Genomic DNA, 144,179 nt, shown 5'->3' with positions numbered 1-144,179 from the left:
TGAAGATGACAGAAACAAATGGAAAGATATTCCATGCTCACGGATTAGAAGAATTAATATTGTGAAAATGTCCATATTACCCAAAGCAATCCACAGATTCAATGCAGTCTCTTTTAAAACACTGATACCTTCTTCAAATTTGAATGAAGCTACAGAAGACCCCAAATAACCAAAGTAATCCTGAGAAAGAATAAAGTTGGAGGTATCAACCAGATTTCAAGATATATTATAAAGCAGTAGTAATCAAAACAGTACAGTACTGGCACACACAAAAAAAGACACATAGATCAATAGAACAGAATATAAACTCCAGAAATTAATCCACATTTGTATGGTCAATTTACCTATGACAAAGGAGGCAAGAATACACAATGGGGGAAGACCATCTCTTCAATAAATAGTGCTTGGAAAACTGGATAGCTATACATAAAAGAATGAAACTGGATCATTTTCTTAAAATGTATACGAAATTAAACTAAAAATGGATAAAGACCTAGATGTGAGTTGGGAAAATATAAAAAAAAGTCCAGAAAAGAACATGAATAGTAATTTATCTGACATTGGTCACAGCAACTTTTTCTAGATATGTCTCCTAAGGAAGGAAAGCAAAAGCAATAAATAACTATTGTGACTATCTCAAAATAAAAGGTTTTTGCAAAGCAAAACAAACCATCAAAAAAAAAAAAAAGACAACCTGTTGAATGAGAGAAGATATTTGAAAAAAATAAATTCAATATGGCCTTAATATTGAAAATATACACAAAATTTATACAGCTCAACAACAACAACAACAACAAAACAATCTGACTTTAAAAATCGGCAGAAAAAAAAAATTAAAAAAAAAAATCGGCAGAAGATTGAATTGACATTTTTTTTCCAAGAAGACATACAAATGGCCACCAGACACATGAAAGGTTTCTCAACATCAGTAATCATCAGGAAATGCAAATCAAATCCACAACGAGATAGAAAATTATACCAGTTAGAATAGCTTAAATCAAAATGTCAAGAAATAGCAAGTATTTACAAAAATGTGAAGAAAAAGGAACTGCCATGACCTGTTAGTTGGTATATAAATTGGAATAGCCACTATGGAGACTGTAGTAGAAACATTCCTAAAATATATATAAATACCATATGATCCAATAATTATACTATTGAATATCTATGCAAAGAAAATAAAAGCACTAATTCAAAAAGGTATATGCACCTCTATGTTTACTGCAGCATTATTTATAATAGTCAAGATATGGAAGTTAACTCAAGTGTTCATCAATAGATAACTAGATAAAGAAGATATGATACACACATACATGCATACATACATACATATACAGTTGAACTTTGCACAGCCATAAAAAAGATAACATTGTGTCATTTGAGACAAAATGGATAAACCTAGAGGATATTATGCTAAGTGAAATAAATCAGACTTCAAAAGACAAATGTCATATAATTCCACTCACAATTGGAATCTAAAAAATGAATAAACAAAAAACAAAGTATAAAGTGTAAATACAAACAGACTAATGGTAGCCAGAAAGAGATTGGGGGATTGGGGTGAATGGGCAAAGGGGAGAGAGGGATACAGGGTTCTGGTTATGGAAGAGATAAGTCGAGGGAAGAAAGGCACAGCATAAGAAATATAGTCAGTATTATTGTAATAGAGATGTAATGAAATAGATGGTATCTTCACTTGTGGTGAGCATAGCATAATGCATAAACTTGCCAAATCCCTATGCTTTGCACCTGAAACTCATGTAACATTGTGTGTCAACTCTTGTTAAACTTTTCAAAAGTTCAAAAATAAAGCTAAAATAAATAATTGAATAAACAAAATAAAATACAGGAAGAACTGATTTTTTAAAGATATTCAACTCTGATTAAAAGATGAGTAAATAATGAAATGATGGAAAAATATATTGCATCCTAATAGCAAGCAAAATAGAGCTATTCTAATATCAGAAAAACTAGAATTTCAGTAAGTCAGGAAATTTTATAAGACAAAAATGATATTATATATTGATAGAAGGGTCAAATCTTCAATACTATAAAACAATTATAAGCATGTTTGCAACTAACAATAGTACTCCACCATATATGAAATAAAAATGGAAAGAACTGAATAAAGAAATATATAGATAATAACAGTAGGAGCCAACAGTTCAGTTATGACTATAACAGCAAGATAGATCAATAACAAAAAAAGAGTACACGAAAAACAGATCAATAAGAAAACAGAGTAATTATGGTTAACAAATATATACAGAACACAAATATTGTACGTTAAATATTCCCATAGATCACATCTTAGGCTACACAACAAAACTCAATAAATTTAAAAGGTTATGCTGTACACAGTATTTTCTCTGACCAAAATGCAATGAAAATAGAAATCAATTTTAAAAATGGAAAAGTACAAAGTTTACAAATATGTGGAAATTACACAAATGAGTCTTAAATAACCAGTAAGTCAAAGAAGAAATGAAAAAGGAAAATAGAAACATTTACAACATATAAAAATAAAAGGCTATACCAAAACCTATGTGACACAGTGGAACTATTTCTGAGAGGAAATGTACAAACTGTAAATTCTTACAGTAAAGGAAAAAATTCCAAATCACTAACCCAACTAATCTAATTGTACAACATCTGGAACTAGAAAAAAAACTAGCCAAACTTAAAGCTAGTGGAATGATGAAAGTAATAAGAATCAGAGGAGAGATTAATGAAATGAAAACAACATTAAGAATTAATAAAATTTAAAATGTTTCATTGAAAGTAATTGACCAAATTGGTAAACTTTTTAAAAAGATTTTATTTATGTATTCATGACATATACAGAGAGAGAAGCAGAGACAAAGATAGAGGGAGAAGCAGGCTCCATGCAGGGAGCCCAATGTATATTATAAAATATTAATATAAACAATTTTATGCCAACAAGTTATATAACCTTTATAAATAGACAATTTCCAAGTATCACATAGACTGACATTATTGAGTAGATATAATAGAAAATATGAAAAAATACAATATATATAGGAATTGAGTCAATAATCAAATACTCTAAAACAAAGAAAAGCCATAATTCATATAGATTCACTAAGTTCTACCAAACATTTTGAAGAATTAACACCAAACTTTTCCAAAATATTCCAAAAATTGAAAAAGGATGAAACACTTTCTAACTTATTCTTTGAGACCTGGATACCAGACAAATACATCAGAATTAAATAAAACTATAACCCAATTTTCCCTATGAACATAAATACAAAATCTTCAGGAAAATACTAACAGATGAAGTACAGTATCATATTAGATGGTATGTCATGACTAAGTGGATTTTATTCCAGAATCCAATAGTAATTCAACATGCAAAAAATTAATTTATTTAATATATTACTTTAACTTAGTGGAGGAGAAAAGTCATAAAATCATCTCAATTGATGCAGAAAAGCCCATTTTTCTATTAAAATGATGCATATTTTAAAAGTTATTTTCACTATGGTATGATTTAGACAAAATAAAATACACTCCTTTTTGGCATACAGTTTCATGAGCCTCAAAAAAATGCATGTAGTTGTATAACCACCACAACAATCAAGATATGTAAGAGTTCCCTCTTGACCCAAAATTCCCCTGCTTCCTTTTTGGTCACCCACTCTCCTCATCCCAACCTTGACAAGAAACTGTTTTCTGATTCTGAAATGTTGTGAGCTGTAGGTTTTCTTTTTTTATTTTCATTTATTTTTTGTTCTATATATGTTTGATTTTTCCTGAGACATCCTCTTTGGTCCATGAATTAGATAAGTGTTATTTAGTTTCCAATTTCTTGGAGATTTTCCCATATTTCTATTATTGTTTTCTACAGTTTTATTTCATTATTTTCAGATAACACCTTCTATTAGGTTTCAATTCCTTAAATTGTTAAAGTTTGAATTTTTATGAGCTTTAAATTTTTTTATATAAATTTATTTTTTATTGGTGTTCAATTTGTCAACATATAGAATAACCCCCAGTACTCATCCCATCAAGTGCTCCCATCAGTGCCCATCACCCACTCACCCCCATGCCCTACCCACCTCCCCTTCCACCTTTCCTAGTTCGCTTCCCAGAGTTAGGAGTCTCACATGTTCTGTCTCCCTTTCTGATATTTCCCACTCATTTTTCTCCTTTCCCCTTTATTCCCTTTCATTATTTTTTATATTCCCCAAATGAATGAGACTATATAATGTTTCTCCTTCTCTGATTGACTTATTTCACTCAGCATAATAATACCCTCCAGTTCCATCCACATCGAAGCAAATGGTGGGTATTTGTCACTTCTAATGGCTGAGTAATATTCCATTGTATACATAGACCACATATTCTTTATCCATTCATCTTTCGATGGACATCAATGTTCCTTCCACAGTTTGGCTATGGTGGACATTACTACTATAAACATCGGGGTGCAGGTGTCCCGGCGTTTCATTGCATCTGTACCTTTGGGGTAAATACCCAGCAGTGCAATTGCTGGGTCGTAGGGAAGATCTATTTTTAACACTTTGAGGAACCTCTACACAGTTTTCCAGAGTGGCTGCACCAGTTTACATTCCCACCAACAGTGCAGGAGGGTTCCACTTTCTCTACATCCTCTCCAACATTTGTGGTTTACTGCCTTGTTAATTTTCCCCATTCTCACTGGTGTGAGGTGGTATCTCATTGTGTTTGATTTGTATTACCCTGAAGGCAAGTGATGTGGAGCATTTTCTCATGTGCGTGTTGGCCATGTCTATGTCTTCCACTGTGAGATTTCTCTTCATGTCTTTTGCCCATTTCATTATTGGATTGTTTCTTTGCTGTTGAGTTTAATAAGTTCTTTATAGATACTGGATACTAGCCTTTTATCTGACACGTCATTTGCAAATATCTTCTCCCATTCTGTAGGTTGCTTTTAGTTTTCTTGACTGTTCCTTTTGCTTGGCAAAAGCTTTTGATCTTGATGAAGTCCCAATAGTTCATTTTTGCTTTTGTTTCTCTTGCCTTCATGAATGTATCTTGCAAGAAGTCACTGTGGCCAAGTTCAAAAAGGGTGTTGCCTGTGTTCTACTCTAGGATTTTGATGGAATCTTGTCTCACATTAAGATCTTTCATCCATTTTGTGTTTATTTTTGTGTATGGTGCAAAAGAGTGGTCTAGTTTCATTCTTCTGCATGTGGATGTCCAATTTTCCCAGCACCATTTATTGAAGAGACTGTCTTTTTTCCAGTGGATAATCTTTCCTGCTTTGTCGAATATTAGTTGACCATAAAGTTGAGGGTCCACTACTGGATTCTCTATTCTGTTCCATTGATCTATGTGTCTGTTTTTGTGCCAGTACCACACTGTCTTGATGACCACAGCTTTGTAGTACAATCTAAAATCTGGCATTGTGATACCCCCAGCTATCGTTTTCCTTTTTAATATTCCCCTGGCTATTCGGGGTCTTTTCTAATTCCACACAAATCTTAAAATAATTTGTTCCAAATCTCTGAAGAAAGTCCATGGTGTTTTGATAGGGATTGAATTAAACGTGTAAATTGCCCTGGGTAACATTAACATTTTCACAATATTACTTCTCTGAACATGAGTGGGCTTAATGACCCCATCAAAAGGCACAGGGTTTCAGACTGGATAAAAAAGCAGGACCCATCTATTTGCTGTCTACAAAAGCCTCATTTTAGACAGAAGGACACCTACAGCCTGAAAATAAAAGCTTGGAGAACCATTTACCATTCAAATGGTCCTCAAAAGAAAGCAGTGGTAGCCATCCTTATATCAGATAAACTAAAGTTTATCCCGAAGACTGTAGTGAGAGATGAAGAGGGACACAGTATCATATTTTAAGGATCTATCCAAGAAGAGGACTTAACAATCATCAATATATATGCCCCACATGTGGGAGCTTCCAAATATATCAATTGTTTAATAACCAAAGTCAAGACATATTTAGATAATAATACACTTATACTTGGTGATTTCAATGTAGCACTTTCTACAATCGATCGGCCTTCTAAGCACAACATCTCCAAAGAAACGAGAGCTTTAAATGATACACTAGACCAGATGGATTTCACAGATATCTACAGAACTTTACATCCAAACTCAACTGAATGCACATCCTTCTCAAGTGCACATGGAAGTTTCTCTAGAATAGACCGTATGCTGTGTCACAAATCAGGTCTTAACCAATACCAAAAGATTGGGATCGTCCCCTGCATATTCTAAGACCATAATGCTTTGAAATTAAAACTAAATCACAAGAAGAAGTTTGGAAGAATTTCAAACACATGGAGGTTAAGGACCATCCTGTTAAAAGATGAAAGGGTCAACCAGGAAATTAAGGAAGAATTAAAAAGATTCATGGAAACTAATGAGAATGAAGATACAACCATTCAGAATCTTTGGGATACAGCAAAAGTAGTCCTGAGGGGGAAATACATCGCAATACAAGCATCCATTCAAAAACTGGAAAGAAGTCAAATACAAATCTAACCTTACACCTAAAGGAGCTAGAGAAAAAACAGCAAATAGGTCCTACACCCAGCAGAAGAAGAGAGCTAATGAAAATTCGAGCAGAACTCAAGGAAATAGAGATCAGAAGAACTGTAGAACAGATCAACAAAACCAGGAGTTGGTTCTTTGAAAGAATTAATAAGATAGATAAACCATTAGCCAGCCTTATTAAAAAGAGGAGAGAAGACTCAAATTAATAAAATCATGAATGAGAAAGGAGCAATCACTACCAACACCAAGGAAATACAAACGATTTTAAAAACATATTATGAGCAGCTATACACCAATAAATTAGGAAATCTAGAAGAAATGGATGCATTTCTGGAAAAAGAAAAACTATCAAAACTGGAACAGGAAGACATAGACAACCTGAACAGGCCAATAACCAGGGAGGAAATTGAAGCAGTCATCCCAAACCTCCCAAGACACAAAAGTCCAGGGCCAGATGGCTTCCCTGGGGAATTCTATCAAACGTTTAAAGAAGAAACCATACGTATTGTCCCAAAGCTGTTGGGAAAGATACAAAGAAATGGAACACTTCAAAACTTGTTATATGAGTCCAGCATCACCTTAATTCCAAAACCAGACAAAGAACCCACCAAACAGGAGAATTACAGACCAATATCCCTGATGAACATGGATGCAAAAATTCTCAATAAGACACTAGCCAATACGATCCAACAATACATTAAGAAAATTATTCACCATGACCAAGTAGGATGTATCCCTGGGATGCAAGGCTGGTTCAACACTCGTAAAGCAATCAATGTGATTCATCAAATCAGCAAGAGAAAAGCCAAGAACCATATGATCCTCTCAATAGATGCAGAGAAAGGATTTGACAAAATACAGCATCCATTCCTGATCAAAACACTTCAGAGTGTAGCGATAGAGGGAATATTCCTCAACATCTTAAAAGCCATCTACGAAAAGCCCACAGCAAGTATCATTCTCTATGGGGAAGCACTGGGAGCCTTTCCCCTAAGATCAGGAACAAGACAGGGATGTCCACTCTCACCACTACTCTTCAACATAGTACTAGAAGTCCTAGCCTCAGCAATCAGCCAACAACAACAACAACAACAAATAAAAGACAGTCAAACTGGCAAATAGGAAGTCAGACCCTCCCTCTTCACCAATGACATGATACTCTATATAGAAAACCCAAAAGCCTCCACCCCAAGATTGCTAGAACTCATACCGCATTTTGGCAAGGTGGCTGTATACAAAATCAATGCCCAGAAGTCAGTGGCATTTCTATACACTAGCAATGAGACTGAAGAAAGAGACATTAAGGACTCAATCCCATTGACAATTGCACCCAAAAGCATAAGATACCTAGGAATAAACGTATCTAAAGAGGTAAAGGATCTATACACTGAAAACTATAGAACAGTTCTGAAAGAAATTAAGGAAGACACAAAGAGATGGAAAAATATTCCATGCTCATGGATTGAATGTTTGATTTTTTACCCAAAATAAAGGTCTTGCTTAATGTTCCATGTGCATTTGAACAGCGTGTGTTTTCTACTGTTTTAGGATAGAGTATTTGATAAAAGCCCTCAATAAACTAGGAATAGAAAGAATTTCTTCAAACTCACAGAGGGCATTTTTGAAAATTTTACAGAAAACATCATACACAATGATAAAAATAGAAAAAAAAACCTAAAAGCTCTCCTGTTATCAGAAATAAGGCAATGATGTCTATTTTCACTCCTGTTTTTCAGCATTACACTGTAACTTCTAACCAAAGCATTTAGGTAAGATAAATAAATAAAAAGCATCCAAATTGGAATGAAAGGAATAAAACTACTTGTATTAACATAAGATATTTTACAGAATATATATAACATATATATTCCCATCTTATGTATGAATATATATATATTTCCATCTTATATATGAATATATATATATATTCTCATCTTATATCTAAAAATTCCTGAAGAATTCTTTTTTTAGGGATGCCTGGGTGACTCAGCGGTTTGGCAGTTTAGCACCTGCCTTCGGTCCAGAGTGTGATCCTGACGATCCAGAATCAAGTCTCACATCAGGCTCCCTGCATGGAGCCTGCTTCTCCCTCTGCCTGTGTCTCTGCCTTTCTCTCTGTTTCTCATGAATAAATAAATAAAATATTAAAAAATAATTATTTTTTAAAAGTATTAGATTCTGGTTCAAGATGACAATATAGGAAGATCCTGAACTTACTTTCTCACATTGGGACATTGAACTTGCAGCTACATTTGGAAAAATTTCCTCTAAATGAATCCCTAAATCTCCTACATATGAAGTGAATGAGACAGCAACAACATTAAAATGGTAGGAGAGGCTGAGACACGATGTTGCCATAAATTCACCCACAGCATGGAGACCCACAATCAGGGAGCACTTACAATGCTGAGCTTCTCCTTGAGAAACAAAGAGTTTGAACCACACATCTAGAATCTCAATTTTCAGACCTGTAGCTGGGAGATGACCCCCAAATCGTATACTTTTGAAATCCAGCAGGACTTGAGCCCACAAATCCACAAGTCTATAGCACACTGAAAAAGAGGTTGTGTTTTTTTAATATTTTATTTATTTATTAATGAGAGACACAAAGAGAGAGACTGAGAGAGAGAGAGAGAGGTAGAGACAGAGGCAGAGGGAGAAGCAGGCTCCATGCAGGGAGCCTGATGTGGGATTTGATCCTGGGACTCCAGGATCATGCCCTGAGTAGAAGGCAGATGCCTAACCGCTGAGCAACCCAGGCATCCCCTGGAAGAGTTTAATGGATTTGTGAGGATTTTCCATGCCTATACTTCACAGCCCAGTGCGGTGGCAGCCAATTTCTAACTGGAGGCCAACTACAATTCTCTCCAGAAACTGGGGGGACCAGTGGACACAATCTTTGCATACACCCCCTGCCTCCAAGGTCACTAGTTACTCCAAGAAAAAAAGATTATATTTAGCTTTTCTGAATGCCACACAGGGAACACATCCCTTGATAGTATGGCTTTGGTCATGAACAGGGGTTGGGTTCATGGGTTCAATATGAAGGTAAGAAAAGATGACAGTAATTAACTGTCTATTGCCCAAGGGCTTAGCACAGAGGAAGTAGACAGAAACACTCATCTTTGCTAGACAGAGATATATTTGAATATTTTAAAATTTGCTGCCTTGGTGTCTGGCTTCCTTCCAGTCAGCCTGGATGTAGGTTATGTCTCAAAACCTCCCTCTGGGCACACTGAGCAGTCTTAACACATCTTCAATTATTGCAAACCACTAAGAATAAAGTAGGTTGTCCGGTCAATCCAAAGATTTGAGAGAAAACAAAGAGTTAAGGCAGATCGAATGAAAAGTTCAGGAAAGAGGCACACCTTGAAGACTGGAAGAGGGGATTTTTTTCATCTAATATATAAAAACTGCACAGAGAGGGATCCCTGAGTGGCTCAGCGGTTTAGCGCCTGCCTTCCACCCAGGGCGTGATCCTGGAGTCCTGGGATCAAGTCCCACATCAGGCTTCCAGATGGAGCCTGCTTCTCCCTCTGCCTGTGTCTCTGCCTCTCTCTCCCTCTCTCTGTGTATCTCATGAATAAATAAATAAAATCTTTTAAAAAAACAAAAGAGAGGGAAATGAAGAAACAGGGAAAAATTATCTAAATGAAAGAGTAAGATACTCAGAAAAAATAATTAATTAAACGGAGAGAAGTGACTTTTCTGATAAACAGTTCCAAATAGTGTCATAAAGATTCTCATCAGTGTAAGGAGTCAATTAAACAAAAAAGAATTCCAAACAGATGGAAAATATAAAGATGTACCAAATAAAATTTGCAGAGCTGAAAAATACAATAAATCAACTGAAAATACAATAAATAAATACAATAGAAGTGATCAACAGCAGACTAGATGAAGTGGAACAAAGGATCTGTGAATTCAAGCATAGAACAGTCAAACTTATCTAATCAGAGCAGCAATTTTATATATATATTCATGAGAGACAGAGAGAGAATGACATTTATATAAATGGAGTGAAGATATCATATGACTTATGGGACAACATCAAGGCAAACAATATTTACATTATATAGGGTGCAGAAGAAGAGAGAAAGGGGCAGAAAAAGTATTGGAAAACATAATGGCTGTAAAATTCCCTAACCAAAGGAAAGACAGAGATATCAGATCCAAGAAACTCACACAGTTCTAAACAAGATGAACCTAAGGAGACTCACACCAAGAGTGTATTTTTTTACCTGCCATTAAGGTTTATTATAAAACTATATTAAGCAATGCAGCATGGCATTGGCATAACAACAGACAGTTCAACAGAAGAAAATACAGAGTTCATAAATCCATATATACATAAATATATATAATATATTTTGTATATGTATACAAATATGTATATGTATTATATATATATTTACCACTAATTTTTAACAAATACATAAAAGAAATACTGCAGTGATACAATGGCCTTTTACATAAATGGTGCTGGAACAATTGAATATCCAAGTGAAAAAGAATAAGAAAAGAAACAAAATAAGTAACTTGAATTTATACTTCACATCACATATAAAATTTAATTCAAAATAAAACATAGACCTAAATGCAAACTTTAAAACTATGAAATTGGGCAGCCCGGGTGCCTCTGCAGTTTGGCGCTGCCTTCAGCCTATGGCGTGATCCTGGAGATCCAGGATCGAGTCCCACATCGGGCTCCCTGCATGGAGCTGCTTCTCCCCCTGCCTGTGTCTCTGCCTCTCTCCCTCTCTGTGTCTCTCATGAATAAATAAATAAAATCTTAAAAAAATAAAATAAAACTATGAAATTTCTCAGCCAAAGAGAAATAGAAGAAAATTTTTGTGATTCTAGGTGGGGCAACTCTTTCTTACATATAACAGCAAAACACCAAATCCAAAAAAAAAAAATTGATAGGTTGGGCTTCAACAAACTGTTAGAAATATTCTCTCTTAAAAGTTGCTAGGAAAATGAAAAGATTAGCTAAAGTCTGGGAGAAAATGTTAGAAAATCTCATATCCAATCAAAGACTTGTATCCAGTATATACAGAAAACTTTTGGGATGCCTGGGTAGCTCAGCAGTTGTGTGTCTGCCTTTGGCTCAGGGCGTGATCCCAGAGTCCTGGAATCAAGTTCCACATCAGGCTTCCTGCATGGGGTCTGTTTCTACCTCTGCCTGTCTCTCTCTCTGTGTCTCATGAATAAATAAAAACTTTAAAAAATGAAAAAGAGAGAAAACTTTCTAAACTCAACAATAAGAAAACTAACAATCCAATAAAAATAGGTCAAAAATTTAAACAGACATATGAAAATATAAGATTCATAAATAGCCAATAAGCACATGAAAAAATGTTCAAGGTGGTAAACTGGAAAATGAAGCTTAAAACCACAATGATCTACCACTAAACACTTACTAAATGTATGAAATTAAAAAGCTGACAATACAAAGTATTGGTGGCTCTACTCCAATCTTAAACTTTCCCATCCTCACTACAATTCTAGTTTGAAAACTTTTAAAAAGTTTTTATTTAAATCCAATTAGTTAACATAGAGTGCAATATTAGTTTCAGGTGTACAGTAAAGTGAATCAACACTTCCATATAACACTTGGTACTCATCACAAGTGCCCTCCTTAATCCGCATCACCAATTTTCATTCTGGTAACTATCAGTTTGTTCTCTACAGATAAGAGTATGTTTATTGATCGGCCTCTCTCTTTTTTCCCCCTTTGCTCATTTATTTTGTTTCTTTAATTTCACATGTATGAAATCTTATGGTATTTGTCTTTTTCTGACTGACTTGTTTCTCTTAGTATTTTATTCTATAGTTCCATCATGTCATTGCAAATGGCAAGATTTTCTTTTAATGGCTCAGTAATATTCCATTTTTATATATACTATTTCTATATTTATTCATCACTTGATGAACACTTGGTCTATTTCCATAATTTGGCTTTTGTAGTTAATGCTACTATAAACATTGGGGTGCACATATCACTTTGAATTAGCATTTTTGTATTCTTTGGGTAAATACTTAGTTGTGTAATTCTTATATCTTAGATCATAGGGTAGTTGTATTTTACCCTTCTGAGGAACCTCCATATTTTGGAAAGAGGCTGTGCTAGTTTGTACTCCCACCAATGGCACAAGAGGGAATCCCCTTTCTGCACCTCCTCACCAATACTTGTTGTTTCTTGTGTTGCTCATTTTAGTCTTTCTGACAGATGTGAGGTGCTATCTCATTGCAGTTTTGACTTCAATTTCCCCAATGATCAGTTATATTGAGCATGTTTTCATATATCATGAAGGTCTTTGGAAAAACATCTATTCAAGTATTCTGCTCATCTTTTAAATTGGATTATTCTTTTTCAGGTATTGAGTTTCATAAGTTATTTATATATTTTGGATACTAACCCATTATCAGACATATCATTTGCGAATATCTTCTCCCATTCTCTAGGACACCTTTTAGTTTTGTTGATTGTTTCCTTTGTTCTGCAGAAACTTTCATTTTGATTAACTCCCATAGTTTATTTTTGCTTGTGTTTTCCTAGCATCAGGAGTCCTATCTAGAAACAAGTTGCAATGGCCAATGTTAAAGGGGTTATTACCTGTGTTTGTCTCTAAGATTTTCTGGTTACCCGTCTCACATTTAGGTCTTTAATCCATTTTTGTTTTCTTGGTTTTTTTTTTCGCATTTTGTGTATGAAAATGGTCAAGTTTCAATGGAAAGGCATTTTATGCTTATGTATTCAAAGAACAAATACTGTTAAAATATCTATACTACCCCAAGCAATCTATACATTAAATGCAATCCCTATCAAAACGTCAATAAAAATTTTCACAGAGCTAAAACAAACAACCTTAAAATTTGTGTGGACCCACAGAAGACCCCAAATAGCCAATAACATCTTGAAGAATAAAAGCAAAAGTGAAGGCATCACAATTATGGACTTCAAGTTACACTACAAAACTGTAGTGATGAAATCAGCGTGGTTCTAGAATAAAAATAAACACATAGATCAATGGAACAGAATAGAAAACCCAAAAACCAATCCACAGCTATATGGCAAATTATTCTCCAACAAAGGAGGAAAGAATATCTACTGTGAAAAGAGTCTTTTCGACAAATGGTGTCAGGGAAAGTGGATGGAAATATGCAAAAGACATTGTATTTAAATTGTCAAAAGTTAAAGATAAAAGAATCTTAAAAGCAGCAAGAAAAAACATTGTCTCATAGAAGAAACCATCACAACACTATCAGCAGATTTTCTAGCAAAAACTTTGAAGACCAGAAGTTGGATGGCAGAGTATATTAAGTGTTACTAAAGAGAAAAAGTTCCAACAAAGAACATTCCTTTCAGCAAAGTTGTCTTTCAAAATTTAAGGAGAGATAAAATTTTCCAGACAAAATATAAAGGAGATTATCACCACTAGATTCATCTTATAACAGATGTTAAAATTCTTCAAGCTGAAATAAAAGAGTGGTAATTAGTGACATGAAAACATATGAAAGTATAAACTTCATGGTAAATGTAAATGGCCACTATAGCCAAACTGTGGAAAGAGCCTCGGTGTCCAACGAAAGATGAATGGATAAAGAAGATGTGGTTTATGTATACAATGGAATATTACTCAGCTATTAGAAATGACAAATACCCACCATTTGCTTCAACGTGGATGGAACTGGAGGGTATTATGCTGAGTGAAGTAAGTCAGTCGGAGAAGGACAAACATTATATGTTCTCATTCATTTGGGGAATATAAATAATAGTGAAAGGGAAAATAAGGGAAGGGAGAAGAAATGTGTGGGAAATATCAGAAAGGGAGACAGAACGTAAAGACTGCTAACTCTGGGAAACGAACTAGGGGTGGTAGAAGGGGAGGAGGGCGGGGGGTGGGAGTGAATGGGTGACGGGCACTGGGTGTTATTCTGTATGTTAGTAAATTGAACACCAATAAAAAAAAATGTAAATATATAGTAAATCCACAATAATTTATCTAATGTTGTAAAAGTTGTGGGTTAATGAGTTATAAAGCTAACATAAAGGTATGAAGAAGATAAGAATAAAAAAGTTGTAAAAATGAACAATACAATAATTCATTAATGGATACACAAGATAAAAATATGTAAATTGTGGGACACCTGGATGGCTTCAGGGTCCAGCTCTTGTTTTCAGTTCAAGTCATGATCTCAGGCTCCTGGGATTGAACCCAATGCCAGGCTCTACACTCAGCAGAGTCTGCTTGAGTCTCTCTCTCTTTCCCTCTGTCCCTTCCTACTTTTCTCTAGTTTTAAAATAAATAAGTAAATAAATCTTTTTAAAAAGATGTACATTATGAAATAAAAAACATAAACATTTGATGGGGAGGGTAGAAATGTAGAACTTTAGAATCTATTCAAACAATTTAAAATAGACTTATAAATTTAGGTTGTTTCATTTAAACCTTGAGGTAGCAAAAATAAAATTCTGTAGGACACATATAAAAAATAAGAGAAAAAGAATATATAAACATGCCACTACAGAAAAACATCACATCTTAAAGCAAGAGAGCAAAAACTAAAAAAATGAGCAAAGGAATTATAAAACATCCAGAAATCAACAAAATGGCAAAAAGTAAATATGTATCAATAATTCCTCTAAATATAGCCTAAATTATACAAAGGATATTGGATTAAAAAACCAAGATTTGTCTCTATGCTGCCTATAAGAGGCTCCTTTTAGATACACAGACACACAATGATTGAAAGTAAAGGGATATTGCTTGCAAATAAAAACCAAAAGAAAGCTGGGGTAGCTATACTTAAAAGAAAATATGATTTCACTCAAATGTGCAATTTAAGAAACAAAACAGATGAACATAGGGGAAGGGAAATAAGAAGAGAGGGAAGCAAACCATAAGAGACTATTAACTATACAGAACACATTGAAGTTCGATAAAGGGAGGTGGGCAGGTATGGGCTGAAGGGTAATGGGTATTAAAGAGGGCACTTGTAATGAGCCCTGGGTGTTATATGTAACTGTAAGTCTCTAAATTCTACTCCTGAAACAATTACCCTATATGTTAACTAACTAGGATCTATTTATTTTTTAACTGACTAGAATTTAAATAAAAATTGAAACAAAAAATAGGGGAGAGGAGTAAGATTGTGAAGTTGTAAGAGTACCTTATGTTTGCCCCATCCCTTGAACACAATTAGGTAAATATCAAATCATTCTGAATACCCAAGAAATTGATCTGATGGGGATCCCTGGGTGGCGCAGCAGTTTAGCGCCTGCCTTTGGCCCAGGGCGTGATCCTGGAGACCCGGGATCAAATCCCACGTCGGGCTCCCGGTGCATGGAGCCTGCTTCTCCCTCTGCCTGTGTCTCTGCCTCTCTCTCCTCTCTCTCTTTCTCTGTGTGACTATCATAAAAAAAAAGAAATTGATCTGAGGACTGAGAAAACAAACTGCACAACTAGAGGGAAAAAAGAGACCACATCGTGGAAAGTAGGAGAGGTGAAGATATGATTTGCGAGAGAAAAGAATCAGGGTGCTGTCGAGGTGAAAAAGTCCTGATCAGGGAAAGAGGCAAGAGAGAGAAGATAGAGAGAAAAAGATACACAGCAGCATACAAGGGACTGCACAAGAAAAATTCTTCCTGGAAATCACTGACTGGGAAAAGGAGACAGGCTGATTATCACAACTATTTTCAATGAGCAGAGTTCAAAGACTGAGGTTTTTGAAGTACATTCAGTGTATGGTGTGGAGCCCAGAGCTTAGTGCTGTTCCTGTGGAGAAGGGCATAGGCCCAGGAGCAGACATCACGGTTGGAGTATTCCCTGGGTCACACTGGAAGAGACAGTTCCCTTTCTTGGAGTGTATTTGGGAGAGGTGGCATTGCCTCCCCAGGGACAAAAGAATGAGCGGGCACCATGTTGCTGCCTTATTTATTAGCAAAGGGGCATAGATACCTGCTGAGGGCAGCTAACTAGGATACCAGATTTTTGCTGTGCTTTATGATAAACTCAAATGCCTGTGCTTTGGTGTGACTTCCTCTCTGGGGTAAACTGACACCATCCCCAGCACAGTGAGACTCACCCCCAGAGGTTCAGGGTGGGTCTCTGCCATGCTGAATCTGTAAAATTTGGAGTTTTGAAACTACGTCAGCATGCCTAAGATAAAACACAGGTACACTGGGCTGCTGGGTGGGCAAATGGTCTGGACACAGGGTGAAGGCAGTGATATGAGGGCCTGCACCAGGCAGCAGGCAGAGCAGCTCCCCCAAGTGCTAACACCTGAAAATCAGCACAACAGGCCCCTCCCCAAGAAGACCAGTTAGACGGACCAGTTCCAGGGGAAGTCAAGGGACTTAAAGTATACAGAAACAGAAGATACTCCCCTGTGTTTCTTTGTTTGTTTGTTTGTTTTTTGATTTCTGTTTGGTTCCCTCATCCTTTCTTTCCTTTCTTTCTTTTCCTTTCTCACTGGCTGACAGAAAACATGTGTTCTGCTCTGTTACTCCATGCCCTAAGTTTTAAAAGACTGCTCCCACAGAAAATGCCTGTGCTTGACGAATAATGCCTGCCTCTAAATTGGTAAGTATATCTAAATTGTGGTTCATAATTAAGAGACTGTTAACTGTAACTGTAACTCTATATTTCATCTCTCATCTGCCTTTCCCATGGAAGTCCAGTTCATGTAACATCTCCTCTGTGAACTATTTTTATCCAGTTATCTTTTCCTCTTCTTAACTCTTACAGGATTTATTTTTGTTCAAACTTGCTTTTGTCCTTAATCATATGCTGTCTTATATCATTTGTTCAGCTATTAAATATTAATTGAGTAAATGCTGCAGAATACACAACATAGAGATATATAGGAGACAGACACTGCCTTGAAAAGACAGAAAATGTAATGAGGAAATATAAAGTAGAAATAAAAGAATGACATAAAAGGCACTACAAATAGGAAAATTCAAAATAGGGATGGTTCAGTTGGTGGGGAGTATTTGGGAAGGTCAACAAAGACATAATAATTTGAGCATATTATTTGGGGACATATGAAATTTTCAGTTGAAAATGGGAGGTGGTAATTATGAGACCTGAGGACAGAGTAGCCAGAAAACTAGATAAGCTGTTGGAGATGGTGTATACAATAAAATGAGGGTATACAATATGGTATTGTTAGTAATAATCGATGTGCTTTATATTAGATCTCCAGAATTATTAATCCTGTAACTCCAAGTTTGTACCACCCTATGACGCAGCAATTGCACTGCTGGGGATTTACCCCAAAGATACAGATGCAGTGAAATGCCAGGACACCTGCACCCCGATGTTTATAGCAGCAATGTCCACAATAGCCAAACTGTGGAAGGAGCCTCAGTGTCCATCGAAAGATGAATAGATAAAGAAGATGTAGTATATGTATACAATGAAATATTACTCAGTCATTAGAAACGACAAATACCCACCATTTGCTTCGACGTGGATGGAATTGATCTACCTCTCCTTATTTCCTCTACTGCTCATCCCCCTGTAACCACCATTTTACACTCTGTTTCTATTTGTTTAGCTTTTTAATATTGTATGATTACTTTTTCATTTACCACAGCCACTCAGTGAAGTAGGCAGATAATACAATTTTAAATAGGAGGAATTTCAAGATGTAATCTATTTCATGATCTGCCTATTTTCATATAATTTGCAACAAGTGTTAGGACTCTAAACAAAGTTTTTTGACTACAAACCCTGTAGGATTGTGTTTATTACCCTATTCTAAGATCTATAGTAAATATTATTTTTAAATCTAAAGAAAAATCGATTTACAATTAAATATTATTATGTTGAGCATAATTTCTTCTTTCTATAAATATTCAAAAGTTCAAGATTTTTCAGTATCTTGTCATTTATCAGGCTCTGTCACTTCAACTCCTTAAATATCTTTTTAATTAATCTTATGTTCATCTCCACTACTTGCTACTGCTCAAATTAAGGCCTCAGACTATTACAATTACCTCCTAACTAATACACAGTAATCCAGTATCATACTCCAATATTTTCTCCACACAGCTATCAGAGTGTTCTTATGTGATTATATTCCTTCTCTAGTTATGATTCTCTATCACCTATCAATACAAAATGCACTTCTTGGTAAAACATGAAATATTCTTCAACATCTCACCTTTGTTTACATCATTATTCTTTCCTTCCAATATTCCTGATTACACATCCTGTGTCTTAGACATATTCAGTTACTTGGGGATACACTGAATACATGATATATTTTAAACCTCTATGTCCTTGTATATGAAGTATTTCTTCTTATCTATCTGACTAATTCTTTTCTTTTTAATTAAAAAAATATCTGGCTAATTCTTATTTCACACTCTTTTTGAATAGCACATCATTATGGAGCCATCAGAGAACATTTCTTTGAGGTCTCATAGGTTCTTCTATATACCTTTATTATGTTATATTCAAATGCATCATAATTCATTTTGTTTATAATTCTGTTTCCCCCACAGTACTTTGAACTTTTTTGAGAACAGATTTTTGACATATTTGTCTTTATATCCCCAGAACCCACTGAAATATCTGACATATAGGAGACCTCATGGTAGAATTAGAGCAGAATCTATAGTATAGGACCTAGAATTTTCTGGTATTAAAATATCGCTAAGATTTTGATAATACAATACATAGACTTGCATTTTGGAACCACTAAAGTACAGGGCATTGCTAAACGTTTCGGACACACCATTGTGGAAAGAACACTAGTCTGGTACTTGGATATTTATAGTTTTAGGGATACGTCTTAAAATCCTCACAAAATCCTGTGTCAACTTTTCTAAAACTAATATGCAAATATTTGCTTAAATGTACAGTAGATTTACCAAACACCACAATGTTTAAGATGTTTTTTCTTTGTGATGTGGGACATGGGCCAAGGGAAATGTATTTAAAAACACAATTCTTAGCTACTAGAAGCTTATAATCAATGTGAGAAGTCAAGACATTCAACTCAGAGAAACTTACCTGACAATATGAGGTAGTATATGCTAAACAGCCAAGTTAATATTGCAGACTAAAGTCAATATAGAAGCTTAGAGGAAGAAAAGTACACTGAGGAGTAGAAAAATTGGGGGATACTTCACAAAGGAAGTTGGTCTTTAAAGACCAATCAGAACAAGTGCATCAAATTCAGGTTGGTAAATTAGCTTTCAACTTGACAAGCAAAAAATTGAATACATTCTTGCTTCTGTAAGAGATATGAAAAATTGTCTGAATCACAGTATCCAAGTTTTTAAAAATGAACTTTTAAAATATATTTGTTTTCTGATAAATTGAAGGATCTATCACTTTTTCTCTACTTTCCATTCTGTCCACTTTATTATAAAAATATATCTCATGTAAAAATGAACTTAAAGTGTCACAAACTGAACTGTTTCTCTATTTTAAAATCTGATCATTTTTAATGTTTATTCATGGCTATTTAAAAATATGTATGTATGTATGTATATGTATGTATGTGTATATGTATATTTGAGAAAGAGACAGCAGGGGGAGGGGCAGAGGGAGAGTTAGATAATCTAAAGCAGACTCCCCACTGAACGCAGAGCCAGAGGCAGAGCTCCATATCAGAACCCTGAAAAAAAAAACCCTGAGATCATGCCTTGAACTGAAACCAAGAGTCTAATGCTCAACCTACTGAATCATCCAGACACCCCTCATTCATGGCATTTTAAAAAAAAGTTATTATAATATAATGGAAGAGACTGTGATAACAGGGCTGGTGTAAGAAAGGAATATTTTTTAAATACAAAAAGATGTCTTTTTTTCTGAGCTTCAGTCTTCTAAGTTGGATTCATTGATTTGTTGACTTATTATTTATCTTTTGTGTAATATGAGAAGAAAAAAAGGAGAGGAGATAATGGCGAGAGCAAGTTTGGCAGACAAATAAAAGCAGCTGAACTACTAAGTCAGTGATAAAGATTAGATGAATTTATTTAAAAAGGAAATAAATAATTGTTAAAAACAAGACGGCATTAGATTAAAAAAGTCTTTGACAAAAGAAAATAAAAAATTAATAACCCTTTATCATTTGTTCTCAGGGATTTTGATTATAGCTCCTTGGGAAATAAAATCACAAGATTTCTTCTACTGAATTTCTTTTAGAACCATGATATAGATGGATTTCGATACCATGAAATAAATCACACACATCATTATTTTTTAACCTAATGATGACAAAGTGACTGACACCACCTGTCAACTGAATAATCTCCAAACTGTAAAAGATGTTCCTTTCTAATGCTGCTCTTGGTGATAGTAGTAGTATCTGCAACCTTGTCTGTCTGCAATCTATGCATAGAACATTGGGCACTTTCAGGCTGAGCTTCTATACAAGCATTTAATTTTTGTTCTAATTCCATTGCTCTCCTGCCATGGGGGAATTCTTATGTTCTTTTTAAGTACTTGCTTTCTTTATAGAATTATTTGTTAAATATATAATAAGAAACATGATCTTGGGAAAAAATCCCTTTGATTAGCCAAATATGCTTATTTTTTAAGAGATAACAACTGTAATCAGCTTGATGCATAGCCTTCTGTGATGGCTAATTTTACATCAATTTGGATAGGCTAGTCTGTCAGGGATTTGTTCAAATATCAGTCTAGATATTTTTGTGAAGGTATTTTATAAATCTGATTAACAATACAATCAGTTGGCTTTAATAAAGGAAATCACTCTCAATAATGCGGAGGGACAACTGATCAACTGAAGGCCTTACAGGCAAAAATTGAGGCTTCCTGGAGAAGCTTCTGCCTATGACTGTAACACAGAAATCTTTTTAAAAAATATTTTATTTATTTATTTATTTATTTATTTATTTATTTATGAGAGAGAGAGAGAGAGAGAGAGGCAGAGACACAGGCAGAGGGAGAAGCAGGCTCCATGCAGGGAGCCTGATGTGGGATTCGATTCTGGGACTCCAGGATCATGTCCCGGGCCAAAGGCAGGCTCCAAACCACTGAGCCACCCAGGAATCCCTGTAACATAGAAATATTACCTGAGTTTCCAGGCTGCCATGCTACCCTATGAATTTTGGACTCGTCAGCCTCATCTGTAATTGTGTGAGTATATTCCTGAAAATCAATCTCCCTCTCTGTCTCTGTCTCCACCTCTCTCCTCTCCCTTTCTTCTTCTTTCTCAATCTTTCCATATTTTATCTATTATCTATCTATCTATCTATCTATCTATCTATCTATCTATCTATCGATCTATCGATCTATCTAATCTATCTATCATCTACCTATCATCTATATATCATCTATGTATTTTGGTTCTGTTCCCTTGGAGAACACTGACTTCATATGGTCCATAGAATTTTTATGTATTTCAAAATACACACACACACACACATTCTTAAAAAGAGAAGTAAAACATGTACATGTAAATGATAACTGTAATAATTTTTGAAACAAATGCTATATATATTTTTTTTACATAAATTGTATACTATACTATGCATTATTATGGAATTTGCTTTTATCATCTAACAAAATTACATGCAGATATATCCATACATTCAAATATAGATCTCTTTCATTTGTTTTAATTGGCACAGAGACTCCATATTATATGTGTACCTTAGTTCAGCCATGATCCATTCATGGGCATTTAAGTTGTTCTCATATTTTCATCATTATAGATATAACTGTACATAATACTCCTTCTGCTATGAATTTCTCTATGAGAGATCTTGAAAACTAGAATTAGAATATGCTGGTATTTGTAATTTTTATTTTTTATAATAATCCCTAATTGTCTTTTTGAGGGATTTTACCAATTTTTTTCACTGTCACCAAGAAGTATATGAGATTACTTACTTATAAACATGCATCCTTATCAATCCCTGATATTAATATGTCATTATTAACAATTGGATGGGTAGAAATTACATAATTTAAGTATACACTTTTCTAATAACTAGTGAGTTTGAACATTTTTTGTTTAATACTATTAATATTTCTTACTCTTTGAAAGATCTTTTTATTTATTATCTTTGCTAATTTACAGAGGGAGGATTTTGTGTTCTTGTTTTTGTTTCTTTTTTCTTTACTATTCTGTAGATATTTTTTACATATTCTGGATAAGAATCTAGATCACCCTGTGTTTTTCTTTTCAAATATAATAACCCAATTCTGATATACTTAAACAAAATTTTAATTTATTGGAAACATATCATGAACAGCAATCTATTGGAAGACCAGGACTTGAAATTAGACTGAAATCAAAGGAACACTGGAGGCTCTGTCAACAGTAATCAGAGCAAAGGTTTTCTCCCCTTTTAACCGTTAGTATGGAATATTTTATCATACATGTTTTTGATGTTGATATTTTCAAACGAAAAAAAAATTAACGTTTGTCTTTTCCTTTGTTTTCTTTTGTATCTGGTTTATGAGGCCTTCCCTATTTCAAGGCCATAAACATATCTATGGGATATTTAAGATACTTATAATATTTTATGATTTATATTAAATTGTTATGTATGTTATGTTATATATCCCTTAATATGCACTCATGCTACTTTAAATTATTTTATGGATAGAATCATACAGAAGTTATATTAAAAGTATTTAAAATTGCTTTTTTAAATTCCTCTTCCATTTCACTTCTCTTCCTAAACAATTAAGTCCTAAGGCTATAACGTATACCTGAGCATAAAGAAAGTAGTGACAGCAAAGTCAGATTGATTACATACGGACAGACTGATCAAATAAGTAAATATTTTACATACAGAAAGACTGATGAAACAAGTAAATATTTTAAACATAATGAGAATAAGTTTCTTGCTATTAAAGAAATTACAAATATGGAAACAGATAAAACTACAATAACCCTGTGTTGTTGGGCTAGAATTGTAGGTTATCAATGTAAGCTAATACCTTTAAAGATGATATGTGGTAGATAGATGATAGATAGATAAATAGATAGATAGGCAGATGTGTATATGTATATACATACATATATTAACAATTCTGTCTCCTGAGGGCCTAAAAGATGTTACACCCGAACCAATAGCATACCTTGTACCCAAATATAGTTTCTAAATATTATTGTACAGGGGGGAGGGGCAAGATGGCGGAAGAGTAGGGTCTTAAAATCACCTGTCTCCACCAAATTACCTAGAAAACCTTCAAATTATCCTGAAAATCTATGAATTCGGCCTGAGAATTAAAGAGAGACCAGCTGGAATGCTACACTGAGAAGAGTTTGAGCTTCTATCAAGGTAGGAAGACGGGAAAAAAGAAATAAAGAAACAAAAGGCCTCCAAGGGGGAGGGGCCCCGCGAGGAGCCGGGCTGAGGCCGGGGCTAGTGTCCCCAGGACAGGAGAGCCCCGTCCCGGAGGAGCAGGAGCTGCACCGACCTTCCCGGGCGGAAAGGGGCTCGCAGGGAGTTGGAGCAGGACCCAGAAAGGCGAGGATGCCCTCGGGCTCCCCGGGACAGAAACAGAGCAACTGCGCGCCCAGGAGAGTGCGCCGAGCTCCCTAAGGGCTGCAGCGCGCACCGCGGGACCCTGCGGGACCCGGAGCAGCTCAGAGGGGCTCGGGCGGCGGCTCCGCGGAGGGGGCTGCGTGGCCCCGGAAGCAGCTCGGAGGGGCTCGGGCAGAGGAAGAGGCTCCGTGCAGAGGGGGCTGCGCGGTTCCAGGAGCAGCTCGGAGGGGCTCGGGCGGCACCTCCGCAGGGGGTTGCGGGGCCCGGGAGCGCGAATCCAACAGCGCAGGCCCCGCAGCACAGGGCGCCGGGACACAGCCCAGGATCCGGCCTGCCCCCGGGACAGGCAGAGGCCGGGAGGGCCCAGGACAGCGAGAACGCTCCTGCCCCAGCTGAGCAGATCAGCGGCCCCGCCCCGGAGCCTCCAGGCCCTGCAGACGGAGACCTCCGGAGTTCCTGCGGGGGCTGAATCCAGGTTTCCAGAGCTGGCCCCCCCACTAGGGCTGTTGCTCCTGGGGCCTCACGGGGTAAACAGCCCCCACTGAGCCCTGCACCAGGCAGGGGCAGAGCAGCTCCCCCAACTGCTAACACCTGAAAATCAGCACAGCAGGCCCCTCCCCCAGAAGACCAGCTAGACTGACTGACAACTTCCAGGGGAAGCCAAGGGACTTAAAGTACACAGAATCAGAAGATACTCCCCCGTGGTTCTTTTTTTTTTTTTCTTTTTTTTTGTTTTGCTTTTTGATTTGTTTCCTTCCCCCACCCCCCTTTTTTCTCCTTTCTTTCTTTTTCTTTCTCTTTTTCTTCTTTTTTTTTCGTTTTTTTTCTTCCTTTTTTTTCTCTTTCTCTTTTCTTTCCTCCTTTCTCTCCTCTCTTTTTCTCGTTTTCCCAATACAACTTGCTTTTGGCCACTCTGCACTGAGCAAAATGACTAGAAGGAAAACCTCACCTCAAAAGAAAGAATCAGAAACAGTCCTCTCTCCCACAGAGTTACAAAATCTGGATTACAATTCAATGTCAGAAAGCCAATTCAGAAGCACTATTATACAGCTACTGGTGGCTCTAGAAAAGAGTATAAAGGACTCAAGAGACTTCATGACTGCAGAATTTAGAGCTAATCAGGCAGAAATTAAAAATCAATTGAATGAGATGCAATCCAAACTAGAAGTCCTAACGACGAGGGTTAACGAGGTGGAAGAACAAGTGAGTGACATAGAAGACAAGTTGATGGCAAAGAGGGAAACTGAGGAAAAAAGAGACAGACAATTAAAAGACCATGAAGATAGATTAAGGGAAATAAACGACAGCCTGAGGAAGAAAAACCTACGTTTAATTGGTGTTCCCGAGGGTGCCGAAAGGGACAGAGGGCCAGAATATGTATTTGAACAAATTCTAGCTGAAAACTTTCCTAATCTGGGAAGAGAAACAGGCATTCAGATCCAGGAAATAGAGAGATCCCCCCCTAAAATCAATAAAAACCGTTCAACACCTCGACATTTAATAGTGAAGCTTGCAAATTCCAAAGATAAAGAGAAGATCCTTAAAGCAGCAAGAGACAAGAAATCCCTGACTTTTATGGGGAGGAGTATTAGGGTAACAGCAGACCTCTCCACAGAGACCTGGCAGGCCAGAAAGGGCTGGCAGGATATATTCAGGGTCCTAAATGAGAAGAACATGCAACCAAGAATACTTTATCCAGCAAGGCTCTCATTCAAAATGGAAGGAGAGATAAAGAGCTTCCAAGACAGGCGGGAACTGAAAGAATATGTGACCTCGAAACCAGCTCTGCAAGAAATTTTAAGGGGGACTCTTAAAATTCCCCTTTAAGAAGAACTCCAGTGGAACATTCCACAAAAACAAGGACTGAATAGTTATCATGATGACACTAAATTCATATCTCTCAATAGTAACTCTGAATGTGAACGGGCTTAATGACCCCATCAAAAGGCACAGGGTGTCAGACTGGATAAAAAAGCAGGACCCATCTATTTGCTGTCTACAAGAGTCTCATTTTAGACAGAAAGACACCTACAGCCTGAAAATAAAAGCTTGGAGAACCATTTACCATTCAAATGGTCCTCAAAAGAAAGCAGGGGTAGCCATCCTTATATCAGATAAACTAAAATTTACCCCGAAGACTGTAGTGAGAGATGAAGAGGGACACTATATCATACTTAAAGGATCTATTCAACAAGAGGACTTAACAATCCTCAATATATATGCCCCGAATGTGGGAGCTGCCAAATATATAAATCAATTATTAACCAAAGTGAAGAAATACTTAGATAATAATACACTTATACTTGGTGACTTCAATCTAGCTCTTTCTATACTCGATAGGTCTTCTAAGCACAACATCTCCAAAGAAACGAGAGCTTTAAATGATACACTGGACCAGATGGATCTCACAGATATCTACAGAACTTTACATCCAAACTCAACTGAATACACATTCTTCTCAAGTGCACATGGAACTTTCTCCAGAATAGACCACATAATGGGTCACAAATCAGGTCTGAACCGATACCAAAAGATTGGGATCATCCCCTGCATATACTCAGACCATAATGCCTTGAAATTAAAACTAAATCACAACAAGAAGTTTGGAAGGACCTCAAACACGTGGAGGTTAAGGACCTTCCTGCTAAAAGATGAAAGGGTCAACCAGGAAATTAAGGAAGAATTAAAAAGATTCATGGAAACTAATGAGAATGAAGATACAATCATCCAAAATCTTTGGGATGCAGCAAAAGCAGTCCTAAGGGGGAAATACATCGCAATACAAGCATCCATTCAAAAACTGGAAAGAACTCAAATACAAAAGCTAACCTTACACATAAAGGAGCTAGACAAAAAACAGCAAATAGACCCTACACCCAAGAGAAGAAGGGAGTTAATAAAGATTCGAGCAGAACTCAATGAAATCGAGACCAGAAGAACTGTGGAACAGATCAACAGAACCAGGAGTTGGTTCTTTGAAAGAATTAATAAGATAGATAAACCATTAGCCAGCCTTATTAAAAAGAAGAGAGTGAAGACTCAAATTAATAAAATCATGAGTGAGAAAGGAGAGATCACTACCAACACCAAGGAAATACCAACGATTTTAAAAACATATTATGAACAGCTATACGCCAATAAATTAGGCAATCTAAGAGAAATGGACGCATTCCTGGAAAGCCACAAACTACCAAAACTGGAACAGGAAGAAATAGAAAACCTTAACAGGCCAATAACCAGGAGGAAATTGAAGCAGTCATCAAAAACCTCCCAAGACACAAGAGTCCAGGGCCAGATGGCTTCCCAGGGGAATTTTATCAAACGTTTAAAGAAGAAACCATACCTATTCTCCTAAAGCTGTTTGGAAAGATAAAAGAGATGGAGTACTTCCAAATTCTTTCTATGACGTCAGCATCACCTTAATTCTGAAACCAGACAAAGACCCCACCAAAAAGGAGAATTACAGACCAATATCCCTGATGAACATGGATGCAAAAATTCTCAACAAGATACAGGCCAATAGGATCCAACAGTACATTAAGAAAATTATTCACCATGACCAAGTAGGACTTATCCCTGAGACACAAGGCTGGTTCAACACCCGTAAAACAATCAATGTGATTCATCATATCAGCAAGAGAAAAACCAAGAACCATATGATCCTCTCATTAGATGCAGAGAAAGCATTTGACAAAATACAGCATCCATTCCTGATCAAAACTCTTCAGAGTGTAGGGATAGAGGGAACATTCCTCGACATCTTAATAGCCATCTATGAAAAGCCCACAGCAAATATCATTCTCAATGGGGAAGCACTGGGAGCCTTTCCCCTAAGATCAGGAACAAGACAGGGATGTCCACTCTCACCACTGCTATTCAACATAGTACTGGAAGTCCTAGCCTCAGCAATCAGACAACAAAAAGACATTAAAGGCATTCAAATTGGCAAAGAAGAAGTCAAACTCTCCCTCTTCGCCGATGACATGATACTCTACATAGAAAACCCAAAAGTCTCCACCCCAAAATTGCTAGAACTCATACAGCAATTTGGTAGCGTGGCAGGATACAAAATCAATGCCCAGAAATCAGTGGCATTTCTATACACTAACAATGAGACTGAAGAAAGAGAAATTAAGGAGTCAATCCCATTGACAATTGCACCCAAAAGCGTAAGATACCTAAGAATAAACCTCACCAAAGATGTAAAGGATCTATACCCTCAAAACTATAGAACACTTCTGAAAGAAATCGAGGAAGACACAAAGAGATGGAAAAATATTCCATGCTCATGGATTGGCAGAATTAATATTGTGAAAATGTCAATGTTACCCAGGGCAATATACATGTTTAATGCAATCCCTATCAAAATACCATGGACTTTCTTCAGAGAGTTAGAACAAATTATTTTAAGATTTGTGTGGAATCAGAAAAGACCCCAAATAGCCAGGGGAATTTTAAAAAAGGAAACCATATCTGGGGGCATCACAATGCCAGATTTCAGGTTGTACTACAAAGCTGTAGTCATCAAGACAGTGTGGTACTGGCACAAAAACAGACACATAGATCAGTGGAACAGAATAGAGAATCCAGAAGTGGACCCTGAACTTTATGGTGAACTAATATTCGATAAAGGAGGAAAGACTATCCACTGGAAGAAAGACAGTCTCTTCAATAAATGGTGCTGGGAAAATTGGACATCCACATGCAGAAGAATGAAACTAGACCACTCTCTATCACCATACACAAAGATAAACTCAAAATGGATGAAAGATCTAAATGTGAGACAAGATTCCATCAAAATCCTAGAGGAGAACACAGGCAAAACCCTTTTTGAACTCGGCCATAGTAACTTCTTGCAAGATACATCCACGAAGGCATAAGAAACAAAAGCAAAAATGAACTATTGGGACTTCATCAAGATAAGAAGCTTTTGCACAGCAAAGGATACAGTCAACAAAACTAAAAGACAACCTACAGAATGGGAGAAGACATTTGCAAATGACATATCAGATAAAGGGCTAGTTTCCAAGATCTATAAAGAACTTATGAAACTCAACACCAAAGAAACAAACAATCAAATCATGAAATGGGCAAAAGACATGAACAGAAATCTCACAGAGGAAGACATAGACATGGCCAACATGCATATGAGAAAATGCTCTGCATCACTTGCCATCAGGGAAATGCAAATCAAAACCACAATGAGATACTACCTCACACCAGCGAGAATGGGGAACATTAACAAGGCAGGAAACAACAAATGTTGGAGAGGATGCGGAGAAAAGGGAACCCTCTTACACTGTTGGTGGGAATGTGAACTGGTGCAGCCACTCTGGAAAACTGTGTGGAGGTTCCTCAAACAGTTAAAAATAGACCTGCCCTACGACCCATTAATTGCACTGTTGGGGATTTACCCCAAAGATACAAATGCAATGAAACGCCGGGACACCTGCACCCCGATGTTTATAGCAGCAATGGCCACGATAGCCAAACTGTGGAAGGAGCCTCGGTGTCCAACGAAAAATGAATGGATAAAGAAGATGTGGTTTATGTATACAATGGAATATTACTCAGCAATTGGAAATGACAAATACCCACCATTTGCTTCAACGTGGATGGAACTGGAGCGTATTATGCTGAGTGAAGTAAGTCAATCAGAGAAGGACAAACATTATATGTTCTCATTCATTTGGGGAATATAAATAATAGTGAAAAGGAATATAAGGGAAGGGAGAAGAAATGTGTAGGAAATATCAGAAAAGGACACAGAACATAGAGACTCTAACTCTGGGAAATGAACTAGGGGTGGTGGAAGGGGAGAAGGGCTGGGGGTGGGGGTGAATGGGTGACGGGCACTGAGGGGGGCTCTTGAGGGGATGAGCACTGGGTGTTATTCTGTATGTTGGCAAATTGAACCCCAATAAAAAATAAATTTATTATAAAAAAAACAAAAAGCCCACAGCAAATATCATTCCTTTAAAAAAAGATTATGTTTATTTCTTCATGAGAGACACGTCTTTAAAGGGACGCCTGGGTGGCTCAGTGTTTGAGCTTCTGCCTTTGGCTCAGGGTGTGGTCCCTGAGTCCCAGGATGGAGTCCCACATGGCGCTCCCTGCAAGGAGCCTGCTTCTTCCTCTGCCTGTGTCTCTGCCTTTCTCGCTGTGTCTCTCATGAATAAATAAATAAAATTTTTAAACAAATTGCCTTTAAAAAAGACAGTGAAGAGGGATGCCTGGGTGGCTTAGTGATTTAGCACCTGCCTTCGGCCCAGGGCATTATCCTGGAATCTGGGATTGAGTCCCACATTGGACTCCCTGCATGGAGCCTACTTCTCTCTGTCTATGTCTCTGCCTCTCTCTGTGTCTCTCATGAATAAATAAATAAATCTTTTTTAAAAATACAGTGAAGAAATATAAAAGGTAAGTTCTACAAGATAGAACAATTGTAAATGGGATCCCTGGGTGGCTCAGCAGTTTAGCGCCTGCCTTTGGCCCAGGGGGTGGTCCTGGAGTCCTGGGATTGAGTCCCACATTGGGCTCCCTGCATGGAGCCTGCTTCCCCTCTGCCTGTGTCTCTGCCTCTCTCTCTCTCTCTCTCTCTCTCTCTCTGTCTCCGTGTCTCTCATGAGTAAAATCTTTTAAAAAAAAAGAACAATTGTAAATATAGATGCAACAAAATTTAGAGCTCTAATACATTTAAAGCAAATAGTGACAGAATTAAAAGGAGAAAGATACAGCTTTATAATAATCGTTGGAGAATTTAATATGCTATTTTTAACAGTGTATAAAATAATCAGACAGAAATTCAATAGGGAAGCAAAGAAGTTGAACAGAACTATAGGACTAAAGGAACCTAATAGATACATACAAAATAACCCACCTGAGAAGAGCCAAATACTCATAATTTTTCTCATGTACATGGAATAATTTTTCAGGGTACAACATATGTTAGGCAAGAATAAATATCTTAATAAATTTTGAAACATTTAAATCATATTATACATCTTTTCTTATGAGAATGGAATGAAACTAAATATCAATAGCAAAGGTAAGCTGAAAATACACAAATGTGTGGCAACTATATCACACACTCTTTAAAAATATTTTATTTATTTATTCAAAAGAGACACAAATAGAGAAGCAGAGACATAAGCAGAGGGAGAATCAGGCTCACTGCAGGGAGCATGATGTGAGACTGGATCCCCAAATCCCAGAACTCTGGGATCATGCCCTGAGCTGGAGGCAGATACTCAACTGCTGAGCCACCCAGGCATCCTTATGTCACACACTCTTAAACATTCAGTTATCTAAAATAAAATAAGAAGATAAATTAGAAAATAACTTGGGATAAATAAAAATAAAATATACCAAAAACTTATGGGCTGCAGTGAAAGCAGTGCTAAAAGGGAAAATGTTCACTCTTAATGTTTATTTAGAAAAGAAAAATGGCCTCAAGATAGTGACTGAAATATAAAACTTATGGAATGTAAGTTCCTTTACATTAACTTTAAAACTTAAATAATAAATTAAATACAAAGCTAGCAAAAGAAAGGAGATAATAAAGTTTAGATTTGTTAAGAAATGCAAAATAGAAAAGTTAGAGAAAACCATTGAAAACAAGATTCAGTTTTTCAAAAATTCAACAAAATTCACCAACTTCGGCAAGGTTGACTATGAAAACCGTTTTAAATAACTAAAATCAAAAATGAAAGAGAAGACACTGTACCTGATACAATAGAACATTATAAATAACTAGTATGAACTTTCTTATGCCGATAAATTATATAACCTGGATAAAAGGAAGAAATTCTTAGAAACATACAAGATATTAAGAATTAAATCATTGAAAAATGGAAAGCCTGAAAGATTATAACCACAAAGGACAATCGGTAATCAAAAAAATTTTCAACAAATATCAGAAGCAATTACTCCATTTGTGAATTCTACCAGATACTTTTTAAGGTTAAAATATTACTCAGCTATTAGAAATGACAAATACCCACCATTTGCTTCAACGTGGATGGAACTGGAGGGTGTTATGCTGAGTGAAGTAAGCCAGTCGGAGAAGGACAAACATTATATGTTCTCATTCATTTGGGGAATATAAATAATAGTGAAAGGGAATATAAGGGAAGGGGGAAGAAATGTGTGGGAAATATCAGAAAGGGAGACAGAACGTAAAGACTGCTAACTCTGGGAAACGAACTAGGGGTGTTGGAAGGGGAGGAGGGCGGGGGGGTGGGAGTGAATGGGTGACGGGCACTGGGGGTTATTCTGTATGTTAGTAAATTGAACACCAATAAAAAAAAATAAAAAAAAATAAAACTAATCCTTCTCAAACTGTCTGAAGATTCAAGAGGACGGCACACCTAAAATCTATGAGGTCAACATTACTTTGCTACCAAAGCTAGGCAAAGACACTATACGGAAAGAAGACTATAGATCCATATCACTTATAAATTTGAGACTGAAACATGTAACAAAATACTAGCAATCCATATTCATTATGATATTAAAAACATTATACACCATGACCAACTAGAATTTATTCTTTGAGTGCAATAATGTTTCAACACAAAAATCTAATCATGTAATAAATAATAGTAACATAATAAAGGAAATATCACATGATAATCTCAACAGATGCATGAAAAGCATTTGACAAAATTCATTATCTTTTTTAAAGATTTTATTTATTTATTGAGAGAAAGAGAGAGCATGAGAAAGAGGGAGCAAGAGCAGGGAGGGAGGATGGAGAGGGAGGGAGCAGATGCCCCACTGAGCAGGATGTCTGACTCAGGATTCAATCCCAGGACCCTGAGATCATGACCTGAGCTGAAGGCAGATGCTTAATGGCTAGCCATCCAGGTGCCCAAAACTCATTACCTTTCCATGATAAAAGTACTCAATAATTAGGAATTAAAGGAAGCTAGTTCAAGAATATAAAGGATATATATATATAAACTCACAGCTAACATCATACTCAATAGTGAAAGACTAAAACTATTACCTGTGAGATCAGGAACAAAACAAGGATTTCATGTTTTATCCCTTCTATTTGACATAGTATTGGAAATCTTAAATAGAGAAATTAAGTAAGGGAAAGAAATATGAAGCATCAAAATTGAAAATAAGAAATGAAGTTTTATCTTTTTACAGATAAGATTTAATACTTAGAAAATTCTAAAGATTTCCCAAATATGTGAAAGCTAATAAATGAATTCAGTGAGGTTGCAGAATATAATGTCAACACACAAAAATTAGCTATTTCTATACATGAAAAATAAAACAAAGCAAAAAAAATAAGAAAACAATTACATTTTTAATATCATCAATAAAGAGTAAAAGCAATTAGGAATAAAATTAACCAAGGATATTAAAAAATGTACACTGAAAATGAAAACTATTGGTGAAAAAAAAAGACAGAAATAAGTGGAAAGACATCTAGTGTTCATAGAGTAGAAAAAATAATTTTAAGATGTCAATACTATCTAGAGTGGTCTACAAATTCAATGTAATCCCTGACAAATTCCCAGTGACAATTTTTTGCAAAAATACAAATATACTTTCTAAAATTCACATGCAATATCATGACACTTGTGATAGCCAATACAATTATTTAAAAAAGGTTGAAGTTCTCATACTTGGTGATTATTAAATATTCTACAATGCTACAAACATATCTTGCAAGAAGTTACTGTGGCTGAGTTCAAAAAGGTTGTTGCCTGTGTTCTCCTCTAGGATTTTGATGGAATCTTGTCTCACATTTAGATCTTTCATCCATTTTGAGTTTATCTTTGTGTATGGTGAAAGAGAGTGGTCTAGTTTCATTCTTCTGCATGTGGATGTCCAATTTTCCCAGACCCATTGATTGAAGAGACTGTCTTTCTTCCAATGGATAGTCTTTCCTCCTTTATCGAATATTAGTTCACCATAAAGTTCAGGGTCTACTTCTGGGTTCTCTATTTTGTTCCATTGATCTATGTGCCTGTTTTTGTGCCAGTACCACACTGTCTTGATGACTACAGCTTTGTAGTACAACCTGAAATCTGGCATTGTGATGCCCCCAGTTATGGTTTTCTTTTTTAAAATTCCCCTGGCTATTTGGGGTCTTTTCTGATTCCACACAAATCTTAAAATAATTTGTTCTAGCTCTCTGAAGAAAGTCCATGGTATTTTGATAGGGATTGCATTAAACGTGTAAATTGCTCTGGGTAACATTGACATTTTCACAATATTAATTCTGCCAATCCATGAGCATGAAAAATTTTTCCATCTCTTTGTGTCTTCCTCAATTTCTTTCAGAAGTGGCAGGATACAAAATCAATGCCCAGAAATCAATGGCACTTCTATACACTAACAATGAGACTGAAGAAAGAGAAATTAAGGAGTCAATCCCATTTACAATTGCACCCAAAAGCATAAGATACCTAGGAATGAACCTAACCAAAGAGGTAAAGGATCTATACCCTAAAAACTAAAAACAATGCTACAGACATAACAATGGTGTGATATTGGCATAAAGATAGATATATAGATAAATAGAATAAAATACAGTACCTAAAATAAGTCCTTAAAAATGTAGTCAATAATTTTCTACAAGGGATTCAGTTCATTCAATAGTGGAAAGGGCAGGTTTTGTTTTGTTTTGTTTTGTTTGTTTTGTTTTCAAAATAATGTTGGGAAAAACAGATATTCATAAGCAAAAGAGTCAAATTGGACCCTTCCCTAAAATCATACACAAAACTTAACTAAAAAGAAAACACAAACCAAATAAAAATGGATCCAAAACTTAAATGTAATATCTTAAATTATAAAACTCTTTGGAGAAAACATGAGAAGACTCATTATATGGTATTTGACAAAGATGTCTTATATATGACAACAAAATCACAGGCAACAAAATAAAAAAATAGGTAAGTTGGGCTTTATCATAATGAAACACTTTTGTGCATCATCAAAGGACACTATCAACATAATGGAAAGACCATATTTGAAATAGAAAACAAAAGCAAATCAAAACTCCTGCAGCCCACAGTGGGGAGATTTTTCACTTTTCTTGGAGTACTTCCTTGAGAGGCAGATTCCAGGCAGACTCCTCTCTGGGGAAAAGCAGAAGGTGCACTTTTCCTCCTCTTCTCCTCAGTGTAAATACAGAGAGCCCCCAGTTGAAAGCAGTTCAGACCCCAAACTGACTGCCTAACTTGCTTACATCAAGTCCCACTCCACTGAGTTCTGGCCTGACTGCCCTTCTCAGTCAAGCTTGCTTCAACCCAGCACACCAGTCCCTTCCCTCAGAAGACCATCACAGGACTCTACCCACAACACACCTCCTTACTAGAGAATTCTACAGGGCTTCAGTTCAAGTGGAGGTGGTATCACATTTAAGTCAACAAGCGGACCAGGGCACACGAAGTAAAAACACAATATTCTGACCAAGGACAAAACATCGCCCACTGCAATAAAGGAGAGCCTCAACCCAGGACAACAGGCTCCTCTCCCAGAAGACCAGCACAGGACCCTGCCTACAACACATCCCTAAAGCCTAAATTCTTAAAACTCAGCTGGTTCTGCTGGGATAAGGCCTGGAGGGCACTGCTCTGCACCTGAGAAGGCAGACACACAATCTATAGGCAGTGTGGAAACAACCGTCTCAGACACTTGGCTCAAACATGGGGGGATTATTAAATCTTCTCTGAGTACTTACCTGAGAGGCACTGTGAGAGACCCCTCTCTAGGGACAAAGGATCTGGCTAGTGCCACATCCTTTCCTCTCCCCTCAACATAAACACAGAGCCACCAGCTGTAAGTAGCACAACACAGACACTGGCTCCCTAACCTGCTTACACCAAGTTCCGCATCCCTTGTCAGTCAAGCTTGCCTCAGTCCCAGCACAGCTGACCCCTCTTCCAAAAGACCAGTACCAACCTCTGTCCACAAGATACCTCCCTACCAGAGAGTTGGTAGAGATTTAGGTCAAATGGAAATAGTATCACATCTCACTAAACAATCAGACTGGGCACACCAAGTAAAAAAAACATATTCTAGCCAAGGACAAAACAACGCCCACTGCAGGCAAGGACAGCCTCTGCAGACTAGTAGCCAGAAGGATAGAATGACCACAACACAACAGCATAGCCCATGCAGCACATAACAGAGAGACTCTCTGAAACACCAGACCCTAGGAACTATATGACCTCTTCTTCATAAAGACATTGCTCTCAGGAGCAGGAAATATAATAGACTTTACTGACAGAGAAGACAAAATGCCGAGACAGAGGAATTCATACCAAATAAAACAAGAAGATAAGATCACAGCTAGAGACCTAAGTGAAAAAGATGTAAAATAATCAGTCAGAAATAAAAAATGCAAAAACTGAGATTTGCAACAGACTTACTGTAATGAACACGGCGTGGGAGAAGCAGAGGAACAAATAGATGATTTAGAAAATGAGATTATAAAAAATAATGAAGATGAACAAAAGAGAAAAAATAATTATGATACACAAAAAGAGAGAACTCAGTGGCTCCATCAAATGTAAGAATATTTGTATTTGGGGGAGTTGGGGAGTCCCAGAAGAAGAGAGAAAAGGGGGTAAAAAATTTACCTGGGTAAATTATAGTGGAAAAATTCCCTTATCTTGGAAAGACAACAGACATCCAGATCCAGGAGACACAGAGAACTCCCCCCCCCACAAAGCAGGCCAACACCAAGACATAGTGCAATTAAATTTGAAAAATATAGGGACATCTTAGTGTCTCAGCGATTCAATGTCTGCCTTTGGCTCAGGGCATGATCTCAGGGTCCTGGGATCAAGAACTGCACAGGCTCCCCACGGGGAGCCTGCATCTCCCTCTACCTATGTCTCTGACTCTCTCTCTGTGTCTTTCACAAATATAACTAAAATCTTTAATAAAAAAAGAAAATATAGTTATAAAGAAAAAAATCTTAAAAGCAGCGAGACAAAAGAAGTTTTTATCTTATAAGAGAAAACCCATAGGGCTAACTCCAGATTTCTTTTTAAAATTTTATTTTATTTTATTTATTCATGATAGGCACACAGTGAGAGAGAGAGAGAGAGGCAGAGACACAGGCAGATGGAGAAGCAGGATCCATGCACTGGGAGCCCTATGTGGGACTCGATCCCGGGTCTCCAGGATCATGCCCTGGGCCAAAGGCAGGCACTAAACTGATGTGCCACCCAGGGATCCCTAACTCCAGATTTCTTAAGAGAAACATGGCCAAAGAAAAGGGATGGAAATTATATATTTAATGTACAGAATGGGAAAAGTCTGCAGACAAGAAAACTCTGGCAAGCAAGGTTATCATTCTGAATAGAAGAAGCAAATAAGAGTTTCCAAGATAAACAAAAATTTAATGAGTTTGTGACCCCTAAACAAAACCTGCAAGAAATAGTAAAGGAGACTGAGTGGAAAGGAAAGACTGAAAATAACAAAACTTAGAAAGGAACAGAGGAAAATCTTCAAAAACAATGACAGAACAAGTACTAAAATAGTGCTTCATATATATCTATCACTCTGAATGTAAATAAACTAAACATTCCAATCAAAAGACATAGGGTGTCAGAAAGAATAAAAAAAAACAAGACCCATATATATGTTGCCTATAAAAGAGTCATATTGGGCCTAAAGAAAACTTCAGATTGAAAGAGAGGAGTTAGAGAAACATTTAACATACAAATGGATATCAAAAGAAAGCTGGAGTAACAAAAGTTATATCTGAGAAACTAGAAGTTAAACCAAAGACCGTAATGAGATGAAGAAGGGCACTATATCATAATAAAGGGGAAAATCCAAGAATATCTATCAATTGTAAATATTTAAGCACTCAACATGGGACCACACAAATTTGTAATACAATAAAAAACATGAAGAAACTTATTGACAGTAATGCAAAAATAATAGGGGACTTTAACATCCAACTTCCAATAATGGACAGATAATCTAAGCAGAATATCAACAAGGAAACAATGGCTTTGAATGACTCAGTGGACCAGATGAACTTTAACAGATATGTTCACAACATTCCATCCTAAAGCAGGAAAATACATTCTTTTCAAGTCCACATGGGATGTTCTCCAGAGTAGATCACATCCTAGGTCACAAATCAGGCCTCCATACATACAAAAAGTTTGAGATCATACCATGTGTATTTCCAGACCACAATAAAACTTCAAGTCAATCACAAGAAAAAAATTGGAAAGACCACAAAAACATGGAGGTAAAGTAACATGTGAATAAAAATGAATGGGTAAACCAGGAAATCAAGGAAGAAATAAAGAAATACATGGAAACAAATGAAAATGGAAATATGACAGTCCAAAAACTTTGGTATGCAGCAAATCTATCCAAACTGGGAAGTATATAGCAATACAGGCCTACCTCAAGAAGCAAGTAAAATCTAGTTAAAAGCCTAACCTCACACTGAAAGGAGCTAAAAGTATAAAGACAAGAGAAGCCTTAAGCCAAAAGAATGAAGGAAATTATAAAATTTAGTGCAGAAAAAAATGATATAGGGACTAAAAAACCAATAGAACACATCAATGAAACCAAGAGCTGGTTCTTTGGAAAAATTATTAAAATTGAACAACTCCTAGACTTATCAACATGAACAGAGAAAAGACCCAAATAAATAATTTCACAAATGAGAGAGATCACAATCAATAGCATATAAATACAATTAGAAGAGAATATTATGAAAAACTATATGCCAAAAATTGGACAATCTGGGAGACATGGATAAATTCGTAGAAACAGTAAACAACAAAAATTGAAGCAAGAAGAAATAGAAAACTTTTTTTTAAATTTTTTATTTATTTATTATAGTCACAGAGAGAGAGAGGCAGAGACACAGGCAGAGGGAGAAGCAGGCTCCATGCACTGGGAGCCCGACGTGGGATTCGATCCCGGGTCTCCAGGATCGCGCCCCGGGCCAAAGGCAGGTGCTAAACCGCTGCGCCACCCAGGGATCCCAGAAATAGAAAACTTGACCAGATTGATAAACAGCAAAGAAATTGAATCAGCAATCAAAAATCTCCCAATAAATAAAAGTTTTGTGCCAGATGGCTTCACAGATGAATTCTGCCAAACATTTAAAGAAAAGCTCATGACTATTATTCATTCTTAAACTGTTCAAAAAAATAGAAAAAAAAATCTTCCACACTCATTGTATGAGGCCAGAATTACCAACATACCAAAATCAGATAAAGGCATCACTAAAAGAGAGAACTATAGGCAAATATTCTTGATGAATATTCATACAAAAATTGTCAGTAAAATACTAAAGGAACCCTGGGAGGCTCAGCAGTTTAGTGCTGCCTTCATCCCAGGGTGTGATCCTGGAGACCGGGATCAAGTCCCATGTTGGGCTCCATGCATGAAGCCTGCTTCTCCCTCTGCCTGTGTCTCGGCCTCTCTCTCTCTCTCTCTCTCTCTCTCTCTCTGTGTGTGTGTGTGTGTGTCTCTCATGAATAAATAAATAAAATCTTTTTTTAAAAATTAAAATAATAACAAACCAAATCCACAATATATTAAAAGACTCATTCACCACAATCAACTGGGATTTACTCCTGGGTTGAGAGGGTGGTTGAATATTCACAAATCAATCAACATGATACAGCACATTAATAAAAGGAAGTATAACAACCACAAGATCCTTCCAAAAGTTGCAGAAAAAGCATTTGAAAAAAAAATCCATTCCTGATTAAAAAAAAACTCAACAAATAAATACAATATACAATGGAATATTATTTATCAATCAAAATAAAATTTTGCTGCTTGCAACAACATGAATGGAGCAAGCATATTACTCTAAGTTAAATCAGTCAGTGATAGAAAAACAAATACCATATGATTTCAGTAGTATGTGGAGTTTAAGAAACAAAGCTATGGAACATAGGAGAAAAGAAGGCAAAGGAAGAAACAGAATCTTAACTATATAGAGAGAACAAACTGAACACTACTGAGTGAGATGGGGGTGAGGGATGGGTTAACTATGTGCTGGGGAATAAGGAAGGCAATAGAGGGAGGGGCAAGATGGCGAAAGAGTAGGGTCCCCAAGTCACCTGTCCCCACCAAATTACCTAGATAACCTTCAAATCATCCTGAAAATCTATGAATTCGGTCTGAGATTTAAAGAGAAAACAGCTGGAATGCTACAGTGAGAAGAGTTTGCGATTCTATCAAGGTAGGAAGACGGGGAAAAAAGAAATAAAGAAACAAAAGGCATCCAAGGGGGAGTGGCCCCGCGAGGAGCCAGGCTGAGGCCGGGGCGAGTGTCCCCAGGACAGGAGAGCACGGTCCTGAGAAGCAAGAGCTTCACCAATCTTCCCGGACAGAAAGGGGCTCACAGGGAGTTAGAGCAGAACCCCAGGAGGGCGGGGATGCCCTCAGGCTCCCTGGGATACTAACAGACACCTGCACCCAGAGGAGAGTGCGCCGAGCTCCCTAAAGGGCTGCAGCGCGCGCACGGCTGGACACAGGAGCAGCTCGGAGGGGCTCAGGCTGTGGCTCCGTGCGGAGGGGGTGCCCCGTCGGGAGCGCAAATCAAACAGCGCAGGCCCGGGAGCACAGGGCGCCAGGGACACAGCCCAGGATCCGGCCTCCCCCCGGACAGGCAGAGGCCAGGAGGCCCCAGGACAGCAAGGACGCTCCTGCCCCGAGCTGAGCAGATCAGCGGCCCCGCCCCCGGAGAATCCAGGCCCCTGCACACGGAGAACTCTGTAGTTACTGCGGGAGCTGAATCCAGGACTCCAGAGCTGGCAGCTGCCACTGTGGTTGTTCCTGCTGGGGCCTCACGGGGTAAACAACCCCCACTGAGCCCTGCACCAGGCAGGGGGTTGAGCAGCTCCCCCAAGTGCTAACACCTGAAAATCAGCACAACAGGCCCCTCCCCCAGAAGGCCAGCTAGACAGAGAAGTTCCAGGGGAAGTCAAGGGACTTAAAGTATACAGAATCAGAACATACTCCCCAGTGTTTTTTTTTTTTTAATTTCTGTTTGCTTCCCCCACCCTTTTTTTCTTTCTGTTTCCTCTATTTTTTTTCTTCCTCTTTTCCTTTTTCTTTTTCTCTTTTCTATCCTTCTTTCTCTCCTCTCTTTTTCTCCTTTTCCCAATACAACTTGTTTTTGGCCACTCTGCATTAGGCAAAATGACTAGAAGAAAAACCTCACCTCAAAAGAAAGAATCAGAAACAGTCCTCTCTCCCAAAGAGTTACAACGATTGGATTACAATTCAATGTCAGAAAGCCAATTCAGAAGCACTATTATAAAGCTACTGGTGGCTCTAGAAAAAAGCATAAAGGACTTGAGAGACTTCATGACTGCAGAATTTAGATCTAATCAGGCAGAAAATAAAAATCAATTGAAGGAGATGCAATCCAAACTAGAAGTACTAACGACAAGGGTTAACGAGGTGGAAGAACGAGTGAGTGACATAGAAGACAAGCTGATGGCAAAGAGGGAAACTGAGGAAAAAAGAGACAAACAATTAAAAGACCATGAGGATAGATTAAGGGAAATAAACAACAGCCTGAGGAAGAAAAACCTACATTTAATTGGTGTTCCTGAGGGCACCGAAAGGGCCAGAGGGCCAAAATATGTATTTGAAAAAATCATAGCTGAAAACTTTCCTAATCTGGGAAGGGAAACAGGCATTCAGATCCAGGAAATAGAGAGATCCCCCCAAAAATCAATAAAAACCATTCAACACCTCGACATTTAATAGTTAAGCTCGCAAAATCCAAAGATAAAGAGAAGATCCTTAAAGCTGCAAGAGACAAGAAATCCCTGAATTTTTTTGGGAGGAGTATTAGGGTAACAGCACAACTCTCCACAGAGACCTGGCAGGCCAGAAAGGGCTGGCAGGATATATTCAGTGTTCTAAATGAGAAAAACATGCAACCAAGAATACTTTATCCAGCAAGGCTCTCATTCAGAATGGAAGGAGAGATAAAGAGCTTCCAAGACAGGCAGGAACTGAAAGAATATGTGACCTCCAAACCAGCTCTGCAAGAAATTTTAAGGGGGACTCTCAAAATTCCCCTTTAAGAAGAAGTCCAATGGAACAATCCACAAAAACAGGGACTGAATAGATATCATGATAACACTAAACACATATCTTTCAATAGTAACGTGAACAGGCTTAATGAACCCATCAAAAGGCGCAGGGTTTCAGACTGGATAAAAAAGCAGGACCCATCTATTTTCTGTCTACAAGAGACTCATTTTAGACGGAAGGACACCTACAGCCTGAAAATAAAAGGTTGGAGAACCATTTACCATTCAAATGGTCCTCAAAAGAAAGCAGGGGTAGCCATCCTTATAACAAATAAACTAAAATTTACCCCGAAGACTGTAGTGAGAGATGAAGAGGGACACTATCTCATACTTAAAGGATCTATCCAACAAGAGGACTCAACAGTCCTTAATATATATGTCCCGCATGTGGGAGCAGCCAAATATATTAATCAATTAATAACCAAAGTTAAGACATACTTAGATAATAATACACTTATACTTGGTGACTTCAATCTAGCGCTTTCTACACTAAATAGGTCTTGTAAACACAACATCTCCATAGAAACGAGAGCTTTAAATGATACACTGGACCAGATGGATTTCACAGATATCTACAGAACTTTACATCCAAACTCAACTGAATACACATTCTTCTCAAGTGCACATGGAACTACCTCCAGAATAGAACACATACTGGGTCACAAATCGGGTCTGAATCGATACCAAAAGATGGCGATTGTCCCCTGCGTATTCTCAGACCATAATGCCTTGAAATTAGAACTAAATAACAACAAGAAGTTTGGAAGGACTTCAAACATGTGGAGGTAAAGGACCATCCTGCTAAAAGATGAAAGGGTCAACCAGGAAATTAAGGAAGAATTAAAAAGATTCATGGAAACTAATGAGAATGATGATACAACTGTTTGAAATATTTGGAATGCAAAAAAAGCAGTACTGAGGGGGAAATACATCGCAATACAAGCATCCATTCAAGAACTGGAAAGAACTCAAATGCAAAAGCTAACCTTACACCTAAAGGAGCTACAGAAAAAACAGCAAATAGATCCTACACCCGGCAGAAGAAGAGAGTTAATAAAGATTTGAGCAGATCTCGCGAAACCGAGACCAGAACTGTGGAACAGATCAACAGAACCAGGAGTTGGTTCTTTGAAATAATTAATAAGATAGATAAACCATTAGCCAGCCTTATTAAAAAGAAGAGAGAGAGAAGACTCAAAATAATAAACTCATGAATGAAAAAGGAGAGATCACTAGCAACACGAAGGAAATATAAACGATTTTAAAAACATATTATGAACAGCTATACGCCAATAAATTAGGCGATCTAGAAAAAAATGGACGTATTTCTGGAAAGCCAAAAACTACCAAAACTGGAACAGGAAGAAATAGAAAACCTGAACATGGCAATAACCAGGGAGGAAATTAAAGTAGTTATCCAAAACCTCCCAAGACACAAAAGTTCAGGGCCAGATGGCTTCCCAGGGGAATTCTATCAAACGTTTAAAGAAGAAACCAGGGATCCATGTGTGGCACAGTGGTTTAGCGCCTGCCTTTGCCCCAGGGCGTGATCCTGGAGACCCGGGATCGAATCCCACATCGGGCTCCCGGTGCATGGAGCCTGCTTCTCCCTCTGCCTGTGTCTCTGCCTCTCTCTCTCTCTCTGTGTGTGTGACTATCATAAATTAAAAAAAATAAAAAATAAAAAAATAAAGAAGAAACCATACCTATTCTACTAAAGCTGTTTGGAAAGATAGAAAGAGATGGAGTACTTCTAAATGAGTTCTATGAGGCCAGGATCACCTGATTTCCAAAACCAGACAAGAACCCCACCAAAAAAGGAGGATTATAGACCAATATCCCTGATGAACATGGATGCAAAAATTCTCAACAAGATACTAGCCAATAGGATCCAACAATACATTAAGAAAATTATTCACCATGACCACGTCGGATTTATTCCTGGGTCAAAAGGCTGGTTCAACACTTGTAAAACAATCAATGTGATTCATCATATCAGCAAGAGAAAAACCAAGAACTGTATGATCCTCTCATTAGATGCAGAGAAAGCATTTGACAAAATACAGCATCCATTCCTGATCAAAACTCTTCAGAGTGTAGGGATACTGGGAACATTCACAAACATCTTAAAAGCCATCTATGAAAAGCTCATAGCAAGTATCATTCTCAATGGGGAAGCACTGGGAGCCTTTCCCCTAAGATCAGGAACAAGACAGGGAGGTCCACTCTCACCACTGCTATTCAACATAGTACTAGTTGAGGAAGTCCTAGCCTCAGCAATCAGACAAGAAAAAGACATTAAAGGCATTCAAATTGGCAAAGAAGAAGTCAAACTCTCCCTCTTCACTGATGACATGATACTCTACCTAGAAAACCCAAAAGCCTCCACCCAAGATTGCTAGAACTCATACAGCAATTTGGCAGCATGGTAGGATACAAAATCAATGCCCAGAAGTCAGTGGCATTTCTGTACACTAACAATGAGACTGAAGAAAGAGAGAATAAGGAGTCAATCCCATTTACAAATGCACCCAAAAGCATAAGATACCTAGGAATAAACCTAACCAAACAGGTAAAGGCTCTATACCCTAAAAACTATAGAACACTTCTGAAAGAAATTGAGGAAGACACAAAGAGATGGAAAAATATTCCATGCTCATGGATTGGCAGAATTAATATTGTGAAAATGTCAATGTTACCCAGGGCAATTACACGTTTAATCCAATCCCTATCAAAATACTGTTAACTTTCTTCAGAGAGTTAGAACAAATTATTTTAAGATTTGTGTGGAATCAGAAAAGACCCCAAATAGCCAGGGGAATTTTAAAAAAGAAAACCATAGCTGGGGGCATCACAATGCCAGATTTCAGGTTGTACTACAAAGCTGTGGTCATCAAGACAGTGTGGTACTGGCACAAAAACAGACACATAGATCAATGGAACAGAATACAGAATCCAGAAGCGGACCCTCAACTTTATGGTCAACTAATATTCGATAAACAGGAAAGACTATCCAGTGGAAAAACATAGTCTCTTCAATAAATGGTGCTGGGAAAATTGGACATCCACATGCAGAAGAATGAAACTAGACCACTCTCTTTCACCATACACAAAGATAAACTCAAAATGGATGAAAGATCTAAATTTGAGGCAAGATTCCATCAAAATCCTAGAGTAGAACACAGGCAATACCCTTTTTGAACTCGGCCACAGTAACTTCTTGCAAGGTACTTCCACGAAGTCAAAAGAAACAAAAGGAAAAATGAACCACAAATGTTGGAGAGGATGCAGAGAAAAGGGAACCCTCTTACACTGTTGGTGGAAATGTGAACTGGTGCAGCCACTCTGGAAAACTGTGTGGAGGTTCCTCAAAGAGTTAAAAATAGACCTGCCCTATGACCCAGCAATTGCACTGTTGGGGATTTACCTGAAAGATAACAGATTCAGTGAAACACCAGGACACCTGCACCCCGATGTTTTTAGCAGCAACGTCCACAATAGCCAAACTGTGGAAGGAGCCTCGGTGTCCATCGAAAGATGAATGGATAAAGAAGATGTGGTTTATGTATACAATGGAATATTGCTCAGCCATTAGAAATGACAAATACCCACCATTTGCTTCAACGTGGATGGAACTGGAGGGTATTATGCTGAGTGAAATAAGTCAATCGGAGAAGGACAAACATTATATGGTCTCATTCATTTGGGGAATATAAATAATAGTGAAACGGAATCGAAGGGAAGGGAGAATAAATGGGTAGGAAATATCAGAAAGGGAGACAGAACATAAAGACTCCTAACTCTGGGAAATGAACTAGGGGTGGTGAAAGGGGAGGAGGGCGGGGGGTGGGTGTGAATGGGTGACGGGCACTGAGAGGGGCACTTGACAGGATGAGCACTGGGTGTTATTATGTATATTGGCAAATTGAACACCAATAAAAAATAAATTTATTATTAAAAAAAGGAATGCACTAGCTCTTATGAGTACAGGGTTTTGTATGGACATTTTGAATCACTGAATTATATACCTGATGCTAATTTTACGCCATATGTTAACTAACTAGAATTTAAATAAAAACTTAATAAAAATAATTATAAGACAACCTACAGAGTGGAGCAATCATATTCACATTGTGTATATAAGGGTCTTAAATAGATCAGTCAGCAACAAAAATGCAAATAACTGAATTTAAAAATGGGTATGGAATTTGAATAGATATCTTTCCACATCAGATATACAAATTGTCATTGAGGACATGAAAATTGCTCAACATCATTAGTTAACAGGGCAATGCAATTCAAAACTAAGAGCAGACACCTTTTACCACTTATTAGGATGGCTTCAAAGAATAATAATAATAGTAATAATAATAATAATAATAGTGATAATAATAATAAGTGTTGAGAAGAATGCTGAGTAATTGAAATTATAAATAGTGCTGGTGGAAATGTTAAATCATGAAGATTCTTGAAAATGGAAAGTTCCTAAAAAAAAAAAGAAAGAAAAAAGAAAGTTCCTAAAAATGATAAACATAGTGTTAGCATATGACTCAGCAATTCCATGCATAATTATATAGAAAAGAAAAATAAAAACTTATGCCCACAAAAAAGTTTGTACAAGTGCGCATAGTTAGCAATATTCTCAATTGCTTAAAAGTGGAAATGCACCTATTGTCTATGAATTTGAAAAATAGATAAATTATGGGTTATCTATATAATATTCCACTAAAAATGAAGTAATGATGCACGCTACAACATGGATGAACCTTGAAAACATTCTAAGGAAATTAATCTAGTCACGAAACACCATATTTTGTATGATTCTGTTTATATGAAATGTTCAGAGTAAACATACATAGAGATAGAAAGTAGATTATTGCTTGCCCAGTGCTGTCAGGGAAGTCTAAGGGAATGGACAGTAACGGCTTATGGGTACAAGGTTTCTTTTTAGATTGATGAATATGTTCTAAAATTCAAAGTGCTGACGGTCACATAACTCTGTGAATATATTCAAAACATTGAATTTTGTACTTTAAATTTGTGACTTTTATGTATGCAAGTTGTTATCTCTACAAATCTGCTTAAAATGCTTGCTATGAAATTGTTCTTTGACTTATAAAATTATTATTTAATACTGTAGTAACGTTGAGGTTTATGTGCTGTAATAAGAGCTACCATTTGTGATTTTGAAAATAAAATACTTGCTTAATTAAGTGAATTCAGTTTTAAAATGTGAAAACAATCAGTTAAAGTTTTTATTTCTGTATAGCCCCAATAATTTAATTTTGCTTTAGTTTTCTTTGCTTGAGGAGATATACCTAGAAAAATGTTGCTAAGGTTCATGTCAAAGAAATTGCAGCCTGTTTTCTTCTAGGGAATTTATGTTTTCAGGTCTCACATTTAAGTCTTTAATCCATTGTCAGTTTATTTTTTGTATAGTATAAGACAGGGTCCAGTTTCATTCTTTTGCTTGTTACCGTCCAGTTTACCTAACACCTTTTCTTGAAGAGTATTTCCAATTGCATACTCTTGGCTTCATAGATTAATTGAACGTAGAACCTGGTCTTTTTTTTTTCTTGTTCTGGACTCTATTCTGTTTTACTGATCTATTTGTCTATTTTTGTGCCAATATCAAACCATTTTGATTATTACAGTTTTGTTGTGTATCTTGAAATCTAGGATAGTAATACTTAAGTTTTGTTCTTTTTCTTTTTTTTTAATTTTTAAAAAATTTTTTATTTATTTATGATAGTCACAGAGAGACAGAGAGAGAGAGAGGCAGAGACACAGGCAGAGGGAGAAGCAGGCTCCATGCACCGGGAGCCCGATGTGGGACTCGATCCTGGGTCTCCAGAATCGCGCCCTGGGCCAAAGGCAGGCGCCTAACCACTGCGCCACCCAGGGATCCCAGTTTTGTTCTTTTTCAAGATTGTTCTTACTATTGGGGGCTTTTCATGTTTCCATACACAGATTAGGATTATTTATTTGTCATGTAAAATATATTGGTGTTTTGATAAAGATTGCATTAAATCTGTAGACTCTTTGGGTTGTATGGACTTTTTAACAATATTTATTCCTCCAGTTTATGAGCATGGAATACCTTTCCATTTTCATTTCATTTTCAAATTATTTTATTAATGTTTTATAGTTTTAAAGTAAAAATATGTCACCTCCTAGATCACATGGATTCCACTGTATTTTTCTTTTGAGTGCAATTGTACATGTGATTGTTTTCTTAATTACAGTTTCTGCTACTTATTTATTAGTGTATAAAATTCAACAAATGTCTACATATTACTTATATACTGAGAAAGTGTATTCACTGAATACATTTATCCATTCTTAAACATTTTGATGTATTTTTTCATTAGTTTTTATTAAAGTTCAAATTGCCAACATACAATATAACACTCAGTGCTCATCCCATTAAAGGCCTTCCTCAGTGCCTGTCATAGAGTTACCCCAATCCCCCACCCACCTCCCCTTCTGCAACCCTTTGTTCATTTCCCAGAATGAGGACCCTCTCATAGTTTGTCTCACTCTCTAATTTTTCCCACTCATTTCCCATCCTTTCCCTTATCATTCTTTCACTGTATCTCTTATCCTCCGTATGAATGAAACCATATGATGATTGTCCTTCTCTGATTGACTTACTTCACTCATCATAATACCCTCCAGTTCCATCAACATTAAAGCAAATGGTGGGTATTCATCCTTTCTGATGACTGAGTAATATTCCACTCTATGTATATACCATATCTTCTTTACACATTCATCTGTCGAAGGACATCTTGGTTCATTCCACAGTTTGGCTATTGTGGACATTGCTGCTATGAACATTGGGGTGCAGGTGTCCCAGCATTTTACTGCATCTATATCTTTGGGGTAATTACCCAGTAGTGCAATTGCGGGGTCATAAGGTAGCTCTATTTTTAACTTTTTGAGGAAACTCCACACTGTTTTCCAGACTGGCTGTACCAATTTGCATCCCCACCAACAGTGTAAGAGTGTTCCCTTTCTCCACATCCTCTCCACAATTTGATGTTTCCTGTCTTGTTAATTTTTGCCATTCTTGCTGGTATGAGGTGGTATCTTGTAGTTTTGATTTGTATTTCCCTAATGGCAAGTGATGCAGAGCATTTTATCAGTGCTTGTAGGCCATGTGTATGTGTTCTTTTGAGAAATTTCTGTTCATTTTTTCTGCCCATTTCATAATTGGATTGTTTGTTTCTTGGGTGTTGAGTTTCATAAGTTCTTTATAGATCTTGGAAACTAGCCCTTTATCTGATACGTCATTTGCAAATATCTTCTCCCATTCTGTAGGTTGTCTTTTAGTTTTCTTGACCGTTTCTTTTGCTGTGCAGAAGCTTTTATCCTGATGAAGTCCCAATAGTTCATTTTTGCTTTTGTTTCCTTTGCCTTGATAGATGTATCTTGCAAGAAATTGCAGTGGTCAAGTTCAAAAAGGGTGTTGCCTGTGCTCTCTTCTGGATTTTGATGGATCCTTGTCTCACATTGAGAACTTTCATCCATTTTGAGTTTATCTTTGTGTATGGTCTAAGAGAATGGTCTAGTTTCATTCTTCTGTATGTGGCCGCCCAATTTTCCCAGCACCATTTATTAAAGATACTGTCCTTTTTTCCAGTGAATATTCTTTCCTGCTTTGTCGAATATTAGTTGACCATAGAGATGAGGGCCAATTTCTGGGTTCTCTATTCTGTTCCATTGATCTATGTGTCTGTTTTTGTGCCAGTACCACGCTGTCTTCATGATCACAGCTTGAAATCTGGCATTGTGATGCCCCCGGCACTTGTTTTCTTTTTCAAAATTCCTCTGGCTATTCAGGGACTTTTATGATTCCATACAAACCTTAAGGTGATTTGTTCCAACTATGTGAAGAAAGTACATGGTATTTCAATAGGGATTGCATTGAACGTGTAAATTGCTCTGATAGCATTGACATTTTCACAAAATTTATTCTTCCAATCCATGAACATGGAATGTTTTTCTATTTTTCTGTCATCCTCATTTTCTTTCAGACGTGTTCTGTAGTTTTTAGGGTATAGATAGTTTGCCACTTTGGTTAGGTTTATTCCTAGGTATTTTATGTTTTTGGGAACAATTTTAAATGGGATTTACTCCTTAATTTCTTCAGTCTCATTGTTAGTGTTTAGAAATGCCACTAATTTTGTGCATTGATTTTGTATCCTGCTTCATTGCTGAATTGCTGTATGAGTTCTAGCAATCTTGTGGTGAAGTCTTTGGTTTTGTGCCCTGGCCTTCTTCTGTGCTTCCTTTTACCTGACCCCTGCAGGCTGCCTTCATGTCATCTACGAAGAGGGAGAGTTTGACTTCTTCTTTGCCAATTTGAATGCATCGTTTTTCTTTTTGTTATTTCATTGTTGAGGCTAGGACATCTAGTACTATGTTGAATAACAGTGGTGAGCGTGGCCATTCTTGTCGTGTCCCTCATCTTAAGGGAAAGGTTCTCAGTTATTCTCCATTGTGAATGATATTGCTCTGGGTTTATCATAAATGTCTTTTAAGATATTGAGGAATGTTCTCTGTCTACCTACACTGAGAATATATATTCAGGAATGGATGCTGTATTTGGTGAAATGCATTCTCTGCATCTATTGAGAGGATCAATCATATATTCAATCATATGGTTCTTGTTTTTTCTCTTGTTGATATGATCTATCACGTTGATTGTTTTACGAGTGTGGAACCACCTTTAAGGGATAAATCCCACTTGGTCATGGTAAATAACCTTATTAATGTACTGCTGGATCCTATTGGCTAGAACCTTGGTGAGAATTTTTGCATCCTTGTTCATTAGGGATATGTCTATAATTCTCCTTTTTGGTGTGGTTTTTGTTTGGTTTTGAAACCAAGGTAATTTCAGCCTTATAAAATGAGTTTAGAAGTATTCTGTCACTTTCTATCCTGTGGCACAGAGTTGGTAGAAAGGTCTTATTTTTTCTTTAAACATTTGCTAGATGTCCCCTGGGAAGCCATCTACTTTGGCCTTTTTTGCCTTGGGAAGTTTTTCATGATAGTTTCAATTTCCTTACTTGTTACTGGCCAGTTCAGGTTTTCTATTTCTTCCCGCTCCAGTTTTGATAATTTGTGGTTTTCTAGAAATGCATCCATTTTCTATATGGCCTAATTTGTTGGCATATAGCTGCTCATAATACATTTTTAAAATTGTTTGTGTTTCCTTGGTATTGGTTGTGATCTCTGTTCTTTCATTCATGATTTTATTAATTTGAGTCTAGGGGTTTATCTAACTTATCAATTTTTTCAAAGAACCAACTCCTGGTTTTGGTGATCTGTTCTACAGTTCTTCTGGTCTCTATTTCATTGAGTTCTGCTTGAATCTTCATTATCTCTCTTCTTCTGCTTGGTGTAGTCTTTTATTACTGTTTTTTTCTCCAATTCCTTTAGGTAAAAATTTAGCTTCTGCATTTGAGGTTTTTCCAAAGTATTGTGATGTATCAATGTATTTCCCTCTCAGGTCTGCTTTTGCTGTATCCCAAAGATCTTGAACGGTTGTATCTTCATCTTCATTAGTTTCCATGAATCTTTTTAATTCTTCTCTAATTTCCTGGTTGAAACATTCATCTTTTAGTAGGATGATCTTTAACCTCCATGTGTTTGAATTTCTTCCAAATTTCTTCTGTGATTGAGTTCTTTTTTCAAAGTATTGCTGTCTGAAAATATGCAGAGGGCAATCTCAATATTTTCTTATTGGTTGAGACCTGATTTGTGACCCACTATGTGGTCTATTCTGGAGAAAATTCCATGTGCACTTGAGAATAATATGTATTCAGTTGTATTCTGTTGGAAAATTCTGTATGTATCTGTGAAGTTTATTTGGTCTAGTGTATCATTTAAAGCCCTCCTTTCTTTGGTGATGTTCTGCTTAGAAGATCTGTTATTTGCTAAAAGTGCCATGTTGAGGTTTCCTGCTTTTGGTGTATTATTATCTAAGTATCTCTTTACTTTGTTTATTAATTGATTGACATACTTGGCAGCTCCTGCATTAGGGGCATAAATATTCATGATTGTTGGGTGTTCTAGTTGGATATACCCTTTAAGTATGATGAAGTGTCCCTCTTCATCTCTTACTACAGTCTTTGGGATAAACTTTAATTTATCTGATATGAGGATGGCTAACCCAACTTACTTTTGAGGACTATTTGAGTGATAAATGGTTCTCCACTCCTTCATTTTCAGGATAGAGGTGTTCTTAGTCTAAAATGAGTCTCCTGTAGACAGTAAATAGATGGGCTTTGCTTTTTTATCCACCCTAAAACCCTGCGTCTTTTGACAGGACCATTTAGCCCATTCACATTAAGAGTAACAATTGAAAGGTATAAATTTAGTGTCATCATATTACCTATTCAGTCCCTGTTTTTGTGGATTGTTTCGTTGGGCCCCCTATTTCTTTTACAGGGTCCTCTTTAATATGTGTTTCAGATTCATTTTTGTAGTCACATATTCTGTCAGTTTCTGCCTATCCCGGAAGCTCTTTATCTCTCCTTCTTCTTCTTTTTTTTGAATAACTTTTTCTTTAGATTTTATTTATTTATTCATGAGAGACACAGAGAGGGGAGAGAGAGAGAGAGAGAGAGGCAGAGACATTGGCAGAGAGAGAAGCAGGCTCCTCAAAGGAAGCCTGATGTGGGACTCGATCCTGGGACTCCAGGATCATGCCCTGAGCTGAAGGCAGACACTTAACTGCTGAGCCACCCAGGCATCCCATTCTTTTCTTTTTTTTTAAAGATTTAATTTATTTATTCATGAGAGGCACAGAGAAGAGAGAGGCTGAGACACCAAGGCAGAGGGAGTAGCAGGCTTCCCTCAAGGAGCCCAATATGGGACTCTATCTCAGAATCCAGGATCCTGACCTGAGCCAAAGGCAGATGCTTAACTGCTGAGCCACCCAGGCATCCCTTTACCTCTCCTTCTATTCTGAATGACCTTGTGGCTGGATAAAGTATTCTTGGTCACATTTTCTTCTCATTTAGTACCCTGTATATATCTTGCCAGCCCTTCTGACCTGCCAGGTCTCTGTAGAGACGGTTGCTTTTGATCTGATATTTCTTCCCACATACCTTAAGAATCTCATAATTCACACTGCTTTAAGAATTTTCTCTTTTTCTTTGAAATTTGCAAGTTTCACTATTAAGTATCAAGGTGTCGAATGGTTTTTATTGATTTGGGGGGTCCTGCCTATATCTTGGAGTTGAATGCCTGTTTCCTTCCCAAGAATTGGGAAGTTCTCAGCTATGATTTGTTCAAATATACTTTGTGGTTCTCTCTCTCTCTCAGCCTCTTCTGGTATACTAATTAGACATTTATTCTTCCTTCTAAAGCTATCATTTATTTCCCTAAGCCTTTCCTCATGAGTTCTTAATTGTTTTTTTCTTTTTTTCATCAGCTTTCTTCCTTACCATAAACTTGTCTTCTATGTCACTTACTTTCTCTTCCACCTCCTTGACCCTCGCAGTTAGAACATCCAGTTTGGATTGCATCTCATTTAATCTATTTTTAATTTTGTACTGATTAAGTCACAATTCTACAGTAACAAAGTCTCTAGAGTCCTTTGTGGTGTATGTTTAAGGATTTTCTATATATAGTGTCAGGTCATCTGCTAATGGTGAAAGTTTTACTATTTTTCTTACAAATATGTAAGCTTGTTTTTTGTTTGTTTTTCACTTCTTGACTGCTGTGGCTAGGACTTCCAGCAATCTGATGAATAGAAGTGGTGAGAGTGGACATCCTTGTTTTGTTCCTGATCTTAGAGGGAAAAGTCTTTTTACACCATTGAGTATGGTGTTAGCTGTGTGTATTTCATATATGGCCTTTATTATGTTGAGGTGTGTTCCCTCCAATCCTACTTTGTTATCATGGTTTTATTATGAGTGGATATTGTACTTAGTCAATGTGTTCTAAGAATCTATTGATGTGTCATGCTGATTGATTTGCAAACATTGAACCAAATTTGTGTGCCTGGAGTAAATCCCACTTGATTTTAATGAATGATTTAAAATTTATTTTTAGATTTTATTTGCTAATATTTGGAGGGTGATTCTTGTATCTATATTCGTCAAAGATATTGGCTCATAGTTTTTTTTTTTCTTTGTAGTGCCTTTATTTGGTTTTGCTATCAAGTTAATGCTGGCTTCATATAATGAATTTAGAAGCTTTCTTTACTCTTGTATTTATTTAAGATTTTATTTAAATTCAAGTTAAGTAACATATATTGTATTATCAGTTTCAGGGATAGAATTTGTGATTCGTCATGTGCATATGACATCCAGTGCTCATTACAACAAGTGCCTTTGTTAATGACCATCATACATTTAAACCACCCCCACACCCACATACCCTCCAACAGCCCTCAGTTTGTTCCCTATAATTAAGAGTTTCCTGTGATTTGCCTCCTTCTTTGTTTTTACATTATTTTGTTTTTCCTTCTTTTCCCTCATGTTCATCTCTTTTAGGAATAGGTATTTCCTTTTCTTTAAATGTTTAGCAAAATTTACCTGTGAAGCCATCTGGTTCTGGACTTTTGTTTGTTGGTAGTTCCTTTGATTACTAAATAAACTTCCTTGCTAGCAATCAGTCTCTGCAAATTTTCTATTGCTTTGTGATCCAGTTACTGAAATATTTTTCTGTTTCTATTAATTTACCCATTTTTTCTATGTTGTCAGTTTGATGGTATATCATTTTTTTCATAGTATCTTTTATAAATCTTTTGTGTTTCTGTGATATTTGTGGTTATTTCTCTTCATTCATTTCTCATTTTATTTGAGTCCTCTATTGTTTTTATGAGACTCTGGCTAAGTTTTACTGGTTTTCTTGACCTTTTCAACAAAACAGCTCCTGGTTTCATTGGTCTGTTCTATTTCATTTAATATCTATTTCTGTTCTCATATGTATTATATATTTCCTCCTTTTACTGGATTTGGGCTTTGTTGTTCCTTTTTTTCCCCAGCTCCTTTAGATGTAAAGTTAGGTTGTTTGAGATATCTCTTGCTTTTTGAGTAAGCCTTGTATTACTATAATTTTTTTCAATCAGAACAACTTATGCTGTGTCCCAAAGACCTTGGACCATTGTGGTTTTATTTTCCTTTGTCTTGATGTATTTTTTGATTTCCCTTTTGATTCTTGGTTGACCCATTTGTTTTTTAGTAGCATAGTTTTAGTTTCCATGTATTTGGGATTTTTTTAAGATTTTATTTATTTATTCATGAGAGACACACAGAGAGAGGCAGAGACATAAGCAGAGGGAGAAGCAGAGGCCCTGCAGTGAGCCTGATGTGGGACTTGATCCCAGGATCCAAGGATCAAGACCTGATCCAAGGGCAGATGCTCAACCACTGAGCCACCCAGGCATCCCATAGCTTCCATGTATTTGTGTTCTTTCCAGATTTTGTCTTCTGATTGATTTTTAGTTTCACATAATTTTCATCAAAAATATGCACACTATAATCTCAATCTTTTTTAATTTATTGAAACTTGTTTTGTGACCTAGCATGTTCTGGAGAATGTTCCATGTGCCCTTAAAAATAATGTGTATTCTCCTGGTATGGGATGGGATGCTTTACGTATAACTGTTATGTCCAGCTGTTCCAATGTGCCACTCAAAGGCACTGTTTTCTTGTTGATTTTGTTTGGATAATCCATCCATTCATGTAAATTTTGTGTTAAAATCCTATACCCATATTGTATTACTATTAACGTATGTCTTTGTGTTTGTTAATAGTTGCTTTATGTACTTAGTTGCTCCCTTACTTGGTGCACAAATATTTGCATTTGTTATAGCTTCTTGTTTAATTGTTCTCTTTATCATTACATGGTGTCCTCCATTGTTTCTTTTTTTTATTTTTTTCCTCCGTTGTTTCTTAATACAGTTTTTGTTTTATAGTTTTTATTGTCTGATATAAGTATTGCTACCTTTGCTTTTTGTTTGTTTCCATTTGCATGGTAAATTTTTTTTCTTAACATTCAAGTATCATGTGCCTTTAAGTCTGAGGTAAATCTCTTGTAGACAATGTATCAGTGGGTCCTATTGTTTTATCCATTCACTCACCCTTTATCTTTTGATTGGAACATACAGTCTGTTTCTATTCAAAGTGATTATTGATAAGTATGCACTTATTCTCATTTTATTACTTATATTGTGGTTCTCTGTTACTTTCTTCTCTCCTCTTTCCTTGTGATTTAATTCCTTTCCTTAGTGATATATTTCAACTGTTTTCATTTTTATTTTTTGTGTACATATTACAGGTTTTTGATTTGTAAACATTAGGCTCACATAAAAGATTTTATGCCAATAACAGTCCATATTAATGTGAAAGTTGTCTAAGTTTGAGCCCAGTGTAAAAGAAACTTAGGTTTACTTTCCTACACCCATGTTTTCTTTATATGACATACTTTACAACCTTTGGTTGTGTAAATCTTATGATTCATTTGTAAAATAAATATAAGTCATATAATTTATTTTTACTGCTTTTGTATTTTAACTCTAGTTTTCTAAGTGTTTATTCTACTATTTTTAGTATGTCTTAATTAACTGTGATTTTTTTCTTTCATAACTTCCTTATGATTTTGGACTTTTCACTCCAAAAATTCCCCTTATCATTTCTCATAAGACTGGATTAGTGGTAATGAACTTCTTTAAGTTTTGCTTGAAAAACTCTTTATCTCTCCTTCTATTCTGAATGATAACCTTGATGGGTAAAGTATTTCTTTTTCTTTCCAGCATTTTGAATAGAGCATTCCACTCCCCTCTGGACTGCAACATTTATGTTGAAAAAACTGCTGATAGCCTTATGAGTTTTCCCTTATGTGTAACTTTTTTATTTAAATTCAATTTAATTAACATATAGCATATTATTAGTTTCATGAGTAGAATAAGTGATTTATTGGTTGCATACAATATCCAGTGCTCATTACATCAAATGCCCTCCATAATGTCAATCAGCCAATTACACCTTACCCCACCAACCTCCCCTCTAGCAACTTTCAATTTGTTTCTGACAGTTACCAGTCCAATAGTTTCCCTCCATCTCTGTTTTTCTTATTTTAATTTTCCTGTCTCTTATGTGCATCTGTTTTGTTTCTTAAATTACACATATGAGTGAAAATATATGGCATTTGTATTTCTCTGACTGACTTATTTTGCTTAGCATAATACCCTCTAGCTCCATCCACAGTGCTGCAAATGGCAAGATTTCATTTGTTTTCATTTCTTAGTAAAATTCCACTATATATTTTTTATTCATACCACAATCTTTATCCATTCACATGTTTTTTTCTTTTTTTTAAAATTTCACTTATTTATTCATGAGAGACACATAGAGAAAGAGAGAGGCAGAGACACAGGCAGAGGGATAAGCAGGCTCCATGCAGGGAGCCTGACATGAGACTCGATCCCGGGTCTTCAGGATCATGACCTGAGCCAAAGGCAGCACTAAACTGCTGAGCCACCCAGGCTGCCCTATCCATTCATATGTTGATGGACATCTGGGTTCTTTGCATAGTTTAGCTATTACAGACATTACAACCATCAATATTGGGGTGCAAGTCACCAGGATGACTCAGCGGTTGAGCATCTGCCTTCAGCTCAGGTTCTGATCCCAGGATCTGGGATCCAGTCCTGCATCGGCCTCCTTGTGGGAAGCCTGCTTCTCCGTCCGCCTATGTCTCTGCCTCTCTCTGTCTCTGTCTCTGTCTCTCTCTCTCTAAAACTTCCATGAATAAATAAATAACATTTTTAAAAATAATTTTACGGGGGTAGGGCAAAGGTAGGCAGAGGAGTAGGGGTCCTCAACTCACCTGGCACCACCAAATTATCTAGAATACTTTCAAACCATCTTGAAAACCTATGAATTTGACATGAGATTTAAACAGAGAACAGCTGGAATGATAAAGAGAGAAGGGTTTTCACTTCCAACAAGATAAGAAGGTGGAAAATAAAATAAAAAAGAATCAAGTGAGGGAGGGGGCCCACAAGGAACCTGGCTAAGGCCTGTGGCAAGAGCCTCTAGGACAGGAAAGCCCAACCCAGGAGAAGCAGGGACTTTAAAAAATCTGCACTGCATTCTTCCGGAACAGAAAGACACATAACAGGGAAATTGAGAAGAATCGCAGAAGGGGCAGTAGAGCCTTCAGTTTCCCAGAGTCACTAATAGAGGAAGGGGAAAGCACACCACAGAATGTGGTCCGATCTCCATAAAGGGCTGGAGCGTGCACCCGGTAGGGCACCTGGGAGAAGCTGGTCGGTCAGGCAGAGGCTCTGGATGGAGGGGTCTGTGCCCTGCTGCCTTTGGGAGTGGCCTCAGGAGTGAGATGACAGCAACACAGGCCCTGGAACCTAGGGTAGCCAGCAGACAGAGCCCATGATCCTACACTCCCCCGGGACAGGAGGAGGCGGGGAGGGCACAGGACAGTGAGGACTCTCCTGATGCCAGGCGCCCCCAAGCTGTGCATATCAGTGCACCCCCAAATGCTGGCCTGGGAAAATCTAGGCCAGAGTGGACTGAGAGACTGCATTAGTTACTGCGGGGAGCTGACTCCATGGCTTGAGACCTGGCCGCCACCAGTGTTGTTGTTCCTCCTAGTCTCACCACCTGCCTGGGAGAGGGTGGCCCCCAGGGAACAGAGGCTTCACAGGATAAACAGCTCTCACTGAGCCCAGAACCCAGCGGGGTACAGGGCATCTCCCCCAGATACACACACCTGAGAGTCAGCACATCAGGCCCCTCCCCTGGAAGACAAGCTAGAAGGACAGGGAAAGAGCAAGTTCTTAACCAAGAAGCACTGGAAAACTCCAGGGGAAGTTGAGGGATTTACAGTATATAGAACCAGAGGGTACCCCTCCTATTTTTTTCTTCCTCTTTCCAGTACAACACGTTTTTATATCAGACAATATATGTCCTTTTTTTTCTCTTTTCCCACCTTAACTACAATATTTTACCACCTCTTCAGTTTTAATATTCTCACTTTTTGACTTTCACATTTCTACAATTACAGGTCCTAGATATATTTTCCACTTCTAGATTCCCTTCAACATACTCAACTTAATTTTGGGAGATATACAAGATATGTTTTTTAGGGGGGGGGTTGTTTTGTGTTTTTTGTTATTTCTGACTCATTTTGTTCTAGAATGGCTGAAGTTAATACCTTCTAAAACGTGAACAGCATGCACCCAGAACCAAGAGTTATACCATGCTGGTTCATTCTGTGAGATTCCTCATTCCCATTCTGAACCCCTTTTATCTCATTTATGTTTTCGTGGTCAATGTTGGGGGCTTTTACAAGTATTTCTGGTTTATATAAATTTGGGACAGAGCATCTTCTAAAATACAGAACTTAATACACTCAGAACCAAGAGGATCACCCTCTAGAACTCCACAGGCTACATTCTCCCTCCACTACAACTTCCTCATGACCACCATCTCCCAGTCCCTGCCCACTTTTTCTCTTTTTTTCCCTACTTCTTTGGGATTCTTGGCCTTTTATTTTTTATTACTTTGTTTTAAAATGTGTTTTTCACTTTAGTGGTCCTTTTGTTTTATTTCCTTCTGATCTTCATTTTCAATTTCTGGTCTCTGACCTCAGCAGAATTATCTAGGGTGAAATTTACTTAGGTTGTGTTTGATATTCTTGACTCAAACCACTCATACAGCTAGTCTGCACTGAGAAAAATGACTAGAAAGAAGAACTCACCACACAAAAAAGAATCAGAAACAGTACTCTCTGCAAGAGAGTTACAAATTTGGACTACAATTCAAAGTCAAAAAGCCAATTCAGAAGCACAATTATAAGCTACTGTTGGCTCTGGAGAAAAGCATAAAGGAAACAAGACACTTATTAACTGCTGACTTTAGATCTAATCAGGCTGAAATTAAAAATAAATTAAATGAGATGCAATACAAACTGGAGGTCCAAACGACATGGGTTAATAAGGTAGAAGAAAGAGTGAGTGACACAGAAGAGAAGTTGATGGCAAGGAAGGAGGCTGAGGAAGAAAGAGGAAAAAACAATTAAAAGACCATGAGGAAAGGTTAAGGAAAATAAATGACAGCCTTAGAAGGAAAAATCTGCATATAATTGTGGTTCCAGAGACCGCTGAGAGGGACAGAAGACCAGAAAGAATATTTGTACAAATTATAACTGAGAACATCCCTAATTTTGAGAGGGAAACAGGGATTCAGGTCCAGGAGACAAAGAATTCCCCTACAAAAATCAATAAAAAAACATTAAACACCTTGACAATTAATAGTGAAACATGCAGATTCCAAAGGTAAAGAGAAAATCCTTATCAGCAAGAGACAAGAGATCCCTAACTTATATGGGGATAAGTGTTAGTTTAACAGCAGACCTCTCCACAAAGACCTCACAGGCCAGAAATGGCTGGCAGCATACATTCAGGGTCCTAAATACGAAGAACTTGCAACCAAGAATACTTTATCGAGTAAGGCTCTCATTCAGAATAGAATAAGAGATAAAGACCTTCTGAGAGAGGCAGAAACTAAAAGAATATGTGACCACCAAAGCAGCTCTGCAAGAAATATTATGTGGAACCCTGTAAAAGGAAGAGGAAGCCCAAAAAAATAATCCACAAAAGAGACACTGAATACATAATACACTGACACTAAATACATATCTTTGAATACAACTCTGAATGTGAATGTGTTTAATGATCCAAACAAAACACTCAAGGTTTCAGACTGGATAAAAATGCAAGACCCATCTCTTTGCTGCCTACAAGAGTTTAGACCTAAGAACACCTACAGCCTGAAAATGAAAGGATGGAGAACCAGTTACAATTCAAATGGTCCTCGAGAAAGCTGGGGTAGCAATTCTCATATCAGATAAATTAAAGTTTATTCCAAAGACTGTAGTAAGAGATTAAGAGGGACACTATATCATACTTAAAGTGTCTGTCCAACAAGAGGACCTAAAAACCATGAATATGTATGCCTCTAATGTGGCAGCTGCCAAGAATATCAATCAGTTAATAACCAAAGTAAAGACATACTTAGATATTAATACACTCACAGTAGGGGACTTCAGACGGCACTTTCTGCAAATGAGAGATGTTGTAAGCACAACAACTGCAAAGAAACAAGAGCTTTAAATGATACTCTACACCAGATGGATTTCACAGATTATATACAGAACTTTGCATCCAAACACAACTGAATACACATTCTTCTCAATTGCACATGGAACTTTCTCCAAAATAGACCACATACTGGGTCACACATCAGGTCTCAACAGATAGGAAAAAATTGGGACTCTCCCTCGCATATTTTCAGACCATAATGCTTTGAAACTTGAACTCAATAACCAGAAGAAATTTGGAAGAAACTCAAACACGTGGAGGTTACAGACCATCCTGTTAAAAGATGAAAGGGTAAATCAGGAAATTAGAGAAGAATTAAAAAGATTCATGGAAACTAAAGAAAATGAAGCACAACCATTCAAAATCTTGGGATACAGCAAAAGCAGTCCTAAGAGGGAAATATGTCGCAATACAAGCATCTCTCAAAAATTGGAAAAAACTCAAATATACAACCTAACCCTGCACCTAAAGGAACTGGAGAAAAAACAGCAAATAAAACCTACACCAAACAGAAGAGAGTTAATAAAGATTTGAGCAAAACTCAATGTAATACATAACAAAAGAGCTGTAGAACAGATCAACAAAACCAGGAGTTGGTTCTTTGATAGAATTAATATGATAAATAAATCATTAGCCAGGCTTATGAAAAACAAACGAGAAAGGACTCAAATTAATAAAATCATGAATGAAAAAGCAGAGATCACAACTAATACCAAGGAAATAAAAATGATTTTTAAAAAGTATTATGAAGAGCAATACTCCAATAAATTAGTCAATCTAGAAGAAATGGATGCATTACTGGAAAGCCACAACCTACCAAAAGTTGAACAGGAAAATATGCTGAACCTCACCAGGCAAATAACCAGGGAGGAAATTGAAGCAGTCATCTTAAACCCCCCAAGACATAAAAGTCCAGGGTGAGATGGCTTCCCAGGGGAATTCTATCCAACATTTAAAGAAGAAACAATACTTATTCTACTAAAGATGTTCAGAAAGATAGAAAGAGATGGAGTACTTCCAAACTCGTTCTATGATTCCAGCATCACCTTAATTCCACAAAAAGACAAATTTATCCCAAAAAAAGTAGAATTATATACCATTATCACTGATGAACACTGATGCAAAAGTTCTCAACAATAGCCAATAGTATCCAACAGTACATTAAGAAGATTATTCACCATGACCCAGCAGGATTTATCCCCGGGATGCAAAGAAGTTTCAACACTCATAAAGCAATCAACGTGACAGATCTTATCAACAAGAGAAAAACAAGAACCATATGATCCTCTCAAGAGATGCAGAGAATACATATGCCAAAACACAGCATCCATTCCTACTCAAAACTCTTCAGATTATAGGGATAGAGGGAACATTCCTCAACATCTTAAAAGCCATCTATAAAAAGCCCACAAGTATCATTCTCACTGGGGAAACACTGAGAGCATTTCCCCTAAGATCAGGAACAATACAGGGATGTCCATTCTCACCACTGCTATTCCACATAATACTAGAAGTCCTAGCCTCAGCAATCAGGCAACAAAAAGAAATAAAAGCCATTCCAATTGGCAAAGAAGAAGTCAAACTCTCCCTCTTCACAGATGACATGATACTCTACATAGAAAACCCAAAAGACTCTACCCCAAGATTGCTAGAACTCATATAGCAATTCAGCAGTGTGGCAGGATACAAAATCAATGCACAGAAGTCAGTGGAATTTCTATACACTAACAATGAGACTGAAGAAAGAGAAATTAAGGAATCAATCCCATTGACAATTGCACCCCAAACCATAAGATACCTAAGAATAAACCTAACCAAAGAGGTAAAGGCTCTATACAGAACACTTCTGAAAGAAATTTAGGAAGACACAAAGAGATGGAAAAATATTCCATGCTCATGGAGTGGAAGAAGTAATATTATGTAAACGTCAATGATCCCCAGGGCAATTTACACGTTTAAGGCAATCCCTATCAAAATATCATAGACTTTCTTCAGAGATTTGGAACCAGTCATCTTAAGATTTGTGTGGAATCAGAAAAGACCCCAAATAGCCAGGGAAATATTGAAATGGAAAACCATAGCTGGGGGCATCACAATGCCAGATTTTGTGCTGTACCACAAAGCTGGGGTCATCAAGACAGTGTGGTACTCGCACAAAAACAGACAGATAGATCTATGGAACAGAATAGAGAACCCAGAAATGGGCCCTCAACTTTATGGTTAACTAATATTCGACAAAGGAGGAAAGACTATCCACTGCAAAAATGACAGTCTCTTCAATAAATGGTGCTGGGTAAATTGGACAACCACGTGCAGTAGAATTAAACTAGACCATTCTCTTACACCATACACAACGATAAACTCATTAATGGATGAAAGATCTAAATGTGAGACAAGAATCCATCAAAATACTAGAGGAGAACACAGGCAACACCGTGTTTGAACCTGGCCACAGCAACTTCTTGCAAGATACATCCATGAAGGCAAGAGAAACAAAAGCAGAAATGAATTATTGGGACTTCATCAAGATAAGAAACTTATGCACAGCAAAAGAAACAGTCAACAAAACTAAAAGACAACCTACAGAATTGGAGAAAATATTTGCAAATGACCTATCAGATAAAGGACTAGAATCCAAGATCTATAAAAAACTTGTTAAACTCAACAGCAAACAAACAAGCAATCCAATCATGAAATTGGCAAAAGACATGAACAGAAATTTCACAGAGGAAGACATAGACATAGCCTATAAGCACATGAGAAAATCTCCACTTCTCTGGATACAGGAAAATAAAAATCAAAACCACAATGAGATACCACCTCACACCAGTGAGAATGGGGAAAATTAACAAGACAGGAAAGAACAAATGTTGGAGAGGATGTGGAGAAAGGGGAACCCTCTTACACTGTTGGTGGGAATGTGAACTGGTACAGCCACTCTGGAAAACTGTGTTCCTCAAAGAGTTAAAAATATATCTGCCTTACGACCCAGCAATTGCACTGTTGGGGATTTACCCCAAAGATACAGATGAAGTGAAACGCCGGGCCACCTGCACCCCAGTGTTTATAGCAGCAATATCCACAATAGCCAAACTGTGGAAGGAGCCTCAGTGTCCATCAAAAGATGAATGACTAAAGAACATGTGGTATATGTATGCAATGGAATATTCCTCAGCCATTAAAATGACAAATACTCACCATTTGCTTTGATGTGGATGGAACTGGGGGGTGTTATGCTGAGTGAAATAAGTCAATCAGAAAACATTATATGGTCTCATTCATTTGGGTAATATAAAAATTCATGAAAGAGAATAAAGGAAAAGGAGAGAAAATGAATTAAAATATCAGTGAGGGTGAGAAAACATGAGAGACACCTAACTCTGGGAAAGGAACAAGTAGTGTAAAGGGGAGGTGGGCGGCTGGTTGGGGTGACTGGTTGATGGGCACTGCGTGGGGCACTTGGCAGGATGAGCATTGGGTGTTATGCTAAATGTTGGCGAATTGAACTCCAATTTAAAAAAAAATAAAAAAAATAATTTTAAAGCCCCCAACAGAAATTCCAGGTCCAAATGTCTTCACAGCTGAATTCTATGAAAATTTTTTTAGATTTTTTTTATTCATGATATATATATATGTGTGTGTGTGTGTGTGTGTGTGTGTGTGTGTGTGTGTGTAGAGAGAGGCAGAGGGAGAAGCAGACTGCATGCAGACAGCCTAATGTGGGACTCAAATCCAGGGCTCCAGGATTATGCCCTGGTCCCTACGGCAGGCGCCTAAATGCTGAGCCACCCAGGGACCCCCTCTATCAAAAATTTATAGAAGACGTATACCTATTCTTCTCCCAGGTATTCCAAAAGAAAAATAGAAAAGGAAGGAAAATTCCAAATGCATTTTATAGGGCCAGCATTACCATGATACCAAAACATGATAAAAGACTCCACTAAAAAGAAAACCACAGGCCACTATTCCTGATGAACATGGATACAAAAATTCTCAATAAAATACTAGCAAATCAAACCAAACTACATTAAAAGAATCATTCACCATGACTAAGTGGGTTGGGGCAGGAGGTTTTTCAATATTCCCAAATCACTCAATGTGATACACCACATTAATCAAAGAAAGTATAAGAACCATATTAATCCTTTCAATAGTTGCAGGAGAAGCATTGACAAAGTACAACATTCATTAACAAGAAACTCTCAACAAAGTAGGTATAGATGGAACATACCTCCACATAATAAAGGTCAAATATGAAAAATCCAGAGCTATTATCATCCTCAGTGGGGAAAATCTGAGAGCTTTTCCCCGATGATCAGGAAGAGAGGGATGTCCACTCTCACCAGTTATTTAGCATAGTACTAGAAGACCTAGCCTCAGCAATCAGACGACAACAAAATATATTAATAAAAGGCATCCAAATTGGTAAGGAAGAAGTAAAACATTCACTATTTGCATGTGACAACATACTACGCGTAGAAAACTCAAAGACTCCTCCAAAAAATTGCTAGAACTGATACACAAATTCAGTTAAGTGAAGGATAGAAAATCAACATCAGAAATCTGTTACATTTCTCTACTCCAATAATGAAGAATCAGAAAGAGAAACCAACTCCTTGGTTTTATATTTGCACAAAAAGCCATAAGATACCTAGGAATAAACCTAACCAAAGAGGTAAAGGACTTGTATTCTGAAAACTATAAACTTCGGTACTGACACAAAAATAGACACAGAGATCAGTAGAATGGAATGAAAAAAAAAAAAAACAGAAATGAACTCAGAACTACATGGTCAATTAATTCAACTAAGAAGGAAAATTATCCAATGAGAAAGACAGTCTGTTAAACACATTGTGTTGGTAAAACTGGAGAGTAACATGCAAAATAATGAAACTGGACCACTTTCTTATACCATACACACAAATTAATTCAAATGGATGAAAGACCACAACGTGAGACAGGAAACCATTAAAATTACAGAGGAGAACACAGGCAGTAACCTCTTTGACATCAGCCATAAGACCTTTTTACTAGATATGACTACTGAGACAAAGGAAACAAAAATAAAGTTTTGGGACTTCATCAAAATAAAAAGCTCTGCACAGTGTAGGAAACAATTAAAAGAAAAATAAACTAAAATGGAATGGGGGAAGATATTTACAAGGGATCTATCTTATAAAGGGCTAATATACAAAATCAATAAAGAACCAATAAAACTCAATACGCAAAAAATGCATAATCCAGTTAAAATGTTTAAAATCCAATTAAAAATTGGGAAGAAGACATGACTAAATATTTTTCCACAGAAGACATACAGATGGCCAACAGACATATGGAAAGATGCTCAACATCACTTCTCATCATGGATATACAAATCAGAATGACAATAAGATATCACTTCATACCAGTCAGAAGGACAAAAATCAACAACAAGAAACAACAGATGTTGTTGGTGAGGATGTGGAGAGTGGGAAACCCTCTTGTACTGTTGGTTGAATAGCAAAATGGTGCAGCCACTGTGGAAAACACTATAGGGGTTCCTCAAAAAATTAAAATTAGAACTATTGTATGATTCAGCAATTGCACTACTATTTATCCAGATAACACAAAAATACTAATTCAAAGTGATACACCCTGATGATGATAGCAGCATTATCTATGATAGTCAAATTATGGAAAGAGTGCAATTGTCCATCGACTGATACATAAAGAAGATATATATATATATATATATATATATATATATAAACATTTATATATATAAATGTTTTTATAACAATATATAAAGATATATTTATATATATATATATATAAACATTACTCATCCATAAAAATGAAATCTTGCCATTTTCAATGATGCGGATGGAGCTAAAGAGTATTATGTTAAGCAAGATCAGTCAGTCAGAGAAAGACAAATACTGTATGATTTCACTCACATGTGGAATTTAATAAGTAGAACAAATGATCATAGGGGCAGAAAAGGAGAGGCGAACTGAGAAACAAACTCTTAACTGTAGGGAATAGACTGATGGTTACCAGATGGGAGGTACATGACGGGGATGGGTTAAGTCAGTAATGGGTACTAAGGAGTACACTTTTGGTGAGCACCTAGTGTTGTATGTAAGTGATGAGTCACTAAAATGTACACCTGAAGCTAACATTGTATGTTAACTAGAATTTAAATAAACACTCAAAAAATTAAAGTTCTATTTTCTTAAACTATCTTATAAAAGCTTTTAACAGTATGAAGTTTTGATCAGGTTTTTCTTTGTTTTCTTTTGTCAGTTCCTTGAAAGAAGAATTAGTGTTTTACTAAAAAAACTAAAATTAAAATAGCAAAATTCTCAATTTGGTTTCAAATTCAAAAGCCATTACATTTTTTTTAAAGTGGAAACATTTCAGCTATCTACAGATACTGTTGATAACAGCTTATGCTTTAATTTTGTAACCCAGAAAAAATAAGTCCTCTCTTACTAGTTGCTCAAATAAATTATCCTAATGTGGAATCTCCTTCCTTGACCCTAGAAGTAAAGTGGGAAAATAGGCTGAGTAACAAGGAATATATTGGGAATCAAAGCTCCTAAGGACTCAGATTGCTTTGTCTGAGACAGATCATTTAGTTTGGCATAGGAACATTTCTACCCAAAATGGTTGGTGTCAATGCTGAGAAAGTATTTTTTAGTAGAGATTCAACTACATTAATATTAAAATAAGATCTTTGCACAAGTTGTAAGCTTTAATTTGGAATAAAATAGCTGAGGCCTGCTAGCAACAGCCCAGATGCTACAGAGAGCCCAGATTTAAGCAGATATTATTATTATAGTATGAATTCTATGACTTTGCACAGACCAATATTCAGATGGTAATAAGATTATGAGATGTGTGACATATTGCTCTGGTGATCTCTTACCTATTAATTGGAGACAAAGCATCTTGTGGTATTTTCAGAATCTTTTTCTTAGATGGAATAACTTGCTGAAGTAGGACAGTAGATTTAAGAAGATTCTAAAGTAGACAGTGGAAGTCAGAACATGTAAATATAATTTCAGAGGACTAAAGCAGTAGAAATTAGAGGTCAGCATCAGAGAGGCCTGGGAGTAGTTCATGAGGACTAGGTATTTGTGTAACTTATGTTTGTTCAATCTGTACATCAACTGGAATATTAAATAGCAGACTTCGGCATTGGTCTGTATAGACTACACTTTCCATTATGTCACCAGTTAATACCCCCAAATATAAATAAGAATGAGAGTATTGACAGAGACAGGTGCCCAATTCTGGAATGCAAGGATATAAGAATTGATGACCAAGATCTGATCAGGAATAACAATCCGCCTGCCTTGATGCTATTTGACTAGATCCCAGCTACTAAACTGATCTTAAAAACAAAAACAAAAACAAAAACAAAACATACAAACAAAAAAACTTCAGAGAATTGACTAGAACCTCCTGGTAGACTATTGTTTCATAGAAAGACAGAGGAGCTAAGGAATTTTTCACTTCCCTAAGTTTTGTCCTATTAAACTGTAACACCTCTATTTTCCTCTTGACCTGAATCCTCTAAGCCAAATGCACAAATAATAAAACTTCTTTGATCTGTGACTCATTTAGGAAATAATACTTTTAACAGAGAGTTAGTGGTATTTTTCTTTATATATATTTACCATTAGACAGACCCTCCTACCCTTCACCTACACTCAATGTAGCAAATCTTGATTATTCTGACATTCATAAGAAAATTAGAGTCATGTATAAGTAGGCCTCAAGGTATAATGAAATCCAAGTTTCCCACCTTTTCCTCTCCTTTCCAGGTATAAGAAAGAACCATCACTTGCCCCCTTTCCTTTTCAGGCTTGCTTCTACTTGACTTTTTTCCCCTCTCCACACACTGCCTGCATAGAGTAGGCTTTCTTTATTGTATACACAAGCTCTATTTAAATCACTGAGGGCCCTAACAAGACTCCAGGCCTTATTCCCTGTCTCTGTTTGCATTTTAAGCGGCTTTAGCAGTTGTGATGAGGAGCTCTCCATAAGAACTATAGGTATTTGCTTGTGTGACTTATGTTTGGTATTTTTTCTTTCTGAACATAGACTGAAATGTTGAATGACAGGCCTAGGCTTTATATTCCACTCTCTCCATATGGCAAGAGTCAGCAGAGCTAAACCTGCTCACAATTTTATGGCCCCAAACCTGTAAGGAGTGTGTCTGCTTAGTAATGAGAAGTTTTCAGTTTTCCAGTATGTAATTTATTTTAGAAAATCAGGATGCGGATGCTTCTGCTTCTTTAACATACTTCTGCTCCTTGCTGGCTGCCTGATATTCATCAATGTATTCTTTAAAGAGGTATATTTGGAGGATAGAAGAAAGATATCTGGATTGAAAAGTCCAAGTCAGAAGCTCTGTAGGCTTCCAATTGCACAAAAGAAGAACTCAAACTCAAAATTGAGGGTCATGACATAACTAACATATACACAAAGACGAGGTTATTGTTTTAAATATATTTGTGCCTTCTCATTGGGTTCCTCAGTAAAGGCACTACTAAAATAGCTATGTTTGAAGGATTTGTTCTTTCAAAAACAGAAAAAAATAGACCTCATAGAATCATAAAATGTCAGATTTGGATAGGACCTTAAATGTTTGGCTCAACTAACTCTGTAGCTGCCTAGTGAACAGTGTTTTGTCCAAAGTTCACAGTCACTTAGCAGGAAAAGGAGACTGGAAGCCTTTGTTCCCTCAGTTCTTTCTACAATAGTCTGCCACCTTTTGGGTTTAGTGTATCCTCTGACCCAAGATATTATTGATAATTAAACTTATTTCCCTCTTCCATAAAAATACCTTTCAGAGAAAATCAAACAAAAACAACTTAAAAGAAAAAACATTGCCAGGGACGCCTCAGTGGTTGGGCGTCTGTCTTCAGTTCAAGGCCTGATTCCAGGGTCCGGGATCGAGTCCCACATCGGGCTTCCTGTGAGGAGCCTGCTTCCCCCTCTGCCTTTGTCTCTGCCTCTCTCTGTGTGCATCTCTCATGAATAAATAATCTTAAAAATAAATAAAAATAAAAAGCCATTGCCAGTGCTATATAATTTCCTCTTTCCATATCCAGTTTTCCTCTTCAAGAACTTTCTCTTGTATAGACTTTTAAGGAAACCATCACCCTCTAGTCACACTGTATATTGTCACTACTAATTAGAGGTGGGCAATCTAAATATTTGAGAAGAAAATGCTGCTGTGAAAAAATGAGTTTTGCTGAACCAAGAATACTGGGGACAAACTCAGAACCCAAACCCTCCAGCCTGGACCTCTCTTGTGGCCCTCAGTTTTATCCTTTACAAATTGAGGAAATGACCCTATAAATCCACAATTTTTTGGTATGATTTACATTTTTTCTCAATGCAAAAGTCTCTGTAGCTTCTCTATTTCCTGGAATTCAGCTTAAAGTTGATAAAGATTAAATAGGGAGCTAGAAGCAATAATCTTTTGATTATAATGGTGACTAGTAGGACTTGCCTAGTCCGATTATCTCAGACAGCAGTGTAAAATGCTTAGGAGGAAAAAAAAAGTACAAATTAATTCAAAAATTTTTGAACTGTAAGTAGGAGCCAACAGCATTGGGCTCTTTTCTAGGGTTGTAAGAAGGAGCGTTAGGAAATTAAACATTTTCCCTCTTCCTCACTTCCATATCCAATCATCCACTGTATTCTGCCAGGCCCTCTCAGAAAATCTCTCTCACATCTGTCTCTTTTATTTATTCCACTGCCATCCTCACTGCAGCCTTTTACTAATTCACTCTCACTTTATTTTGAAAGCCTCTTGAGTGTTCTCTGCTTGTTCCTGTCCATATTTGGCTCTGTCATAACATCAGTCTTACTAACATTCAGCTTATTTAAAAGAAAAAGAGAAAAAAATGAAAACATCTTCAGTGGTGCCCCATCTCTTCCAGGAAAAAGGGCAAAACCCCTTTGTCCCAAAGTTAAAATCACCTCACAGTTTGGCCCCAACTTCCCTTCAGTAGCTTTAGTTTCCTCACACATATCCTCCTCCCAAACAGCTTTACTGACTCTTCCCTAAACATAGCTTGTTCAATACTGCTACCACCAGATTTTTTCAGTCTTTGTATCATCTTGGGAATATCCAACTTTATTCCCTTTATTCACCAACTTCTAGCAATTGCCTCCAATTCTCAGTCAAAGCTCATCTTTTTCTTAAGCCTTTCCAAGCCACTAAACTTAAAGTGATCTGTCTCTGGATTTCATTAGCAATTATCCACTTGGTCTTGAATCTTCAATTGTCTGCCTGCTTTCTTTCTTTCTTTCTTTCTTTCTTTCTTTCTTTCTTTCTTTCTTCTAATTTCTTATTAAATTATTTATTTGTAATTTTTCATTATAGAAACAGTACAATATGAAAGAAATACTTGAGAGATGAGCATAGATTTAGGGTGGAGAAACTGACCCCAAATCCTTGGTCTTTAAATGGAAAATATGCTGTTTTTGAGAATGTAGGTTTTTTGCCCCTTCCCGTATCATCATTTATGAGTTTTGTGACCTTGAACATTTCAGTTGTGTTGTATGTATATTTTCATAACAGATAGCATTTTTTAAATTAAGGCTTAATAAGTATTTCTTTTCCATTTTGGTACCATCTTTAAACAGATTATTTTTAACAGTCTTATAAAAATCTGTAGGATGCATACATCACATTTTACTCATGATTTCCCTTATTGTTATTTACTTGAGTTGCCTCTCTTATTCTTTCGTTGTTATAAATAATATTTTGATTAATATTTTAGGTATAAAAATTCCCTTTATTTGGATGATTTCTTTAGAATAAATTTTTAGAAATGAGGTTTTTGAGGAAAAGATTATGCACATTGTTATGGCTCTTATGCCACCAGCAATTTATAGGATAGCCCTAGTTTTATACATACATCAATTTTATGTATTATACCCTAATTTTAAATTTATGTAATATTCAAAATAATATTTATTTGTGTTTTTCCTACTTCTCTAAACACTGTCATAGCGATGTTGAACATTTTTCACATTTAGATTTGCTATTATATCCTCTCTTACAAATTGTCTGCTAGTACTCTTTGCCATTGTCTATTTGGACTTTAACATTTATGTTTCAATTGCTATAGGTTCTTTATATAGACTATAAAGAGTAGAATTTTGTATGTTATATTTGCTGCCATATTTTCTTGGCCCATTATTTACTTTTTAAAGTTATTTTTTAATGTATAGACATTCCACATCTGTGTAGAGTTCGATGTGTCAGTATGTCAGCTTTTATTCATTCTCATCCTTCAAAGTTACTCTCCAATCTACTTTCTTTGAGAGCTCTTATATTGCTATATTATAATATTGTTTTGGTCTATTGTTGTTTGACTATTCTCAATCTAGATTATAAGCTCTCTAAACTCAGGGATTCTATTTTATGTTCAGGAAGAGTGGGAAGAAGAGTGATTTGTGAGTTCAAAAACCTGTACTTGAGGGATGTCTGGGTGGCTCAGCAGTTGAGGTGGCTCAGGTTGTGATCCTGGGGTCCTTCGGATCAAGTCCCGCATCTGGCTCTCTCCAGGGAGCTTGCTTCTCTCTCTGCCTATGTCTCTGCCTCTCTCTCTATCTGTATCTCATGAATAAATAAATAAAATATTTTTTAAAACCCTGTACTTGAATCCACATAATTGCTATGTAACTTCAAATATATCAGTATATTTCTTTTGGCTTCTATAAAACTGATTTCCCCTCTGCTTTTTTTTCACAAGTTAATACTAGTGGCAAATGTAGATATATACATATGAAAGTTTTACTAATGACAATCCATCATTAAAAGAATCAGTCATAATTATTTGTGTGACCAACAGTACCTAGCACATTGCTGCCTTGAGAAAAGACTCCTTGTAAAATTGTTTAATTAGGATTTTGTGGGGGAAATCATATATTAAGAAAAAGAAAAGAGAAAGAAATCACTGTACTAAATGCTCACATTAGCCAGGATTACTGTCTATTCACTCTAATTTTTTTAGTACAAAATGAACTGCAAATGTTTGACTTTGTAGTAAGATGTCCCTTTTTTTGATTTGGGAAATATGGTATTCTTTACTATGACTTCTTATTAGTGTCTTTTTAGCTAGAATTATAAAATGAAGCTAGCTGTTGTTTAATCTTTAACCATGAAACATGTGCAGAGTTTTAAGGAACTTTTGAAAACTATCTCTGTTGCAAAGTGAAAATTACAAAGCATGCTTACAAGCATGTGACCTTCCAAATAAAAATTAATCTGGAAAATGAAGGTTTGATATAGTATTTTAGAAAACAAGAGGCCATCTTAGTTCCTTTGCTTTAAGCCTACCCTGTGGATCATAGAAATACTACTGCAATGAACTGGCAGTGGCAACACTTTGGAAATGTTTTCAGTTATGTGAGATTTGTGGCAACAAATGAAGAAACACAAAAGCTGTGAGAGAATGCATAATCTCAGATAAGGCACCTACCTTCATGTATGAAGAAACTCAATGTCATGAAGTATGAAGCCATAACAGACATGACTTATTCACAAATCAAGATGAAACTGTATCAGCTCTTTATGACATTCTGGAAAAAAAAAGAACATGTAAGCACCCACAAACCCCAATAATTCTTGTTACTTCTTTTTTTAATTTAACAAATACATATGTATTACATGTCCAAACTTGAAGGTGGGGATGCAAAATAAATATATTTATATTTCTAATGTGTCTGAAGTTCTGACCCAAGTCTTTTATAATCTTTTTATAGTCTTTTATAATGTTTAATTTTTGATTCTGTGGGGAGATTGGGGAAAGAATTATTTAAATAAAATGCAATTCCTATAAAGATAAATTCTTCTCACAGAAATTGCCTTTCCTGATCATGTTTATAAATGTCAATTAAATGAAAAAAAGGCCAAACCCAATATACAGCAGGCACTATGCTAGATAAACTTAAGTTAAATTTTTGAAATTAGTGGAGTATTGTGGAACTTGGAAAGCGAGTTAAAAGAGAGATATAATGGGAAAATGTTATTTGATTAGCAAAGCCTTGCATTGGCCTCAAAATGATGATGAGAATGGAAGGAAGGAAATGAGTAGTATTAATAGAAATGTGAAGAACTCAAGGGACGATGTATAGATGAGTGAGTGCAATTTCTGTAAAGTAAACAAAAGAAGAGAAAAAAAGTGAAAAAAAGAAAAGAGAAAGAGGGAAAGATGAAAGAAGGAAATGATGGAGGGAAGGAAGAAGGAAGGAAATAAGAAAAAAGAATAATAGAGAAAGAAAAGCTCTAAGCACCAAAATCCAAATGAAATGATTTTTTGTCCTATAAAATGGCCAAAACTTGTGGCATTTTTTCCACAAATAGGCTGTGATAATCATAAGAGGTCTTAATTTTTAAGTTGTGAGATATCACAAAAATGTTCTCCGCATCATTTAAAAATTATTTTTTATATCCCAGTGTCAGTTATGGTATTGTCTTGCCATAAGTTTATCTGGGCTTTTGTATCTTAGTTCCTTTACTAGACTCTAAAACCAGAGTCCTTTTCAGGTCCTAGTACAAGAATGTGTACATGCAAAATAGTCACTCAGAGATATAGATAAGGATATCAATCAGATTGCATTCTCAATTTTCTTCAAATACTGAAATACTTTGTTAGTGCTTCTATATCTTCAAGATATATCTTTGGCATGCTTTAGGATTTTCATATTCTTTTTTCAATTGGCAAAGTTATTTGAATAATACATTTTAACTCCACATTTGAACTTAAAACTATATGGCTAATCTGGAATCCAAATAGAGTAAAATATGTTAATACCCCAACTGTGCAACAGTGTTATGGAAACAATAAACAGAATGATAATATTAAAAATAAAAATAACAGAGTTGAAAAGATGGAAATTAATTTCACACATCTAAGGAGTACCATCTGTTAAACCAAAATAAAATGCATCATAAACCTCAGATTTTATTACTAACTTGTGACTAATAATTAGATAAATTTTGTTTTATTTCCAAAGAAAGTGAAATACTTTCCTGCCTCAAAGCATTTGCCTGTGAGGTTTTTATTTCCCCTTTGGAAAGGCATCTTTTAGATTCTCTTCATAGCAAATGCTTAGCTCTAAAAGTCTAGATCAAATTGTACCTTTGCTATGAGATCTTCAAATCTTTCTTTTTTCTTTTTTTCCCAAATGTTTATTATAATTAATAATATTGCCCTCTGCCTTCATAACATGCTATTCTCCTCTTTTGATATTTAAAATCATAAAGCCATTATTTAAGTTAAATAGGAACTTAGAAATCATATTATCTGATGTAGCCCTCACATATTTAATTATCACTACATTTGGTTCCAGCTAATTTTGAACACATCCACTCTCCATTAAATTTACAGTCCTTTAGTGTAAGATTTGTGATTTGTATTTTCTTATACCTTTCTCAATTACCAGCAAACAGGAAGTACTCAGGCGATACTTTTTGAATAAATGTTACAGAATGAATTAATTGAAGAAGAAATGAACTGAATTGCCACAGACAAACTAGTTAGGTAAATACAACCTTGATTTTAACACTCCTTTAATGATTTCTCCTTTTATCATCCACCACTTCACCTTCACCTAAAGCCCGCTTTTATTATGCTGACTCCTACTCCTCTGAACCCCATTAAGGTGACCCCAAGAATAGAAGAGGACCATTTCCATTGTCGCTCAATGGAAAGCATCTACTACCTGTTGTATATAGACCTGACCTAGCTGAACCACTTAATATTTTCTGTACAGCATGTGTGGTAGGGCCTGAATATCCTGTGTTGTGAGACTATATTGATGAGCCATGGCAAATCAAACTGCACATTTTTGTCTCATCTGATTTAGCTGCACTCAGATCAAATTTCTTCAATGCTACACTCAATGAAATTCACCTTCTGCCATCCTGTTTATCCTAAATGAAGAAATTTCTTTCACTTGACTCTTCCTAGTACTTGAACTTACACTAAATTCTTTAATATCCACTCTTTTCCCCAGTGGTGACTTTTAAAATTGTTTTATAATTATTATTTTTTAAAATTCCAGTATACTTAACATACAGTGCTATATTAGTTACAAGTGCACTATATAGTGTATTCACTAGTTCTATACTACTCAATGCTCATCATAAGTGTACCCTTAACCCTCTTCACCTATTTCACCCATCTTCTCACTCACCTCCCCTTTGACAACCACCAATTTGTTCTCTATATTTAATTATCTGTTTTTGGTTTGTTTCTTTTATTCTTTGTTCTGTTCCTTAAATTCTCCATGAGTGAAATTATATGGTATTCTTTCATTGTTAAGAAATAACTATTTACAATTGTATCAAATATAATAAAATACCTAGGAATAAACTGAACTAAAAAGGTGAAAGACCTGTACTCTGGAAAATATAAACATTGATGAAAGAAATTAAACATGACAGAAATAATGGAAAGGTCTTTCCTGTTCATGAGTTGGAAGAAAAAATGTTAATAAAATGTCCATACTGTCTCCCAAAATCTATACATTTAATGCAATCCCAATCAAAATAACACCAGCATTTTTCACAGAACTAGAACAAATATTCCTAAAATTTATATAGAACCACAAAAGATCCCAAAGAGCCAAAGGTTTCTTGAAAAAGAATAAAACTGGAGATACACAGTTCTAGATTTCAATATACACTATAAATCTGTAGTAATCAAAACAGTATGGTATTGGCACAAAAAGAGACACATACATGGATCAATGGGATAGAGAGCCCCCCAGATAAACCCACCATTTTATGGTCAATTAATCTGTGACAAAGGACGAAAGAATATTCAATGAGAGAAAAAGTCACTTCAACAAATGGTTTTGGTAAAACTGAACAGCTACAAGGAAAATAATTGAATTGGTCCATTTTCTTACTCTATACAAAAAAATACAAAATAGATTAAAGACCTAAATATGATACCTGAAACCATAAAATTCCTAGAAGAAAACTTACGTAACAGTGTTTTTGAAACCAGCTTTACCAACATTTTTCTAGATGTCTCCTTTTGCAAGGGAAACAAAAGCAAATTTAGCCTATTGGGACTATAGCAAAATAAAAAGCTCTTGCACGGTGAAGGAAATCACCACCAAATAGAAGAAGATATTTGTAAATGATATATCTGATAAGTGGTTCATATCCAAAATACATAAAGAACATATACGATTCAAAACAAAAAAAAATTAAAAATGGGCAGAAGACATGAACAGACATTTTTTCTAAAGAATTTGTAGGAGGGGAGCGGGGCAAGAAGGCAGAAGAGTAGGATCCGCAAGTCACCTGTCCCACCAAATTACCTAGATAACCTTCAAATCACCCTGAAAACCTACGAATTCGGCCTGAGATTTAAAGAGAGAACAGCTGGAATGCTACAGTTAGAAGAGTTCATGCTTCTATCAAGGTAGGAAAGGGGGGAGAAATAAAGAAACAAAAGGCATCCAAGGGGGAGGGGCTCAACGAGGAGCCCGGCTAAGGCCGGGGCGAGTGACCCCAGGACAGGAAAGCCCTGTCCAGGAGAAGCAGCGGCTTCACTAATCTTCCCGGACAGAAAGGCCATCACAGGGAGTTGGAGCAGTATCCCAGGAGGGGCGGGGATGCCCTCAGGCTCCCAGAGACACTAACAGAGAACCTGCGCACCCGGGAGAGGGTGCCACACCCCGCGGCCAAGCTCCCTAAAGGGATGCAGCATGCCCAGCTGGACCCAGGAGCAGCTCAGAGGCGGCTCCGCAGAGCCTCTGCACGGAGTGGGCTGCGCGGCCCGGGAGCAGCTCGGGGCGGCTCGAAGAGAGGTTCTGCACAGAGGGAGCTGTGCGGCCAAGAGCGCAATTCCAACAGCGCAAGCCCGGGAGCACAGGGCGCTGGGGACAAAGCCCAAGATCTGGCGCTCTCCCTGGAAAAGGCAGAAGCTAGAAGGGCACAGGACAGCAAGGACGCTACAGCCTCCAGGCGGCTCTGAGCTGAGCACATCAGTGGCCCTTGCCCCCGGAGCAGCCAGGCCACTGCAGACTGAGAGCTCTGTAGTTACTGCTGGAGTGAACTCTAGGGCTGGAGTGGTGGCTGCTGCTACTGTTCTTGTTCCTCCTGGGGCCTCACAGGACAAACAACCCTCACTGAGCTTCACAGTGGCCTCATAGGATAAACAGTTAAACAACTTTCACTGAGCCCTGCACCAGGGAAGGGACAGAGCAGTTCCCCCAAGTGCTAACACCTGAAAATAACAACAGCAGGCCCCTCCCCCAGAAGACCAGCTAGACCAACAGGGGAAAAACAAATTATTGACCAAGCAGCACTGGAAAGTTCCAGGGGAAGTCGATGGATTTAAAGTATATGGAATCAGAGGATACTCACACTTTTTTTTTTATTTCTGTTTGCCCCCCTTTCTTTTCTTTTCTTTTCTTTTCTTTTCTTTTCTTTTCTTTTCTTTTCTTTTCTTTTCTTTTTTTCTTTTCTTTTGTTTTCTCCTTCTTTTTTCTTTTTTTTCTTTTCTTTTTATCCTCTTCTTTTTTTTTTTAATTGAGGAATAATTTTTATTTATTTATTTATTTTTTGGTATATTCCTTGTGGAAAACTTTTTTTTAATTTATTTTTTATTGGTGTTCAATTTACTAACATACAGAATAACCCCCAGTGCCCGTCACCCATTCTTTCTCTTCTCTCTTTTTCTCCTTTTCGCAATACAACTTGTTTTTGGCCACTCTGCACTGAGCAAAATGACTAGAAGGAAAACCTCACCTCGAAAGAAAGAATCAGAAACAGTCCTCTCTCCCACAGAATTACAAAATTTGGATTACAATTCAATGTCAGAAAGCCAATTCAGAAGCACTATTATAAAGCTCTAGAAAAAAGCATAAAGGACTCAAGAGACAGAGGAGAACTGTGGAGCAGATCAACAAAATCAGGAGTTGGTTCTTTGAAAGAATTAATAAGATAGATAAACCATTAGCCAGCCTTATTAAAAAGAAGAGAGAGAAGACTCAAATTAATAAAATTATTAATGAGAAAGGAGAGATCACTACCAACACCAAGGAAATACAAACAATTTTAAATACATATAATTAACAGCTATATGCCAATAAATTAGGCAATCTAGAAGAAACGGACGCTTTTCTGGAAAACCACAAACTACCAAAACTGGAACTGGAAGAAATAGAAAACCTGAACAGGCCAATAACCAGGGAAGAAATTGAATCAGTCATCAAAATCCTCCCAAGGCACCAAAGTCCAGGGCCAGATGGCTTCCCTGGGGAATTCTATCAAACTTTTAAAGGAAAAACCATACCTATTCTACTAAAGATGTTCAGAAAGATAGAAAGAGATGGAATACTTCCAAACTCGCTCTATGAGGCCAGCATCACCTAATACCCAAACGAGACAAAGACCCCACCAAAAAGGAGAATTATAGACCAATATCCCTGATGAACATGGATGCAAAAATCCTCAAAAAGATATTAGCCAATAGGATACAAGAATACATTAAGAAGATTATCCACGATGATCAAGTAGGATTTATTCCTGGGAAACAAGGCTGGTTCAACACTTGTAAAACAATTAATGTGATTTATCAAATCAGCAAGAGAGAAAACAAGAACCATATGATCCTTTCAATAGATGCAGAGAAAGCATTTGACAAAATACAGCATCCATTCCTGATCAAAACTCTTCAGAGTGTCGGGATAGAGGCAACATTCCTCAACATGTTAAAATCCATCTACGAAAAGCCCAGAGCAAATATCATTCTCACTGTGGAAGCACTTGGGAGCCTTTTCCCTAAGATCAGGAACAAGACAGGGATATTCCCTCTCACCACTGCTATTCAACATAGTACTAGAAGTCCTAGCCTCAGCAATCAGACAACAAAAAGACATTAAAGGCATTCAAATTGGCAAAGAAGAAGTGAAACTCTCCCTCTTCACTGATGACATGACACTCTACATAGAAAACCCAAAAGCCTCCACCCCAAGATTGCTAGAACTCATACAGCAATTTGGCAGCATGGCAGGATACAAAATCAATGCCCAGTAGTCAGTGGCATTTCTATACACTAACAATGAGACTGAAGAAAGAGAAGTTAAGGAGTCAATCCCATTTACAATTGCACCCAAAAGCATAAGATACCTAGGAATAAACCTAACAAACAGGTAAAGGATCTATACCCTAAAAACTATAGAACACGTCTGAAAGAAATTGAGAAAGACACAAAGAGATGGAAAAATATTCCATGCTCATGGATTGGAAGAATTAATATTGTGAAAATGTCAATGTTACCCAGGGCAAGTTACACATTTAATGCAATCCCTATCCAAATACCATGGACTTTCTTCAGAAAGTTGGAACAAGTCATCTTAAGATTTGTGTGGAATCAGAAAAGACCCCAAATAGCCAGGGGAATATTAAAAAAGAAAACCACAGCTGGGGGCATCACAATGCCAGATTTCAGGTTGTACTACAAAGCTGTGGTCAGTAAGACAGCATGGTACTGGCACAAAAACATACAAGTAGATCAATGGAACAGAATACAGAATCCAGAAGTGGACCCTCAACTTTATGGTCAACTAATATTCGACAAAGGAGGAAAGACTATCCAGTGGAATAAAGACAGTCTCTTCAAAAAATGGCGCTGGGAAAATTGGACATCCACATGCAGAAGAATGAAACTAGACCACTCTCTTGCACCATACACAAAGATAAACTCAAAATGGATGAAATATCTAAACTTGAGACAAAGTTCCATCAAAATCCAAGAGGAGAACACAGGCAACACCCTTTTTGAACTCGGCCTCAGTAACTTCTTGCAAGATACATCCATGAAGGCAAGAGAAACAAAAGCAAACATGACCTGTTGGGACTTCATCTAGATAAGAAGCTTTATCACAACAAAAGAAACAGTGAACAAAACTAAAAGACAACCTACAGAATGGGAGAAAATTTTGAAAACAAAGTATCAGATAAAGGGCTAGTTTCCAAGATCTATAAAGAACTTATTAAACTCAACAGCAAAGAAACAAACAATCCAATCATGAAATGGGCAAAAGACATGGACAGAAATCTCACAGAGCAAGGCATAGATATGGCCAAGAAGCATATGAGAAAATGCTCCACATCACTTGCCATCAGGGAAATACAAATCAAAACCACAATGAAATACCACTTCACACCAGTGAGAATGGGGAAAATTAACAAGGCAGGAAACAACAAATGTTAGAGAGGATGTGGAAAAATGAGAACCCGCTTGCACTGTTGGTGGGAATGTGAACTGGTGCAGCCACTCTGAAAAACTGTGTGGAAGTTCCTCAAAGAGTTAAAAATAGATCTGCCCTATGACCCAGCAATTGCACTGTTGGGGATTTATCCCAGAGATACAGAAGCAGTGAAACGCCGGGACACCTGCACCCCGAAGTTTATAGCAGCAATGTCCACAATAGCTAACCTGTGAAAGGAGCCTCGGTGTCCATCAAAAGATGAATGGATATAGAAGATGTGGCTTATGTATACAATGGAATATTTCTCAGCCATTAGAAAAGACAAATACCCACCATTTGCTTCGACATGGATGGAACTGGAGGGTACTATGCTGAGTGATATAAGTCAATTGGAGAAGGACAAACATTTTATGGTCTCATTCATTTGGGGAATATAAAAAAATAGTGAAAGGGAATAAAGGGGAAAGGAGAAAAAATGAGTGGGAAATATCAGAAAGGGGGACAGAACATGGAAGATTCCTAACTCTTGGAAACGAACTACGGGTGGTGGAAGGGGAGGTGGGCGGGGGGGGTGGGGGTGACTGGGTGATGGGCACTGAGGGGGCACTTGATGGGATGAGCACTGGGTGTTATTCTATATGTTGGCAAATTGAACACCAATAAAAAATAAATTTATATATTTAAAAAAAGAAAATACCAGGGAAAGGCATGCTGACAGCATTGTTGAAATGGACACTAAAGGTGAGGGGCTTTACACCTCTTATTAACCCTCACTGACAAGCATTCACTATAGAAGATGCGCTGAACAACAAACAAGACCGCATTACTTAGCCAGTGGTTCTGAGCTGGACCAGTTGGATTTTGTCCTTGTCTACCGCATGGCATGGGTAACAGATTTGCAAAAGACTTGGTGGTAGGAAGGATGGAAGATAGGCATGGGACTAACTACCCCATTTCCAAGTCAACGAAGCTGATTTATCTACTGCTTTTGTTAAACATCCAGCCTTCCAGCCACAAAGACCAACATCTACATCCTGAAACGGCATATTATACTGAAAGGAAACATCATCCACTTGGTGCCACGTTGATTACATATGATTCCCTCCTCCCTGAAAAAGCCGATAGTTCGTTTTGAAAAAAAAGAACACATAGTCAAGGTGTATGTTTGCCTTTTCTGCATCAGTATTAAAAGGTTAAGCATTCAGTCTTCTGACTGGCCCAGCATGACAAACCACTTTATAGCAAAGAGTTGCAGAAGGAGGCACATGACCATTGAATGTGGTGGTCTTACCAGATCCCACACCCCCCAGCAGCTCTTAACACGTTGTGTCTTCAAGGGGTCGAGTATCTATGTCCTGGAACCACGAATGGGAGGAGAAGTGAAGAACCTGTTGTAGTCTCATTGAATGCTTGCATCATTATTTTAAGAAAAACTAAATAAATCCCCGATATTGAAATACCTAGAAAGAAGACCAAGACTTTCAACCTTGATCTCATTTCCTTGCCATTTTTCTTTCCACCGAAAATCACTACCATTCCATATTTGCACCTAAATCAAAGGGCTGAACAAACAGGAAGAACAGCAGAAATTAATGGTCTCTCAGGAATAGGTGATCAGGAATGCACTTTGGGGCCTTATTTATATACAACAATGTTCACATTTTTAAAAAATGTTCCAAACTGAAATCAACTGACATACCCATTATTAGGGAATTAATCATTCAAAATCTGACATAGATGCATGATGCATGAGCATGCAACTATTTACATTTTTTTTTGTTGATTGATTGATTTACCCAATTTGTAGTTAGTAATTGGTAGCATCTGGTCTGTAATGCACAATGTTTGATATTTAATCCAATGAGCCATCCACACCTAACTGGACTGGTCTTGACCTCCTTAGGCATCACCTGCTAGCACTGCCACCCTTACACTTCAACCAATTATCCTCCCTTCCAAATTATCTACTGAGGTTGAAAAAAATAATCAAGGTTTGGTCAGTAATCACAATATGTGCATATAATTCATAAATAAGTTCTACCCCTGCCATCATTAAAAATGAATAATTTTTTCACCTTGTTTTTTAAAGAAAAAAATAAAAAATAAAGAATTTGTATATTCCAAATAATACATATGGCCAACAGACATACTCAGCCATATAAAAAGAATGAGGGCAGCCCAGACGGCTCAGTGGTTTAGCGCTCCCTTCACCCCAGGGCATGATCCTGGAGCCCCAGGATCGAGTCCTGTGTCAGGCTCCCTGCAAGAAGCCTGCTTCTCCCTCTGCCTGTGTCTCTGCTTCTCTCTCTCTCTCTCTTTCCCTGTGTGTGTGTCTCATGAATAAATAAATAAAATCTTTTTTAAAAAGAATGAAATTTTGCCATTTGCAATGGCATAGATGAAGCTGGAGAATATTACGCTAAGCAAAAAAAGTCAATCAGAGAAAGACAAATACCACATGATTTCACTCACATGTAGAATTTAAGAAACAAAACAAATGAACAAAGGAGAAAAAAAGAAGCAAACCAAGAAACAAATTCTTAAGTATAGAGAACAAACTGGTGGTTTCCAGAGGGGAAATGGATGGGGGTTGATGGTTAAAATAGATAACGGAGATTAAGGAGTGCACTTGCTGTGATGAGCACCAGGTGCTGTATGGAAGTGTTGAATCATTATATTGTATATCTGAAACTAATATTACACTGTACAATAACTAAAGAGAATTCAAGTAAAAACTGTGGAAGGAGCCTCGGTGTCCATTGAAAGATGAATGGATAAAGAAGATGTGGTTTATGTATACAATGGAATATTACTCAGCCATTAGAAATAACAAATGCCCACCATTTGCTTCGACGTGGATGGAACTGGAGGGCATTATGCTGAGTGAAATAAGTCAATCAGAGAAGGACAAATGGTCTCATTCATTTGGGGAATATAAATAATAGTGAAAGGGAATAGAAGGGAAGGGAGAAGAAATGGGTGGGAAATGTCAAAAAGGGAGACAGAACATGAAGACTCCTAACTCTGGGAAACAAACTAGGGGTGGTGGAAGGGGAGGGGGCCGGGGGGTGGAGGTGAATGGGTGACGGGCACTGAGGGGGGCACTTGACGGGATGAGCACTGGGTGTTCTTCTGTATATTGGCAAATTGAACACCAATAAGAAATAAATTTATTATTAATAAAATAAAATTACTGTAAAAAGTGGTCATTATAACTAATCATCAGGTCAATGCAAATGAAAACCATAATAAGATATCACCTGTCAGAATAGCTAAAACCAGAAACAAAAGAAATAACAAGAGTTGGCAAGGCTGTGGAGAAAAACGAACCTTCCTTCCCTATTAAAAAGGACGTAAACTGGGGCAGCCAGTGTTGAAGAGTATGGAGGTTCCTAAAAATAAAATAAATTAATTTAAAAAAGAGTTACCATATGGGTGACGGGCACTGGGTGTTATTCTGTATGTTAGTAAATTGAACACCAATAAAAAAAAATTTAAAAAAAAACAAAAAACAAAAAAAAAACAAAGGATACCCACTAAAAAAAAAAAAAAAAAAGAGTTACCATAGTAATTCTACATTCCATTACTGGGTATTTACCCAAAGAAAGTGAAGATGCTAATTTATAAAGATATATGTACTCCTATGTTTATCACAACATTATATATATATATATATATATATTTATTTATTTATTTTTAAAAAGATGTTTGTTTTTTATTCGTGAGAGACAGACAGAGGCAGAGACACAAGCAAAGGAAGGAGCAGGCTCCTTGTGGGGAGCCTGATGAAGGACTCGATCCCAGGACTCTGGGATCATGACCTGAACCATAGGCAGACACTCAACCACTGAACCACCCAGGTGCCCTAATAAATATATATTTTTTAAGAACATTTCTGGGTCATTTTATTTTTTTATAAATTTACTTTTTATTGGTGTTCAATTTGCCAACATACAGAATAACACCCAGTGCTCATCCCCTCGAGTGCCCCCCTCAGTGCCCATCACTCAGTCACCCCCACTCCCCACCCACCTCCCTTTCTATCACCCTTAGTTTGTTTCCCAGAGTTAGGAGTCTTTCATGTTCAGTCTCCCTTTCTGATATTTCCCACTCATTTTTTCTCCTTTCCCCTTTATTCCTTTTCACTATTTTTTATATTCTCCAAATGAATGAGACCATATAATGTTCGTCCTTCTCCGATTGACTTATTTCACTCAGCATAGTACCCTCCAGTTCCATCCATGTCGAAGCAAATGGTGGGTATTTGTCATTTCTAATGGCTGAGTAATATTCCATTGTATACATAGACCACATCTTCTTTATCCATTCATCTTTTGATGGACACCGAGGCTCTTTCCACAGGTTGGCTATTGTGGACATTGCTGCTATAAACATCGGGGTGCAGGTGTCCCGGCGTTTCACTGCTTCTGTATCTCTGGGATAAATCCCCAACAGTGCAATTGCTGGGTCTTAGGGCAGATCTATTTTTAACTCTTTGAGGAACCTCCACACAGTTTTCCAGAGTGGCTGCACCAGTTCACATTCCCACCAACAGTGCAAGAGGGTTCTCGTTTTTCCACATCCTCTCCAACATTTGTTGTTTCCTGCCTTGTTAATTTTCCCCATTCTCACTGGTGTGAAGTGGTATTTCATTGTGGTTTTGATTTGTATTTCCCTGATGGCAAGTGATGCAGAACATTTTCTCATGTGCTTGTTGGCCACGTCTATGTCTTCCTCTGGATCACAGCATTATAATAGCAAAGATATGGAAGGAATCTAGGTACCCAAGTTACTCCCTTTTCTTTTACACTAACTAGCTACTATCAGCATTAAATGAAATACTGTGTGTAAAAAATCTTTGTGAACTGCAATATACTATCAACTTTAATGGTTATGGTATTAATAAATATAAAATTGGTGGGAAAAATCAGAGAGGGTGACAGAACATGAGAGACTCCTAACTCTGGGACGTGAACAAGGGGTAGTCGAAGGGGAGGTGGGTGTTGGTTAGGTGACTGGGTGACAGGCACTGAGGAGGGCACTTGATGGGATGAGCACTGGGTGTTATACTATATGTTGGCAAATCGAACTCCAATAAAATTATACAAAAAATATTACTGAAAGAAGTTAAAGGCAAAACAAAAAGATATTCCATGTTTATGGTTTGGAAAACAGTATTTTTGTAAATAGTCTCCATCCCCAGTGTGGATCCCAATGTGCGGCTTGAAGTTATGACCCTGAGCTCAAGACCTGAGCAGAAATCAATAGTTGGATGTTTAACTGACTGAGCCATTCAGGCATCCCTGAAAAAGTTAATATTACTATGATTCAAACACATCTCGAATTAATCTACTGATTCAACATAATTCTTATCAAAATACCAACTGTCTTTTGTGGAATAATTGATGACATTATTCCAAGATTAATGTGGACATGCAATATAACCAGAATTTCTGAAACAATCTTGAAAAATAACAAAGTTGGGGAATTCAATTTTTTTCAGTTTTGAAATCTATTACAAAGGCATAATAATAAAGACTGTGTGGTAGTGCCATAAGGATAGACATATATATCAGTGATACAGGATTGAGAGTCTAGAAAGAGACCCTTAAGTTTTTGGCCAATTGATTCAGACAAAAGTGTAAAGCCACTAAAGAATAGACTTTCCAACAAATGGTGCTGGGATAACTATATCCATATACAAAAGAATGAAGTTAGAACCTTTCTTCATTCAGACCAATTAACTCAAAACGGATAAAAGGCTTGAATATAAATGAAAAAAGTATAAAATTATTAGAGGAAAGCATAACAATAAATCTTCTTAACCTTGATGTATGTAATGATTTCTTAGGTAAGACGAAAAAGTACAAGTGGCTAAAGAAAAAATAGATAAATTGTACTTCTTCAAAATTGAAAACATTGGAGGTTGGGCAAGATGGAGGAAGAGTAGGGTCCCCAAGTCACCTGTCCCCACCAACTTATCTAGATAAGTTTCAAATCAGCCTGAAAACCTATGAATTTGGCCCGAAATTTAAAGAGAGAACAGCTGGAATGCTACAGTGAGAAGAGTTTGCGCTTCTATCAAGGTAGGAGGACGGAAAAAAAAATAAAGAAATAAAAAGGCATCCAAGGGGGAGGGGCCCCGCGAGGAGCTGGGTAAGGCCGGGGTGAGTGCGCCCAGAACAGGAAAGCCCCGTCCTGGAGAAACATGAGCTTCACCAATCTTCCCGGACGGAAAGGTGCTCACAGGGAGCTCGGGCAGGATCTCAGGAAGGACAGGGATGTCCTCAGTCTCCCAGGGGCACTAACAGAGGAACTGCCCCCCCGGGGGAGAGCGCGCCACAAACCCCAGGCGGAGCTCCCTAAAGGGCTGCAGTGCACACCTGGGAGGGCCAGGGAGCAGCTCAGACGGCGGCTCCGGGCAGAGGGAGCTGCGTGTCCCCGGGAGAAGCTCCGGAGCGACTCCAGTGGCAGTTCTGCACGGAGGGGGCTGCACAGTCCAGGGAGCGCGATTCCAGTGGTGCATGCCCCAGAGCCCAGGGCGCCGGAGGACACAGCCCAAGATCCAGGGCTCCCACTGGGACAGGCAGAGGCCGGGAGGACAGAGGACAGAAAGAACACTCCTGCTGCCTGGTGGCCCTGAGCTGTGCAGATCGGCGCCACCCGCTCCTGGAGCATCCAGGCCCCTGCAGACTGAGAGCTGTGGTAGTTACTGCAGGAGCTGACTCTAGAGCTAGAGAGCTGGCCACCATCACTGTTGTTATTCCTCCTGGTGTCACCTTGTACCTGGGACTGAGCAGGGGCCTCATAGGATAAACAACTCCCAATGAGCTGTGCATCTGGCAGGGTGCTGGGCAGCTCCCCCAGGTGCAAATACCTGAGAATCAGCACAGCGGGCCCCTCCCCCAGAAGACCAGTTAGAAGGATAGGGGGAAAACAAGTTATTGAACAAGCAGCGCTGGAAAGTTCCAGGGGAAGTTGAGGGATTTACAGTATATAGACTCAAAGGATACTCCTCCTTGTTTTTTGTTTCCTGTTTGTTTCCCCCCTTCTTTTTTCTTTTTTTCCCCCCTCTCTTTTTCTCCTTTTTCCAATACAAATAGTTTTTGGCCACTCTGCACTGAGCAAAATGATAGAAGGAAAAACTCACCTCAAAAGAAAGAATCAGAAACAATCCCCTCTCCCACAGAGTTACAAAATTTGGATTACTATTCAATGTCAGAAAGCCAACTCAGAAGCACAATTATAAAGCTACTGGTGGCTCTAGAAAAAAGCATAAAGGATTGAGGAGACTTAATGACTGCAGAATTTAGATCTAATCAGGCCAAAATTAAAAATCAATTAAATGAGATGCACTCCAACCTGGAGGTCCTAATGACGAGGCTTAATGAGGTAGAAGAACGAGTGAGTGACATAGAAAACAAGTTTTTTTAAAGATTTATTCTAGGGAGAGAGTGCAGGTAGACACAGGAGCATAGAGGGAAGAATCAACACTGAGCAGGGAGCCCGACTCAGGGCTTGATACCACAACCCTGAGATCATGACCTGAGCCAGAACCAAGACGCAGACACTGAAGCAACAGAGACACCTAGGCACCCCTGAACCTATCTCCAGTGTCCTCGGCACTTGAACAGACTCTTGCCCTCCATGCTAACCCTCTCTCTACTTGTCCTTTGGGTTCTTTGCTTCTCACGGCTCAGCTCAAGTTTCATTCCAGTCAATGCAGTTCCAGCTTCTAAAACACCTGGAGTCCTCACGCACAAACTATAGAGGCAACAAGCCCTGGGTTAATTTAGGAATCTTAAAGTCTTTAAAGTAGATTGCTACCCTTCCACATTTCAGATGATCAACTTTGAGGCATTGAGAGTTCTCCCAGACCAGGAAGGAAGCTGAGGAAAAAAGAGAAAAACAATTAAAAGATCATGAGGATAGGTTAAGGGAAATAAATGACAGCCTCAGAAGAAAAAAATCTACGTTTAATTAGGGTTCCCGAGGGCGCCGAAAGGGACAGAGGTCTAGAATGTGTATTTGAACAAATCACAGCGGAGAACTTCCCTAACTTGGGAAGGGAAACAAACATTCAGATCCAAGAGATAGATCCCCCTCTAAAATCAATAAAAAACGGTCAACACCTCGACATTTAATAATGAAACTTGCAAATTCCAAAGATAAAAATAAGATCCTTAAAGCAGCAAGGGACAAGAAATCCCTAACTTTTATGGGGAGAAGCATTAGAATAATAGCACACCTCTCCAGAGAGACCTGGCAGGGCAGAAAGGGCTGGCAGGATATATTCAGGGTCCTAAATGAGAAGAGCATGCAGCCAAGAATACTTTATCCAGCAAGGCTCTCATTCAAAATGGAAGGAGAGATAAAGAGCTTCCAAGACAGGCAGGAGCTGAAAGAATACGTGACCACCAAACCGGCTCTGCAAGAAATATTCAGGGGGACTCTGTAAAAGAAAGAGGAAGCCCAAGGAAACAATCCAAAAAGACAGGGGCTGAATAGATATCATAATGACACTAAATTCATATCTTTCATTACTAACTCTGAACGTGAATGGGCTTAATGACCCCATCAAAAGGCGCCGGGTTTCAGACTGGTTAAAAAAGCACGACCCATCTATTTGCTGTCTACAAGAGTCTCATTTTAGACATAAGGACACCTACAGCCTGAAAATAAAAGGTTGGAGAACCATTTACGATTCAAATGGTCCTCATCTAGATACCTACATAATAAAGTATAATTGTTCTCCCTATCACCATTCTATGGTCCTTCTGACTATAGAAAGAAAAGGAAAGCTTAGCCACTATTTTCATATTTATATTAATACTAGAATAATATTTTCAAAGAATTAAAAAAGGCTTAAGACTTACATTGGAAGGATTACTTCAAGAATGCAACACAGTTGAATTAATATGATGATTCAGTGGATCCTTTAATAAGGATAGTATTTTTCATTTTATCACTGAATAAAATAATGAAACAACCAGGAAAACTACGGGAAGATAAAAAAATGCAACGATGGAGTTCTTCGATAAATGTTATATGCAAGCAATCTGGTGATCCTTTTTCAGTAGTCCTACAAGTTACATACACAGAGACATAGATACACAGAGAGATAAAGAGACAGAAAGTCTGACAAAAGAAATTATTTTAGCATACATAAGAATTACATTGAGGGCCTGTAAACACACATATTCCTGAGTCATGCTTTCAGAGTTTCTCATCCAGATCAGAGGTAAGGCCTATATATTTGCATTTTTACCAACTTCACAGGTGATATTGATGCTGCTCATCAGGGAACCACACTTTAAAAATCACTAATTTATAGAAAACTGAGAAAAGAATAGTCCCAATAGCAGTACATAGTCCCTCAATTTGGCTAGTTCTATTTCATTTCAAGCATTACTTTGAATAATCTAGCTAATTCTAATAAAAGTAAATGTTTTTTTAGAATATAGGCTTTTTTTACATTTTAACAGTTAAGTATTATTTTCTCAACTAAATATTTAATAGAAAGTGTTTATAAAATTTGTATCAGGATTCTAAAATATAGGGACAGCTGGGTGGCTCAGTGATTGAGCTTCTGCCTTTGGCTCAGGGTGTGATCCTGGAGTCCCAGGATCGAGTCCCACATCCATCTTTCAGCATGGAGCCTGCTTCTCCCTCTGCCTATGTCTCTGCCTCTCTCTCTGTGTCTCTCATGAAAAATAAATAAAATATTTTAAAAAAGGATTCTAAAATACAAGTCTAATAGTACCACTATCATAAATGATTGCATACAGAATTGGATTCCTCTGCTTTAGACACTGTCACTACATATATACATATATACCTACATATAGATAAACAGATTTTGATTATAATGTATTTTATTAGTTAAACTAACTGTTATATATTATTTCTCTATTGGAAAGAAGTATTGGATATTTTATCTGGTATACTGCTTTTCTTTTTAAGAGGAAATACTACCATCTGTGAGAAATGGTAAGAAATGGCAATCCAGTAATTTACTTAAGCTATGCTTTATTCACAACAAACAATTATCTTTTTTAAAAAAATACAGATATCCATTTCAGAAAAAAATAGTATTTTGGTATATCAAGAAGAAAATATTATGGTTTCCAATTAATATTATTTTGATGTTTCCATGTTATATTCAGTAACACAGTGGAATATTTTGGATGACATTAATAGTATAATGCACTAAATAGAAAATAAAAAAAACAGTATCTATGAAAGAAAAGTGTTAGTCATCTCTTAGAAAATTCTTGCACAGTTTTCACCCTGCCAAAAATAAAGAGTGAAATATTACATTATCCTAAGAGAAAAACTCCTACTGATATTTGGCTCACTTAAATCTGAAAGAATAGTTAATAAAATATTGATTGGGATACCTATGTACCCATAGTCAGGCCAGGATCGGGAAAAAAAAACCCTCACCCCATCATGGTCACTGCTTTGTGTCTGGTTCAGTGATGAAAAATGTAAAACATCTACTGTTTTGTGATTTTGCATTTCAAAAGTAAAGTTGTAATGTCAATCAAATAGTTGGTTAATCAAACTATACTTTTATTTATTTATTTTTAAATATTTTATTTATTTATTCATGAGAGACACACACAGAGAGAGAGAGAGAGAGAGACAGGCAGAGACACAGGCAGAGGGAGAAGCAGGCTCCATGCAGGGAGCCTGAAGTGGGACTCCATCCCAGGTCTCCAGGATCACACCCTGGGCTGAAGGTGGTGCTAAACCACTGAGCGACCCAAGCTGCCCTCAAACTATACTTTTAAAATTTATTAGTTGCTGGGGAGTAGAAGGGTACCTGTAAAAGGAATAAAAGTATTGCAATAGCCAAGTAGTGATAAATAAAATAAACCTTTTAACCAAATTATATTAACAAGTTTATTTTTTCCTTTATTCTCAATAATGCAGAAAACATTTTTCTTGCTTCTTTATTGTGCTATCCCAAAGCACAGGGATACCATCAGAGATAACAAAACAGTGAAAGGCAAAGTAAGTGAGCTTCTGTAAACGGGATAAAAATCACCTCTGTATCAATAGAGAGCTCTAGTGCCTTAGTTGCCTGATTATAGAGAATGCAAATTAAAAGTGGAAGTATCTTTCTAGTAGTCATTATATTGATAAGAATGAAATTGAAAATTAATGCACTTAAAAAAAGAAAATTAATGCACTTATAACCTACTTTTCAATATAATCCTAAAGTAATGCTTAAAATGGCCACCAAATCAGAATATATATCCCTTCAAAAAGACAGAGATGACTCCAAAGAATAGTCCAGATTATATGACAGCTGAAACTAATAGCTAGATGTAATAAAATATAAGTACATGTACTTAAAGTTGACCTCATGTAGTCTGGTCTATCTTTAAATTAAGATTCTTAGTTATACCTTGAAGCAGACTCCTCCTCTATGGCTGTCATACTAATTTATGCTGATGTCAGCTGAGGTGATTTTTTTAAATTTCAGTATAAATGACACACAATATTACATTATTTTTATGTGTACAATAGTTATTCAACATTAGTATTAGGTGTACAAACAGTGATTCAACTTCTCTGTATCTTATGCTATGGTCACCACAAGTTTGATGGCTGAAGATTTTAAAATGGGATAGATGAAATTTTAAATATATATATACAGATATATATATTTTTTGTGTTGTTTTGTTTTATCCAAGCTGAAACTGTATGTCTTTAGATTGGAGTATTTACTCCATTTACATTTAAAGTAATTATATATATAATTATATTATATATTATTAAAAATTTTAATATTATAATCATAAAAATGCATATATATACAATATATATCGGAAAATGGAAGTTAAAAAAACTCTAAAAAACTAGTTTTTCTTTTCAATTGAATTAATTCCTTGTTCCACTAAAATCAGAATAGGCCTTACCTAAAAGGAAACATAAAAGTAAGTCTGTGTTTAGAATCTAATTGCAGATGCAAAATATTTTAAGGTAAAATTTTCTTTTTATTTATTTTTATTCCAGTATAATTAACATAAAGTGTTATATTAGTTTCAGATATAAAATATAGTGATTCAACAATTCCATACATCACCCAGTGTTTATCTTAACAAGTGCACTCAAACCCCAGCAGCTATTTCACCCAACACCCTACCCACCTCCCCTCTGGTAACCATCAATTCTCAATAGTTTAGATTCTATTTCTTGGCTTATTTCTATTTTTCCCCTTTGTTAATTTGTTTTGCTTCATACATTCTAAATATAAGTGAAATCATATGGTATTTATCTTTCTATGACTGACCCATTTCACTTAGCATTATACTCTCTAGCTCCATCTATGTCATTGCAAATAGCAAGATTTCATTCTTTTGTATGGCTGAATGATATTCCATTGTACTCTTAATAACTAATACTAACATTAAGTTTTGTGGAAAATCCTGAAAATTCTTTTTATAAACAACACCATAATCACAATACATTTATCCATCTAAATAGGTGGCTATTTTATAATCTGTTAAAAATAAACATTCTGACTAAAAGTCAGTTCACCCTTGTGGATTACTCTATTAGTCAACAAATGGAATTTAAGAAACAAAACAGATGAACATAGGGAAAAGGGGGAGAAAAAGAGAGGCAAATAAACTATAAGAGATTCAACTGTAAAGGACAAACTGAGCGTTGATGGAGGGGCTTTGAGCCGGGGATGGACTAAGTGGGTGATGAGTATGAAGGAGGGCACTTGTGTTAAGCACTGAATCACTAAATTCAAATCCTGAAACCAATATTACACTATATGTTAACTAACTAGAATTTAAATGAAAATTTGAAAAAAAAAGATTTTGATGAGATGAGCACTGGGTACTATATTATATGTTAGCAAATCAAACTTCAATTAAAAAAAGCATAAAGGATAAAAAAGAGAAAAAGGGATTTAATTTAATTACAAAGAGATGTTAAAACATATTTCAGTTTAAAATGTGGCAAAGGGTGAAATGTTTTAAAAGAAAAAATGTAAACATTTAAAAAGAAAGCTGCACACTTCCTAAGTGTTTAATATAGATAAATAGAATGGCCAAACTCTGGAAGGAGCCTCGGTGTCCTTGAAAGATGAATGGATAAAGAAGATGTGGTCTATGTATACAATGGAATATTACTCAGCCATTAGAAACGACAAATACCCGCTATTTGCTTTGACGTGGAGGGACCTGGAGGGTATTGTGCTGAGTGAAATAAGTCAATCGGAAAAGGACAAACATTATATGGTCTCATTCATTTGGGGAATATAAAAATTAGTGAAAGGGAATAAAGGGAAAGGAGAAAAAATGAGTGAAAATATCAGTGAGTGTGACAAAACATGACAGATACCTAACTCTGGGAAATGAACAAGGGGTAATGGAAAGGGAAGTGGGTAGGGGATTGGGGTGACTGGGTGATGGGAACTGAGGGGGGCACTTGGCGGGATGAGCACTGGGTGTTATGCTATATGTTGGCAAATTGAACTCCAATAAAAAATAAAAAAAGATAAATAGAATGGAATGTTGCCATAATATTTGTTTATAATTTAATTTAAAATGTTTATATGAAGTTTCTGTTATTGTGTGTATGGAATCTTTATATGATTGACCACTGTACTTAAGTCCTAGAACAATACTTACATCACAAACACTGTATTAATTATCCACAATGCCCTACAGCAAGTTTATAGCATTTAAAGTTTTGAAAGGGACTTCTCAATACCAGTTCACTTTAGCATTAATCATTTTAAAATTTGGTTCTGAAGAATAAATCTCATCATACTGATGTTAAAACAGTTCCTATTTACTCAGCCATTAGAAATGACAAATACCCACCATTTGCTTTGACATGGATGGAACTGGAGGGTATTATGCTGAGTGAAATAAGTCAATCAGAGAAGGACAAACATTATATGGTCTCATTCATTTGGGGAATACAAATAATAAAGGGAATAGAGGGGAAGAGAGAAGAAATAGGTAGGAAATATCAGAAAGGGAGACAGAACATGGAAGACTCCTAACTCTGGGAAACGAACTAGGGGTGGTGGAAGGGGGGGAGGGCGGGGGGTGGGGGTGACTGGGTGGTGGGCACTGAGGGGGGCACTTGAGGGGATGAGCACTGGGTGTTATTCTGTATATTGGCAAATTGAACACCAATAAAAAATAAATTTATTATTAAAAAAACAGTTCCTATTTAATTAAAAATTATTTCATTTGTCTGCGATTTTACTAATGAAATAAATGGGTTCCGTTTCCAAATTTATAGTCTCTTACCAATGAACCTCAGATAATTATGAAATGAGAAAAAAAGTATTTATTTTTAAATTTTCTTAATTTTAATGTTTTTAGTTAAGTTAAAAACGTGATAATTTCATTTTTAACTACTAGTAGTGGCAAAGTGCTCTCAGAGATGTTATTGTACTTATTATAATTAGGCTTGGCCCATGGAGGGAGGGATAAAGAAACATGAATTTCTCCTGTACCAAAAGATGGCAGTAGAAGTGTTCATTATTTCTAGTTTCTATTCATACCCACAAAAAAGCAGGCAGATAGATTCTACTTTAGCGTTACTCATATCCTGATCTGCCATTCTTTACTTTACGATCATCTCTTTTCGAACACTATGCTTAGCTCCAATTTCTGTTCTAACAGTGTTATTACTAAGAATTAACATGAATTCCTGGTTTCCTGTCATTGATGAATAGGGAAATAACTTGTGCTTGAAATTCTTATATATGGATGGACCCATGCAAAAAGAGGGGTTTTCTATGGAAATCATCTCCCAAGTCCCCAGGTTTAGTGTCAATCCCTTATAGTGGGAAGTGTGAGAGAGCTCAGTAGCACAACTTTCTTTCTTTCCCACTGCTCCTTACAATGGCTGGTAGAGGCTGATAGCAATGCAAACTTGACAGTCAGATTTCTTTTGCTTTAAGATACCTTGATGCGAAGAGTTGCTGCCTCTTCAAACTGCCATTAACCTCAAAGAGGGGATCTGGACAGAGAGAACTCTAGTTCCCTTTGGAAGGAATGACGAGGTAGGGAAATCACTAAGACTGAAGTACAATAGGCTCACAGGCAAGTTGTAAGCTAAAGATACCTAATGAGATTAAAGCTCCACCCCCTCTGCACTAGACTCTGTTCAGCTCACTATGACTCTCACAATATACTCAGTAAGCAGGTAATCATTCTTCAAGTCATTTCAGATCTGTTACCTCTTTGTGGATAACCCTATCAACACACATGGATCAAGGATTCTCTGGAGGCTGAATGGGACTCCAGAATGATAGCCAACAATATATCTACCTTCCATATGATTCAGGAACACTACCTGAAGAGGCAGTAAAGTAGGAACCTATCAGAATGCTCCAGGAAAAAGCCTTAGCATTAAAAAAATCTATTAGCTTATTTCCCCTTCTGGACCGTAATAACTCAGTTCACCAACTGTTGCTCTCTTCAAGTCCATTCAGACAACTGGAGTGGGGCAGGGATGTGGTGCTAGAATGAGGCTCTGGAGGGGGGCCTGCTGTTAAGCACAGAGGAGAAGGGGAAGGGTGGCCAAAGAAAAAACAAAGACAAATGCAAAAAAAAATTAAAAGAAGGAATAAGGGGAGAAGGAAGGAAAGAAAGAAATTAAAGAAGGAGGGATGCCTAGGTGGCTCAGCGGTTGAGCATCTGCCTTTGGCTCAGGGCATGATCCCAGGGTTCTCTGCGAGGGGCCTGCTTCTCCCTCTGCCTATGTCTCTGTCTCTCTGTCTCTCATGAATGAATAAATAAAATCTTTTAAAAAAGAAATTAAGGAAGTAGGAAAGAGATCACAGACAGCAAGCACTTGTAACAGCTGCCAGGGCCCTTAAGCCACTGCTGTCCAAGGACAAGTGGGTACTGACAGTACTTCCCCCCAACAGACTCCTCCAGTCCCACTCAACCACTTTACAGACTTCCCTTCCTCCCAGGCTCATGTCCCTTGTAGGGTAAAACTATTTCCATGGTGACCTATGGGCACACAAATTAAGGTGGTCCATAGTATTGAGTCATATGAGTTCCACATACTCCAGGCCAGTGACCTCCCCATTAATTTCCTTTCTTCCTTAGTGTTGGACTTTGTCCAGTAGAATAATACTACCTTTTCTCTCTCCCCACACAGAAAAACAATCTCCTCTCCTTTCCCAAAATGCTCTGACAAATGTCTTTCCCCAACATACACTCTCCTCCTGCCTATACCTCTTCAATCATTGCCAGCATAAACACTAACTTAAATTCATGCTCAGAAGGCAGTTTTTCTGAAACAGGGGGCTTTTGTTCACTGGTGTCTTTTTTCCCCTTAACAATTTGTGTCATGAGGACTTCCCTCTCTTACTTAATACCTTCTGCTCTTCATTTGGGCTAGAAATATTTAGGTCCTTATGTTTCCTTCCATATGTATAGCCCCTTCTAGCAAAAGAAAACAGCTGGATGGCATTTTAAAAAGAAAGTTTCAAAATGCTGTCTTTAATAGCTTAAAGTAGACCTTGCCCTAATGAAATTCACTAAGTTTATAATTAGTAATATTAAATGTATCAATTGGGTTATTGTTTTTAAACTTTACTTCCATTAAAATTTTCTAACTAGCATAAAGTTCATTTTTAAGGTACCTAAAGACTATGCAAGAGAGATAACTAATGAGCGCTTTATAGAAGGAAAAATAAATCTTGAAAGGAAGTTTAGGATTACAGAAAAAATATATATGTAAATATTCCTGGTTAGATGGCTATAACATTCTTTCACTAATACATAGTAAACACACTTGATATCTAAAAAAAGTGAGGTACAGATTTTAATACTTCACTTTAGAAATGTGTGAGATTAAGTTTTTCAAAATCATTCACTATCTGGCTATTTATTGACATGTAAACGTGTTAGTCAATTACTCTGGAGGAGTTATAATTCCCTTACCCTACAGCCGTGAATTAACATAATTCTTGATACCACATCAACGTATCAGTTATATTTTGTTTCTCATGTATAACTGTTGACTTAAGTACAGAAAGTAAAATACAAAAAATTACTAATGCCCTTTTCATCACACTGAGTTCAATTTTAGTCATAATTATAGATACAATTATTAACAAAAGAGCTAATTTTCTACGAAATTCAGTGTATATTTTAGTTAAATAACTTTTGAAGGAAATTTAATTCCATTGTCAACTTCAATGTCTACTCATAGTTGAAGCTAAAAGGAAAAGTAATGAAACTCCCTTTCTATGAGATTTCTCACCGTGTCTTTTGGTTGCACACTTTTTTTAATTTAAGAACACTACTATTCTGAAAATTAACTTTCTTCTCCAGAGTTTTTTTTTTAATTTTTATTTATTTATGATAGTCACAGAGAGAGAAAGAGAGAGAGGCAGAGACATAGGCAGAGGGAGAAGCAGGCTCCATGCACCGGAAGCCCGATGTGGGATTCGATCCCAGGTCTCCAGGATCGCGCCCTGGGCCAAAGGCAGGTGCCAAACCGCTGCGCCACCCAGGGATCCCCTTCTCCAGAGTTTCCCATCAACTGATATCCCCACATTCTCTGCACCTCACTTGCCACAACACCATGGATTCTGTTGCCAGGAGACGAAGAATATTACTGTTGCATCACTAATGCTCTTACAGTTAAAAAATATTTTCAAATGAGAAATTTATATAAGGCAATTCTAAGTATGAAATCTCAAAAAAATCCAATGCTACACAGGATGTATTAAAGATTAAGAATGTATTCATTATGTTACTTTTAATTTAATAAAAAATAGTAACAATAAATAGATACCCATACAAAAGAAGAGAAAATGAGGGGGAAAAATCAGAGAGGGTGACAGAACATGAGAGACTCCTAACTCTGGGAAATGAACAAAGGGTAGTGGAAGAGGAGGTGGGTGGGGGCATGGGGTGACTGGGTGACGGACACTGAGGAGGCACTGGATGGGATGAGCACTGGGTGTTATATTATATGTTGGCAAATCGAACTCCAATAAAAACATATACAAGAAACCCCCCAAAAAGCCAAAACCAAAACCAAAACAAAACAAAAAGCCAACAGGAAATAACAAGTGTTGGTGAGGATGTGAAGAAATCGGAACCCTCCCCAGGGCATGATCCTGGAGACCCCGGATAGAGTCCTATGTCAGGCTCCCTGCATGGAGCCTGCTTCTCTCTCTGCCTGTGTCTCTGCCTCTCTCTCTCTCTCTCTCTCTCTCTCTGTCTCTCATTAATAAATAAATAAAATCTTAAAAATTATTAGAACCCTTGTACACTGTTGGCGGGAATGTAAACTTGGGTAATTATTATGGCAAATATGATGGCAGTTCCTCAAACATATAATTCCCATATGATCCAGCTATTCCACATCCGAATATATACTCAAAAAATTGAAAGCAAGGTCCTCGAAAGAGAATTGTACACCTGTGTTCATAATAGCATTCTTCACAATAGCCAAGAGGTGGAGGCAACCCAGGATCTATCAGTGTATGAATGGATAAACAAAATATAGCACATGCATACAATGAAATATTATTCAGTTATTAAAAAGAAATGAAATTCTGACACATGGATGAACCTTGAGGACATTATGCCTAGTGAATAAGCGAGTGACAAAAAGACAAATACGGTGTGATTCCCACTTATATGAAATACCTAGAGTGGTCCATTTATAGAGACAGAAAGGGGAATGATGGTTGCCAGGGACTGGGGAGAGGAGGAAATGATATTTTGTTGCTTAATAAGAAATAGGGTCTCAGTTTTACAAGATGCAAAGGTTCTGGAGATTGATTGCACAACAAATACACTTAACATTACTGAACTGTACACCTAAAAATAATTAAGATGGTAAGTTTTATATAATGCTTACTTTTCTAGAAATTTTTAAAAGGCTATCAAAAATGCTTAACTATGTTTCCAGAAATGTGAGGCGGTGAGATATTACATCATTTATCATATTTGAGACAATTTTTCTCTGTGAACCTTGACTTCTGTACTTCAACCTCTAACTATGTCTACCTGGTTACCACAAAAATTAACCTGACAGCTATCAAATAAAAAAATGTACACACAGAACCAAATATTTTTTTGTAATTGTCTATATGCAAAATCAAAATTAAGTTGTAATTTTCTGGAATGCAAACTTTGAGGATATACTATTTAATTTTCATCGCCCAAATGAACATTGTATTGAAAATCCTTGAACAGTTACAAAGTATTATAGTTGTTTAGCATTTGATATTTGTTCCGAATGCCAAAAATTAATATAAAACCATTTTAAGGGAGAGTGCTTTCCAACATAAAGTCATGTTTTAGCATGATCAGTTAATAGAAATCATCACATAATTGTTTTTTAATAAAAATATCAAAATTGAGAAATTAGGCAAGCAAATAGATTATAGGCAGGAAATTATTTTTCAAAGCCAATGATCCAAAGGACATGTTTTGGATAACCAATGTAGTCATTTTGCTGTGAAATGTAAAAGGTAATTAGTATACACTTTGGAAGGGCCAAAGGTGAAATAAGATAGTTTCTCAATTTTCTCTTGGCACTACAACATATATCAAAGGAAGAAAAAAAAAATTAACACTATCTAAGAGTATAAATCATGTATATGAAGAGATAATGGTAAATCAGAACTTAATTTAAATAGGAAAATATATCTGTAAAATTTCTAAAGGAAAACATAGGAATTATATATTCCTGATATGTAATAATGATATAGATCTTAAAATTTTAACTTTTTGAGTGCAGAATTTTTAAACATGTAATTAAATGGTAAAAATAACAAAAATTATACAATGCTCATAATATGTCAGGTACTAAGCGCTTTAATTAACGCAATTCTCACTGAGAAAAAATATAAAGATAATCAGAAGGCTTGGGATTCACGTAAAAGAAACAGAATGAGTTCTACAAATAAATTAATGAATAGAATAATAGATAAAATAGCCCAGGATTAACTAAGAGACCAATAGGCACAAGTTGGGGGAGGGATTTTAAGTAGAATTAAAAAGTTAAAACATCACTACTGAATAAGTGTAGGAGTTTATGTTTACCATGTAAGTTTTGCAACACTAAAAATATTTTGAATATCAGTCATGATGGCAATTTCTGTATAAAAGAGCCTTAAATGGAACATTGTTTTTGAGATCAAACTCCCTACCCTCACAAAAATGGCCACGTTGCAATAAAAATTGTGGCATATTACAGAAAAAAAAAAAAGTTAAAACAATGTAGTAATAAAAGAAGACAATACATGTAAGAGTGAATAAGATGAAAAGAGTCTTAGGAAAATAAAAATACAAAAGAGAAGTCAAATGACAACTATCACTAGGTAGCTGTTTAGTGATCCAAATGTCTGATTTAAGTCCCATTGGTTCCAAGCTTAAAATTCCCAATTCAACTAATTGTGCCATATCTCCTTATTAAAAATTTTTATTGGAGTTTAATTTGCCAACATATAGCATAACACCCAGTGCTCATCCAGCCAAGTGCCCCCCTCAGTGCCCATCACTCAGTCACCCCAACACCCTGCCCACCTCCCCTTCCACTACCCCTTGTTCATTTCCCAGAGTTAGGTGTCTCTCATGTTTTGTCACCCTCACTGATATTTTCACTCATTTTCTCTCCTTTCCCTTTATTCCCTTTCACTAATTTTTATATTCCCCAAGCCATATCTCTTTTGACTCAGTTCGATACATTAAAAAATCATTAAAGATCCTTTTCTCAAACAGAAGAGATTTTAAAACTTATTGAGTGAATTGTCACATTTTCGGGCAATTCAATTCCTTCCCTGAGCTCCTAAGAAAAGTGATAGAGGAATCATGCTCTGGAGAGCCAGAAAGGTAGATATCAAGATAATGGACATTGGATGTGGTAGAGAAAGGGAAAAAGCATTCTTATATGGGTTTTGGAAAATGAGCTGCTAGGGAACAAAAAACCCCTCAATATCTGAAGTACATCTTTAACCAGTTATATCTATCCTGAATGAAAACTATCTATTGTCAGCTAAGAGCTAGTTGAATAAAAAGCAGTAACATTTCCCTGGCGGGCATATCAGGATGAACAGTTTGCTTAATATTTTTCATTTCACCTTCTTTTACCAGTAAAATGTTGCTATATTTTGTTTTTTAAAAGCTTTATAATAGGGACACCGGGGTAGCTCAGTGCTTGAGCATCTGTCTTTGGCTCAGGGCATGATCCCAGGGCTCCGGGATTGAGTCCTGCATCCAGCTCCCTGTGAGAAGCCTGCATCTCCCTCTGCATATGTCTGTGTCTCAAAAATAAATAAATAAACAAACAAATATATAAAAAATAAAATCTTTTAAAAAAGCTCTACTATGTTTTAGAGTGGAGAGTTCAGCGTGATTTTAATATTTATTTTTGCCTTTTTGTTTCACACAGATTGGCCGTTTAAAAATATTTTTATTGGAGTTCAATTTGACAACATATAGCATAACACCGAATGCTCATCCTGCCAAATCCCCCCTCAGTGCCCATCAGCCAGTCACCCCAAAACCCCACCCACCTCATCTTCCACTACCCCTTGTTCATTTCCCAGAGTTGGGTGTCTGTCACATTTTGTCACCCTCATTTATATTTTCATTCATTTTCTCTCCTTTCCCTTTATACCTTTTTACTAATTTTTATATTCCCTAAATGAATGAGACCATATAATGTTTGTCCTCTCTGATTGACTTACTTCACTCAGCATAATACTCTCCAGTTCTATGCACATTGAAGCAAATGGTGGGTATTTGTCTTTTCTAATGGATGGGTCATATTCCATTGTACACATATACCACATCTTCTTTATCCATTCATCTTTCGATGGACACCGAGGCTCCTTCCACGGTTTGGCGATTTTGGACATTGCTGCTGTAAACATTGGGGTGCAGGTGTCCTGCCGTTTCACTGCATCTGTATCGTTGGGGTAAATCCTCAGCAGTGCAATTGCTGGGTTGTAGGGCAGATCTATTTTTGACTCTTGGAAGGAACTGCACACAGTTTTCCAGAGCGGCTGTACCAGTTCACAATTCCGCCAACAGTGCAAGAGAGTTCCCCTTTCTCCACATCCTCTCCAACATTTGTTGTTTCCTGTCTTGTTAATTTTTCCCATTCTCACTGGTGTGAGGTGGTATCTCATTGTGGTTTTGATTTGTATTTCCCTGATGGTCAGTGATGCAGAGTATTTTCTCATGTGCTTGTTGGCGATGTCTATGTGTTCCACTGTGAAATTTCTGTTCATGTCTTTTGCCCTTTTCAGATTGGATTGTTTGCTTCTTTGCTGTTGAGTTTCATAAGATCTATATAGATCTTGGATACTAGCCCCATATCTGATATGTCATTTACAATATCTTCTCCCATTAGGTAGGTTGTCTTTGAGTTTTGTTGATTAATTCTTTTGCTGTGCAGCTTTTTATCTTGATGAAGTCCCAATAATTCATTTTTGCTTTTATTTCCCTTGCCATCAGGATGATTCTTGCAAGAAGTTGCTGTGGCTGAGATAAAAAACGGTGTTGCCAGGAAGCCTGGGTGACTCAGCGGTTTAGTGCTGCCTTCAGCCCAGGGCATGATCATGGAGACCCAGATCGAGTCCCACGTTGGTCTCTCTGCATGGAGCCTGCTTCTCCCTCTGCCTGTGTCTTGATCTCTCTCTCTCTCTCTCTCTCTCCGTCTCTCATGAATAAGTTTTTTTAAAAAAGGAAAAAATGGTGTTGCCGGTGTTCTCCTCTAAGATTTTGATGGATTCTGTCTCACATTATGATCTTTCATCCATTTTGAGTTTATCTTTGTGTATGGTGGAAGAGAATGGTCTAGTTTCCTTCTACTGCACGTGGCTGTCCAATTTTCCCAGCACCGTTTATTGAATCGACTGTCTTTTATCTAGGGGATAGTCTTTCCTGCTTTAACGAATATTAGTTGATCATAGAGTTGAGGACCCATTTCTGGATTCTCTATTCTGTTCCACTGATCTATGTGTCTATTTTGGTGCCAGTACCACACTGTCTTCATGATCACAGTTTTCTAGTACCACTTGAAATGTGACATTGTGATGCCCCTGGCTCTGGTTCTCTTTTTCAATATTCCCCTGGCTATTAGGGGTCTTTTCTGATTCCACACAAATCTTAAGATGACTTGTTCCAACTCTCTGAAGAAAGTCCATGCTATTGTGATAGGGATTGCATTAAACGTGTAAATTTCTCTGGGTAACATTGACTTTTTCACAACATTAATTGTTCCAATCCATGAGCATGGAATATTTTTCCATCTCTTTGTGTCTTCATCCATTTATTTCAGAAGTGTTTTGTAGTTTTTAGGGTATAGATCCTTTACCGCTTTGGTTAGGTTTATTCCTAGGTATCTTATGCTTTTGGGTGCAATTGTCAATGGGATTGACTCCTTAATTTTTCTTTCTTCAGTCTCATTGTTTGTGTATAGAAACGCCACTGATTTCTGGGCATTGATTTTGTATACTGCCACACAGCCGAATTGCTATAGGAGTTCTAACAATCCTGGAGTCGAGACTTTTGGGTTTTTGTATGGACAGTATCATGTCATCTGCGAGGAGGGAGATTGTGACTTCTACTTGTCCAATTTGAATGTCTTTTATTTCTTTTCATTGCATGATTGCTGAGGCAAAGATTCTAGTACTATGGTTAATAGCAGTGGTGAGAGTGGACATCCCTCTGGTGTTCATGATCTTAAGAGAAAGGCTCCCAGTGCTTTCCCGTTGAGAATGATATTTGCTGTGGGCTTTTTGTAGATGACTTTTAAGATGCTGAGGAATGTTCCCTCTATCTCTACACTCTGAAGAGTTTTGAATAGGAATGAATGCTGTATTTTGTCAAATACTTTCTCTGCAACTGTTGAGAGGATCACATGGTTCTTGTTTTTTCTCTTGTTGATATGATCTATCACATTGATTGCTTTATGAGTGTTGAACCAGCCTTGCTTCCCTGGGAAAAATCCCACTTGGTCACGGTGAATAATCTTCTTAATGTATTGTTGGATCCTATTGGCTAATATCTTCTTGAGAATTTTTGCATCTGTGTTCATCAGGGATATTGATCTATAATTCTCCTTTTTGGTGGGGTCTTTGTCTGGTTTTGGAATTAAGGTGATGATGGCCTCATAGAACGAGTTTGGAAGAATTCCATTCCTTTCTATCTTTTTGAACTGCTTTAGTAGAATAGGTATTGATTCTTCTTTAAACGTTTGATAGAATTTCCCTGAGAATCCATCTGGCCCTGTAATTTTGCGTCTTGGGATGTTTTTTATGACTGCTTTAATTTCTTCCACTGTTAGTGGCATGTTTATGTTTCCTTTTATCTGATTCCAGTTTTGGCACTTTGTGGTTTTCCAGAAATCCGTCCATTTCTTTTAGATTGCCTATTTTATTGGCATATACCTGCTCAGAATACCTTTTTAAAATTGTTTGATTTTCCTTGGTATTTTTTGTGATCTATCCTTTTCCTTTTTTATTTTTATTTTTTTATTTTTTTATTTTTTATCTCCTTTTCCATTCATGATTATATTAATTAGAGTCTTTTCTCTTTTCCTTTTAATAAGGTTGGCTAATGGTTTATCTATCTTATTCATTTTTTCAAAGAACCAACTCCTGGTTTTGGTGATCTGTTCTACAGTTCTTCTGGTCTCTATTTCATTGAGTTCTGCTTGAATCTTATCTCTCTTCTGCTTGGTGTAGGTTTTATTTGCTGTTTTTTCCTCAGTACTTTTAGGTGTGAGGTTAGCTTGTGTATTTGAATTTTTTTCCAATTGTTTGAGGGATGCTTGTATTGCAATGTATTTCCCTCTCAGGCCGGCTTTTGCTATATGTAAAGATTTTGATTGGTTGTATCGTCATCCTTATTCATTTCCATGAAACTTTTAATTCTTCTCTAATTTCCTGGTTGACCCTTTCATCTTTTAGTAGGATTCTATTTAACCTACACGTGTTTGGGTTTCTTCCTAATTTCTTCTTGTGATTGAGTTCAAGTTTCAAAGCATTATGGCCTGAAAATATGCAGGGGACAATCCCAATCTTTTGGCATTGGTTGAGACCTGATTTGTGACCCAATATGTGGTCTATTCTGAAAAAAGTTCCGTGCACTTGAAAAGAATGTGTATTCAGTTGTGTTTGGATGTAAAGTTCTGTAAATATCTGTGAAATCCATCTGGTCCAATGTATCCTTTAAAGCCCTTGTTTCCTTGGCGATGTCGTGCTTTTCTGATTTGCAGAAAGCGCCGTGTTGAAGCCCAGTATTAGTGTACTATTATCTAAGTATGTCCTTACTTTGGTTATTAATTGATTGATATTCATGGCAACTCCCACATTCAGGGCATCAATATTCATGATTGTTAGATCCTCTTGTTGGATAGATCCTTTAATTATGATATATTTCCCTCTTGATGTCTTACTACAGTCTTTCGGATAAACTTTAATCAATCTGATATGAGGATGGCTACCCCTGCTTTCTTTTGAGGATCATTTGAATGGTACATGGTTCTCCAACCTTTCGTTTTCAGGGTGTAGTTGTCCTTAGGTCTAAAATGTGTCTCTTGTAGACAGCAAAGAGAAGGGTCTTGCTTTTTTTTCCAGTCTGAAACCCTGCATCTTTTGATGGGATCATTAAGCCCATTCGTGTTCAGAGATACTCTGGAAAGACGTGTATTTAGTGTCATCATAATACCTATTCAGTCCCTGTTTTTCTGGAGTATTTCTTTGGGTATCATCTTTCTTTTACAGAGTTCCCCTTAGTATTTATGGCAGAGCTAGTTTGGTGTTCACATATTCTTTTAGTTTCTGCCTATCTTGGAAGCTCTTTATCTCTCCTTCTATTCTGAATGAGAGCCTTGCTGGATAAAGTATTCTTGGCTACATGTTCTTCTCATTTAGGACCCTGAATATATCCTGCCAGCCTTTGCTGGCCTGCCAGGTCTCTGTGAAGACATCTTCTGTTATTCTAATATTTCTCCCCATATAATTTAGGTATCTCTTTTTTTCTTGCTGCTTTAAGGATTTTCTGTTTACCTTTGGAATTTGCAAGTTTTACTATGAAATGTCGAGGTGTTGAATGGTTTTTCTTGGTTTTACAGGGGGATCTCTCTATCTCCTTATTCTGATTGCCTGTTTCCCTCCCAACGTTAGGGAAGTTCTCAGCTATGATTTGTTCAAATATGCTTTTTAGTCCTCTGTCCCTTTCAGCACCCCCTGGAACTCCAATTAAACGTAGATTTTTCCTTCTGAGGCTGTCATTTATTTCCTTTAACCTTTCCTCATGATCTTTTAATTGTTTTTCTCTTTTGTCTTCAGCTTCCTTCCTTGCCATCAACTTGTCTTCCTTCTCACTCTCTTTCTTCTACCTCATTAATCCTCATCGTTTGGACCTTCAGTTTGGATTGTTTCTCATTTAATTGATTTTTAATTTTGGCCTAATTAGATCTAAATTCTGCAGTCGTGAAGTCTCTTGAATCCATTATGCCTTTTTCCAGAGCCACCAGTAGCTTTATAATTTTGCTTCTGAATTGGGTTTCTGACACCGATTTGTAATCCAAATTCTGTAACTCTGTGGCAGAGAATAATGTTTCTGATTCTTTCTTTTGTGGTGAACTCTTCTTTCTAGTCATTTTGCTCAGTGCAGAGTGGGTAAAAATGAGTTGTACTGGACAAAGGAAGGGAAAAAAAAGGAGGGGTATCCTCTTGCTCTATATAGTGTAAATTGGTGTTTTCCAGTGCTGCTTCGTGAGGAACTTGCTCTTCCCCTCTCCTTCCAGCTGTATTCTGGGGGTGGGGCCTGCTTTGCTGATTCTCAGGTGTGTGCACCTGGGGGAACTGCCCGCCGCCATCTCCCCCCCACTCCGCCAGTTGCACAGCTCAGTGGGAACTCTTTATCCTGTGTGGTCCCTGTTTCCTGGTGGCCCAGCTCTGTCCCAGGCACAGGGTGACACCAAGAGGAACAACCACACTGGCGGTGGCCAGCTCTCCAGCCCTGGAATCAGCTCCAGCAGTAACTACTGCAACCTCCCAGTCTGCACTGGCCTAGATGCTCCAGGGGCGGGGGATGCTGATCTGCACAGCTTGAGGGGACCCAGTTGCAGGAGAGACCTTGCTGTTCTGTGCCCTCCCCACTTCTGCCAGTCCTGTGGGGAGCACTGGATCGTGGGTTGTTTCCCCCGGTGCCCTCGGATCTGGGACCTGTGCTGCTGGAATCGCACTGCCAGGCCATGGCTCCTGAAAGGAGCAGGGCACAGCCCCCTCTGCCAAGACCCGCCTCCTGATCTCCTGTGGCCCCACGGCACGCTCGCCCTAGCCCTTTACTGAGCAGGGCTGTGGTGTCTGGTGCTCTCCCCTTGGGTGCACTTCCTCTGTTAGGGACTCTGGGAGACTGGGGGCTCCACTGCCCCTCCTGCAGTTCTTCCTGAGTTCCCTGCTAAGTGCCATTCCGTCCGAGATTAATCCAGTGTGGATATTTAAATTCCTGCTTCTCTGGGACTGGACTTTCCTGTCCTGGAGGCTTTTGCCGCCTAGCCCTAGGGTGGCTCCTCGCAGGGGCCCCCCACTTGATTCTTTTTTTTTCCACCTTTCTACCTTGTTAGAAGCACAAACTCTTCTCTCTGTAGCGTTCCAGCTGTTCTCTCTTTAAATCTCAGGTCTAATTCATAGGTTTTCAGGATGATTTTAAAGTTATCTTGGTAAGTTAGTGAGGATAGCTGACTTGGGGACCCTACTTCTCCACCATCTTGCCCAGCCCCTGATTGACTGGTCTTTAAAAGCAGACACTCCCTGGAGTAAACTCAAAGATCTGAGTTTACACTTGGTCAACAACTTTAATATACAAAATCAGATGCCAATATCCATCTAATATCATTTGGGCAAGGGAAATGAGTAAGAGCAAACTGAAGGTATCAAAATATCTTGGATAAGAAATTAGAACATTTTAAACAACAGGAAGTTATTGTGATGCAGTATCAGGCTCTGCTCTTAGCCTCTAATTTATCTTTGTATACCAACTACTCTCTACTGATTTTTAAAACAACTAAATAAGCACTGGGAGTGAAGATAAAGATGGGACTATATAAATGCTACTATAGCCCCTTCTCTGAATCGGTTTGGTGTTGGCAGGGCATCTTTTAAATATCAAAAGTTTTCAGATATTAGAAAGGCAATATGGGAGTACATAGCATATATTATATAACATCTCCACTGGGATCTGGAGTAGCACCTACTAATAAATACTTTTAATATTTTTTATGGGAAACATGACTATTCACACCAAAGGGCCTAAATAAATATAATAATTAGCATAAACTAAGACCTATAAGTCAGCAAAAATCCAGCTAAGCTGGCTGAGTTGTATATAATGACTAGTTTAGGATTAGTATCAAAGAAAGAAGGTAGGTAGAACATAAATACAAACAATTATGAAAAAATTGATTTATTCTTAACAAGGTAGTCTATGAAGTAGTGAATATAGTAGACCACCAATACTCAAACATTTTGGCCTCAGGACATCGTTACACTCTTAAGAACTGAGGAACCCAAGAGCTTTTGCTTACGTGGATTATATTTATACATATTTACCCATCAGAAATGAAAATAGAGAAATCAATTTTAAAAACCCAAAATTCCAATTTGCACTTGCAAGCTTACGTTTCTTCCTTTGGCAATGAATACTGTCAGTTGCCTTGCTTGAAGTGAGAGAGACTCCATTCACTTTTGAAAATATGTCTGCCAAAAGTACAAGTCAGAATAACCAAAGTTTGTTGGTAGTTCTTTCAAATAAAAATGATATTCCATGAAAAAAAAGTGACTAGGAAAGTCCCATGGTTCAAACGATCTTATAAGTGCTTTTTCTTATGAAATAAGAAATTAATAATAATAATAATGATAATAATAATAATAATAAGGCTGCTTATATGCTATGACAACCATCATACTTGGTAACTTGGTATGAGGAAGTGCTTTCTGCTCGTTTTCTACTCTGCTGTATAGATTATTAAATAGATGTATACTCAAAGGTCTAATCTAATAAAATTAATAATTTTAGTGCTTCCTCAGGGACATTAAATGAAAATGGCTTCCCCCCAAGTGCATTGTGGTAAAGAATACAAATGGTGGCTCTCTAGTATAGTACCAGTGCTTTGATTCATGCTAAGGCAGTAGTACTTTCCCTCATCATTGCTTTTGCACCACTGTGCAAATGTCAACATAGTGTATAGTGAAAATAATGTTTTAGCACTATGAAAACAGTTTTGATCTCATGGACTCATACAAGTGTCTCAGGGATTCCTTGGATCCTTGGACTACAATTTGAGAATCACTACAAAGGACTATACTTAAAAGCATGAGTTTCTCATTCATTTTTATTTGAACCCAAAACTCATTTTAGGTTACCATATGTATTCTTAATGAAATTGTAAATACTTTTATTTAATTAAAAGCTTTTTGTGGTTGATCTTATGAGAAAAGGGGGAACTACAATCCAGTAGGTATTTTCAATTCCAAAACTTATCTACACTTGAGAACCATAAAATTCTCTACTGCCACTTGGATATAGCAAACCCACATTACAAGGCAGGACAAAGATGAATGGAAAATATATAGTAAATACAAAATACTATTTCACTGGGTATGGTGGTAATTTAAAATGAAACAAACAATTAGAAAGAAAAATCTATAAAACTCAAAAAGAATAATTTTAAATAAGTTTTGATTTTATAAGATTAAAAAAGCAGCAAAGGAGCTAAGATGGCAGAGTAAGAGGAGGACTCCAGACTTGCTTAGTTCCTTGGAACACAGCTAGGTAAATATCAAATCATTCTGAATACCCATGAAATCAATCTGAGGACTGATGGACCAAACTGCACAACTAGAGGGAGAGCAGAGGCCACATTGTGGAAGATAGGAGATACAGAGATGTGGTTTGGGGGGGGTAGGGATGGCTGGTCTATAGAGGGGAAGGAGCCCTGGTCTCAGAGAGAGGTGAGAGAAAGAGAGGAGAGCACAGGGGAACGCAGAAGGAAAACACTTCCCCAAAGCCATTGACTGGAAAAACAAGAGTGGTTGACTTTCATGAGTATTGGAACCAGTGGTGCTCAAAACCTAGAGTTTATTTTTTATTTTTTTAAAGATTTTATTTATTTATTCATGAGAGGCACACAGAGAGAGAGAGAGAGAGAGAGAGGCAGAGACACAGGCAGAGGGAGAAGCAGGCTCCATGCAGGGAGCCTGATGTGGGACTCGATCCCGGGTCTCCAGGATCACGCCCTGGGTTGAAGGCGGCGCTAAACCACTGGACCACCAGGTCTGCCCAAAACCTAGAGTCTAGAGGTCTGTTCCATGGCTGGTATAAAGCCCTAAGGCACTACAGTGCTCCCATAGAGAAACCAAGAAGGTAACTGGGGGCAGAGGACATGATCTGTGGATCACCTGAGACATATCAGTAGACATGTTTCCCCTTCTTGGAATGCATCTGAGAGAGGCGGCATTGCAACTCCAGGGACAAAGGAGCCAGTAGGTGCTATTTCCAGTCCACCCTCAGCATAGGTGCAGAGACACCTGCTGAAGGTGGCTAACCCAGAGACTGGTTCTTTAGTGTACTTTGCTCCAAGCCCCACACTCCTGCACTCTGGTGTGAATGCCCTTCTGAATTAAACCTACATCAATCCCAGTGCAGCAAGACACATCCCCAGAAGACCAGTTGAGGTCCTCACCACACCACATCAAACTAAAGATTGCAGTTTTAAACTCAGCCAGTCTGTCTGGGATAGAGTTCAAAGTGCACTATGCGGGTTCAGGCAGGCAAGCAACCTGGACACAGACACATGAAAAAAAGTGATCAGTAAACACATATGATGAATGAAGGGAAATTATTTGCTGTTCTGGGAGGGCTTCTCTGACAGCAGAGAGAACGAACTCCCCTATCCAGGGACAAAGGAGCTGGTTAGTGCATTCCCCTCCTCCTTTCAGCATAAAATAACTTCAATAAACAGTGTAGTGCCAACACTGGCTGCTTCAGTTGTTCACAACAAATCCCAATGCCCTGTGCTCTGCTGGTATTGTTCTTCCCAAGAAAGTGGGCCTTAGAATCAGTGCAGGAGGTCTCATCCTCTGAAGACCAGCACAAACCCTTGGACACATCACATCTGTCTATTGACCATAGAGTTCTGCAAAGCTTCAGCTCTAGTGATAATAGTTTCAGGTCTCTTTTAATAAGAAGATCAGAGCATACGTAGTTAAAACTCACCACACTCTGGCCAAGGTCCGAACACTCCCCACTACAGGAAAGGAGAAACCCTGCAGAGGACTGACTTGAGGGATAACATAACACAGCCACAGAGTGCATGCAGCATACACCAGAAACAGCAAGAGGCCTTGGAAATATAATTCATATTCCTTCTTCTTTATAAAACCATTACTCTCAGGAGCAGGAAACATAGCAGGCTTTCCTGACACAGAGAAGTGTCCTACACAAAATGAAAAGACAGAAGGATTCATTGTAAAAGAAAGAACAAGGAAAGCTCATGGCCAGGAATTGAATCAAAACACATATAAGTAATATGCCTGATCCAGAATTTAAAGCAAGAATCAAAAGAGTACTAGATGGTTGTGAGAAAAGTATAGAAGACAACAAGGAGTCCCTTACCACAGAGATAAAAGAACTTAAAACTAATTAGGCTGAAATGAAAAAATGCAATAACTGAGATTTTAAAAAGACTGGATGGAAGAACAAAAGAATGGAAGAAGTAGAAGAATGAATAAATGATATAGAAGATAGAATTATGGAAAATAATGAAGCTAATAAAAAAGAAAGAAAAATATTATATCATGAAAGAGACATAGGGAACTGAGTGCTTTTGTGAAACAATAACATTAATATCATAGGAGTCCCAAGAAAAGAAGAGAAAAGAGAGGGCATAAGGGTTATTTGAGGAAATTATAGCTGAAGACTTCCCACTCTGGGGAAGTTCTGGGGTTCTTTGAAAACTCAACAAATATGATAAGGCTTCGAAATCCAGGAAGCACAGAGAACTCCCATCAAAATCAACAAAAGGAGGCCAATGCCAAGACATATTGTAGTTACATTTGCAAAATATAGAGATAAAGAAAAAAATCCTATAAAGAAGCAAGACGAAAGAAGTCCCCAACTTACCAGGGAGGACAAATAAGGTAAGCAGCAGATATTTCCAAAGAAACCTGGCAGGTCAAAGAGAGTGAGGGACATGATATATTCTGTGTGTGGAATGGAAATATCTACAGCTAAGAATACTCTATACAGCAAACCTATCATACAGAATAGAAGAGGTAAAGAATTTGCAAGACAAGCAAAAACTAAAGGTATTCATGACCACTAAACTAGAACTGCAAAAAATATTAAAGGGGACTCCTTGGGGACAAAAGCTAGAAAGGAACAGAGAAAATCTCTAGAAACAATGATAAAACAAGCAATAAAATTGCAATGTATTCATATATATCAATAATTACTGTGCAGGGCAAGGTGGGGAGGAGTAGGGTCCCCAAGTCACCTGTCCCCACCAACTTACCTGGATAACTTTCAAATCTTCGTGAAAACCTACGAATTCAGTCTGAGATTTAAAGAGAGAATAGCTGGAATGCTACAGTGAGAAGACTTTGCACATTTATCAAGTACAACTTGTTCTTGGCCACTCTGAACTGAGCAAAAGGACTAGAAGGAAAAACTCAGCACAAAAAAAAACAGTACTCTCTCCCACAGAATTACAAAATTTGGATTACAATTCAATGTCATAAAGCCAATTCAGAAGCACAATTATAAAGCAACTGGTTATTCTGGAAAAAAGCATAAAGGATTCAAGAGACTTCATGACTGCAGAATTTAGATCTAATCAGGCTGAAATTAAAAATCAGTTAAATAAGATGCAAACAAAACTGGAGGTCCTAACAACAAGGGTTAACGAGGTAGAAAAAAGGGGGGGGCACGGAAGACAAGTTTATGGCAAGGAAGGAAACTGAGGAAAAAAGAGAAAAACAAAAGATCATGAGGATAGGTTAAAAGAAATAAATGACAGCCTCAGAACGAAAAATCTAGGTTTAATTGGGATTCCAGAGAGCGCCAAAAGGATTCCAGAGGTCCAGAAAGTGTATTTGAACAAATAATAGCTGAGAACTTCCCTAACTTGGGAAGGGAAACAGGCATTCGGATTCAGGAGATAGAGAGAACACCAACCTAAAATCAATAAAAAATGCTCAACACCTCAACATTTAATAGGGAAACTTGCAAATTCCAAAGATAAAGAGAAGATCCTTAAAGCAGCAAGAGACAAGAAATCCCTAAACTTTATGGGGAGAAGTATTGGGATAATAGCAGACCTCTCCACAGAGACCTGGCAGGCCGGAAAGGGATGACAAGATATATTCAGGATCCTAAATGAGAAGAACATGCAGCCAAGAATACTCTATCCAGCAAGTTTCTCAGCCAGAATAGAATGAGAGAAAAAAAACTTCCAAGATAGGCAGGAACTGAAAGAATATGTGACCACCAAACCAGCTCTGCAAGAAATATTAAGGGGGACTCTGTAAAAGAAAGAGGAAGTCCAAGGAAACATTCCAAAAAAAAAAAAAAAACAGGGATTGAATAGGTATTATGATGACACTAAATTCATATCTTTCAACATAACTCTGAATGTGAATTGGCTTAATGACCTCAATCAAAAGGCGCAGGGTTTCAGACTGGATAAAAAAAAGCAAGACCCATCTATTTGCTGTCTACAAGAGACTCATTGTAGACATAAGGACACCTACAGCCTGAAAATGAAAGACCATTTACCATTCCTATGGTCCTTAAAAGAAAGCAGGGGTAGCCATCCTTATATGAGATAAATTAAAGTTTATCCCAAAGACTGCAGTAAGAGATGAAGAGGGACACTATACCATACTGAAAGGATCTATCCAACAAGAGGCCCAAACAATCATGAATATTTATACCCCGAATCTGGAAACTGCCAAGTATATCAATCAATAAATAACCACAGTTAAGACATACTTAGATAATAATACACTTATACTTGGTGACTTGAAGATAGTGCTTTCTACAATCGACAGATCTTCTGAGCACAACATCCCCAAAGAAACAAGAGCTTTAAAGGATACACTGGATCAGATGGATTTCACAGATATTTACAGAACTTGACATCCAAATGCAACTGAATACACATTCTTCTCAAGTGCACATGGAACTTTCTCCAGAATAAACCACATCCTGGGTCACAAATCAGGTCTTAACTGATACCAAAAGATTGGGATAATCCCCTGCATATTTTCAGACCATAATGCTTTGAAACTAGAACGAAATCACAAGATGTCGTATGGAAGGATTTCAAACACGTGGAGGTTAAGGACCATCCTGCTAAAAGATGAAAGGGTCAACCAGGAAATTAGGGAAGAATTAAAAGGATTCATGGAAACTAATGAGAATGAAGATACAACTGTTCAAATTCTATGGGATACAGCAAAAGCAGTCCTCAGAGGAAATACATCGCAATGCAAGCATCCATCCAAATACTGGAAAAAACTCAAATACAAAAGCTCACCTTGCACCTAAAGGAGCTAGAAAAAAAATAGCAAATAGATCCTACACCCAGCAGAAGAAGAGAGTTAACAAAGATTCAAGAACTCAATGAAATAGAGACCAAAAGAACTGTGGAACAGATTAACAAAACCAGGAGTTGGTTCTTTGAAAGAATCAATAAGATAGATTAACAATTAGCCAGCTTTATAAAAAGAAAAAAGACTCAAATTAATAAAATCATGAATGATAAAGGAGAGATCTCCACCATTACCAAGGAAATACAAACAATGTTAACTTATTATGTGCAGCTTTTCACCAATAAAATTGGAAATCAGGGTGAAATGGACGCATTTCTGGAACCACAAACTACCAAAACTGGAACAGGAAGAAATAGAAAACCTGAACAAGCCAATAACCAGGGAGGAAATTGAGCAGTCATCAAAATCCTCCCAAGACACAAAAGTACAGGACAATATGGCTTCCCTGGGGAATTCTATCAAACTTTTAAAGAAGAAACCATACCTATTCTACTAAAGCTATTTGGAAATATATAAGGAGATGGAATACCTCCAAACTCGTTCTATGAGGCCAGCATCACCTTAATTCCAAAACCACACAAAGACCCCACCAAAAAGGAGAATTATAGACCAATATACCTGATGAACATGGATGCAAAAATTCTAAACAAGATACTAGCCAATAGGATTCAACAATATATTAAGAAGATTATTCACCATGACCAAGTGGGAATTATGCCCATGATTCAAGGATGGTTCAAGATTCATAAAGCAGTCAATGTGATTAATCATATAAACAAGAGACAAAACAAGAACCATATGATCCTCTCAATAGATACAGGGAAAGCATTTGACCAAATACAGCATCCATTCCTGATCAAAACTCTTCAGAGTGTAGGGATACAGGGAACATTCCTCAGCATCTTAAAAGCCATCCATGAAAAGCCTTCAGCAAATAATATTCTCAATGGGAAACACTGGGAGCCTTTCCCCTAATATTAGGAACAAGTCAGGGATGTCTACTCTCGCCATTGCTATTCAACATAGTACTTAAAGTCCTAGGCTCAGCAATCAGACAACAAAAAGAAATAAAAGGCATTCAAATGGGCAAAGAAGAAGTCAAACTCTTCCTCTTCGCAGATGACATGATACTGTACATAGAAAACCCAAAAGACTCCACCCCAAGATTGCTTAAACTCATACAGCAATTCGGCAGTGTGGCAGGATACAAAATCAATGCCCATAAATAAATGGCATTTCTATACAGTATCAATGAGACTGGAAAAAGAGAAATTAAGGAGTCAATCCCATTTACAATTGCACCCCAAACCATAAGATACCTTGGAATAAACCTAACCAAAGAGGGAAAGGATCTATACCATAAAATCTACAGAACTTTACCAAAGAGGGAAAGAATCTATACCTTAAAAACTACAGAACATTTCTGAAAGAAATTGAGGAAGTCACAAAGAGTTGGAAAAATATTCCATGCTCATGGATTGGAAGCATTAATATTATAAAATGTCAATGTTACCCAGGGCAATTTACACACTTAATGCAATACCTATTAAAATGCCATGTACTTTCTTCAGATAGTTGGAACAAATCATCCTAAGATTTGTGTGGAATCAGAAAAGACCCCGAATAGCCAGGAAAATATTAAAATGAAAACCATTGCTGAGGGCATCACAATGCTAGGTTGTACTACAAAGCTGTCGTCATCAAGACAGTGTGGTTCTGGCACAAAAATAGACACATTGATCAATGGGACATAATAGATAATCCAGAAGTGGACCCTCAACTTTATGGTCAACTAATGTTCGACTAAGCTGGAGAGACTATCCCCTGGAAAAAAAGACAGTCTCTTCAATAAATCGTGCTGGAAAACTGGACATCCACATGCAGAAGAATGAAACTAGACCATTCTCCTACACCCTACACAAAGATAAACTCAAAATGAATGAAAGATCTAAATGTGAGACAAGATTGCATCAGAATCCTAGAAGACAACACAGGCAACACCCTTTTTGTACCTGGCCACAGCAACTTCTTGCAAGATACATCCATGAAGGCAAGAGAAACAAAAGCAAAAATAATTTATTGGGACTTCATCTAGATAAGAAGCTTCTGCACAGCAAAAGGAACAGTCCACAAAACTAAAAGTCAACCTACGGAATGGGAGAAGATATTTGCAAATGATGTTATCAGATAGAGGGCTAGTTTCCAAGATGTATAAAGAACTTATTCAACTCAACAGCAAAGAAACAAACAATCCAATCATGAAATGGGCAAAAGACATGAACAGAAATTTCACAGAGGAAGACATAGACATGGCCAACAAGCACATGAGAAAATGTTCCGCATCACTGGCCATCAGGAAACTACAAGTCAAAATCATGCTGAGATACCACCTCACACCAGTGAGAATGGGGAAAATTAACAAGGCAGGAAACCACAAATGTTGGAGAGGATGTGGAGAAAGGGGAACCCTCTTGCACTGTGGTGGGAATGTGAACTGGTACAGCCACTCTGGAAAAGTGTGTGGAGGTTCCTCAAAGAGTTAAAAATAGAACTGCCCTACGACCCAGCAATTGCACTTCTGGGGATTTACCCCAAACATACTGATGCAGTGAAATGCCGGGACACCTGCACCCCAGTGTTTATAGCAGGAATGTCCACAATAGCCAAACTGTGGAAAGACCCTCGGTATTCATTGAAAGATTAATGGATAAAGAAGATGTGGTCTATGTATACAATGGAATATGACTCATCCATTACAAACAACAAATACCCACCATTTGCTTCAACATGCATAGAACTGTAGAGTATTATGCTGAGTGAAGTAAGTTAATCAGAGAGGACAAACATTATATGTTCTCATTCATTTGAGGAATATAAAAATTAGTGAAAGGGGATAAAGGGAAAGGAGAGAGAATGAGTGAAAATATCAGTGAGGGTGACAAAACATGACGAACACCTAATTCTGGGAAATGAACAAGAGGTAGTGGAAAGGGAAGGGGGCGGGCGGTTGGAGTGGTTGAGTGATGGGCACTGAGGGGGACACTTGGCATGATGAGCACTGGGTGTTATGCTATATGTTGGCAAATTGAACTCCAATAAATAAATAAATAAATAAATAAATAAATAAATAAATAAAAATAAATAAGTAATAAAAATTGAAAACATTTGAAGGATATCATTAAGAAAGTCAAAGGCAATCTATAGATTGGGAGAAAATTTTAGCAAAGCATATTGGCTGACATAGAACTTGTATCCAGAATATAAATAACTCCTACAACACAAAATAAATAACTTTATAAACATGGAAGAATTTTCCATAAGATTTCTCTAAGAAAGATATACACATGACCAGTACACGCATGAAAAGAAACCAACATCATTAGTCATATGGGAAATACAAATATATGCCACACTGAAATACAACTTTACACACTAGAATGTCTCTAATCAAACAGACAAACAGTATCAAATGTTGATGATGTTGGAGAGACATCAGAACCTTATTTCACTACTCTTGAGAATGTAAATGGTACAGGCACTTGGTAAAAAAGTCTTGAAGTTCTTCAAAAAGTTAGATAGAATTACCATGTGACCCATGAATTCCACTTTTATCTATATACTTAAAGGAATTAAAATAATATATCCAAACTAAAGCTTATACATAAATATTCATAGCAGTATTAGTCATAATAGCCCAGGAGTGGAACCAACCCAAATGTCTGTCAACTGATGAGTGCAAAAACAAAGGTGGTATATCCATACAAAGGGCTATTATTCAACCACTAAAAGAAATGAAGTACTGATACATGATAAAGCCTAAAATAATTTTGTTAAGTGAAAGGAGTCAGTTACAAAATATTGCATATTTTGTGATACCACTTATGCTAAATGTTCAGAAAAGGCAACCTCATAGAAATAGGAAGTATATTAGTGGTTTCCAGGAGTGTGGGGGAAGAGAATAAGGAGGAGATGATTGTTGGTTGGTATGGAGTTTATTTTTGGGTGACGAAAATGTTCTGGAATTGGAATAATGGTAGCTGCGTAACCTGCAAATATACTAAAAACCACTGAATTATACCATTAAAAATGTGATTTTTTGTTTGTATGTATATTTATATGTAAAAAATATGTTTTAAGGAATAATACAGTGACTTCTTATGAACAGAGACAGTGGGCAGGATCAAATTATGCAATGTCATGCAACTTGCAAGGCAGAACTGAAGGAGGAAATCACAGGACCATCCTTTCCTACACTGAGAGTGGGAACCACTATAGTTCTGCATTGTTTTCCTCAGCCTCTTGTCCACACTGGTAGAAAGATATTCAGATAAGAGGATATGAGACTTTAGAATTGGAATCAATAACAATGTGGAAATGTTTTTGTTCTCACTCTTAATCCTTTGCCCCCTTCACTTCATATTTAAATCAGTGAGGACACACATTTTTCTAACAGTCTGACTCAATTTAAAGCCCACACAAGATAACAAGAATTGTTTATTTATAGTAACATTTGGCTTTTGCTAAGATCTAAATAAGGAAACTTGCCCATCCATCTTATTCACTGACCATAACCCTGAATAACTTCCAATTATTTTCATAAATCAAAGCATGATGAGTATTTACTCCATTAATCATATTAGAAATATTTGACCTAAATGCTGAGAGTAATTCAGTTTTTGTATATTTTTTATTGGAGTTCAATTTGACACCATATAACATAACACCCAGTGCTCATCCTGTCAAGTACCCCCCCTCAGTGCCTATCACCCAGTCACCCAACCAACATCCACCTCCCCTTCCACTACCCCTTGTTCCTTTCCTTTCCCAGAGTTAGGAGTCTCCCAAGGCTCCCATGTTCTGTCACCGTCTCTGATATTTCCCATTCATTTTTCCCCTATTCCTATAATCCCTCTCACTATTTTTTATATTCCCCGAATGAATCAGATCATATAATGTTTGTCCTTCTCCGATTGACTTACTTCACTCAGCATAATACCCTCCAGTTCTATCTACAATGAAGCAAATGGTGGGTATTTGTCATTTCTATTGGCTGAGTAATATTCCATTGTATATATAGACCACATCTTCTTGATCCCTTAATCTTTTGATGGACAACAAAGTTCTTTCCACAGTTTGGCTATTGTGGACATTGCTGTTATAAACATCGGGGAGCAGGTGTACTGTTGTTTCACTGCATCTGTATCTTTGGGTTAAATCCCCAGCATTCCAATTGCTGGGTCATAGGGCAGTTCATTTTTTAACTCTTTGAGGAACCTCCACACAGTTTTCCAGAGTGGCTGCACCAGTTCACATTCCCACCAACAGTGAAAGAGGGTTCCCCTTTCTCCACATCTTCTCCAAAACTTGTTATTTCCTGTCTTGTTAATCTTCACCATTCTCACTGGTGTGAGGTGGTATCTCATTGTGGTTTCCTAGGTGGCTTTTAAGATGCTAAGGAACTTTCCCTGTATCCCTACATTCTATTGTATTTCCCTGATGGCAAGTGATGTAGAGCATTTTCTCATGTGCTTGTTGGCCTTGTCTATGTCTTCTTCGGTGAAATTTCTGCTCATGTCTTTTGCCCATTTCATGATTGAATTGTTCATTTCTTTGCTGTTGAGTTTTAAAAGTTTCTTATAGATCTTGGATACTAGCACTTTATCTGATAGGTCATATGAAAATATCTTCTCCCATTCTGTAGGTTGTCTTTTAGTTTTGTTGACTGTTTCTTTTGCTGTGCAGAAGCTTTTAATCTTTATTAAGTCCAAATAATTCTTTTGCTTTTGTTTCCCTTGCCTTCCTAGATGTATCTTACAACCAGTTACTATGGCTAAGTTTAAAAAGGGTGTTGTCTGCGATCTCCTCTAGGATTTTGATGGATACTTGTCTCACATTTAGATCTTACATACATTTTGAGTTTATCTTTGTGCATGGCATAACAGAATGCTCTATTTTCATTCTACTGCACGTTGCAGTCCAATTTGCCTAGCACCATTTATTAAAGAGACTGTCCATTGTTCAGTGGATAGTCTTTCCTACTTTGTCGAAGAGTAGTTGACCTTAGAGTTGAGGGCCCATTTCTGGATTCTCTGTTTTGTTCCATTGGTCTATGTGTCTGTTTTTGTGCCAGGACCACACTGTCTTGATGATCACAGCTTTGTGGTACAACTTGAAACCCGGCATTATGATGCCCCCGGCTCTGGTTTTCTTTTATATTCCCCTGGCTAATCAGGGTCTTTTATGATTCCACACAAATCTTTTTTTTTTTATTCCACACAAATCTTAAGATGACTTGTTCCAACTTTCTGAAGAATGTAAAAGGTATCTTGATAGGGATTGCATTGAATGTGTACATTGTCCTGGGTAACATTGACATTTTCACAATATTAATTCTTACAGTCCATGAGCATGGAATATTTTTCCAACTCTTTGTCTCTTCCTCAGTAACTTTCAGAAGTGTTCTATAGTTTTTAAGGTATAGATCCTTTACCGATTTGGTTGGGATTATTCCTAGGCATCTTATGCTTTTGAGTGCAATTGCAAATGGGACTGACTCCTTAATTTCTCTTTCTTGATTCTCATTGTTAGTGTATAGAAATGCCACTGACTTCTGGGCATTGATTTTGTATCTTGCTACACTGCTGAATTGCTGTATGAGTTCTAGCAATCTTGGGGTGGAGTCTTTTGGGTTTTTTACGTACAGTATCATGTCATCTGTGAAGAGGGAGAGTTTGACTTCTTCTTTGCCAATGTGAATGCCTTTTATTTATTTTTGTTGCCTGATTTATGAGCCTAGGACTTCTAGTACTGTGTTGAATAGCAGTGGTGAGAGTGGACATCCCTGTCATGTTCCTGATTTTAGGGGAAAGTCTCTCATTGTTTCCCCATTGAGAATTATATTTGCTGTGGGCTTTTCATAGATGGCTTTTAAGATGTTGAGGAATGTTCCCTCTTTCCCTATACTCTGAAGTATGTTGATCCAGAATGGATGCTGTATTTGGTCAAAGGCTTTCTCTGCATCTATTGAGAGGATCATATGGTTCTTGTTTTTTTCTCTTGTTGATATGATCTATCATGTTGATTGCTTTGCAAGTGTTGAACAAGCCTTGCATCCAGGGGATAAATCCCACTTGGTCATGGTGAATAATCTTTTTAATGTACAGGCTGGATGGTATTGTTTAGTAACTTGTTGAGAATTTTTGCCTCTGTGTTCATCAGGGATATTGGTCTATGATTCTCCTTTTTTTGTGGGTTCTTTGTCTGGTTTTGGAATGAAGGTGATGCTGGCATTATAAAAGTAGTTTGGAAGTATTCTATCACTTTCTATCTTTCAGAACAGCTTTAGTATAATAGGTATGGTTTCTTCTTTAAACGTTTGATAGAATTCCCCTGAGAAGTTATCTGGCCCTGGACTTTTCTTTCTTGGGAGGTTTTTGATGACTGCTTCAATTTTTCTCCCTGGTTATTGCCTTTTCAGGCTTTTTATTTCTTCCTGTTCCATTTTTTCTATTTTATGGTTCAGCAGAAATGCGTCCATTTCTTCTAGATTGCCTGATTTGTTGACATATAGCTGCTCGTAATACGTTTTTAAAATTGTTTGTATTTCCTTGGTATTGGTTGTGATCTCTCATTTTCATTCGCGATTTTATTAATTTCCATCTGTTCTCTATTGTTTTTATAAGGCTGGCTAATGGTTTATCTATATTATTAATTCTTTCATGGAACCAGCTCCTGGTTTTTTTGACCTGTTTTACAATCCTTATGGTCTCTATGTCATTCAGTTCTGCTCGAATCTTTATTAACTATCTCCTTCTCCTTGGTGTATGTTTTATTTGCTGTTTTTTCTCCAGTTCCTTTAGGTCCACTGTTAGCTTGTGTATATGAGTTCTTTTCCAATTTTTTGAGGAATACTTGTATTGCGATGTATTTCCCTCTTGGGACTGCTTTTGCTGAATCCCAAAGATTTTGAATGGTTATGGCTTCATTTCCATTAGTTTCCATAAACCTTTAATTATTCTCTAATTTCCTGGTTGACCCATGCAGGATGCTCATTTACCTCCACGTGTTTGACTTTCTTCCAATTTTTTTCTTGTGATTTAGTTCAAGTTTCAAAGCATAATGGTCTGAAAATATGCAGCGGACAATCCCAATCTTCTGGTATCGGTTAAGACCTGATTTGTGGCCCAGTATGTGGTCAATTCTGGAGAAAGTTCCATGTGCACTTGAGAAGAATGTGTATTCAGTTGCATTTGGATGTAAAGTTCTGTAAATATTTGTGAAATCAATGTTGTCCAGTGTGTCATTTAAAGCACTTATCTATTTATAGATGCTGTGCTTAGAACATCTGTGACTTGCAGAAAGTGCTGTGTTGACGTCTCCCAATATTAACGCATTATTATCTAAGTATGTCTTTACTTTGGTTATTAATTGATTCATGTACTTGGCAGCTCCCACATTAGGCGTATAAATATTCATGAACATTAGGTCATCATGTTGGATAGATCCTTTAAGTATGATATAGTGTCCCTCTTCATCTCTTACTACAGTCTTTGGGATAAACTTTAATTCATCTGATATGAGAATTGCTACTCCAGTTTTCTTTTGAGGACATTTTGAATGGTAAATGATTCTCCACCCTGTCATTTTCAGGTTGGAAGTGTCCTTAGATCTAAAATGCATCTCTTGTAGACAGCAAATTATGGGTTTGCTTTTTATCTTTCTTATCTTTATCACACCCTTTCTTGCCTGCGAGGTCTCCGTGGAGAGGTCTACTGTTAAACTATTATTTCTCCCCATATGAGTTAGCGATCTCTTGTCTTTTGATGCTTTAAGGATTTTCTCTTTATCTTTGGAATTTGCAAGTTTCACAATTAAATTTCAAAGTGTTGAATGGTTTTTATTGATTTTAGGGGGAGACCTCTCTATCTCTTAGATCTGAATGCCTGTTTCCCTCCCCAGATTAGGGTAGTTCTCACCTATGATTTGTTCTAATATGATTTCTGGCCTTCTGTTCCTCTTAGTGCTCTCTGTAACCCCAATTATACATAGATTTTTCCTTCTGAGGTTGTCATTTATTTCCCTTAACCTTTCCTTATGGTCTTTTAATTGTTTTTCTCTTTTTTCTTCACCTTCCTTCCTTGCCATCAACTTGTCTTGTCGCTCACTCTTTCTTCTACCTTATTTACCCTTGTAGTTAGGACCTCCAGTTTGGATTGCATCTTATTTAATTTATTTTTAATTTCGGCCTGATTAGATCTGAATTCTACAGCCATGAAGTCTCTTGAATCCTCTATGCTTTTTTCCAGAGCCACCAGTAGCTTTATAATAGTCCTTCTGAATTGGCATTCTGACATCAAATTGTAATCCAAATTCTTTAAGTGTGTGGCAGAGAGTCCTGTTTCTGATTCTTTCTTTTGTGGTGAGTTCTTCTTTCTAGTCATTTTGCTTAGTGCAGAGTGGCTAAAAACAAGTTGTCCTTGATAGAAGTGCGAACTGTATTCACTGTAGCGTTGCAGCTGTTCTCTCTTTAAATCTCAGGCCGAACTGGTAGGATTTCAGGATGATTTGAAAGTTATCTAGGTAAGTTCGTGGAGACAGGTGACTTGGGGATCCTACCTTCAGCCTTGTTGCCCCGCCCCCTCCCATTTGTATATTTGGATCAATATCCAAACTATCTCTACTCATTTTATTTCAAAATCATATTTCTGCTTGGGAAAATTTGTTTTTCCCCTGTCCGTCTAGCTGGTCTTCTGGGGGAGGGACCTGTTGTGCTGATTTTCAGGTGTTAGCACTTGGGGGAGCTGCTCTGCCCCCTGCCTGGTGCAGGGCTCAGTGAGTAATGTTTATCCTGTTCATCTGGTGAGGCCACTGTGAGGCTCAGTGGGGGTTGTTTACCCTGTGAGGCCCCAGGAGGAACAATCACAGTGGCGTGGCCAGCTATGGAGCCCTGGATTCAGCTCCTGCAGTAACTACAGAGCTCTCAGTCTGTAGGGGCCTGGATGCTCCCGGGGCGGGGCCGCTGATCTGCTCAGCTTGGGGCAAGAGCGTCCTTGCTGTCCTGTGGCCTCCTGGCCTCTGCCTGTCCCGGGGGGAGGTCGGATCGTGGGCTGTGTCCCCGGCGCCCTGTGCACCCAGGCCTGTGCTGTTGGATTCGCTCCCAGCCGGGCAGCCCCCTCCACACGGAGCCGCCGCTTGAGCCCCTCAGAGCTGCTCCCGAGCCGCGCAGCCCCCTCTGCGCGGAGCCTCTTCCTCTGCCGGAGCCGCCTCCGAGCTGCTCCCGGGTCCAGCCGTGCATGCGCTGCAGCCCTTTAGGGAGCACGGTGCACTCTCCCCGGGGCGCAGGTGCCTGTTAGTGTACCAGGGAGCCTGAGGGCATCCCCGCCCCTCCTGGGGTTGGAGGGATTTTATACATAGGTTTTCTTTCTTCCCACCTTTATTCTTTCCTCCTTTCCTTCCTTCCTTTCTTTTTTTTTCTTTTCTTCTTTTTGTTCTTAATTAATTACCAGGGTATAATTTAGTGATTAATCAGTCACATATAATATCCAACACTAATTACATCAAATGCCCTTTTTAATACCGGTCATTCAATTACCACTTTCCATCACCCATCTTCCCTCCAGCAACCTTCAGTTTATTTCCTAAAGTTCAGTGTCTCTTACGGTTTGCCTCCCTCTATTTTCATCTAATTTGATTTTTTCTTTCCTTCCCTTATGTTCATCGGTTTTGTTTCTTAGGTTCCACATATGAGTGAAATAATATAGTATTTGTCTTTCTCTGACTGATTTATTTCGCTAAGCATAATACCCTCTAGTTCAATCCACATCATTGCAAATGGCAAGATTTCATTTTTTCGATGGCTGAGTAATATTCCATTATATACATGATCATCTATTATAATGATATCTAGATGATATTAGATCTCTATCCATATATCATACCATATCATACCATCTTTATCCATTCCTCTGTCAAAGGACATCTGGGTCTTTACCATATTTTGGCTATCATGGCTAATGGCAAGATGGTTTATAGTTATTGCTGCTACAAACATTTGAGTGCAAGTCCCCTTTGAGTCACTGTGTTGTTATCCCTAGGATAACTAACTAGTAATGCAATTGCTGTTAGCTCTGTTTTTAACATTGTGAAGAACCTCCATACTGTTTTTCAGAGTGGCTGCCCCAATTAGCATTGCCACTAATAGTTTAAAGGGTTGCTTTTTCTCCACATCCTTGCCAACATCTGTTGTTTCCTGGGTTTTTAATTTTAGCCATTCTAACTGGTGTGAGGCTTTATCTTATGATGGTTTTTATTTAGATTTCTCTGATACCAAGTGATGTGGAGCATTTTTTCATGTGCTTGTTGACCACTTGTACTCCTTCTTTGGAGAAATATCTGTTCATGTCTTCTGCCCATTACTTGACTGGACTTTTTGCTTTATGAGGGTTGAGTATGATAAGTTCTTTATAGATTTTGGATACTGGCCCTCTTTCTGATATGCCATTTTCAAATATCTTCTCCCATTTCATGAGTCGTGTTTTAGATTTATTGCCTGCTTCCTTCCTTCACTGTGCAAAAGCTTTTGTTCTTGACGAAGTTCCAATAGTTCATTTTTGTTGGTTTCTCTTGCCTTAACCGATATACAAGCGAATAGGAACTGACAGCACATTCAAAGGATTATTCACCATAACCAAGTGGGATTAATTCCTGGAATGCAAGGGTGGTTCAACAACCACATATCAGTCAATGTGATACACCACATTATTAAAAAGGGGACAAGAACCAAGAACATGATCAATTCAATAGATACAGAAAAAGCATTTGACAAAATATAGCACCTCTTGGGCAGCCCGGGTGGCTCAGCGGTTTAGCGCCACCTTCAGCCCAGGGCGTGATCCTGGAGACCCAGGATCAAGTCCCACATCAGGCTTCCTACATGGAGCCTACTCCTCCCTCTGCCTGTGTCTCTGCCTCTCCCTCTCTGCATGTGTGTGTGAAAAATAAATAATTTTTTTTTAAAAAAATAGCACCTCTTTTTTTTATTGGAGTTCAATTTGCCAACATATAGCATAATACCCAGTGCTCATCCTGCCAAGTACCCCCCTCAGTGCCCATCACCCAGTCACCCCATAACCCTGCCCACCTCCCTTTCCACTACCCCTTTTTCATTTCTGAGAGTTAGGAACCTCTCATGTTTTGACACCATCACTTATATTTTCACTCATTTCCCCTTTATTCCCTTCCACTATTTTTTATATTCCCCAAAAGAATGAGACCATATAATATTTGTTCTTCTCCGATTGACTTATTACACTAAGGATAATTCCTTCCAGTTCCATCCACATTGAGGCAAAAAGTGGGTATTTGTAATTTCTAATGGCTGAGTAATATGCCATTGTATACATAGACCACATTTTCTTTATCCATTCATCTTTTGATGGACATGGAGGTTCCTTTCACACTTTGGCTATTGTGGACATTGCTGCTATAAACATTGGGGTGCAGGTGCTCCAGTACTCACTATATCTGTATCTTTGGAGTAAACCCCAGCAGTGCAATTGCTAGGATATAGGGCATTTCTATTTTTAACTTTTTGAGGAATCTCCACAAAGTTTTCCACAGTGGCTGTACCAGTTCACGTTCCCACCAATAGTGCAAGAGGGTTCCCCTTTCTCCACAGCCTCTCCAAAATTTGTTGTTTCCTGTCTTGTTAATTTTCACCATTCTCACTGGTGTTAGGTGGTATCTCAGTGTGGTTTGGATTTGTATTTCCCTGATGGCTAGTAATGCGGAGCATTTTCTCATATGCTTGGTAGCCATGATATGTCTTCCCCTGAGAAATTTCTGTTCATGTCTTTTGTCCATTTCATGATTAGATTGCTTGTTTCTTTGCTGTTGAGTTGAATAAGTTCTTTATAGATCTCGGATACTAGCCCTTTATCTGATAGGTCATTTGCAAATATCTTCCCCATTCTGTAAGTTGTCTTTTAACTCTGTTGACTGTTTCCTTTGCTGTGCAAAAGCTTTTTATCTTGATTAAGTCCGAATAATTCATTTTTGCTTTGGTTTCCCTTGACTTCATAGTTGTATCTTGCAAGAAGTGGCAATGGCCATGTTGAAAAAGGGTGTTGCCTGTGTTCTCCTCTAGGATTCTTATGGATTATTATCTCCTATTTAGATCTTTCATCCATTTTGAGTTTATCTTTGTGTCTGGTGTAAGAGAATGGTCTACTTTCATGCTTCTGCATGTGAATGGCCAATTTTTCCAGCACCATTTAGTGAAGAGACTGTCCTTTTTCCAGTGGATAGTTTTTCCTGCTTTGTCGAATATTAGTTGACCATAGTTGAGGGTCCACTTCTGGATTTCTATTCTGCTCCACTGATATATGTGTCTGTTTTTGTGCCAGTGCCACACTGTCTTGATGACCACAGCTTTGTAGAACAACCTGAAATCTGGCATTGTGATACCCCCGGCTCTGGTTTTCTTTTTTAATATTCCCCTGGATATTCAGGTCTTTTCTGATTGCACACAAATCTTAAGATGATTTGTTCCAACTCTCTGAAGAAAGTCCATGGTATTTTGATAGGGATTGCATTAAATGTGTACATTGCCCTGGGTAACATTGACATTTTCACAATATTAACTTCCAATCCATGAGCATGGGATATTTTTCCATCCCTTCCTCAATTTCTTTCAGAAGTGTCCTGTAGTTTTTAGCCCATAGAATATTTACGTATTTGATTAGTTTTATTCCTAGGTATCTTATGCTATTGGGTGCAATTATAAATGGGATTAACTCCTTAATTTCTCTTTCTTCATTCTAATTGATAGTGTATAGAAATTCCACTTATTTCTGGGGACTGACATTGTATCCTGCCACACAGCAGAATTGCTGAATGAGTTCTAGCCATCTTGGGGTGGAGTCTTTTGTGTTTTCTAGGTACAGTATCAAGTCATCTGCGAAGAGGGAGAATTTGACTTCTTCTTTGCCAATTTGAATGCCTTTTTTTTTTTGCCTGATTGCGGATGCTAGGACTTCTGGTACTATGTTGAATAGCAGTGGTGAGAGTGAACATCCCTGTCGTTTTCCTGATTCTAGAGGAAAAGCTCCCAGTGTTTCCCCATTGAGAATGATATTTGCTGTGGACTTTTCGTAGATGGCTTTTAAGATACTGAGGAATGTTCCCTCTTTCCCTACACTCTGAAGAGTTTTAATCAGGAATGGATGCTGTATTTGGTCAAAGGCTTTCTCTGCATCCATTGAGAGGATCATATGGTTCTCGTTTTTTCTCTTGTTGATATGATCTATCACATTGTTTGCTTTACGAGTGTTGAACCAGCCTTGCAACCTGGGGATAAATCCCTCTTGGTCATGGTGAATAATCTTCTTAATGTATTGTTGGATCCTATTGGTTAGAATCTTGTTGAGAATTTTTTGCATCCATGTTCATCAGGGATATTTGTCTATAATTCTCCTTTTTGGTGGGGTCTTTGGTTTTGGAATTAAGGTGATGCTGGCCTCATAGAATGAGGTTGGAAGTATTCCATCTCTTTCTATCTTTCAGAAAAGCGTCAGTAGAATATGTATTGTTTCTTCTTAAACATTTGATAGAATCCCCTGGGAAGCCATCTGGCCCTAGACTTTTGTGTCTTGGGAGGATTTTGATGACTGCTTCAATTTCCAATCAGAGTATCGGCCTGTTCAATTTTGCTATTTCTTCCTATGCAGTTTTGGTAGTTTGTGGTTTTCTAGAAATGCATCCATTTCTTCCACATTGCCTAATTTATTGGCCTATGGCTGTTCATAATAAGTTTTTAAAACCGTTTGTATTTCCATGGTATTGGTGGTGATCTCTCCTTTCTCATTCATGATTTTATTAATTTGAGTCTTTTCTCTCTTCTTTTTAATAAGGCTGGCTAATGGTTTATCTATATTATGAATTCATTCAAAGAACCAACTCCTGGTTTTGTTGACCTGTTCCACAGTTTTTCTGCTCTCTATTTCATTGAGTTCTGCTTGAATCTTTATTAACTCTCTTCTTCTCCTGGGGGTAAGATCTATTTTCTCTTCTTTCTCCAGCTCCTTTAGGCGCAAGGTTAGCTTTTCTATTTGAGTGCTTTCCAGTTTTTGGATGGATGCTGTATTGCGATGTGTTTCCCCCTCAGCACTGCTTTAGCTGTATCCCAAAGATTTTGAACCTTTGTATCTTCATTTTCATTAGTTTCCATGAATCTTTTTAATTCTTCTCAAATTTCCTGGTTGACTCTTTCATCTTTTAGAAGGATGGTCCTTAACCTCCACGTGTTTGAATTTCTTCAAAACTTCTTCTTGTTATTTGGTTCTAGTTTCAAAGCATTATGATCTGAAAATATGCAAGGGACTATCCCAATCTTTTGGCATCTGTTAAGACCTGATTTGTGACCCAGAATGTGGTCTATTCTGGAGAAAGTTCCATGTGCACTTGAGAAGAATGTGTATTCAGTTGTGTTTGGATGTAAAGTCCTGTAAATATCAGTGAAATCCATCTGGTCCAGTGTATCATTTAACACTCGTTTCCTTGGAGATATTGTGCCTAGAAAATCTGTCAATTACAGGAAGCACCGTGTTCACATCTCCCAGTATAAGTGTATTATTATCTAAGTATGTCTTTCCTTTGGTTATTAATTGTTTGATATACTTGGCAGCTCCCCCATTAGGGGCATAAATATTCATGATATTTAGGTCCTCTTGTGAAAAGATTCTTTAAGTATGATATAGTGTCCCTCTTCATCTCTTATGACAGTCTTTGGGATAAACTTTAATTTATCTGATATGAGGATGGCTACCCCTGCTTCCTTTTGAGGACCATTTGAAAGGTAAATTGTTCTCCAACCTTTCATTTTCAGGCTGTAGGTGGTCTTAGGTCTTAAACGTGTCTCTTTTAGACAGCAAAGAGATGGGTGTTTCTTTTTCATCCAGTCTGAAACCCTATGTCCTTTGATGTGATCATTAAGCTCATTCATATTCAGAGTTCCTATTGAAAGATACAAATTTAGCGTCATTATAATACCTATTCAGTCACTGTTTTTATGGCTTATTTCTTTGGGCTTCCTCTTTCTTTTACAAAGTCCCCATTAATATTTCTTGCAGAGCTGGCTTGGTGTCCCATATTCTTTCCGTTTCTGCCTATCTTGGAAGCTCTTTTATTGCTCCTTCTATTCTGCATAAGCCTTGCTGGACAGAGTTTTATTCACTGCATATTCCTCTCATTTAGGATCTTGAATATATCCTGCCAACCTTTCTGGCCTGCAGGTCTCTGTGGAGAGGTCTGCTGTTAATCTAGTAGTTCTCCCCATATCAGTTAGCGATCTCCTGTCTCTTGCTGCTGTAAGGATTTTCTCTTTATCTCTTGGATTTGCAAGTTTCATTATGAAATGTCCGGGTGTTGGGCAGACCCGGTGGCGCAGCGATTGGGTGCCTCCTGCAGCCTGGGGTGTGATCCTGGAAACCCGGGATCGAGTCCTCTGTTGGGCTTCCTGCATGGAGCCTGCTTCTCCCTCTGCCTGTGTCTCTGCCTTTCTCTCTCTCTCTCTCTCTCTGAATAAATAAATAAATCTTAAAAAATAAAGAAATGTCTGAGTGTTGAACGGTTTTTATTGATTTTAGGGTTTTTTTTTCTCTATCTCCTGGAGCTGAATGCCGGATTTCCGACCCAAGCTAGGGAATTTCTCAGCTATGATTTGTTCAAATACACACTCTGGTCCTCTGTCCCTTTTGGTGTCCTCTGGCACCCCAATTAAACGTAGATTGTTCCTTCTGAGGCTGTCATTCATTTCCCTTAATCTTTCCTCATGATCTTTTATTTGTTTTTCTCTTTTTTCCTCAGCTTCCTTCCTTGCCATCAACCTGTCTTCTATGTCACTCGCTTGATCTTCTACCTCATTAACCCTTGTCGTTAGGGCCTCCAGTTTGGAGTGCATCTTATTTAATTGATTTTTAATTTCGGCCTGATTAGATCTAAATTCTGCAGTCATGAAGTCTCTTGAATATTTTATGCTTTTTTTTCCAGAGCCACCAGTAGCTTTATAATTGTGCTTCTGAATTGGCTATCTGACATCAAATTTTAATCCAAATTCTGTAAATCTGGGAGAGAGTACTGTTTTTGATTCTTTCTTTTGTGATGAGTTCTTTCTAGTCATTTTGCTCAGTGCAGAGTGGCCTAAAACAAGTTGTACGGGAAAGAGGAAGGAAAAATGGGGAAAAAGGGGGAAACAAACAAACACAAATCAAAAAAACAAGGAGGGGTATACTCTGATTCTATATACTGTAAGTCCCTCTACTTCCCCTGGAGCTTTCCTGTGCTGCTTGGTTAAGAACTTGCTCTTCCCTGTCCTTCCAGATGGTCTTCAGGGGAGAGGGGACTTCTGTGCTGATTCTCAGGTGTGTGCACCTGGGGAATCTGCTCTGCCCCTGCCAGGTACAAGGTTCAGTGGAGCTCTTTATCCTGTGAGGCGCTGGCTCCCTGGGTGCCCCACTCAGTCCCAGGAACAAGGTGACACCAGGTGGAACAACAACTTGGTGTCGGCCAGCTCTCCAGCCCTGCAGTCAGCGCCTGCAGTAACTACTGCAGTCCCCCAGTCAGCAGGGGCCTGGATGCTCTGGGGGCGGGGGTGCTGATCTGCACAGCTCAGGTCTGCCCAGGAGCAGGAGTGTCCTTGCTGTCCTATGTCCTCCTGACTTCACCTGTCCCAAGGGGAGCTCCAGATACTGGGGTGTGTCCCCCATAGTCTTGGGCTGTGGGGCTTGCGCCACTGTAATAGAGCTCCCAGAGCAACGCAGCCTCCTCCCTGTGGATCTGCCGCCTTAGCTTTTCCCGGGGCCATGCAGCCGGATCTGTGCAGAACCGCTAACAGGGCTGTGCCCAGGGCCCTGTAGGGTGTGCACTCCAGCCAACTTTGGTGCTCAGGCCGCAGTGTGTGGTGTGCTTTCCCCCAGGGTGCACTTCCTCTGTTAGTGACCCCGAGAACCTGGGGGGTCCACTGCCCAGATCAACAAAACCATGATTGATTCTTTGAAAGAATTAGTAAGATAAATAAACCATTAGCCAGCCTTATTAAAAAGAAAAAAGATTCAAATTAATGAAATCACAAATGAAAAAGGAGAGATCACCACCAATACCAAGGAAATAAAAAGATTTTAAAAACATGTTATGAGCACTATACGCGAATGAATTAGGCAATCTAGAAGAAATGGACACATTTCTGGAAAACCATAAATTATCAAAACTGGAACAGGAAAAAATGGAAAACCTGAACAGGCCATAAATCAAGGAGAAAATTGAAGCAGTCATCGAAAACCTCCCAAAACACAAAAGTCCAGGGGCAGATGGCTTCCCAGAGGAATTCTATTAAATGTTTAAAGAAGAAACAATACCTATTCTTCTAAAGCTGTTCTGAAAGACAGAAAGGGATGGAATACTTCCATAGTCGTTCTATGAGGCCAGCATCACCTAAATTCCAAAACCAGACACAGACCCCACCAAAAAGGAGAATTATAGACCAATATCCCTGATGAACACAGATGCAGAAATTCTCAACAAGATACTAGCCAGTAGGATCCAACAATACATTAAGAACCTTATTCACCATGACCAAGTGGGATTTATTCCTGGGAGGCAAGGCTGGTTCAAAACTCATAAAGCAATAAACGTGATAGATCATATCAACAAGAGAAAAAACAAGAACCATATGATCCTCTCAATTGATGCATTGAAAGCATTTGACAACATGCAGATTCCATCCCTGATCAAAACTCTTCAGAATGTAGGGATATAGGGAACATTACTCAGCATCCTAAAAGCCAACTATGAAAGGCCACAGCAAATATCATTGTCAAAGGGGAAAGACTGGGAGCCTTTCCCCTCAGATCAGAACACAATAGGGATGTCCACTCTCACCATTGCTATTCAACATAGTACTAGAAGTCCTCGCCTCAGCAATCAGGCAACAAAAAGAAATAAAAGGCATTCAAATTGGCAAAGAAGAAGTCAAACTCTCCCTCTTTGCAGATGACATAATACTGTACGTAGAAAACTCAAAAGACTCCACTCATTCAGCGATTCAGCAGTGTTGCAGGATACAAAATCAATGCTCAAAAATCAGTGGCATTTCTATACACTGTCAACAAGACTGAAGAAGGAGAAATTAAGGTGTCAATCTCATTTACAATTGCCCCCAAAAGCATAAGATACCTAGTAATAAACCTATCCAATGAGGGAAATGATCTATACCCTAAAAACTATAGAACACTTATGAAAGAAATTGAGAAAGACACAAAGAGATGGAAAAATATTCCATGCTCATGGATTGGAAGAATTAATATTGTGATAATGTCAATGTTACCCAGGGCAATTTACACGTTTAATGCAATCCCTATCAAAATACCATGGACTTTCTTCAGAGAGTTGGAACAAATCATCTTACAATTTGTGTGGAATCAGAAAAGACCCCAAATAGCCAGGGGATATTAAAAAAGAAAACCATAGCTGGGGGCTTCACAATGCCAGATTTCAGGTTGTACTACAAAGCTGTGGTCATCAAGACAGCGTGGTACTGGCACAAAAACAGACAGATAGATCTATGGAACAGAATAGAGAACCCAGAAATGGATCCTCAACTATGGTCAACTAATATTCGACAAAAAGGAAAAACTATCCACTGGGAAAAGGACACTCTCTTCAATAAATGGTGTTGGGAAAATTGGACATCCACATGCAGAAGAATGAAACTAGACCACTCTCTTTCACCATACACAAAGATAAACTCAAAATGGATGAAAGATCTAAATGGGAGACAAGAACCCATCAGAATCCTAGAGGAGAACACAGGCAACACCCTTTTTGTACTTGGGCACTGCAACTTATTGCAAGATACATCCATGAAGGGAAGAAAAACAAAAGCAAAAATGAATTATTGGGACTTACTGAAGGTAAAAAGCTTATGCACTGCAAAAGAAACTGTCAAGAAAACTAAAATACCACCTACAGAATGAGAGAAGTTATTTGCAAATGACCTATTAGATAAAGGGCTAGTATGCAAGATCAATAAAGAACTTATTAAACTCAACAGCAAAGAAACAAACAATCCAATCATGAAATGGGCAAAAGACATGAACAGAAATCTCACAGAGGAAGACATAGACATGGCCGTCAAGCACATGAGAAAATTCTCTGCATCACTCGCTACAGGGAAATACAAATCAAAACCACCCTGAGATACTACCTCACTCCAGTGAGAATGGCGAAAATTAACAAGACAGGAAGAACAAATGTTGGAGAGGATGTGGAGAAAGGGGAACTGTCCTGCACTCTTGGTGGGAATGTGGACTGGTACAGCCACTGTGGAAAACTCTGGGGAGGTTCCTCAAAGAGTTAAAAATAGATCTGCCCTATGACCCAGGAATTGCACTGTTGGGTATTTACCTCAAAGATACAGATGCCATGAAACGCCGGAACACCTGCCCCCTATATTTATATCAGCAATGTCCACAATAGCTGAAGTGTGGAAGAAGCCTCAGTGTCCATCAAAAGATGAATGGATAAAGAAGATGTGGTATATATATACAATGGAATATTACTCAGCCGTTAGAAATGACAAGCACCCACCATTTGCTTCAATGTGGATGGAACTGGAGGGTATTATGCTGAGTGAAATAAGTCAATCAGAAAAGGACAAACACTATATGGTCTCATTCATTTGGGTAATATAAAAGTTAGTGAAAGTGAATAAAGGGGAAAGGAGAGAGGATGAGTGTAAATGTCAGTGAGGGTGACAAAACATGAGAGACACCTAACTCGGGACATGAACAAGCAGTAGTGGAAGAGGAGGTGGGCGGGGGCGTTGGAGTCACTAGGTGATCGGCACTGAGGGGGGCACTTGTCGGGATGAGCACTGGGTTTCATGGAAATGTTGGCAATATGAACTCCAATACAAAATTTTAAAAGAAACAAGAAAAAGCAATAAAAATCATCTAAATTGGTGAGAAATAAATACAACTTTCTCTATTTGCAGAAGGCATACTATAAAGAGAAAAGATACTATTAAGAGAAACCCTAAAGATTCCACCAAGGTGATCCCTGGGTGGCTCAGTGGTTTATCCCCTGCCTTTGCCCTGGAGTGAGATCCTGGAGTCCTGGGCTCGAGTGAGATCCTGGAGTCCTGGGCTCGAGTCCCACATCATGCTCCCTGCATGGAGCCTGATTATCCTTCTTCCTGTGTCTCTGCCTCTCTCTTTCTCTCATTCTGTGTCTCTAATGAATAAATAAATAAAATCTTAAAAAAATAAAAATAAAGACTTCACCAAAAAACTACTAGAACTGATAATTGAATTCAATAGCTGCAAAATTGAAAATCAATATACAGAAATGTGTTACCTTTATATATATAAAGAAAGAACATAAAGAGAAATTAAGAAAACAGTTCCATTTACAATTGTATAATAAATAATAAAATACCTAAGAATGAACTTTACGAAAGTGGTGAAAGACCTATCGTCTGAAAAGTATAAAACAGTAATGAATGAAATTGAAGATGACTCAAAGAAATGGAAAGACATCCCATGGTTATTGATTAGAAGAAAAATATTTTTAAAATGTCCACATTACCCAAAGCAATCTACCCATTTAATGCAATCCTTATCAAAATACCAGCATCATTTTTCACAGAACTACAACAAACAATCCTAACACATGCATGGAATTACAAAAGACTGAATAGCCATTGTAATCGTGAAAATGAAAAACATAACTGGAGGTATCACAATTCCAGACTTCAAGTTATATCACAAAGCTGTTGTAATCAAATGATTATACTAATGGACCAAAAATAGACATATAGATCAATGGAACAGAATACAAATCACACAAATAAACCCACAATTACATGGTCAATTAATTATTGACAAAGGACAAAAGAATATGCAATGCAAAGAAGACAGTTCAATAAATGATGTCAGGAGTTCTAGACAGCTACATAGAAAAGTTGAAACTGGATCACTTTCTTACACCATACACAAAAACAAACTGAAAATGATTCAAATTATATTAATGTGATCTAGATGTGGGACTTGAAACCATTAAAATCCTAGAGGACAGTACAGGCAGTAATATCTGTGACATCAGCCATAGCAACATTTAACTAAATATGTCTCTTGAGGCAGGGGAAACAATAGCAAAAATCAACTATTAAGACTACATCAAAATATAAATTATCTGTACATTGAAGGAAACAATGAACAAAACTAAAGGACAACGTATTGAATGGAAGAAGACATTTGCAAATGACATATCTGATAAAAAATTAGTTTACAAAAATATATAAAGAACTAATAAAACCCAACTCCAAAACTCAAAGACTCCAATTAAAAAATGGGCATATGACATGAACAAACATTTCTCCAAAGAAGACAATCAAATGGCCAATAGACACATGAAAAGTTGTTCAAGGGGATCCCTGGTTGGCTCAGTGGTTTAGTGCCTCCCTTCCACCCAGGGTGTGATCCTGGAGTCCCGAGATTGAGTCCCACATCTGGCTCCCTGCATGGAGCCTGCTTCTCCCTCTGCCTGTGTCTCTGCCTCTCTTTCTCTCTCTCTCTCTCTGTGTGTTATCTCTCATGAATTAATAAATATCGTTAAAAAAAACACGCCAGGGGTGCCTGGGTGGTCCGGCAGTTGAGTGTCTACCTTTGGCTCAGGGTGTGATCCCAGGGTCTGGGATGGAGTCCCACATCCAGCTCCTTGCAGGGAGCCTGCTTCTCCCTCTGCCTATGTCTCTGCCTTTCTCTCTCTCTCTCTGTCTCTCGTGAATAAATAAATAAAATCTTCTTAAAAATCCTCACCAGAGTTTTCCCTGATGGAAAAGTACTTAGTAGGGAAATTGGGCAGAATCCCAGGAAGGGCAGTGAAGTCTCAAGATTCTCGGAGTCACTATAAGAGGAGAGGCACCCAGGGGAAAGCTCATCGCAAATCGTGGTCCACTATTGGTAAAGGGCTGGAGTGCTATAGCCCTCCAGAGCATTTGGGAGAAGCCAGTCAGTTAGATGGGCTGGCTCTGACTCCATTCCCTTCAGGAGAGGCAGTCCCCAGGAGTGCAGGTCAAGTGGCACAGGGCCCTGGATCCCAGGGTGCCCAGGCAGACAAAGCCAGGAATCCTTCATTCCCCCTGGGACAGGCAGAAGCAGGGAGGGCACAGGAAAATGAGAACTCTCCTGCCGCTGGGTGCCCCCAAGCTGTGCAGGGCAGCTCACCCCCGCTGGCCCTGGGAGTATCTAGGCCAGTGCAGACTAAGAGACTGCATTAATTACTAGTGGGGAGCTGACTTCAGAGGTAGTAATCCGGCTGCCGCCATTGTCATTGTTCCTCCGTTTTTCACCTTGTGCCTAGGAGGGGCAGGGCCACCAGGGAACAAAGGCCTCATGATATACAGTGCAACCCTGCAAGCTGTGCTGATCAGTGCACCCAATGCCTGTCCCCAGGAGCAACTAGGTCAGTGCAGACTGGGAGACTCCAGTTAGTTACCGGTAGGGAGCTCGACTCCAGAGCTGGAAATCTGGCTGCTGCCATTTTTGTTTTTCCTCTTTGTTTCACCTTGTGCCTGGGAAAGGAAGGACCTCTAGGGAACAAAGGCCTCACAAGATAAACAGCTCACAGTGAGCCCAGCACCTGGCAAGGGGTGGAGTATCTCTGCCTATGCACAGACACCTGAGAATCAACACAGCAAACACCTCCCCAGAAGAATTGCTGGAAGAACAAGAGAAGAGCAAGTTTTCTGAACAAATAGCACTGGAATGCTCCAGAACTGAGGGAAAATATTATATAGAACTAGAGGGTCATTTTTTTCTTTTCATTTTCTTTCTTTTTCCATTACAACTCATTTTTGTATCAGACTAAAAATTTCCAATATATTTTCTCTTTTCCCACCTTAACTACAATATTTTACCAGGTCTTCATTTTTAAGTTATTCTTTCCTTTTTGATGTTCATATTTCTACAATTACATGTCTTGGATATATTTTTCACTTCTGGATTCCCTCCCATATATTCAATTTAATTTTGGTAGATATACAAGATATGAAGTTTTGTTTTTGTTTCTTTGTTTTCTGCCTCGTTTTGTTTTAAAATGGTGGAATTTAGTACCTTCTAAAACATGACTAAAATATGAACTAAGTGGAACATCCTGTTGGTTCATGCTGTGAGATTATATTCTCTCTTCCTTCACATTCTGCCCCCCCTTTTATCTTGTTTACATTTTTGTGGTCAATGTTGGGGCTTTATATAAGTATTGCTGGTTTATATAAATTTGGGATTGAGCATCTCCTAACATACGGAACAAAATACACTCAGAACGGGGAGGATCACCCTCTAGGACCTCTCAGGTGGACTACATTCTCTCTTCATTACCACTTCCTACCCACCACCTTCCCCCGCCCCATTTTTTTCCTCTTTTCTTTTCTTTCTTTTTTACTCTCCTTTGTTTTTTGCTTTTTATTTTTACTATTAAAATTTGTTTTTCACATTAGTGGTCCTTTTGGTTTATTTTGTTCTGTTCTTCTTTGTCTTTTATTTTCTGGTCTCTGACCTTTTTGGAATCATCTAGGGTGTATTTTACTTCTGTTATGGTTGGTATTTTTGACTCAGCCTGCTCATACAGCCACTCTGCACTGGGCAAAATGACTAGAAGGCAGAATTCACCACAAAAGAAAGAAACAGAAACAGTACTTTATGCCAGAGAGTTACAGAATTTGGATTTCAATATGATGTCAGAAATTCAATTCAGAAGTACAATTATAAAGCTACTGGTGGCTCAGGAAAAAAGCATAAAGGACTCTAGAGACTTTGTTATTGCAGAATTGAGATCTAACCGTGTTGAAATTAAGTATAGATTAAATGAGATGCAATTCAAACTGGATATTCTAACTGCTAGGGTTAATGAGGTGGAAGAGAAAGTTACTAACATAGAAAACAGGTTGATGGTAAGGAAGAAAGGTGAGAAATAAAAAGAGAAAAACAATTAAGAGCCCATGAGGAAAGGCTTAGGGAAATAAATGATAGCTTGAGAAGGAAGAATATATGTCTAATTGGGATTCCATAAGAGGGAGAGAGGACCATAAAATATATTTGAACAAATCATAGCTGAGAACTTCCCAAATCTGGGGAAGAAAACAGGCATTCAGATCCAAGAGATAGAGAGGACACCCCAAAAAATCAATTAAAACTGTTCAACACCTTGACATTTAATAGTGAAACTTTCAAACTTCAAAGATAAAGAGAAAATTCTTAAAGCTGCTCAAGACAGGAGATTCTTAACTTATATGAGTAGAAATATCAGATTAACAGCAGACCTCTCCACAGAGACTTGGCAGGTCAGAAAGGACTGGCATGAAATATACAGGGTACTACATGAGAAGAACATGCAGCCAGGAATACTTTATCTAGTCAGGCTCTTGTTCAGAATAGATGGAGGGATTAAGAAATTCCAGGATAGAACAAAACTGAAAGAATATGTCAATGCCAAACCAGATCTGCAAGAAATGTTAAGGGGGTTCTTATAAAAGAAAGAGGGAGCCCAAAAAAACAATTTACAAAAACAGGGACTGAATAGGTAATAAGGTGACACTAAATTCATATCTTTCAATAGTTACTCTGAACGTGAATGGGCTAAATGATCCCATCAAAAGATGCAGGATATCACACTGGATAAAAAAGCAAGACTCATCTATTTGCTGTCTACAAGAGACTCATTTTAGAACTATGGACACCTCCAGCCTGTAAATGAAGGGAGTGGATAACCATTTACCATTCAAATGGTCCTCAAAAGAAAGCTGGGGTAGCAATATTCATATCACATAAATTAAAGTTTATACCAAAGACTGTAGTAAAAGATGAAGAAGGACACTACATCACACTTAAAGGGTCTATCCAACAAGAAGACCTAACAATCATGATTATTTATGCTTCTAATGTGGGAGCTGGAAGTATATCAATTAGTATCCAAAGTAAAGAGATACTTAGATAATAATACACTAATAGTAAGAGATTTCAACATGGACTTTCAGCAAATGACATATATTCTAAGCAGAACATCACCAAAGAAACAAGGGCTTAAATGATAAACTGGACCAAATAGATTTCAGATATATATATATATATATATATATATATATATATATATATATATATATAAACTTTCCATCCGAATGCAACTGAATACATATACTTCTCAAGTGAACATGGAACTTTCTCTAGAACAGACCACATACTGGGTCACAAATCAGGTCTCAACCAATACCAAAAGATTGGGATTGTCCCCTGCATATTTTCGACCACAATGCTTTGAAACTAAAACTCAATCACAATAATAAATTTTGAAGAGTATCAACATCACTGATCATCAGGGAAATGCAAATCCAAACCACAAGGAGATATCACTTCCAACTGTCAGACTGGCTAAAATTAACAACACAGGAAAGAACAGATGTTGGCGAGGATGCAGATAAAGGGGAATCTTACACTGCTAGTGGGAATACAAACCATAACCACTCTGGAATACAGTATGGAGGTTCCTAAAAAGTGAAAAAAAGAACTACCCCATGATCCAGCAGTTGCACTACTACGTATTTAGACAAATGATATAAACATAGTGATTGGAAGGGATATATGCACCCAGATGTTTATAGTGGCATTATAAAAAATAGTCAAATTATGAAGAGCGCAAAATATTCATTGAATGGAGAAAGAAGTTGTAATATATATATTAGAAGACAGAGAAAGACAGACACCATATAATTTTACTCATATATGGAATTTAAGACACAAAATAAAGGAGCATAGGGAGAAAAAAGAGAGAAGCAAATGATAAAACAGTCTCTTAACTATAGAGAACAAACTGAGGTTTGCTGGAGGGGAAGTGGGTGAGTGGATGGGTTAAATGGGTGACGGGAATTAAGGAGGGAACTTATGGTGATGAGCAGTGGGTATTGTATGGAAATGATGAATCACTAATTTTATACCCAAAACTAATATTACACTATATGTTAACTAACTAGAATTTAAATAAAAAGTTGAAGCTACAGAAACAAAAATATTCACAATATTAATAAATTTAAAAAATAGATCTCTCCATGTGTGTTTATCAACTTGTGTTGTGAACTTTTTTCTTGTTAAATTATCCAAGAATCTTATTAAGTTAAAAATTACTGAATGCCTGTCGTATGTCATGTGGGTAGGGTTACATAATTAAATCAAACATGATTAGTGATTACTAGGAATTAATTTTCTTGTTTAATTGAAATATTTAAAATTATATTTTTAAAAAATAAAAAATATATATTTTTAAGAATGTTTTAATTTTTACTGTAAATTTTGTATATTATTATCAAAACCAATTATACATCACTATTTTATACCGTTGTTTTTCAATCTAATGTATCTGTCAGAGTCAACCTCTACATAGAAAATACAGTATGTCATTCTTCATTTATTAAATTACTGAAAAACTATGAGAAAATTATATGGTAAAAGTGCACAAAATCTCTTGTGTGTTTCTGGATGTGATTTGCTCCACTGAAAGGAATTAAGAGCAAAAGTTTAATAACCTGACAAATATAGTTTAGTTGTTGAACTTCCTATCACAAAATCTCTCCTTGGTCAAAATATTGCTATAGGCTCAGAGGAGCAAGATGGCGGAAGTGTAGGGTCCCCAAATCACCTGTCCCCACCAAATTACCTAGATAACCTTCAAATCATCCTGAAAATCTACGAATTCGGCCTGAGATTTAAAGAGAGAACAGCTGGAATGCTACAGTGAGAAGAGTTTGCGCTTCTATCAAGGTAGGAAGACGGGGTGGGGGAGGAAGAATTAAAGAAACAAAAGGCATCCAGGGGGAGGGGCCCCGCGAGGAGCCGGGCTAAGGCTGGGCGAGTGCCTCCAGGACAGGAAAGCTCTGTCCCGGAGAAGCAGGAGCTTCACCAATCTTCCCGGGCTGAAAGGCACTCACAAGGAGTTAGAGCCGGACCCCAGGAAGGGCAGGGATGCCCTCAGGCT

Source organism: Canis lupus, chromosome X, assembly GCF_011100685.1.
Source record: "Canis lupus familiaris isolate Mischka breed German Shepherd chromosome X, alternate assembly UU_Cfam_GSD_1.0, whole genome shotgun sequence".
Taxonomy (NCBI): domain Eukaryota; kingdom Metazoa; phylum Chordata; class Mammalia; order Carnivora; family Canidae; genus Canis; species Canis lupus.
Note: the sequence above shows the minus strand (reverse complement) of the source record.